Here is a 104034-nt window from a genome sequence, read left to right on the forward strand (position 1 = left end):
ACAAATGCTTCCCGTCTGTGATTACAAATGCTAACCGTCTGTGATTACAAATGCTACCCGTCTGATTACAAATGCTACCCGTCTGTGATTACAAATGCTTCCCGTCTGATAACAAATGCTACCCGTCTGTGATTACAAATGCTACCCGTCTGCGATTACAAATGCTACCAGTCTGTGATTACAAATGCTACCCGTCTGCGATTACAAATGCTTCCCGTCTGTGATTACAAATGCTACCCGTCTGTGATTACAAATGCTACCCGTCTGTGCTGACTTATGTGCTGCTACGGTTCTGTACCTTTATTGTTTTTACTTGTAAATTATCCCGTGGTATTTACCTGCTATTGCTGAACTAGCTTATAATGTACCTGCATGCTGTTGCATATATTATCGCAAAATATATAAAACACGTTACACAAAGCGATTTTTTTTTAAAATTATACGGATAAAGGTGATTATCAACAAGCTTAAAGTAAACAGGACACAGATATTACATATTGAGGTCGGGTCAGTCCGCATTCCATGAGTTTCTTAAAGTCGTCTGGTCTTGTGTCAGTGTCTTCCCGCGAGTCAGTTTATGTCTTTGTATTGGATTCTTCATTCCAACACATCGTCACGCACTTGTACTATTGTTTAACTATAATTTACACTACGGTGTTGAAACGCCCTATACGTAATACGGAAATGGAAATGACGACACGGTGTACATGCACATTTTGTTTGAGATAATCGAGTCGGAGCTGTACTTTTACCGGAAATACATCACGAAAATAGTCACTGATGACGATGTGTGAAGCCACCTTAAACCAAACCAAACCTTGTAACAGTAATTTGAAGAAGGGACTCTATATAATTTCATTGAATTAACGTAATTTATTCGTGAACAGGTATTCGAATCAATATGATGACACTCCTAATTACAATTTCATACTGACGTGCAATTATAAACACCATTACACAGGACTTCAACTTTTACAAGTCAGAAACAAAAAATACCGTTAAAAGTCTAAACCACAGGATTTGAAATTTCCCAGTCAAATAATTTATTTTTAATGCTTCCTTTTTATATGAACAAAAGATGAAAAATGTCAAAGTATTGGAGGTCGGATGATAAGGAATAAATTACAGAAAATCCAAAAACCATATAGGAGTCCATATGGTAAACGCTAAAGTTAATGTTTTCTAATTTGTAAGAGGTCATTTAATCTCGTTTCATTTTTTTTCTTTCTATATCTATAATAAATATGGGCAAAGAAGTAATAATTTAATCTTGCGTGTAACAAGCATTTATTGGCTTACAAATTTATGTTATCAGCCCATAACTTAAAAAAATGACGTCGCCGTTTGTAACGTCGCTTTTGATTGGCCGATACAGCAGCGCAATACTTTAAGAGAAAAGAGTCCATCAATAAAAGTGGATTTCCATAGGGATTGCGTATAGTAGATTCAATTATAAGGATTAAATTGAATATATTTTTCATGTTATGGAGCTATAACACAAAAAACCGGAGTGTACTCTCATCATAAAACATAATTATATTCAAGTTAATCCTTAAATAACGACAGTGCAGACAAAGAAATTAGTCAAATTCAGGGCGATTTGCCCCTTCATCAAGTTAGTAGAGCTCTGTTTACAATCGTCCAAAATGTCCCACCTGATCATGAGCGGACGCCATTTTTGTATGTCAGGGTAGTGACTAACCAACAAAAAGAGACGGTCCGGAAAATTTCTAAACAAGAATGATATAATCCGTTTTCGGTTCCGATCAGTACGGCTTGTTAATTAGTCACTACCCCGACATTCAAAAATGGCGTCCGCTAAGGTGGGCACCTTTCAATCACGTCATTACGCGCAGCCGCTGATGCCCCGCCGGAACGAAAGGAATGCAACCCGATATCTTACTCACCGGACACCGTTCTCAAGCGCCTCAAAATAGTCCCCCTTACTCCCCTATAGCTTTATGATCTACGTTTATATATGCTTACATGCGTTTCCTGACCTAAAAACCCGTTTGAACAAATAATCGTCAGAGGACTAATTTTTATTGCTGGCCATGTAATTACATGGGCGTGACGTCACAATGGCTCAACAATGACGTGACGTCACGAATTTGGAGAACATCGATGCCGCAATGCGGCAAAGGCAACGTGATAAAATTAAAACGTTTTACTATATAATTAGCGTACACGTTAGAAAGATGAGATTATTTTTTTCTGCGCAAACTCTTTTTGCAAATATGGGATATGCTAAATCTCGCTGAGGAATTAGTTTTCGTCAAAAATGCTCCGGGGAAATTTTCAAAATGGTAGCCAGTCCAAACGCATTTTCATGGTTTCTGAGCTTATTCTGGTAATTGGAATGAAAGAAAAATACTATTTAATGCCCAATGGTGTAGGATAGGGAAATTCAACCCTCGGGATTTTCAAATATAGCAAAACCCTCGGCAAAGCCTTGTGTTTTACCAAATCTGAAAACCCCTCTGTTGGAATTTCCCTATCCTACATCCCTGGACATGAAAGTCTTATAATCTGCGCCACATCTACTTATCTTATGACCATCTTATACGGTTAATAACGACATGATCTCAAAAAATATACTGATCTGTTTTGCTTTCCCTGATCTTGATAATCAAATGATCTACCCCTACCACTACACCAGTGCAACTATTCTTTTGTCGTAGCGTAGTCACAGGCATTTGTTTCTGTCAATAACAAAAATGAGTAGGTTGTGAGTGGTTTTCTCATGTCTATTTTTATTGACAGAAACAAATGTCTGTGGCGTACGTGTAAGCAAGGAAATCACAGTAATACAATAAGTTTTGTACGTAAAATTAATTTTATTTCACTTACCTTGTATCACACAGAAACACGCCAAGATAACCAGCCATGTTGTCACGCCCATGTTGTCTCCTCTGTACCTGTACAGTCACCTACCTGTCCCTTCATGTACAAAATACCCGCCTCTTTATAGCCCAGCTGGAAATGCGCGGGGTAATTTACAACGTCATACATGGTAGTCTCGTTCAACCAGACGCTTGATGAGTTGTAATTCAAGACGTAGCTTGCGCAGACAGAAAGAGTCTGGTTGAACGAGACGACATACATGGCTTAAAGGTCACAACGCACGTGTATTTCGGGACGATGACAGACAAGTGTTCATGTACCCCGTCAATCGGGAACCGTCTGCACTTTCCGTAAACGAGAACTTATTTTCTCGTTTACGGAATGTGCCGACGGTTCCCGATTAGTACCCCTTAGGAAGTGTTAGGTCAGCGTTTTACATTCACGACACAGAGTACACGGGTACATTATGTAATAAGAAACTTGGCAAAACTTCGGAACGAATAAACTACTCATTACGAATAACTCGAGGGAGGTTTAAATTTTCTATATTTCTGATATTTTTCCAATACACAAGTTTCCTTTTTTTAGTCGCAAATAAAGTCCAGCACAACCTGTAACCTTTAGGTAACTTAGGAAGCCCTAACAGTTCTCAAAGGTCTTTTGGTGAACTAAACAGGGTTTTTTGCGTGTAAAAAGGGTTAATGGTACTCCGTAAAAAGCCGGAAATCTCTTTTTCAGTTTTCTATTTCACAATTTCCTTTCCCGGGCTACGAACTGACCAATTATACATATTTTTATCCACATTTCGACCAGTTTTATTTCTAGAACTCAGTAGCATCACAAAACTGGACCAGAACCTAAAACTGGAGCAGACACTGTAATACTTGAGCAGACACTAATACTGGACTAGACACTGTAATACTGGACTAGACACTGTAATACTGGCCTAGACACTGTAATACTGGCCTAGACACTGTAATACTGGCCTAGACACTGTAATACTGGCCTAGACACTGTAATACTGGACCAGACACTGTAATACTTGAGCAGACACTAATACTGGACCAGACACTGTAATACAGGACCAGCCACTTATACTAGACCAGACACTGTAATACTTGAGCAGACACTAATACTGGACCAGACACTGAAATACTGGACCAGACCTTGCAATACTGGACCAGCCCTTGTCATACTGGACCAGACCTTGTCATACTGGACCAGACCTTGTAATACTGGACCAGACCTTGCAATACTGGACCAGACCTTGTCATACTGGACCAGACCTTGTCATACTGGACCAGACCTTATAATACTGGACCAGACCTTATAATACTGGACCAGACCTTGTAATACTTGACCAGACACTGTAATACTTGACCAGACACTGTAATACTGGACCAGACACTGTAATACTTGACCAGACACTGTAATAGTGGACCAGACAGTGTAATACTGGACCAAACATTGTAATACTGGACCAGACATTGTTATACTGGACCAGACATTGTAATACTGTACCAGACATTGTAATACTGGACCAGACACTGTAATACAGGACCAGACACTTATACTAGACCAGACACTGTAATACTGGACCAGACACTGTAATACTAGAACAGACACTGTAATACAAGAACAGACACTGTTATACTGGACCAGACACTGTAATACTGGACCAGACATTGTAATACTGGAGCAGACACTGTAATACTGGTCCAGACACTGTAATACTGGTCCAGACACTGTAATTCTGGACCAGACACTGTAATACTGGAACAGACAGTTTAATACTGGACCAGACAGGCTTATACTGGATCAGACCTTGTAATACTGGACCAGACATTGTAATACTGGACCAGACACTGTAATACTGGAGCAGACATTGTAATACTGGAGCAGACACTGTAATACTGGACCAGACACTGTAATACTGGAGCAGACATTGTAATACTGGAGCAGACATTGTAATACTGGACCAGACACTGTAATACTGGACCAGACGCTGTAATACTGGAGCAGACATTGTAATACTGGAGCAGACAGTGTAATACTGGAGCAGACACTGTAATACTGGTCCAGACACTAATACTGGACCAGACACTGTAATACTGGACCAGACACTAATACTGGATCAGACACTATTATACTGTAGGTAATCAGCATTATGGTAAAAAACACTAGCGCGAGTCCAGTTGATTTGATGTATAGGACTTGTATGGTATAAGTTGAACGAATTTGTAACAAACTATAATCTGGCATCACCAATTCTTAATAACCTTAACAATTCAGTATCAAAGGTGCGAAATACAGATTTCCAGTTAGCTACTTGTTAGTGACTAAAACTCGACACTATACAGGCAGACATCTTTTTAAAAAGGTGGCACGTTGCACTGCTGTAAGCGATATCCGTACTCTGTAGATGGCGAAAACAATAACGACTCCGTCACAATTTCTTAAAATTTATTATTCATAAATGTAACAAGAAAAAACGAATTATTGTCAAATTTAACGAAATTCAACGAAGTTTTCTAACAACAATTAAATCCAGACAGCACCCTTCATTATTGGTACTCGACAGCGCCCCCTACTTCCCGGTTAAACCGCGGGTCGCCGGTACGCCGTTAATGAGCATCTCCTTTTCCTTTATCATAGTATTGAGTTTATTCTCAATCGGTCCATATTTTGGATCCGAGGACCAGGTAGATGGCATCAGGGACTTGATGCTGCAATGAACAATGACAAAAAGGAAGATCTGTTTTATTTAGCTCTTGGCATCTGGTTAAAGAAACTCGGTGACCGCCACAGCCATCAACTCCAAATGAGAGTTATTATTCTATTTACCCGAGATACTTATTGGAATTTAGATAATCGTTTNTAAGTAAAGTACCCGGCCACACTTGTATCGAACTAAGAGTTCTCATAGACCACTATTCGCTCGAGATGTTTAATACAAGTGGCCCCGGGACACTGCCAATTGAACAAGTTTCCGTAAGTTTATATAAAAGTTTCATCAAGGTAAACAATATTGTGATGCATCTCCAAGCTTGAATTAAAATTTGATGATAAACCAAGGAAAAAGTTATACGAATAAAAATCTTTTCATTTCATTAAAATAGATACAAGACTAATGAAAACACCGGTACGGGGGCTCAACCCCCGAATTTTGTGTCAAGCTGAAAATATCTACCGCCCTTCACATTTTTGTGTAGGTATTTTTTGCAACATTACTGGCCTTTCAGTCGGTTCAAAATGTGATTAATTTAGAACTAATTTAATAGAAAATTACTTTCACTCTATACAGAAAATGGATGGAAATGGCTTCCATAACAGGGGTCTCTCGGAAAATCAAAACGGAACATCTATGAGCCATATTCGAATACCGGAAGTACAAGACACCGGAAATGACGAGTATTTCAAAGGCGTACCTGGAGATACCGTGCCAATGGGAGGGAGCGGACTGTTGGGGAACATCCGGTGAAACAGCATCATTGTCGCGTTCCATTGTACGTCACCTGGGCAACAGATACGGAAATATTATAAAGGAAAATCAAAACAGTTTTAAATCATTTCAGATTTCACATGATCCTTTTGACTGAATGTTCCTGAAAATACCTACTATTCGTAAAAACAATTCGTTTTATATAATTATTACAATACGCATAAAGTTCTTTGACAATATTATGACTATATATGTAACATCAAGAACATACGAGGGATATTACTGGATTCCTAACGGCTCATCAACACGAAAGAGACCATTAGGGCACATACAAAGTAGATAGCACATGTCCAAGGAAACGACATCAAACGAACGAAAAGGTAAATGACAGAATTATACTTGGAAAGTAAAAGTGGCTATGGTTAGCGACATATTGAACATATCAACATTTTTTTAGGTACGAGATGAACCCCCCGGGCTATAAATCAAGCTACTTACTGAGACTGCTGGCCATGAAGGTGGGCGGGGACAGAGTTGCTGATGCTAAATATCCTTCATACCTAGCTATCTCCACCATCGTGTCGTTCATGTATCCAAGAATGACCGTCACCAACTTCTGAATGGCCTCGTCCACAACCAAGGGGTCAAGTTTCACAGGAGAGGGAGCGTGGGGCATGCTGAAAACCTCCTGGAGATGATTGGTGATGAACGCCACGGCTAGTCCGGACTTGCGAGTCTGCCTGTAACTGTAGCATAAATAAACTCGTCAACATTTATAAACAAGATATAACGATATCGACTAAGAAACATGATCCACAAAATTGGAGTAATCAAATGATGTCAAAACAAATCATTAATTTAGGGTTTTAGTTTTAACTCATTCACCCCTGAAATTTCATAATGAACTATTCCAACCTTTGAACTGGAAGAGTTCAAAAGTGTTTTCAGGGATGAATGAGTTAAAGCACATCCTAGTTTGCCCTCATCAAGTGATGTCCAAACATACCATTAATTTAAGGTTTTAGTTTTAAAGCACATACTTGTTTACCGTCCTGTTCGCAACCCTCGTGTGCATATGAATGAATTCTTGCGGCGTTGTACAACGGAATGCGTCTGGGTAGATCGCACCAAAGCTGAAGAAATCATTCACCATCTGTGACGCCACGTCATCGATGGAGGCGAATTCGCCTCTGTGGAATCGCTCCAGGAAAGATGGAATACTCCATTTGTAATCCCGTAAAAACCAACCAAGACCTGAAAGAAGCGTTTAAAACGGCAAATTGTCAATTACTGGTTTTCAAAAGCGAAACCCTGTCGGGCAAATGTGACAATGACATTCAATTGTTTAAATAGGTTTTCCTTTTGTCATCAAGACGAACACGCAACTTCGCAGCGACATGGTGATTTAAAGGTTAGTGATATCAAGGTCCGACACTGAGACTTAAGCTAATAGGATTGTGTCGCCATTTCTAAGTAGAATTTATTCACATTTTGTAGTTATATTGCTTTGAAGTAAAGAAAATGTTCTACCACAAAACAATATAGGTTGTCAGAATTTTAAGGATTTTAAATGGAAATGTATGTAAAAAGGATTGAATTTTGAAAAGAGACTCGAAACACATTTTTTTTGCAAAATAATGTCAATAAAAATGATACTAACATAGATTAGTATTGCATTAATGTATATTAATTTCATAAATGCTGAAATTGTGTAAAATTAATCATCTATAAACGATTAAAAGTTGACATTTTATAATAAAACCATATACACATAGTAACTGCATGCAATGAGTTATCGTTCCTGGAAAACTTCACAGTAGTGAAATAGGTAGCCGGTTTCCTGAAGTACAGAAAAATGGACACATGTGACTCATTGATAAAACCCCCACTGAATTAATGCCTGGATTGCTTTGCAATACAATAGTATTGAAAGAACACACTGTTCTGTCAATAATAAGCATACAATATTCATCAGTTTAATATTAAACATTAGAATATGCGGAAATTGTGATACTGCCTCCCTACATTGGATTTTCAACTAGGGATGAACTTCCTACTTCCGTTTATCAATACACTCCTATGACCTTAAGGATGTATCCTGCGCTACTGCAACCGGAAACACTTTCCACAAGTAATCGCCAACAGCAATGACCCTCGGGAAACTATTGAACTCAAACACGGATCAATTCACTAATACAGCCGGCATGAGAAGCAAATGGAAATTAATAATGAAGATATGACATGCCCAGAATCATCTCCCAAGATGCAGATCTTTTTAATATTTCATTAGCCATGGGTTACATCGCAGCATTGTATTTTTAGATTTCTTAGAATCTTGTTATGACGCGTACTAACTCTTCTAGACACCGAACTCGACAGTGTATCGGCGCTTCAATTTATTTGACCAGCTGGGCAATTAATGTCACTTTCGGGAATTTCGAATAAATATCTTAACATTCATTTATTTCTGGACCTCTATTACACCGTACCCGAGGTCAAATGTTTACGACTACAGATAACTCCTATACTGTACATATCTAATGGGCGACAGAATCAGTGGTATGACGCCCATCAAAAAGAATTTCAAGAATGACAACCGACTTACTTCGGAACATCTCTTCCTGTAAGGTATGAATGAAGGACTCGTGCACGACGTAGTGGACTCCCCACACTAGTTCTCCCGAGCGGCTGAGGATGTCGGGATTGTTTGGGAAGTACTGGTTCAGTATGACTTCGATACGGCTTTTAAGGGAGGTGTCACGTGGCGACATCATCTGGTCAAGTCGTCGCCTCATGAAGTCTGAAAATTCAAGCATATTGTAATAACTTCCGTAACAGGAACTCGTGACCTCTAAATACAACAGGACAGGGAGGGGATTTAAGGAGCGTGCGGATTTTCAAGATGTTGATGTCGTATTGAAAATAAAAGAAGTTTCACAAGTTTGGGTTGTATTGGGTAAACGTCATTCTCGATACTCCAGGGTTTACTCTCTGCAGACAGCCAACGTGAGCGTAACACCTGGAATATCGAGAATGGATTAACGTCATATTAACAATTAAGGTCATTGTACGCGTGCATTGTGTTGCAAATATAAATGTTAATATTAAACACGACAGCTTTTACCATCATCCTTTTGTTCTTGAATAAAGCTGAACAATTCAATGTATATAATTTTCGTCAATGTCCCTGCAGGTAGGGCGTAAGAATTGTACCTGCTGCCCCATTGCATGATTGTAAGAGGAGACTAAATTTGGGATCTTATCTTTTCTTTCTAAACAACTTTCTTCTTCCTAATGTCTCCATTGACAATGCCTCACTTTCGGCTTTTAGTTGAGCGTTCGCTCCTGTGAGGAAGGCTTTGGGTTTTGTCCCTTGGCCGAAACAAGATAAAAGAGATAATTGAGTCTGTAAACATGGTAGTTTCTACCCCTGCTTAACGCTCAGCAATTAAGGAGTGGGACGACTGGTTCGCCCGTTGTCAGTATAATGTGACCGGTTGGGTGTCCTGCTGGGCGTCTTCGGCAGTATGTTTCAGTGAGTTAGCACTATAAAGTCGGCATCAGTTCCGCGCTATCACAAGGAGACAAACACGAACATATCGCAGCATCCCAAAACACACACGCATGCATCTTGGCCGTCCTTGAATGACCATGACTGTTGATAGAACATTAAACAATACTAAACCAAACCAATGTAAATATATTGCAATTTGTGGGTACTAAACTGTTTATTTTCTATCAATTTATCACTGTAACCACGATAAAAGTTATAGTAAAATTAGCCGTAGGTTTATCTTTCTCGACATTAAATGATACAATCTAGTATTGTGTAGTAACGCTACATACACACGAATACTCTCTGGTACATGGCAGTGGTACAGTTTACACGCTTGTCCATGATCAGTCTGGCCGTGTCCTCAATCATCAGGTCCATAGTCACGCGCACGTTCTTCAGATAGTCAAACGCAGACACCCCCCTGGCCATCACTGGTCGCATCTCATCGGGGGAAATGTTCATGGAATCTGTAGAAATAAAATATTAAAATGAATCGCACGCCCCCTTGACACTCTTGTTCAGACTTGTGTTATACAAATAAAACCTAAACATTCCAAAAAACAACAGCGGGAGTCTCTTTTCACAACGGGACACCGCGAGATTCACACGTTAAACGAGATTCCCTGTGATAGTCCTTGCTCTACCTTAGCCAGATATTGTGGCCCGACTTTCCTCTGGCCCCGACACCAGACTACGTCATTGTCTGGTGTGGGCACTAGACATCTGTTAAAATGTCTTAGCCTAGTGTCAGGGCCAGAGGAAACTCCAGCTAAAGTTACTGTAGATGCCGGCGTGTTCCGATGTCACGTGTCTACATTTGTGAACTCCAATGTAAATCTCCCGTAGTAGAGTACGTACGGCCTGCTGATGCGACCATCTTTTATAAGTAAAACATACCGTCTTAGACCACTCCTATACGTGAACCTGTATTGATAGACCATCTGTGTCAAGAGCCCACTTTTTGGAATGTCATTTATATCTACAAGGGAGATAAGTCATGCAAAATGCAAAATGTTCGAAGCGTACAGCATCAAGTTCATGCAATTATACGCATATACATGTAAATACCTTTTGGAAACCTCGTACTGGGGAAATCCCAGGAATACTGTTCGAGTATGCTTTCCAGGACGGGACAATCGACCCAGTGCTGGTAGAAGTTGATCGGGTTGGGCGATGTTGTATTGACGGTGGGGAAGTTTGTCGGGTACGAGGTAGGTATGGACGAGGTTGGCATGGACGGGGTCCAGGCAGTTGATGCTGGGTTAACCTGTTTCTCGGTCAGTCTTCGCAACATCTTTGCAATCGTCGGGGATATGCGACGTCTCTGAAACGATCCCAAACTTCCTGAAATAATGAAGGACAGTCGAATTATTTTAAATGTTAAAGCTTGCTTTTGATGCAAGAGTAGTCTCCCCTACAATATATTAATTACGACGTGTACCAGATGGCTTTATATAAATATTTCGATCAGAGAAAACATGTTTTTGAATTTTTGTATTGTCCTGCCGCCCATCAAATAATTGAGTATCAATCTTTTCATATGATGCTGCAATATTTTACTTTCTTGTAGAGAAACTGCGCATTCGATCATAAAATGTAAACGAGATGGACATGGTTGTCAATGGCAACCAAAATACATTAGTAAATAATTCTCATATTTAACCTAAAGGTTTCATCACTACCACTTTTAAGAATTTGTTTTAGTGATTTCCTCCATTTGTTAACAAGAGCAGTTTGAGACAAGGCTAAGGGGAAGTAACTCATGAAGGAAACATCTCTCACACGTCATACGTTTTTTTTTACATGTACACTATCATAGACAGATGTATCGGCAGACTTGGACCAAATGTTTACGCAGGCCATGCAAAGCTTTGTCAATGTTCGCCCGAAAGCAGCATCAGATTACTAGGTCCGACATTTAATAAACGAACAACTCTCGTCCGACCGGTTCAACCGTTTAAGCGAAAACGGCCCTGGTAATTAATATAAACTGGTATTGACATTTTGAGTATCATTTGTAATACAATATAGGAAACCATACAAAACATGGGTTACAGCAGAGACATATAAAGCCAGTATTGTACTATATACGTCTCTGGTTACAGCAAAGGTGAAGTATCGATATAAATAGATTTATCGAATTTTGCAATATTTCGTCTTTTCGTACTGCAGAGATATCTTCTCTTGTGAGCAGGTATTGATTGTTACGTCATTTGCTTGTGAGAGTAACGTCATCAATTTTTGAGAAAACGATGTAATTTTTTTTACACAAACCAATGCCAATAAGTCAATAGTTAAGCCGTGTTGGCCCCTAAAACATGAGGGGTTCAGCACTGTTCACGTCCCATATAAATATCACAACCTTATAATGGTCAACAGCCTCTAACTGGTGATTTAACACGGTCTGAAAAAACTTGCTCAAAAACTGACTTTAAGCGGAACGCCGGCGCAGACGTAGACGCTGGGAAGTTTACATATAGCATTACACTCCTATGACCTTAATTAGGTTGCCTTACAACCGTCAGCTGTAGGGAATTTTCCTTTAGCTTAGCGGTAGAGCATCGGGCTGGAGAGCCAAGGGTCGCAGGTTCGAGCCCCAGGGACGGCACTAACTTTATCACTTTTCCTCGTCCTACTACATTCATTTAACATTACATTTCTATCGATTAATAAGAACGGATTATCTTTTATTCTGCAATTTGTCAACTTGTCCACACACATGACAGAAAATAAAGACAAAACGAGGGAACTTGGCATATCGAGAGGGTAGAAATAAAAGGCACTGGGAGCTCGAGTACTGGTATAATGTAGCGCTCACAAGATAAGGGGGACAACTCCCGCAAAATTATCAAAATAAGTCAAAATTATATAAATTCAATAAATAAGTCTGTATAAAACGTCAAATTTCAGTACTTGGGACAAAAAGTATATAAACATAATTAAATGATTCAGATAGTAAAAATAAAACCTCTGACGCACAACGGAAACCATAAAGTTGCATGCTCACAATCACCAATTAAGAACAGAGTGCGCAAACGGACGGACGGACACCGACTCTACCAACAACATTCCCCGTGCCGTCATGATTTAGTGTTGAACACGTGCCTGCATAGTGCAGTAAATGATCGCCTAATTTCGCCGTTACATTCTGTTTAAATAGTCTGGGATACACGATTATAATGCTATCTAGATTTGTACAGAAATAAAAATTGAATAAAAGTGGCGTTGGTGAAAAACTACTCTTGTAACAGCATACGTGTATCTGTTCACCCTATTTCTTTATATAAGCAAAAGAAATTACAGTAATGAGAAATTAAAATAAGTTTTGTATGTAAAATTAAATTTTGTTTACTTACCTTGTATCACACAGAAACACGCCAAGATAACCAGCCATGTTGTCACGCCCATGTTGTGTCCTCTGTACCTGTACCGTCACCCGTGGCTTACCTGTCCCTTTTAGGTAAACTAACTACAACTGTGTGGTACCCGCTTCTTATATGGCCCGATTGGACATGCGCAGAGTAATTCACACGTCATACGTGGCGAAAAGATCACAACGCACGTGCATTGCGGGACGGTGACAGGCGCGTGATCATGTTCCCTGTTGACCGTAGAAAGTGCTAGATCAGCGTTTGACATTCATGATACAGAGGTGATAGGTCAGTGTGTTACACTCGCTCAATACGTACTAAGAAATATGTCTTATTGCATGGCAAAACTCTGGAACGAATAAAATACTCAATACTTATAACTCAAATGATGTTTTAAATTAAAATGTATCTATATATCTCCTAAAGGAGGGCTACACTGAACCAGACAGTCTAATACTGGACCAGACACTGTAATACTGGACCATACACTGTAATATTGGACCTGACACTGTAATACTTGACCAAACGTTGTAATACTCTACCAGATATTGTAATACTGGACTAGACATTGTAATACTGGACCAGACAGTTTAATACTAGACCAGACAGTCTAATACTGGACCAGACCTTGTAATACTTGACCAGACATTGTAATACTGGATCAGTCATTGTAATACTGGACCAGACACTGTAATACTGGACCATACATTGTAATACTGAACCAAACGTTGTAATACTGGACCAGACATTCTAATTCTGGACCAGACCTTGTAATACTGGACCAGACAATCTAATACTGGACCAGACCTTGTAATACTGGACCAGATATTGCATTACTGGACCAGACATTCTAATACTGGACCAGTCATTGTAATGCTGGACCAGACATTGTAATACTGGACCAGACATTGTAATACTGGACCAGACACTGTAATACTGGACCAGACATTTTTATACTGGACCAGACACTGTAATACTGGACCAGACAGTCTAATACTAGCCAGACCTTGTAATACTGGACCAGACACTGTAATACTGGACCAGACACTGTAATACTGGACCAGACAGTCTAATACTGGACCAGACCTTGTAATACTTGACCAGACACTGTAATACTGGACCAGACACTGTAATACTAGACCAGATACTGTAATATTGGACCTGACACTGTAATACTTGACCACACGTTGTAATACTGTACCAGATATTGTAATACTGGACTAGAAATTGTAATACTGGCCCAGACACTGTAATACTGGACCAGACACTGTAATACTGGACAAGACATTGTAATACGGAACCAGACAGTTTAATACTTGACTAGACAGTCTAATACTGGACCAGACACTGTAATACTGGACCAGACATTGTATTACTTGACCAGACACTGTAATACTGGACCAAACGTTGTAATACTGGACCGGACACTAAAATACTGAACCAGTCCTTGTAATACTGGACCAGACACTATAATTCTGGACCAGACAATGTAATACTGGACCAGACACTGTAATACTGGACCAGACATTATAATACTGGACCAGACCTTGTAATACTGGACCAAACGTTGTAATGCTGGACCAAACGTTGTAATACTGGACCAGAACTTGTAATACTGGACCAGACACTGCAATAATGGACCAGACATTGTAATACTGGATCAGAACTTGTAATACTGGAGCAGACACTGTTATACTTGAGCATACATTGTAATACTGGACCAGTCATTGTAATACTGGACCAGACACTATAATTCTGGACCAGACATTGTAATACTGGACCAGACACTGTTATACTGGACCAGACATTTTAATACTGGACCAGACCTTGTAATACTGGACCAGACACTGTAATACTGGACCAGACATTGTAATGCTGGACCAAACGTTGTAATGCTGGACCAAACACTGTATTACTTGACCAGACACTGTTATACTGGACTAGACACTGTAATACTGGACCAGACATTGTAATACTGGACCAGAAATTCTAATACTGGAACAGACAATGTAATACTGGACCAGACACTGTAATACTGGACCAGACACTGTAATACTGGATCAGACATTGTAATATTGGACCAGACACTGTAATACTGGACCAGACACTTTTTTACTGGGCCAGACATTGTGATACTGGACCAAACGTTGTAATACTGGGCCTGACAGTGTAATAATGAACCAGACATTGTAATACTGGACCAGACATTGTCATAATGTACCAGACATTGTAATACTGAACCAGACCTTGTAATACTGGATCAGACATTGTAATACTGGACCAGACCTTGTAATACTGGACCAGACATTGTAATACTGGACCAGAAATTCTAATACTGGAACAGACATTGTAATCCTGGACCAGATACTGTAATACTGGACCAGACACTGTAATACTGGATCAGACAGTTTAATACTGGACCAGACAGTCTTATACTGGATCAGACCTTGTAATACTGGACCAGACATTGTAATACTGGATCAGTCATTGTAATACTGGACCAGACACTGTAATACTGGACCATACATTGTAATACTGAACCAAACGTTGTAATACTGGACCAGACATTCTAATTCTGGACCAGACCTTGTAATACTGGACCAGACATTCTAATACTGGACCAGACCTTGTAATACTGGACCAGATATTGCATTACTGGACCAGACATTCTAATACTGGACCAGTCATTGTAATACTGGACCAGATATTGCAATACTGGACCAGGCTCTGTAATACTGGACCAGACATTGTAATACTAGACCAGACTCTGTAATACTGGACCAGCCGTTTTACTGCTTCAATAAAGATATCGGGATTTAGCGGAAACTCTAAACTCGAAATCCAAAGGCTCCGTTCTCGATAAACGGGAACTCGTATTTTTTATTAATTTGTTAAAATTCATAACTGATATGGTGATATAGTATGTGTATGTACATAAATAGTTCATGAATTACCCAGATTATTTTCCATACTTTGCGTGTAATGTGATTTGACCTCGGTATAACGACCAACTCCCCGTAGGTATTACATACGGTAATTCAGAACACGATATATTGATTGATTGGTTTGTTGGTTTTATGTCCGCTTCACTACCGAGTATTTCGGTTATATATTGATTATAGTATCATAGTATATATATATATATATAGGTCACATAAGTATATATATAGGTCACATAAGTATATATATACACTACTTCTCCTCTTTTCCCCCTTTTCCGAAGGGGGCTGCCCAATCACTGGCTTGCTAAATTAACTGCTTGAAATTGACGATTTGCATTATAAATGTTCTATTTTGTCTTTTTTTAAATTTCATTTAATTCGTTCTGAAATTGGTTTTATTGAAATCGACTGTTAGCAATGTATTAGTTTTGTTGTTTTTTTGTGTACGGATCCCAAACAGAGCAAGCATATTCTAATTGCTCAGTATATATATATATATATATAGGTCATATATATAGGTCACATAAGTATATATATATATTTATATATATAGGTCACATAAGTAAGAACGACAGCGAGTATGATCCAATATTGGCACTGGATCCGAACAACTTAAATATATTATTGGCAAAGAAGTAATAACGACAGTGCCCACAACGGAATTTGTCAAATTTTCAGGGCAGTCCACCCCTTTTTCAGGGCAGTCCACCCCTTTTTCCAGACAGAAACATGAACGCTTACATATAACAACATATAACAAGATAAACAGTCACTAGAAAACAATACTACAACATGGAATGCATTGACAAACAATCAGTGATCACTTTCTATTTCTATTTCTATTTCTACCATATAGTGACCACCTCCAACTAATTGAAGATTTTGTCACGAAGTTGGGTTTATGCAGCACAAACGACAGACTATATATATAACATAATAATTAATAATTACTCACTTAGTTAAAGTTAAGAGAAGGAAAATTTAGTTCGAGGAGAGTCCGAGAGAGAGGTCCGAGCAAGCCAGTGATTGGCCAGCCCCATCCGACAAATCTTGTTCGGAAAAGGGGGAAAAGTAGAGAAGTAGTAAATTATTATGTAAAGTCTGTTGAAGTAACTAATTACTTTGCATCTTCAATTTTATAGGTATGCCTGGAAAGAGATGTTTTGAAAGAGGTGAAAGTGGAAGCATTAACGATGTCCCATGGTAATTTGTTCCAGTCTAGTATGGTACGGGGAAAACATGATTGTTGTCTAGTTAGTGTTTTCGAGTATTGCTGTTGGTATTGGACCTGGCGGGAATTTCTAGGAATTCTTCTGGCTCGGTGCATCCTGTCAGTTGTGGATATGGCCACCGTGCCCTGATGAATTTTATGGAACATCAGACAGGCTGCACCAGACAAGAGTACCAATCATATCTGTTACACTAGAGGTATTCCGAAAGCGATTTGACACATCCTCTGGACCATTTCTATTTTGTTAATATTATTTTTTGTGTACGGATCCCAAACAGAGCAAGCATATTCTAAAGAGGGTCTTACCAAAGATTTGTAAGCCTGTAAATATTTTGAAATATGCCACATATTTCCTCGGTTACTAGCAAACCGAAGGCTAATTGTTGTACCACATTCATCTTGAATTGTATGTAAGTCATATTGGATCATACTGATGCTTTTACCTAAAGGCCCAGTCCCATTGCCAATGACGCATAAATCACGCATAAATCACGCATAAAATTGGTTTGTGCGTGATTGTTCGTGGAGAAATTAGTCATTTTCTGGGGTTGTGCGTGGTCAGAATCACCGATGAATCGCGTATAAACTGCGCATGTATCACTTACAATCACTGACAAAGAACGAACATTCCACGCACAACAGCGCACAAGCCCAAACCCGATACAATTTCTGACGTTCAATCGACGCATGTATAGCGAATGTAACACGTATGGATCACGCATGAACAGCGCACGAGCACTGATGAATCACGTACGGTCCGCGCATGGAGCACGCATGTATCACTGATGAAGGGCGCACTATAAAAGGCGCGCACTGACAGCATTTCGCCAGTCTTGCACCAGCACTCGAGGCAGCCACATCTCCTGAAGATCACTTGAAGACCACTTGAAGACTACTTGAAGACTACTGGAAGACTGCCTGAAGATGCCACCCAGGAAATGCCGCCAGCCCTCCAAGACCAGGGTCCAGAAGAAGACCAAGGTTCCACAAGAAGACCAAGCTCCACAAGAAGACCAAGCTGCCCCAAGGTCACCAAGACCTCCTGAAATGCAGATGGAGGTGGAGGTGCATGCTGCTGCTGCTGCTGATATTGAAGACCCTGCTGCTGGTGAATCCGAAGAAGATGCACGTCCAGGCAAGGACAAGGGCAAAGTCTGAGGCAAGGGCAAGGGCAAGGGAAAAGGAAAAGTCGTTGCCAAACATGACTATTCCCTTGAAGCTGAGATGGAAGCAAATCTCCTTGAGTGGATGGTTGAGCACGAGGAAGTCTGGAGGCGGGGCAATCGCCTCTACAAGAAACGTAGAGAAATCTGGGCTGCCAAGGCTGATGAGCTGGGGCTAGAGTTGGACCACATCATGGGCTGGTGGAAGTCAGTCAAGGACTGGTACGTCAGACTCACGAAGGTCAAGTCTGGTCAAGCAGCCAAGAAGTACACAGACAGGGAGAGGTACATCCTGGACAATCTCCAGTTTTACAAGACCCAGCTGCCATCAACCAAGTCTGATCCCATGGTGAGCTTTCCCATGACTTCCACCCAGACATCACAAGCCATTGACAGTGAACTGGACAGTGACCAGGAACGTGCACCCACTCCACTTGAAACAGACCTGGAGGCAGTGGAGACGACATCTGCTCCGGCCAGCCAGAGTCAGAGTTCCAGCAGACAGATCAAAAAGAGGAGGAAGAGGGAAGTGGACCGTGAAGAAGAGTGGATGAAGGACTTGAGAGAAACTATGAAGGCTAATCAGCAGCTGCTGACCCAGCTGATACAAGACAGACCAGCCACTTCAGAACGAGAGGCTTTCATCAAGTATGTTGGGGAGAGTCTGCGTTCTGCACCTGCTGACAAGTACAAGGCGATGAAGGCCAAGATAGCAGCCATGATTGACGAAGAAGATGAAGGCCAGGTCCCTGATCCTAATATCCAGAAACCTTAACGTTGTAACAGTTTCAAGACATAACGACCGTTTAGAGTTCCTGTGGTGCGCCTCCGCAGTAGCCTTCGATTGTGATCAGTTTTGGAGAAGTCTTCCGGTTCCCTCACTGTTTTAACAAGGGAGATAATTGCGATTAGTGACTGTTTTCAAGTTATATGCCGTGTTATTTGAAAAGTACATTTTAATATTTTGTAATAAATTTCGTGTAAACTGTGAAATGGATCCGCATTTGAATACATTATAAATTATACAAATTTCATGACATACAGGCTGGTAGAGTTGTTAATTTATCAAATAAGGTCGGAACTAGTATTCTGATTCTGAGCCTTGACAAAGCCTTGCATGTTCTGCATAAACATATTCAGGTCTGCCAGGGTTTATACCAGAACATGTTACATTTATAACCGAACAGGCCCCAGATCTATATAAGGCATCGATCACCTCTTTTAAGGTGTTCTGCCCATCACTCGACCTGGTTATGATCATTGGTGAATGGTCCAACTACTTGTAGCCTTTCCGGGGTGTATTCTTTGAAATATTATATCCTTTTGCTAATATAAGGCGGAAAGTACAAATTTCTTAGCATTTTCATGAGAATAATTATTATTTCAGAGAAAAATGAAAGATATTTTTCATTTCATTATTTCATCTGAAAAAAAAAACTAATTTATTTATGTGAGTTGCTGAAACACAGATGAGAAATCTTGAGATTACACGATAACAACAGTGTCAGGAATATTGCAATTCACTGCAAAGCGCCAGTTCACGTTAATTTATTCAAGTCACATAAAAGCATCAGTTTCTGCCTTTTAAAAATTGTCGTTTCACCAGACAGGAGTGTCAGGTCTGTAGAGATTTTACGATGCATGAGTGTCAGGTCTGTTGAGATTTCACCAGACAGGAGTGTCAGGTCTGTAAAGATTTTACGATGCATGAGTGTCAGGTCTGTTGAGATTTCACCAGACAGGAGTCTCAGGTCTGTAGAGATTTCACCAGACAGAAGTGTCAGGTCTGTAGAGATTTCACCCGACAGGAGTGTCAGGACCCGTATTCATGAAACCGTTCTCATGCTCAAGCATTGAGTTTGTGCTCAACCCAACTTTCTTGTAACTCACTTAAATCATGTCAAACGATCAAAACGTCAAATGTAAACATTGAAAACAGTATTGGACTTTAAGAGTCTTCAAAGTTTTTTCCAAATCATTGACAAATTCAAATGTTATTATGAACTTATAACCGGAACAATTGTCAGGTCTGTAGAGATTTCACCAGATAGGAGTGTCAGGTCTGTAGAGATTTCAACAGACAGGAGTGTCAGGTCTGTAGAGAATTCACCAGACAGGAGTGTCAGGACCCGTATTCATGAAACCGTTCTCATGCTCAAGCATTGAGTTTGTGCTCAAACCAACTTTCTTGTAACTGACTTAAATCATGTCAAACGATCAAAACGTCAAATGTAAACATTGAAAACAGTATTGGACTTTAAGAGTCTTCAAAGTTTTTTCCAAATCATTGACAAATTCAAATGTTATTATGAACTTATAACCGGAACAATTGTCAGGTCTGTAGAGATTTCACCAGATAGGAGTGTCAGGTCTGTAGAGATTTCACGAGACAGGACTGCCAGGTCTGTAGAGATTTCACCAGACAGGAGGGTCAGGTCTGTAGAGATTTCACGAGACAGGAGTGTCAGGGCTGTAGAGATTTCACCAGACAGGAGTGTAGGTCTGTAGAGATTTCACCAGACAGGAGTGTAGGTCTGTAGAGATTTCACCAGACAGGAGGGTCAGGTCTGTAGAGATTTCACGAGACAGGACTGCCAGGTCTGTAGAGATTTCACCAGACAGAAGTGTCAGGTCTGTAGAGATTTCACCCGACAGGAGTGTCAGGACCCGTATTCATGAAACCGTTCTCATGCTCAAGCATTGAGGTTGTGCTCAAACCAACTTTCTTGTAACTGACTTAAATCATGTCAAACGATCAAAACGTCAAATGTAAACATTGAAAACAGTATTGGACTTTAAGAGTCTTCAAAGTTTTTTCCAAATCATTGACAAATTCAAATGTTATTATGAACTTATAACCGGAACAATTGTCAGGTCTGTAGAGATTTCACCAGATAGGAGTGTCAGGTCTGTAGAGATTTCACCAGCCAGGAGTGTCAGGTCTGTAGAGATTTCGCCAGACAGGAGTGTCAGGTCGGTTGAGATTTCACGAGACAGGAGTGTCAGGTCTGTAGACATTTCACCAGACAGGAGTGTCAGGTCTGTCGAGATTTCACCAGCCAGGAGTGCCAGGTCTGTAGAGATTTCACCAGACAGGAGTGCCAGGTCTGTAGAGATTTCACGAGACATGAGTGTCAGGGCTGTAGAGATTTCACCAGACAGGAGTGTAGGTCTGTAGAGATTTCACCAGACAGGAGGGTCAGGTCTGTAGAGATTTCACCAGACAGGAGTGTCAGGACCCGTATTCATGAAACCGTTCTCATGCTCAAGCATTGAGTTTGTGCTCAAACCAACTTTCTTGTAACTCACTTAAATCATGTCAAACGATCAAAACGTCAAATGTAAACATTGAAAACAGTATTGGACTTTAAGTGTCTTCAAAGTTTTTTCCAAATCATTGACAAATTCAAATGTTATTATGAACTTATAACCGGAACAATAAATTAGGCTTGAACACAAATTCCATGCTTGAGCATGAGAACGGTTTCATGAATACGGGCCCAGGTCATTTGAGATTTCACTAGACAGTCAGCAGTGACATTTCTGTCGATATTCCAAATTCTAAAATCCCCATGGAAAGTGTGCCAGTCCTAAATATACTACGTGCCCCGGGCATCACAGTTCATCAGACGGCACGAACCACTCAACAACAAACAACTAACTCAGATTCAATGTTAGGTATTTATTTTGTTTACATGCGGATAATTACCTCTAAACCGGTATATAGAGTCGATACGGTGTCGACATATCCAAAGATGATGGAAATGACTGTATACGACACTTCTCAAAGAAACATGCATACTAGCAAAAGTTTTAAGTGTTAAAAAACAAAGAACGCTTACAGCATGAGAAATATTTCTGAATAATCAGGAAAAAATGACAACATGGGCCACAACGAAAGGGTAGCTTCGGTCGTTTAGGCGACCCATATTGTTTGGCATTCGATAAAATATCCTGTCATCAGTATGTGTGACTAATATACAACAAACAGCATCCCTTCTGATTTCCCGAAATGAATATGTTCAAGGTATAGACAGGAGGTCATTCCAGTCCTCGTCTCCTATCATGCTCCTTAACACTAGGAACGATTTTCTTGCATATTCCATTTTTCATTATCCGTTCCGGGGAGAAAAGATAAAGTAGCACTGTACACGAAATTTTAAGCAGGAAACTTGGAAGAATATCCTTTTCTTTTATAATAACAATTAAAATCGCGAATATTCTTTCTTCATAAACGGATGTATTCTAGAAAGGGGTTGCTGACAAAAGCCTCAGAGACATGAAGGAATCAAAACAGCACTTCAGTTAGAATGTTTAGGGTCGACAGTTTTAAATAACAATGTTCTAGATGTCTTATTAAGCCTATAAAATCATCAGAGAGAAGTAAAAGAAACACTTCATTATTTATGATTTTTAAATATACATTGCATGATAAACCAACAGGAGCCTTAAACCCTTTCACCACCATAGACCATAATTGACTCATCCAAATAAATGTATGGTAGAGTCTACTAAAGTTACCTAGGGGTGAAAGGGTTAAACACTTTGCGAGATTTATTTTTTTACTGAAAATAATAGGCTGGTTATGAATTTGAATTTGATTTGAAAGTAGAAAATGCGAAAAAGATACCTAAGAATTTGGTTGCAAAGCTGTTTTATGTATTAGAAAAACTTTCACCTTCAAATATGTGAAAGAGAAAAATGGATAAAAAAAATGAAATATTTATGATTTTAAAAATATGCATGCAGTACCATTGGGTAATATATTTCTACTGGATGGATGAAGCAGGTATGTAAATATAAACATGTTTTTCGTACAGTTACAATAACTATATTTAAATTGTATCTTAGTATTAGAAATAAATGAACAAAGAATGAATTTGAATCGACAAATTAATCCAAAAACTAGGGAAAATGTTTGTAAAACATGATGTATTAAGCCTCCTCGAAGCCAAAAAACCCTTTACCTTCGTGATCATCTTTACATAGCCTTGTCATACGTTAATGCTGATGGCTTCATAAACAACTGTAATGAACTATTTTGGTCCCAGTACTGGAATAACATCCATCTAAGATGTAGTAAATTGGGTTATATTCATCACTATGAGATATTCCGGGGCAGTAAAAAAACAAAACTCGACAGGGAAATGCCATATATATAAGTTAGCATGTAACGGAATTTCTCAGATCAAGCTTGATGAAGTACTGGTCAAACCAAACCTGGTACCCACTGTGGTCAAAACGAACAGTATCTACACTGGTCAAAACGAACAGTACCTACACTGATCAAACCGACTGGTCAAAATGAACAGTACCTGCACTGGTCAAACCAAACCTGGTACCCACTATGGTCAAACCTACCAGTACCTACACTGGTCAATATGAACAGTACCTGCACTGGTCAAACCAAATGTTGTACCTACACTTGTCAAACCAGCCTTGGTCAACACAATTAAGATTGGAAACTATTTATTCGTCAAGTTTCTGGTACCTACATGAACTGTACTGTCAACACGGGCTTTTAAAATCATAATAAAATGAAAGTCAATTAATGCTTATATATATATCCAAACATCCAATAAGAAAATGCGATGTCTATATTCTAAATATAGTAACCAATGGTATATACTGGTTTCTTTAATCTAAATATAGCAACCAATGGCAAATGGTGATTTATTTCATCTATTCATAGCGACCAATGGCAAATGGTGGTTTCTATACTTTAAATATAGCAACCAATGGTACATGGAGGATTCTATAATCTAAATATAGCAACCGATGATATAGGTGGGTTTCTACAATCTAAATATAGCAACCCATGACAGGTAGCCTGTCCGTAGCTGATCTATATATACATCACAGCAGCTACTAGCGACTTGTATGCCTACAATTATGTCAATAAAAATTATATTTAATATATCACAGATGCTTAGAATATGAGTTCAAGATAAAATCTTAACTAAAACCTTTCTGTAAAATGACGAACACAACAATTACATAGGGGTGTGAGGCTACTGGGTCTAACATCATCATTCACAATACAACTCCTTCTTCATTTTGTAGGTAATTCTAAAATGATGCCCCGCTTCTCCGGAGAGACGACTTTTGAAACAGTCCTAAAACGGAAAACCACAAATCATAACAGACAACATATCCAGCTTTTTTTTTATCAAATACAATCAGATTCTGACATTAATCCTTTCACCACTGTAGACCATAATGGACCCATCCATATCAATGCATGGTAGAGTCTACTAGAGTTACAAAGGGGTGAAAGGGTTAAGAAAATCAAAGTCCTACACTAAATTAATAGTTCAGAAATTCATTTCTTATTTAAAATATAAATTTATGATGGCACATTCCCATTTTTGCAATGAAAGTTTTAGTATTTGAGATAGGAGTAGCTTAATTACATCAATGGAAACTATCACAGCTTTGGAATTTGTACAAGTTGATGTATTGGAAAACTGAAATAGATCTAAGATACTTATTTCACACAAGCAGGAAGTTTGAATATCACGAACCCATCACAGTCTGATCATCAACAGACAACAAACATACACTTTGGAATGAAAATATAACAGTAATAAAAATAATAGTTTATACATATATAATCACAGTATAAATAACAAGAGGCCCATCAGATATGCACTGCTCACCTGTCTCAAAAACAAGCAAACTGAAAATATGTTACCCAGAAAATACCAGGAATTACACGAAAATGGTAAATATTTGTTACAAATTTTGTATTATGTAGATCGTATGGCTATCAGAAATAACATGGATACTTTGTGTTCAGCTGGTCAAGAAAAAGAAAAAAGAAAACAAAAGATTTCAGTTTGTTCTTGAAAATAGCAAGTATTTTACGATCATGCTAGAAAATATGTAAATATTGCGGCCAATTAGAAAAAAAGTAACATTTGTTGTCCAATTACTCAAAAAAATAATGGCAGCAGGCAGACGGGCAGACACAGGCAGACGGGCAGACAGACACAGACAGAGACAGACACTGGGTGCTGCAGTTAGGCATCACTCGTTTTACCCGTAGGGTCAGGCTAAAAATAGATTTGTGTACACAGCTAGATCTAACAATCAACCATCATACTGTTAATAAACATGTCATCAAACTCAAAAATAATGAAGATGTGGACTATCGATCCTGTCCAGGACAGCAAGTAACAGGTAAACATGTTACATGGTATATACAAGTATGGACGGAGAAAAGTAAATGAAGTTCATCATTCTATGGACGGAGAAAAGTAAACGTAGTTCATCATTCTATGGACGGAGAAAAGTAAACGAAGTTCATCATTCTATGGACGGAGAAAAGTAAACGTAGTTCATCATTCTATGGACTGAAACAAGTAAACGAAGTTCAGCATTCTATGGACTGAAATAAGTAAACGAAGTTCATCATTCTATGGACGGAAACTTGTAAACATAGTTCATCATTCTATGGATTGAAACAAGTAAACGTAGATCATTCTATGGACTGAAACAAATAAACGTAGTTCATCATTCTATGGACTGAAACAAGTAGAAGTTGTTCATAAATTAATGGACTGAAACAAGTAAACAAGATTATTATTTATATGTATGAAAAATTATGTGGACGGAAACAAGAAAACGTAGTTTATAATTCTAGTTACTAAAACTAGCATATCTACAGATCAAGTCAACATAGCTCATAATTGTATGGACAGAAGTAAGTCAACATAGATCATAATTGTATGGACAGAATTAAGTCAACATAGATCATAATTCTATGGACAGAATTAAGTCAACATAACTAATAATTCTATGGACGGAATTAAGTCAACATAGATCATAATTGTATGGACGGAACTAAGTCAACATAGATCATGATAATTGTATGGACAGAATTAAGTCAACAAAGCTCATAATTGTATTGACGGAATTAAGTCTGCAGTTCAGCTAAATCTGCGATATGATGTCAGGAAGAAGTATCACAGGCAATATCGTAATACTTTGATAACCTGTTAAAAAGGTCTCAGAATTAAAGCTTAAATGGCATAAAGATATCACAAATTTCTGGTCAATAAGGAAACATTTCTGATGAGAATTTTTAGCCTCTTGAATACAGTCATCATATTTATATTGGAGCCGATCCACACTGTAATAACAGAATTTATTATCAATGTACAATGAAACCTGTCAAATCTGACACCTGAGTATTCAACCACCTCTAGAGTAAGAAATTTTACAACCTCTTATCTCTTGTGAGATCATCCTCTTTAATGATTTTCATTGGAACATACAACTGGTATATATTCTTTTTTTATGTTAAATTGGTAAAATATTACTAAAACGTATAAAAGGTGCTTCAATATTTTCTTATTTATGAAAACAAAAAGAATTCTGTGTATTGCTGATTCTGATAGAATAATTCTGGTGTTCTATCATGCCTTAACTCATTCACCCCTGAAATTTCATAATGAACTATTCCAACCTTTGAAATGGAAGAATTCAAATGTGTTTTCAGGGGTGAATGAGTTCATTGCTCAATTATTTTAAAACAATTCTGTGTAGTATGTAGAAGGGACAATAATAAATTTTATTCTACCCGATGTTATCAATGCATCAGACCAGACCTTTCGCTGTCCATGACATCCAGTGACCAGACCGTGAATTCTTCTTGTCTGGTCATCACTTAAAAAGTCTCTTGACCAGTGGTCTAGAAGTTACTCTGACTTTTCGATACAACTATTGTTTTTATATTTTGGCACAAGTGAGAAAAAAATATTTATATAGTACAAAAGAATACAATATATATGGTTGCACACAGTATAACACAGATTTCCACCTGTTTGTATATGTAGAACTATTTACATGTAGCTTTCCTCATTGTTTCAAATCATACAATATCTCTTTTGTCTTTTCACAGTTATCCCCCTTTGTATTCCAAACAAGTATGTGAATTAACTCATTCGCCCCTTAAACTAACTTCATAATGAACTATTCCAACCTTTGATTTGGAAGAGTTCAAATGTGTGTTCAGGGGTGAATGAGTTTATACGAGACATAGATTGGGAATAGTTATATCAATCGTTCCTGGTTTCTGTCTCCTAGGTTACAAATATGTGATTTTGATCAGTACCACTATCAGTAGCACCTACTGAGACACTGTGTCCTCACACTTACCAACAGACGGTCAAAATTTAAACATGTACATAAAGTTGGCATTTAAGTCACGGCAAAAGTGCTGAAACTCTTATCCAAAAAAACTGCATGCTTTCAATACCAAAGGTATTGGGTTTGTCGTTATTGAAGTAAATATTCAATAAAATATGAACAAAAAAATCTAGCAGATTCTTATTATGTTGAAGACTAAAACACTAAACGATTTTTTACGAGGACCTAAGTAAAATATGATCTTATTTATACAACTAAGGAATCATTTTGTTTTAATTGCCAATACAAAATTTAAAATATGGAACTGGTAATATGAATGAAAAAGTACAAATTATTTTAATTGATGAACTTCGATTAAAGTTAAATTCTACATTTACATTTAATCTAGCCTAACATTTTTTTTTAAAGAATATATTTTTGGAATGATAATGTTTATTTCTAATTTCCTAGGTAATTGACCGACTAAAACAGAGACCAATACCAATATCTCACGATCAAGGGGAGATAACTCACAAGGAACAATCTCCGGATTTAAATGTCCACAATCACGGTAAATTTCAAAACTGGACTTTTTATACATGAAATGATACAAGTAACCTTATAAGATATCTAATAACTGGTTTAGTTTATAGTTACTGCGGGAATGTGTTTAATTTACTGGAATACAAAGTGTTAGGACTCAATGAAGTCTCTCCATAGAATAATGTTCAGTAACTGACAACACATGTTTACATTGTTATCAACTAAAATAACAGAATATCATCAGCGACTCTCATGTAATGATCAAACAAAAATGTTGTTCATGGACGGAAAATGGTGACTGATCAGAAAGGTATTCACATATAAAATGATCGCAAAAATATAAAAAGTTGTCTATGAGTGTAAATGACTTGTACCCCTAAAACAGTACATAAAGAAAACATTGTATCTCAAGTCGACGACTCGGCAAAATATCAAAAATGTCTTGACCTATTTTTAACAGTGAAGAAACAGTTAGCCCCGCCTCTCCTTGACTTTCATATAGGAATCATAACTTGTCTTAGCCAGAGCCTCAAGTTCGTTTCTTGTTTTCGTCTTGAGTTTTTCAAGCTCTGCGTTGTCGGTTATTTTTCCCATGTCTCCGTTGTACATGATCCAGGGGTGTGACAGGGTGTCGATGGCCGTGAAACGTTTCTTCTTTTCTACGATCAGCAGGTGCTCTATCAGGTCCTTAGCACCTAAAAGGTAATGCAAATTTAACATTAGGTGTCGGAACATATACGCAGTTCTTAAAATCTAGAAATGAGTTTGAGATAAAATATTGAATGAAGTTTTTCTTTTCTTAATGTGTACGAGCTTGATCATTTGATTTAAAGATTATCAAGATGTACACTAACTAGCATACAATACAGTAACTATATTTTGGAAAATATTAACAACAAATGTTTTATTGGCAAAAAAATGTTTAGAAATTATGTACATGTATCCTCCCTTATCCCGATTGCTGCAATGTATGTCCATCTGGAGTCGAACTAGCTACGCCCCCATGATTCCCTCCATCTCTGGAATCAGATTTATCTCCCCCTTCCTCCTTGACAACATAACCTCCTCCTATAGTAAAACAACTACATGTATATCAACCTCTCATTTCCAAAATGCCCCCTCCCCACTACGTACTTCACCTAGAGTAAACATGATTTCCCGACCACAACCCCTCTATCTGGAGTCACTGTTGAAGTATTCTGTGTTACCTCTAGATATCTGGTCCCAGTAGGGACTCAGGAATTCATATTCTCCCGCCTTGATGAACTCAAACAGCTCTGTCTGGTTTCTGTCGGCACTTCTAAAGGGAGGGAATCCACATAAAAGGATGTAACAGATCACGCCCACGGCCCACATGTCAACCTCCAGGCCGTAACCTAGCAACAGAATTGAACAACAGTAATTACACAATGTCAACATTATTTCATGCTTAGAAATTATTTTGATTACAGATAAGAAAAAGGGAAACTTATAACACAAGGGAGATAACTATGTGAATAAAATTAATGATAATTCTGAATTACACCGTGTTATAATGTTTCATATTTCTGCACAAAAACTTATCGCAGGTCATAGAAGTCTTATTATATGCTCAAATCTGTATACTGCTATAGAATAAATAATTAACATTTTTTGAGTATATTTCCAGTGCTGCATATATGAAGTGCAACACTAAGAACAAAAACAGAACTTTACCTATTTCTGAAAGTATTTCTGGTGCTACGTAAGTCGGAGTACCACACACGGTGTATATAGGGTCCTTCACATCCATCGCCAAACCAAAGTCTGCCAGCTTCAACGTAATTGTGCTGTCTTTGTTTCGATGTACCTAAGGAAACCAAGGGTATTACAGAATAGGTAGGTATGCTGTGTCGATCAGATTCATTGTGGAATTTGATTATGATAATATTTAACAAATTTTAAACTTGTCAAATTGTACACACTATAACACATATATAAAAGAAAACTTGAAATTCACTCCATGTTGTTACACTTGAGCCGGGGTAAATATTTGTGGTTTTATCATTCACAGCGTGTGCAAGTCTGATACCTGCATTTGAGTCAATATTTGTGGGTTAGAAATAATGAAACTTTGGTCAGAAACCTATAAACCATGTTTTGGGCAGGGGCATGTGTGTGTGTGTTTTACTCTATTTTTAAGGAAAGTGTCATGTTATTTGTAATGTATACTAATTTTTCCTTTTTATTTTTTGTTTACATCATTCAATCAAAACAGCCTGTTTCTGAAAACAACTTTTGTATTTTTTTTGTGTGTTTTAACTCATTCACCCCTGAAATTTCATAATGGACTATTCCAACCTTTGCATCGGAAGAGTTCAAATGTGTCTTCAGGGGTGAATGAGTTAAATTTGTTTGCACCTGATCAGCACAAAATTACATATTCTTACCATATATTACTGAATATCACCTGATCTGGACCAATCTCTGGTTAAATATTTGGCATGAATACATTAGAGATTAAAACATTTCTGTTTATAGTTTGAAATAAATAACAGGCAAAGACAATAGTTTATAGTTTGAAATAAATAACAGACAAAGACAATAGTTTATAGTTTGAAATAAATAATAGACAAAGACAATAGTTTATGGGACAAAGACAATAGTTTATAGGACAAAGACAATAGTTTACAGGACAAAGACAATAGTTTATAGGACAAAGACAATAGTTTATAGGACAAAGACAATACAGAACACACTTACCAAAAGGTTTTCTGGTTTCAGATCTCGATGTACTATTGACCGTGAGTGGAGATAGAACAGGGCGTTACATAGATCCTTGACCATGTGGGCCGAGTCCACTTCTCCAAACTTCACACTCTGGGTGATGGCATCAAATAAGTCCCCTCCCTAGAACACAGAGCAACAAGTCAACACTGCAATCATGACATAAACCTCATTTCGTCCTCGAGACAGGTGTATGATGAGAGTAATAGAATCTCTCACCCCCCTTGTGGGTGAGATAGAGGAATCTCAACCCGAGGGGGAAGATTCTTAAGTTGCCAAACACGAGGCTTTGCCGAGTGTTTTGCAACTTAAGAATCTTTCCACGAGGGTTTAGATTCCCCTATCTCACCCACAAGGGGTTGAATGATTCTTTTTCTCTTACCCTGTTCACCCATTGTGTACCATATACAAAATGTGATGTTAACTTCACAGGCTAAGTTCAGGGTTGACGTGACGTTGATGGATTGTTGACGTGACGTCATTGTATTGTTGAAGTGACGTCATACCATTGTTATGAATAGGGGAATCCCCCCCATCTCAACCCTAGGGTGAGACAGGAAATCTTACACCGGTAAAAGTGTGGATACACCTGTCCAGGGTAAGAGAAATAACTATTCTGCGACACTTCACAGGTGCATTCTCGATTTTGACAAGAAATTCACCCGCTCTAGATGATGGCAGGGTGCATTGAGTACACCATTACAACATGTTTGCAGGGTTAGACACTAACTATTCTTGCTTGTTAGTCCACAGGACTAGTTGAATAGATTATTTACTAGTCCTTTGTCAAAGTAACAAGTCCAAGATTTCCTGATATTAGGAAACATCGCGATCTACAGCACGAAACATCAACAGTAGGGGACTTAAAATAACTACTGCAATAAAAATATGGTGAAGTTTTAGGAAAATTTTGACAATTATCATGCATTATATCTTATTTTAAGCTGTTTTCTGAATTAAACAAGCAAATTCTTGGAATTTAATTATCTCCCGCTTGCAGGACATATTGTAGGCTAACATTATTGAGGTTAGGTTTAAACATGCGAGTATCGTGCTGTTGAGACATAATGTATAGCTTGATACTTGAAGAGAAAAAAAAATATATCCCTATACCTCATTGATTATACATAAATATGCACAAATCACATCGGTTGACAAACTTAGCATGAGTCGGATGTGCATACAGATTGTGGTTGAAACATCTGAACAATATCTACAGCAATTATCACACGAAAACCAAAGAGTGCCCGAGATGGGTGGAGAGACAGGGGAACAAAAACATTGTTATCAAGTTTGAAGGAATTTGGCTAATATTATTGACTAGAGTTATTAAGCGGAAACTGCTGATAATGACATTTATTCGTTAATCAAGGGGCCATTACTATACCAAATGGAGTCCAATAAAAGTGGTTGTCTAAATTGGCTGAGCCCTTAATGTGTTGAACCCTGTTACTAAGTTTGAAGACAATCGGATAATATTTGCCAGAGTTAATAAACAGAATACGGCAGATAATGATGTTTTTCGCTATTCAAGGGGATATAACTCCGCCAAATGGCGTCTGCTGAAAGTGGTCATCGAACTTGGTTGAGCCCTTAAGGCATTTAAGACCAAGTTTGAAGAAAATCAGTTAACATTTGTTGTAGTTATTGCACGGAAACGAAACGCAGCAGATGACGTTTTTCGTTATTCAAGGGGCCAAAACTCTGCCAAATGGGGTCTGCTGAAAGTGGTATCAAACTTGGCCGAGCCCTTAAGGCATTTAACCCTGTGACCAAGTTTGAAGAAAATCGGTTAACATTTGTTGTAGTTATTGTATGGAAACGAAGCGACTGGCAGATAATGACGTTTTTCGTTATTCAAAGGGCCATAACTCTGCCAAATGGGGTCTGCTGAAAGTGGTATCAAACTTGGCCGAGCCCTTAAGGCATTTAACCCTGTGACCAAGTTTGAAGAAAATCGGTTAACATTTGTTGTAGTTGTTGCATGGAAACGAAGCGCGGCAGATACTGACGTTTTTCATTATTCAAAGGGCCATAACTCTGTCAAATGGGGTCGGTTGAAAGTGTTCATCAAACTTGGCCGAGCCCTTAAGGCATTTAACCCTGTGACCAAGTTTGAGGAAAATCGATTTACATTTGTTGTAGTTATTGTATGGAAACGAAAGGCGGCAGATAATGACGTTTTTCTTTATTCAAAGGGCCATAACTCCATCGAATGGGGTCCACTGAAAGTGGTCATCGAACTTGGCCGAGCCCTTAAGGCATTTAACCCTGTGACCAAGTTTGAAAAAAATCAGACATGTGTTGTAGTTATTGCAAGGAAACGAAGGGTGACAGACTGACAGACAGACAGACGGACAAACCCAAATTAATATCCCCCGTTTCGGTGAAAGCGGGGGTTAAAAAAAAAAATATTGTTATTTTATAATCGTATTTTTCACAAGTCAAAAGGACCAGTAAGGTTCGGTGCTTCACTTAAGTCCTTGCTGAAATCTACTAGTCCAGGACTAGTGTTAGTGTCAACCCCTGATTTGTACGGTAGGAAAATGTGTGAGAAATACAGTCAATCACTCGTGTTTAATGCAACTAGAGAAATCTCAACCCTCCGGATAGGATTTTTAAAGTTTAGCACTCAGCAGAGCCTCGCTATAAACTTCAAAAATCTCACCCTCGGGACGAGATTTCTCTTTCTACTTCACACAAGAGTGAGAGATTCTGTTATTCTCTCATTCTTTGTGTGTATAAAAGAATTGTCCAGGACAAGAAAGGGTTGCAAGACATTTTCTATCTTTAAGCCCATTTCACTATTGCCTGACATCACATTGAGCCAACAATGATGTAACATGATCAACAAATTGGGAAAACTCTTGAAATTGAAAAGGCTGATATATATAGCTTTAGAGTCATGTAAATTAAGTCAAAAATATGACATTGTTGTTCGTATATATTTGAGAGTGAAGATGGCAATAGGTTATCACCATATACCACTTGACTCATTACATGCAATACAGATCCAGTAGGGATATTACATTTCGTTTTTAAAGTACAACGCACATTACATTCTCAAGATATGGACGTAAATGTCAGTTCAACACAGTCTGCCATTTACAATAAACGTGGAAAAATACAAAACTACACCATGTGGCCGACTTTACCATCAAGTGAACAAACAATACCAGCTAAAACATAACACTACATTCCTCTGCAGCATATAGCCTACCTTGATATATTGGCCTTCATTTAGAGATTTTAAATACCCGTAGCTGTTTTGACATTTGGAGATGGAGATTGATGGCAAAACACATCTTTTATTTAGGGACATATTTTGGATAATAAATTCTGAAAAAAATTTGAACCTTTTTTGTCAGACTTTTGGCAAATAATTAACTCCTCAACAGGATATGTACATCATATCAACCATGAATGGTGGCTAAAGGGTCAGTCAAAACTACATTCTGGAAATAAGAAAAAAGAAAAAAAACAGGTCCAAGAATGTGGAATAGGAAAATCCAAAACTGCTTAATCACCTTAAACAAGCCTAAATATCTGAAAACACACCTGGTGGAAAGACCTAATCCTTACACAACAGTGCCTGAAAAAGTTAAATATATTCTAATGAGCCAGATAATTGTAGCACTGTATATAATTATTCCCACTGAGTTTGAATTATTTCCAGCTCAAAATAGACAAAATACTGTATACTGAGGGATATTTTTTTATAACTACAGTGGATATAAGTAAACAACATGATATACATAGTCATTTTCCTGTGAAGGGTGAAATTTACCCAGGGTGAGAATCAAGTTTATGGGAGAAGGCCTAAAGGAGGCGCGGTAGTCTAGTGGTAGCTAGGACGTCGGGCTCATGACCGAAGGGTTGCGGGTTCGATCGAGTCATGGCACGGCACTGTGTTGTATCTTTGAGCAAGATACTTTACTCCGCTTGTTCCAGTCTACTCAGCTGTAAATGAGCATGTGGTTGGGCAGTGCTAGAATTGTTGAATGCTAGCTGTGAGCACCGAAATGACAGAACCGGCTGTATGCTCCCCAGAAAGAAAGATATTGGCTGGTTGCAAAGGCCCTATAACCCCGGATAATAATTTGTGGACTGCTTTGAGACAACCTACGAACTAGGTTGTGATAAAGCGGTATATAAGAACCTCGATATACAGTATACCCAAAAGTATTATTTCCCAATATAACCACATTGTATTGTAGAATTTATCTCCTTTCCAAGGAAAACTTGATAATTCAGGAGTAATGAAATTTACAATTAAGATGGAGCACCTATGGACCTTTTCATTAAATGAAGAGTATTTGATTGAGTTCATTTGATTATGGAGATGAAGATTTTTCAAATATTGGTAAATTTTGCATTTGGCACCCTAGCCTGTCCTAGCTGACCCCTGTGAAAGGGACAGGAACCCAAATTCTACAATTTGATATCCTTTTTTGATTAAGACGATTCTTACCAAGCGACTGAAAGAAAGAAACCCATTCTGTGGTTCTTCAGAAGTCTGAACAATGTAAAAAAAAGTTTATAAACGATAGACACTGACAGATAAAAATCAAATCGCAGAGAGTCACATAAGCATTTGCCTCAGTTGTCCTAAACCTAATAAGATAACATCACGTACCTTAACAAGCTCCATGACGAGGTAGATTTTGTCGATGGTTTCGTATTCTTCGTAAAGCTTGACTATGTTCGGGTGTTGACAGTCTTTCATGATTTCTATTTCATTTTCCACCATATGTTCCTTACCCTTTAACTTTGCTTTGTCAATAATTTTCATAGCAAACTCATTTTTAGTGTTTTTAAGTGTTGCTTGCTTCACAATGGCGAAGTTGCCGTCACCGAGAGTTTTGCCGAGATCGTATTTACTCAGTATGTGACTATCCCCACTAACTTGACGCTCGTACTTAGTTTTGCGTACAATCTTAGATTTTGACTTTTTCTTTCTCTGCACTTCTTTATCACCTCCTTCTTTGTCATCTTTTTCACTTTTTCCATCTTTTTCTCTATTTTTCTCTTTCTCCTTGTCAGCCTTTTCTCGTTCCGCTCTTTCCTTTTCAGCCTTCTCCTTTTCAGCCTTTTCTGCGGCTGCTCTTCTCTCTCTGGCCGCTTCTAATGCCCTATCTCTGTCCTGTTCGTGTTTCTGTCTTTCTCTTTCTTCTTCCTCTAGTCTCTTCTGTCTTTCTTCTTCCTTTTTCCTTCTTAGGTCGTCTTTGTCACGATCTCTCTGCTCCTTTGAGCGTTTGACCTGTTCATCTGTCCCTTTGGGAACCAGTCCCCTCTTTCGTCTTTCATCGTCCATTGTTCGTCGTTCAGCCTCCATTCTGTGTTGTTGTCGTCGTTTAGCACGATCGCGTTCCTCATGCGCTGCCTTGTCTTTGTCCTTTTCCAGTCGGTTAGCTAACGCATCGTTTTTAGGATAATCATGTCTGCGACGTCCCTTCTCGACCGGACGACCTTTGTAGATGATGTAATCATTGCCTTCTAGGTCACGATTACTTCCGTCGCTTCCTTCACCGAACCCACTGTCCCGCTTATCGTTCTCCGCCAGCCATTTCCGTTTTTGTTTTTCCAAATCTTTGATAATCATTCTAGCTGTGTGTGCATCCGGAAAATCGATCTCCTCTATAATGTCAATGAGATCTCCCCCTGATAGTTTTTCGATACCCACTGCCACAAACACATTTTCATCACGGAAAAAGTCTGAAATTCCTTGAACCTCCCTGCCCCGAATCGTGTACAGTTTTTCCATTTTGTTATTCCTGTATTTAGGACCGAAAGCTTCAGAAACATCCAACATGAGTTGTTCGAATGACTGTACACTCCGTCGATTAAGCAGAATCTTAATATTGTTTCTGGGTCGGGCACCATTTCGTACAATTGTGATTACTTTGGGCTTTACCTGTCCAGAATCAGCATTCTGAAGGTAGGAACCTTTGTTGGCCGTACCAAATGCCCCTGGGTAGCGACGATGCCCTGTACTTTTTTGGAGATAGGGCCCGGGCTGAAATGCCCCATACGATCTTCCCCCGCGATACGATCCATGTCCATACATGGCACCATCGCCTTCAATGTCATGGTTATGTGGCCGCGCTGCAGAGAGAACAAATGACAGTTAATTATGGAAAAAAAAGTTTTTGTATTTAATACTTATTACATAGTTTTATATTTCTTTGTAGACTTAAATATTAAGAATGTCATTACAGCACAGAAAAATCTTAAAACTTAAAACTCCATATAAAGGTTTTTTTCTGCCATAAAAACTGTTAACAAACGGAAAATAATATAACATTGAAAATGTATAAAACCAGATAGAAGTCTTGTATAAAACACCTAGTTTAAAAGGTTAGAACCCTCCACCGGTATCAAACATTAAAAAGAAAGAAGGTTTAGTAAGAACAATTCATATTGCTGCTGATACTGTCAGTCTGGTAAAACTGAACATAGGTGATGGACATTTTATAGTGGGGGGGGGGGGGGGGGGGGGGGGATGGTTTTCAAATCAGCAATACCCAGAAATTGCTATTAATTAAGACTGCCTATAAGAAATTTGGGTGGAATTTTTAAGAGCTCCACAAAGTCTGAAGCTGGCCTCATGATCATAAACCAGACATTTGTCAGAACATTTTCTCTATGTCAGTAGGTATGTATCTGGAATTCTGAAAATATGTTCAATACATAACAAAGAAATACTTGAAATACTATCATGGAGATTTTTCATTCAACAAGAGGCAAACTCCTATCAAATATTGCCAGCGAAAAGGAAAAATGTTAGCACTGTTGTAATTTCTTTTCTATTTTAGCCAACAAACAGTCATCCACTAAACTTGGCTGTTCATTGCTCAGCCATGGCTGTTGATAACTCAGCCACTTAACTTGGCTGTTCATTGCTCAACCATGGCTGTTGATAACTCAGTCACTTAACTTGGCTGTTCATTGCTCAGCCATGGCTGTTGATAACTCAGCCACTTAACTTGGCTGTTCATTGCTCAGTCATGGCTGTTGATAACTCATAACTATGGCTGTTTCTATGTTCAGTCACAAAACTATAATTGTACAATACAATAAGCCTTTCACAGCAAATCAGTGTTTTGATACAGTAATTCAACAAATATCAACCAACACAGAATAGATACATATATATAGATAAGTACACACTAATGTAGCAGCAAGAGCCCTGTATCCAATCAATTAGGTGGAATTGTTATTACTTCGGTTGTGATAGCCTCCCTTGTAATAACTTCCCTTCTGATAACCTCTCTTGTGATTACAGCCATTCTGATAACCTCCCTTGTGATTACCACACTTCTTATAACCTCCCTTGTGTGATTACTTCCCTTCTAATAACCTCCCTTGTGATTATTTGCCTTCTGATAACCTCCCTTGTGATTACCGCCCTTCTGATAGCCTCCCTTGTGATTACCGCCCTTCTGATAGCCTCCCTTGTGATTACCGCCCTTTTGATAGCCTCCCTTGTGATAACTTCCCTTCTGATAACCTTTCTTGTGATTAGTGCCCTTGTGATAACTTCCCTTGTGATTACCGACCTTCTGATAACTTCCCCCTTAATACGTCCCATGCAATATAATCTCCCTGGTGATTACTGCCCTTCTGATAACCTCCCTTGTGATTACCGCCCTTCTGTTAACCTCCCTTGTGATTACCTTCCTTCTGAAAGCCTCCCTTGTGATTACCGCCCTTCTGATAGCCTCCCTTGTGATAACTTCCCTTCTGATAACCGCCCTTGTGATTAGTGCCCTTGTGATAACCTCCCTTGTGATTACTGACCTTCTGATAACCTCCCTTGTGATATAACTCCCATGTGATTACTGCCCTTATGCTAGCCTCCCTTGTGATTACCTTCCTTCTGATAACCTCCCTTGTGAATATGTCTCTTGTGTTATAATTATAACCTCCCTTGTGATAACCTCCCTTGTGATTACCTCTCTTCTGATAACCGCCCTTCTGATAACCTCCCTTGTGATTACTGCCCTTCTGACAACCTCCCTAGCGATTGCCTCCTCTGTAATTGTGTAAGTAATTACCTATTGCTTGTGTCTACCTGCTTGTTTGAGGTTTACATCCCAGACAAGCTTTAACATTTACCATGTAATTAGGTACATACCAAACTTAAATAGCGTCACATTGTTATCATGTTTCAGTACAATTCCAAATATTTCTGTAAAGGTTCAGGTTGCTGACTAGATCTTAATAAGTAACAGGTTACCTCTTATTCGCGAAAAATGAATTATGTTAACCCATCAAAAGTTAGTCTCAGAGTACAGCATATAAACCAACTCTGGAATTTCACAATGAAACCCATTGAGGGTGAAGTATTAGAGATACACTTTTGTATACCTCAGAGATTCCCCAGGAAACTAATTGAGGGCAAAGGTCAGAAATCCATCATTTCTATAAATTTCTATAAACTGACACTGACTTTTGCCATGAAACACATCAAAAATACACAATGTATCTGATCAAGTTAACTCTGAGTTTCACCAAGAAATCCATTGAAGATTAAGTCGCGGAGAAATACATAATTTCTATATAATTTATCTCTGAGTTATATGAAACCTATCAAAGATTAATCTTCAAAATACATAATTTCTATATAATTTACTTCTGAGTTACATGAAACACATCAAACAATGTTTTAAGGTTAAGTCTTACAAATAAACAGTTTTTATAGAAGTTTCCTCAGAGTTTTACCCTGTGACCCAGTAATTAAGAAGGGTAAATCTTACAAATAATAAGTTTTTATAGAAGTTTCCTCAGCGTTTTACCCTGTGACCCAGTAAGAAGGGTAAATCTTACAAATAATAAGTTTTTATAGAAGTTTCCTCAGAGTTTTACCCTGTGACCCAGTAAGAAGGGTAAATCTTACAAATAATAAGTTTTTATAGAAGTTTCCTCAGAGTTTTACCCTGTGACCCAGTAAGAAGGGTAAATCTTACAAATAATAAGTTTTTATAGAAGTTTCCTCAGAGTTTTACCCTGTGACCCAGTAAGAAGGGTAAATCTTACAAATAATAAGTTTTTATAGAAGTTTCCTCAGAGTTTTACCCTGTGACCCAGTAAGAAGGGTAAATCTTACAAATAATAAGTTTTTATAGAAGTTACATCAGAGTTTTACCCTGTGACCCAGTAAGAAGGGTAAATCTTACAAATAATAAGCTTTTATAGAAGTTTCCTCAGAGTTTTACCCTGTGACCCAGTAATTAAGAAGGGTAAATCTTACAAATAATAAGTTTTTATAGAAGTTTCCTCAGCGTTTTACCCTGTGACCCAGTAAGAAGGGTAAATCTTACAAATAAACAGTTTTTATAGAAGTTACCTCAGAGTTTTACCCTGTGACCCAGTAAGAACGGTAAATCTTACAAATAAACGTTTTTCATAGAAGTTACCGCGGAGTTTTACCATGTGACCCAGTAATTAAGAAGCGTAAATCTTACAAATATACAGCTTTTATAGAAGTTACCTCAGAGTTTTACCCTGTGACCCAGTAAGAACGGTAAATCTTACAAATAAACGTTTTTCATAGAAGTTACCTCGGAGTTTTACCATGTGACCCAGTAATTAAGAAGGGTAAATCTTACAAATATACAGCTTTTATAGAAGTTACCTCAGAGTTTTACCCTGTGACCCAGTTAGAAGGATAAGTCTTACAAAAAATCAGTTTTTATATAAGTTACCTCGCAGAAACAATCGGTTTTGATAGAAGTTACCTCGGAGTTTCACTCTGAGACCCAGTAAGGGTAAACCAGACACATCCACCATCTTGGTTTCTACGCTGTCATTGAATCAACACTTTGGTGTAGAAAGATAATTTCGTAAATATTACACGTTCACTTCTGTTACGTGTGTTATCCATAACGGCACTAAACAAGTAAACAACGGATATCTCCTGTGTAACCATTCAATTATCACCAGTGTAGTAATTCTCCGTCAGGAACCGAACTCCATCATCAACTCAATGTCTGGCCGATCACAGGATCTCCCTATTGTATATTTAATATCCCAGAGTCAAACAGAGACAAATCCACAGGAAAGGGCTCCCACATAATCCTCCAGGTGTGAAATAAACACAGTACAGAAAACCAATTTAAAAGTTTAAAATCTTCCCCACTAGTGTTGGATTTTTTGTCGTGGTGACTGACCACGGGAGTTCCATATATGAGCTAGTTCTATCCACTGGGTGTAAACATGTTCCTAAGCCCTGAACAGATCCCGGACAACGTCCCTACAATGGTTTCAATAGATTGTGTGCGCACCGCCTATCCCAAACACCCCGACACCGTTATATTTGGTGTAGTTCTTGTCAATAACTATATAGTGCTATGTTTTTTAAGTTCAACAAGCTTCCAGCTAAAACCTTCTAACTCGAAAGTACAGCTTAATTGTTACTTCAAACTGCCAATTTGTTTTCAGGTAAATGTTTCCTTCCTCTTTTGAACTCTCTTGACAAACTCTAAGTGACATTTCTTGTGTAAACAGTGTTTTGCGAGACAAACATTAGGTGAGACTGTTACGACGGCGGCGTAGTGCTAAGCTGATCAGAACAGTACACCACGGTTGATAGTGATCTTATCCAACAATATTATTATTACAGTTGGTCTAACAGAGGGTGCCACCTTTCAACCATAGCTCAGTGACGTCTATCTATATTTCAGTAGAAATATTGCTGCACTGAAATCATTAGAACTATATATATGTATGGGCTGACAAGCAACTATTACCAGGCCTTGAATAGAGAGCTTATAGCCACGACTGCCATCAATCAAAACTTCCTTCCAGTATTGTTAGCTTAACGTGTCTCAGTCACAAAAGTGACTGGTTAGGACCAGTCGAGCAAGTCCTTGTTCTCAACATCAGGAGCAATTACGATCTTTTTGTTTTCAAGATCAGGGTGATTTAAAATTGCAATAAAACGCGATAAACTTCCGTTTTTACGAAATATTTTGAGGTTTAAAGTTCAATTTTGTTGCATTTAGCACTAACCAGACTACAATAGTATTCAGTCTTGGCTTTCAACTTTTAACAATCCAGGCTTTTGTTGGGGACAAAAGAACTAACCAAGACAAAGATTGATAAACCAACTTCATACTATCACAAACAAACGTGTTTACCTGTGCTGAAAATACCTGTTACCCTACTACCTGTTTACGACCTGTTAATTATCGTTTCAACACAACCTATCAGACTGATTGCATACCCACACGAGAACCCGGGCTCGTCAAGTCTTCTCAGAATGAATTTATCCAGGTATGTCTTTGCCCAAATTTAGTTTATGTCATTAAACGAGTTAAAAATACCTGGTGCGTCACTTACATAATTCTTGGCTCATATGTAATAAATCTTTCTCATGTTTTATAAATCCAGGCCACAAGGTATTCTATGGAGCTGATCAGAAATGCTAACCTATTATGTACCTTGTTAAATTTAAATTTAAATCTGGATGTACCTGTTTAAATGAGTTAAGCTGTAACAGTCATAAGATCAAGGAGTAAACCATGTAACGGACAAGTCATGTTTGATTTAGTCATGGAAGGCCAGATCATATCCAAGTAGTGTACATGTGTATATCAGGGTTAAAAAGGGTCAATATAGGGTAAGAGGTCAATATAGGGTAAGGGGTCAATATAGGGTAAGGGGTCACTTCAGTGTAGGGGTCACTTCAATGTAGGGGTCACTTCAGTGTAGAGGTCACTACAGTGTAGAGGTCACTTCAGTATAGAGGTCACATCAGTGTAGAGGTCACATCAGTGTAAAGGTCACTTCAGTGTGTCATTTCAATAAAAGGGTCACTTCAGCATAATGGTCACTTCAGTTTGTCATGTCAAATCTTGATTGAGTGCCGTACTTTGTTATAATAACTTACTGACATAAAAAAAATACAAGAGGAAAAGACTGAACGTGTATAGATGGTCTAAGACGGCCCCCAATCATTACAAAATGAACACCACAAGTGACTTGTATGACAGGAACAATTATGATTTATAGGTCAGTCATGAAACAGCCCATCGATTGGCTGAATAACAGGACATAAAGCCAAAATCGCCTATACTTTCCCCACGCTATCATATTTCTCTCAGCAATCAATTTCTTCAACACATATATGAATTGGTAATTCTCTTTTTCCAATTGTTAAATTTCGTTTCACCTTCACTATAAAAACAAGTGTCATTGCCTTAGTATGACAGAAACATGAATATTAAATTCCTATTAATCAGTCACGTTTCCTTCGGGCAGGAAGTGTATAGCATTAATTTCAGTGAAGATACAAATTTGTCTTCAAATGTAAACAAAATTTATCAAATTTTCCAATCAAATAGTTCCACAACTTTTTTCTTCAAAACATGTATATTTGAATTTTAAACATGGCATTACGTAAATATGAGTCCTTATACAAGGAATCGCAACCAACCGTCCTCATTATAAACACGATTAAATGATCATATTGTATTACTTTTCTGCTGATCCCTGTGCATGTAGAGCACCCGTGCTGCCATTCTCCCACTCATCAGCATGCCTCAGTATGGTGGAGTGTGTTGGCACATTAAATCCTCAACGTGATGATGCGCCACATTGACTGACGTACCACAGAACATCCCGAGTCAGGTTCAAATCCTATCAACTCTTTACAGAACATATGATGTCCCACTAGAACCCACACACTCTTCACAGATTTGTGTCACGCTAAATCCCTACTGACTCTACATAGATCATCTGGAGTCACGCTAAAAACCCTGTTCACTTTTTATAAAACATTTGATGTCATGCTAAAATCCCTACAGACTCTACACAGAACATCTGGTGTCAAGCTAAATCCATACAGACTTTTCACAGAACATCTGGTGTCACGCTAAAACCCTGCTCACTTTTCATAAAACATCTGATGTCACGCTTAATCCCTGCTCACTTTTCATAAAACATCTGATGTCACGCTAAAACCCTGCTCACTTTTCACAAAAAATCAAGTCTCGCGCTAAAACCATGCTCGTGTACTTTTCATAAAATACCCAGTGTCCATGCAGCTAAAACCTTACTGACTGCTTATAGACCATTTGTTGTCATAATTGAATGTCTTTGACTGTCCAAACAATGTCCAATATGTCATGGCACATTTCTACTGACTGCGGGAACAACATCTGGTTTCGCATTGAAAATTAACAACAGACTTAAACTGCACATGTTATTTACTGCTAATTTTAACACCTCTCGGACATCTCGATCTCAAGTAGGACACTATTGGACCAAAATATCCTCAATATGATCCAAATTCATCGAAATTCAATGTCACCAAATGTCCAAATCGAATGGGGAATGTCGTTAATGGTCTACCACTCCAAAATATCCACAAACAACGATAAATAATGGCCAGAATGCCCCATCAGTGGGCCACATGTTGTACGAATTCATTAAGGAACTGTCGCCCCGCTGTTGACAGATCCAACCTGTAATATTGGACAGTGCTCGTTCTATGTAAATCAATAGAATTGTAAAGCAGGTGAGATGTTACCAGACACGCATTAAACCTCCTTAAGCCACTGCCAAGTCTTACAGATACCAACTGATGGACTACAATGCTTCCAGATAGAGTTTCAATGCCCAGACAATCACATTTACACATACATACCCGGGGGCCATACGAGGGGGAATTGTAAACAAAGGCATGTGGGCAAATATCTAAACAAACTCATTCTCATAGAAAGATTGAGAAGTAAGATGGACTCGTATTATATGAAGTTGTCATCGCTTCCCTCCCTCCGACAATATCACCCCGACCAACCATACCAAATGTTGGCTGTGTAAGTCCTTCCATTAGTGTGCTACTGAATGGTCGGACCCCACCATAATGAAGTCTGTAGTCCTAACCTTATCTGATAACACTTTTATCAAACCACAACACAAACCGATCAGTTAAAATGGCTGTTGAAAGAATCGACAACAGATCACCGTTAAGTACCTGTGTAACAGAATTGGACAATTCCTTATCGTGATTTTGTCTTTAATCTTTACCGTTTATTATTATATAAACATTGTATATAACAAACAGAACAATTTAGACATATATGTCCCGGGCCACCCCGGCAGGGTAACACTACAGGCTGTCACCTCAGGTAACACAAACAGAACACTAGACATATATGTCCCGGGCCACCCCGGCAGGGTAACACTACAGGATGTCACCTCGGGTAACACAAACTGACTTCTGTTACCCAGGATAAATTACTTTTTAACATCAGAGTAATTTCTGTTTCTATAACCTCTGACAATCAAGTGTTTCTTCCAGTATATGATGTTGTTTCTTCATTAACCTGATCTTAAGCAGGTCTTATAATTCATAACATATAATTCATTGAAAAGATTATCAAGATTTATAGCAACTGAAATGATGTAACAAGAGGCTCAATGGGCCTGTATCTGTAAAACAATGATGATGGCAAATAGATCTTACATTACTGACCTTCAAAGCGATTTAAGGTCAATTTTATTTACAAAAATGAAATAACAAGATTTAAACTTATCTTGCTCAAGCAACCTTCAAATTTGATTCATATCACTTGATATGGCTTTTCACACCAGCACGCTACAGGCCAATTATCATTACCATAATCCTCTTGGTTATTCAGAAAAAGTGGTATAAAATAAAGTTTTAGATCGAGAGCCCTTTTCCTCAGCAAGCTACATGCGAAATTTCATGACCCGAGACTGCTTGGTTATTCAGAGGAAGTTGTTTAAATCTTAAATATACATCAATTTACACCAAGTAAATGTGACTTTGAAAGTGGATCTAGATCGTTCACCCCAGCAAGTTACAGTCATAGCATTATGTCCTGATAGGCATCTTGGTTATTCAAGAAGAAGTTGATTGATATGGAGGAAAGGTGCTACACTTTAGCCGAAGTTCCTCTGCACTTTGTGTCAGGTGAGCTAACAAAATCCTGCCACACCAAAACTCCCAGCTATGTTAGTTATTAGGGGTATAATGATATGTGGAGGGCTGAAGAAAGAAAAGATTTGATGTAGGTGATATGTTATCGATCCCCAACCCATACTTGTATATGTATCGGAGCTAGATGGCCAGTTAATGTCATCCACGAAAAGGAGTGGGCTAGAATTGGCAGCTTAACTCATTCACCCCTAAAGACACATTTAAACTGTTCCAATTCAAAGGTTGGAATAGTTCATTATTAAATTTCAGGGGTGAATGAGTTAAAATGTGAACGTGGGAAGATTTATTTGGTATAGCGAGAGATAATTAGCAATAAGTACAGTAATGGCAGCTTCACTTTTCATTGTATCAGCTAATCACATGGTACAACATGCTATATGTCAACACGGTAGCCAAAATTCATTAAGAGTTATTCCCCTTTAATTCCAAACCTGGTTAGCTTCAGGTAAAGTGAGGGTTCTAAAAGTTGAATTTAAAAACAAATACAAAATCTTTTCATGTCAAAATTACAGGGATATACACTAACATGAAGTAAAAACTGAATTTTGTTGAAATAAGACTTGAATTCACTAAAACTGACCGCCATCAGTTTAATGTTTACACCCATCATATCACTCTTCAAATGAGGTGAATTTCTCCCTCCTCCCCCTCCAATCTTTCCTAATACGAGGTGAACTATCTTTATTTAACACCCCCCCCCCCCCTCCAAAGCTAACCTTCTATGGGGTGAAGTACCTATATTATCTCCCCACCCCCAATCTATCCTTACATGAGGTGAATCATTTTTATTTTTTTACCCTTCCCTAAAAAGAAAAAAACCTAGGTAAATACATGTAACCATTTGATTCACCCTTACCCTGATATATCCTTATATGTGGTGAATTTACTAAAAAAAAAATTACCCTTTCCCGGTTCAATNCCCCCCCCCCCCCCCCACCCCTCTACTGTCCTTGTCTGAGGTGAATTATCTATATTTACTTTCCCACCCCCCAATCAATCTATCCTTATAAGGAGTGAATTATCAATATTTAACAAACCAACCCCCAACCTCTTCCCCCAAACTATTCTCCAATGAGTTAAATTATCTATACCCTCCTATGTAATATTCAGGTGCAAGTATATTTCCACTCCTAGCTATGATACAGAACCATGTACCACATATAATTTTTATTATAGGCTTAAAACTCGATCTGAAATTTGTTCTGTTAATACTTCCCTGTTAAATGTTTTATACTGAACAAATCATTGAATTGAAACGAGAAATAAGTTTTATTATATTTTTTTTTTACATTTTATAATATTTAAATGTGACATCATCATTTTTTGCACACGTCACTGTTGTTAAGTTTCAGAGCTCCTGGGAAGTAGATTGAGAATTTAATGAAATTTTACACAGTTAATAAAGAGATTATAGCTCTAGGTAACACAACATCTCTACATTCTCTACATTTCTTTTCTGTAAACAACACTTACTTTTCCTGCCCCAAATGTACTTTTTATACAACAAAGGAGGGTCGGGACCGATGTCTATCGTTTCCTTGTTAGTATCCCGCCATGTTCCACACCTACTTTTTTCCTGTTCTATGACACTGACCCGTGCCGAGGGGTGACGTTTGTAATAACTCCTGTATCGATCATCCCAGTCAACTTTAGGATGTGTCGCCATGGTAGCAAACATGATTTTTCCTCAATTGTTCGATATTGATAAAAAGTAGTAAAAAGCACTTCTATATCCTAAAAACCTTCTAATTCCGGAAATCTTGTAAACTAGTATTGTCCAAATAAAGCATCAAAATAAAAAAAGTTCCCAATTTTTTTTTCGAACAATATGTCTTTTCAGCTTTCAGTCACACTCTCTATTGTAGGTCTTAGTTCACAAAATTTTATAACCTGAAATTTTGAAAATTTCCATCAAATGTTCTTGGTTTTTTTAACACAGGTTTGAAGTAGCTGGACTCTTAAATTAATAATTGCGTGTCCGGGATCACTTCCTTTTAACCACCACATACAGAATAAAGAAAATTGTGCAAAAATCTCACTCAAAGAAATGCACAAAATATAGTTGACCTAAACGATGTGTACATCATATTAAAAAATGTTTCCATGAAATTACAAGATAAACTGCAATGGTGAAACAATAACGTAGAAAAACGAGACCGGACAGGTTTGTAGAACTCACTACGTCCCCGGGCCAGCGTGCTACACCTCCTGTGAGATGGCTCCTAGGTATCACACATAAAATCCCACCATACAAGGGAGAAGTCATTTACACTCGGGTAACCAAGGGAGAAGTCATTACTTCAGATCGTAACTAACACAGAAGCATGAAGCCAAGAGGGAACAATGTGGTTTTAGTAGCTGGAAGTGTTTTCCTTTTCAGTTTTGTAAATCTTTATGACAAGGGATTAAACAAATGGACACCTTCAAATCAGCAGTCTTTCTGGCTATCCAAATAGGGCCGATGTGAACACACACTAAGGCGGAGCTACAAGAATTATTTTCATGAAAATGTATTGAAATGGAAAAGCAGTTATGTTTTTTCTTCCTCTAAATATCAAGCAACTGTATTTTAAGTTTGTAACAGCAATATGGGAATAGTAATTTGGTGGTTTTAAAAGTTGTTAATCTGGACATTTTCCATAAAAAAAATTAACATGAAACATGAAAATTTTACCAGTGGTAAATTCAATTTCAAATTCAGTCATATTTAAGGCATTTTCAGACCATTAGGATTGAAGAAAGTTTGAAAAATCTACTACAAAAGGTGAAATTTGTGAGAAAAAATCAAAGAAAACATTTAACATTAATTTTATGGACACAGTCAGCTCCCAGCTTTTAAGAATATAAAAACATATGGTACCTATGACTATACCCTTTTACCCAATTTTAAAATGCTTTAGTACCTGAATGAGATAGGTAAAGCCTGTTACAATTCTTGTTAAGGAATTCAGCCCAATGTAATTCTCTGACAGTTACTGGAAAGGATTTCTTGGACAATTTCTATCAAGTTTGCGTAAGATAGGATTTTTTTCAACTGCTTAATTCGTAAATTTTCGATTTCTTTAAATGAAGACTATATATATAACGCCCCCTTTACCCCCTGATTATAGACTAATTAAGCAGTTATATTGAGGGGATTCCAAAACAATTTTATCGATTATTTAATTTAATCTTATTTGGGAAAGAAGACAATTTGAATATGGGACTGAAAAAATAAGTCTTTGAAGTGCCAACAGTATTTAGAGGCAGACATGGAGCATAACCGTCTTAATCAAAAACAAAGGTTGGACATGTTTTATTTTTACAATTTTGTCTCATAAAACCTTTGTGTTTAAGCAACCAAATTTATTACTAGACTTATGACTCCACTTCTGAAAAGGCCAGTGGCCTCTCTGAATACATCTCTGTTCTTTGCTGAATTAATCACTCATAGAATTTAATATAGAAAACATGGCCTCAAGACAAGTAGAGTTCTGGGCGAGAATGGGTTCGGGTTAAAATAAACTCTAAGAATGTTGTGTATAGCTAGATGCAATTTTTATTAGATTTAATTCCGTCTCCCCACTCAGCACAATGTTAAAGGTCTACCCATAAAACACAGCCTACCCCATTACCATCTAACAATGTCAAATACAGGCATGTCACCACGTTACCTTTGATAGGGACAAAGTAATCTGTAAACAGGAGCGTCACAGGTATGTACGCCACAGGTGAGGTAAACGAACATTCTCAGATTAATTTCTTATGTAGCAATTTACATCATCTAATGATTAACGTGCATTTCTAATGAGAAGAGATTAATTTCTTATGTAGGAATGTACATCCCCTAATGATTCAGCAACGTTAATTTCTAACAAGAAGAGATTAATTTCTTATGTAGGAATGTACATCATCTAATGATTAACGTGAATTTCTAATGAGAAGAGATTAATTTCTTATGTAGTAATGTACATCTCCTAATGATTCAGCAACGTTAATTTCTAACAAGAAGAGATTGATTTCTTATGTAGGAATGTACATCTAATGATACAGCAACGTTAATTTCTAACAAGAAGAGATTAATTTCTTATGTAGGAATGTACATCCCCTAATGATTCAGCAACGTTAATTTCTAACGTGAAGAGATTGATTTCTTATGTAGGAATGTACATCCCCTAATGATTCAGCAACGTGAATTTCTAACATGAAGAGTTCTATGCTAAATGTAATCTACTCTAAGAAATAAAACCGATGTGCTTAAACGAACAAACGTTACTGACTATTTAGTCAGGCATTTTTGTTTTGAATAAAGAATGTTAATCAAATAATACGCATTCAACCTACGAAAACACAGTCGCTGTACGTACACATTGAGAAATGTGCTTCACATTTGTAGATATATATCCAAACAGATCTATCAAGGCTAAATCACACACTGATATTTCAAGGCAAAAATCTACCAAGTCTAAAACACACACTGTACTTACATCTTTTGCCTACAACAAAAACACAAAAAATAGCATATAAATACTAAGTACATCAAATACGGACGACAAATCCCGTATCACAAGAAATACAACTGTTTCATTTCAACAGTAAGTTCTTAGTCTGCTTATATTAAACATTCTTTCCTAAAGTATAGTCCACGGCGAATACCAGTCATATACGAAGATTGTGGATCTACACTGGGCACCATGACTTCCTGTAGGGTATCTAGAAAAACAGATCCACAACAAAAGTTGGAACACCAATAAATAAACACCAAGAAGACAGGACCTCTGAAAATAATAGGCCTAAATGTTTAGGACTGCTGGAGATATAAGCTCTGTAAATATAGGATCTATAACAATATCAGGACTACTTTTAATTTGGACCCATATATAAGGCAGCATGTAACATTATATTTACAACTAGCTGTTATTGACTACAGAGGGACTGTTTCCATAAGTTTAATCCTTATCTGAAAATAAGTAATAAGGAATACTTATTTTTAAAAAAAAACAACATTAATCATTATTTTACGATAAGTAACAGGGAACCCTTATTTTACAATAAGTAAGAGGGAACCCTAAATTAAGATAATTAAAAGAGGAACCCTTATTTTACAATAAGTAAGAGGGAACCCTCAATTAAGATAAGTAACAGGGAACCCTTATTTTACAATAAGTAAGAGAGAACCCTAAATTAAGATAAGTAATAGGGAACCCTTATTTTACAATAAGAAATAGGGAATCATAGTTTTAAAATAATTATAGGGAATCCTTGTATTTTAGTAGGAAAAAAATAAGTATTTAAGACATTTTAACTTAAAATTATTGATATATGATTAGTTAGTTATTGGTTGAGTCACTTTGAGTGAGCTATATATATATATATATAATCTCCTAGAAGAGATGAAAGTACTAAAGACTTGTTGTTGAGAATTTTTCTTTTTATAATATGTCTTCGTCCATAAGGATAATTTTTCTGCTTATATAGTATATATATATATATATAAAACGTAATGACACTCTATAAATATTGTATTGTTATAAGTAAACAAAGCTGCCTCCTCTCTTTATAAGCTGAAGCTGATAAAAATACTTATTAGTATTGAAACCCTTTCATCCCTTTTTTTTATTAGACTTTACTTTAAGCTCTGATTAAGTCCAATATGAGGCAAGGGATGCAAGGAAATGCAGCAGCACTAAATTATATATAATCGACAAGCACCTATGGGAGTGGGAGCAATTTTCATGAAAATCTGTGTGAGTTGGAACAAAGTGATGACAAGCACCTTTAAGTGAGTCTGATTAATGTTACATAAAGCATCTGTGTCAAGTGGCACACTATAAATTATACACTGATCAGTAACTGTACGACATTCCTCTTCGTGTGTTAGTTTTATTAGCATTCCATATCTAGGGCAGTTACGATTAGTCTGTAAGTCAACATATAATAATTACCGTTCAAGTTGCGTCTCCCCACCTCTGTAAATTTAAGGTAAACATGTTTTTTTTAAATTTTAGTGAAAAAATGAAGGATGCAGTACAAAAATCATTGTCATTATGTAGGTAATGGTACAGTATATGTATGTACCTTAACAAAGCGACGTGTTGTTTTCTAGATTTAAAGTCTAAAAGAAATATTATCTTCCAGATATCAGTCTCGATCTGCCATTAAAATTATAAGACTATCTATACTACATTTCCCTAGATCTTCCAACTATTCGAAGTACACCACACTGTGTCTGTTAATGTGATCTGGACTTGAGCCTTGCAATGTTTTAACCTTTGACCCCATGCCATCACCTTGACCTTAAGAGCGGGGACATGTAAGCATTACACAACACACTGTCTAGTGATGGTGTATATATGTCTTTGAAAACACATACAGAATTGTTAACCCTTTCACCACTGTAGACCACAATGGACTCATCCATATCAATGTATGGTAGAGTCTACTAAAGTTACATAGGGGTGAAAGGGTTAATAGCACCCACAAACATAGCACCTATAAACAAACACACAATGTGACTGCTTCATGCATTACCTACCATCTTACTTTGTAAGGGGTTCAGAAATCAAAATAAGTATGTAACTACTTACAAATCGACCATTAAAATACTACCAGATAAGTGACTATATAAATTGTCAGTATACAGATGTGTGTCTATATAAATTGTTAGTATACAGATGTGACTGTCTACATCTATTGTCAGTATACAGATATGTTTGTCAGTATTCAGATTTGTATCTATATAAATTGTCAGTATACAGATATGTTTGTCAGTACACAGATATGTGTCTACATAAATTGTCAGTATACAGATATGTTTGTCAGTACACAGATATGTGACTATATAAATTATCATCATACCGATGTGTGTCTATATAAATTGTCAGTACACAGATATGTTTGTCAGTACACAGATATGTGTCTATATAAATTGTCAGTACATACATATGTCACTATATAAATTGTCAGTAGACATATGTTACTATATAAATTGTCAGTACAGACATATGTTACTATATAAATACATAAATTGTCAGTATACAGATATATTTGTCAGTACACAGATATGTGACTATATAAATTGTCAGTATACAGATGTGTTTGTCAGTACACAGATATGTATCTATATACATTATCATCATACAGATGTGTGTCTATATAAATTGTTAGTATACAGATGTGACTGTCTACATCTATTGTCAGTATACAGATATGTTTGTAAGTACACAGATATGTGACTATATAAATTGTCAGTATACAGATGTGTTTGTCAGTACACAGATATGTATCTATATACATTATCATCGTACCGATGTGTGTCTATATAAATTGTCAGTACATACGTATACAGATATGTTTGTCAGTATACAGATATGTGTCTATATAAATTGACAGTATACAGATATGTTTGTCAGTACACATATATGTATCTATATAAATTGTCAGTATACAGATATGTTTGTCAGTACACAGATATGTATCTATATACATTATCATCATACCGATGTGTGTCTATATAAATTGTCAGTACATACATATGTTACTATATAAATTGTCAGTACATACATATGTCACTATATAAATTGTCAGTACATACATATGTCACTATATAAATTGTCAGTACATACATATGTCACTATATAAATTGTCAGTACAGACATATGTCACTATATAAATTGTCAGTACAGACATATGTCACTATATAAATTGTCAGTACAGACATATGTCACTATATAAATTGTCAGTACAGACATATGTCACTATATAAATTGTCAGTACAGACATATGTCACTATATAAATTGTCAGTACAGACATATGTCACTATATAAATTGTCAGTACAGACATATGTCACTATATAAATTGTCAGTACAGACATATGTCACTATATAAATTGTCAGTACAGACATATGTCACTATATAAATTGTCAGTACAGACATATGTCACTATATAAATTGTCAGTACAGACATATGTCACTATATAAATTGTCAGTACAGACATATGTCACTATATAAATTGTCAGTACAGACATATGTCACTATATAAATTGTCAGTAGACATATGTTACTATATAAATTGTCAGTACATACATATGTTACTACATAAATTGTCAGTACATACATATGTCACTTTATAAATTGTCAGTACATACATATGTCACTATATAAATTGTCAGTACATACATATGTCACTTTATAAATTGTCAGTACATACATATGTCACTAATAAATTGTCAGTACATACATATGTCACTATATAAATTGTCAGTAGACATATGTCACTTTATAAATTGTCAGTACAGACATATGTCACTATATAAATTGTCAGTACAGACATATGTCACTATATAAATTGTCAGTACAGACATATGTCACTATATAAATTGTCAGTACAGACATATGTCACTTTATAAATTGTCAGTACAGACATATGTCACTATATAAATTGTCAGTACAGACATATGTCACTATATGAATTGTCAGTAAACAGATATGTCACTTTATAAATTGTCAGTACATAAATATGTTACTATATAAATTGTCAGTACATACATATGTCACTATATAAATTGTCAGTACAGACATATGACACTATATAAATTGTCAGTACAGACATATGTCGCTATATGAATTGTCAGTAAACAGATATGCCACTTTATAAATTGTCAGTACATAAATATCTTACTATTTAAATTGTCAGTACATAAATATGTTACTATATCAATTGTCAGTACATAAATATGTTACTAATTAAATTGTCAGTACATAAATATGTTACTAATTAAATTGTCAGTACATAAATATGTTACTATATCAATTGTCAGTACATAAATATGTTACTACATAAATTGTCAATACAGACATATGTTACTATATAAATTGTAAGTACAGACATATGTTACTATATAAATTGTCAGTACAGACATGTCACTATATAAATTGTCAGTACATAAATATGTTACTATTTAAATTGTCAGTACATAAATATGTTACTTCATAAATTGTCAGTACAGACATATGTTACTATATAAATTGTCAGTACAGACATATGTCTCTATATAAATTGTCAGTACAGACATATGTCCCTATATAGATTGTCAGTACAGACATATGTTACTATATAAATTGTCAGTACATATGTATGTCACTATATAAATTGTCAGTAAACAGATATGTCACTATATAAATTGTCAGTACAGACATATGTTACTATATAAATTATCAGTACATACATATGTTACTATATAAATTGTCAGTACAGGCATATGTTACTTTATTACTGCAGGTCACCTGTAAGTCTGTCTAGTCAGCTGTGTTGTGTATATTTTTACCCAACATTGTATAGGCACCTGCATAGGTAACACAAACTTCACATTGATCACATTTCTATATAAATACCAATAATCCTGTGTCTACCACTCTCCATTGTACCTAATCATCTAGTGTTATTGGACCCCGGTTCACCAATTTACCATATCATATCAAACAGTTATAATCTTAAGTGCTCGACCTCAAAGTGAATGACAGTAACTTTTATATATAGAACCATAAGAAGGGGAATTACATATTCAATATGTCTTTATAAAGGATAAGTATCTCTTTTCAGTAATTCTCTAAAACAGCAAAACCTTTTTGTTTATAATTTTTCTATTCTGCAGACAAAATTATTTTTGATATTGTTTTCCGGCAACTTCTTCTTGACACCACAACACAAGAGTCAATTTCAATACCTGAATAGAATTTGTATTAGAACATTAAATCCTGTTTTTCCTTTAAGTTTAATGATAAACACCAAGGTGTTCTAGGCCTACATGTACGTTACAGTAGGCTACATTGGACTACAGAACAATATTTTGTAGCACAGTGGATAGCACCTTCCTCTTTCAAAAAGACAGCTAGGGTTCGACTACCAGATATCATGAAAAGGTATGGGGTTCTACACCTGCCCAACCATGTGGGTTTTCTGTGTATACCAGTTTCTTATCATATTAAGATGCCCTGCACACTACCATCTTGTCAAACAAGAGTGATTAACATAAAACTTGTTTCTTAAATGTTGTAAAATAAATCAAAGTTATATATTGTTTATTCAGGTGGTCATTATAACAGCTGACCAGTGATGCAATTGGTCATTGTGATAGATGGTCAGTCAGTCAGAACGCTGGTCATTCATGAGATAGTAGGTCAGTGAGACAGCTGGTCAGTGAAACAGGTCAATGTTACAGCTGGTCAGTGAGACAGCTGGTCAGTCAGACAGTAGATCAGTGAGACAGGTCAATGTTACAGCTGGTCAGTGAGACGGTAGGTCAGTGAGACAGGTCAATGTAACAGCTGGTCAGTGAGACATTAGGTCAGTGACACAGTTGGTAAGTGAGACAGTTGGTCAGTGAGACAGCTGGTTATTAAGACAGGTCAGTAAGACAGTTACAGTTGGTCAATGTTACAGCTGGTCAATGTTACAGCTGGTCAGTGAGACAGTAGGTCAATGAGACAGTAGGTCAGTGAGACAGTAGGTCAGTGAGACAGCTGATTAGTAGGACAGGTCAGTCAGACAGTACATGTAGGTCAGTGAGACAGCTGGTTAGTAAGACAGGTCAGTCAGACAGTACATGTAGGTCAGTGAGACAGCTGGTCAATGTTACAGCTGGTCAATGTTACAGCTGGTCAGTGAGACAGTAGGTCAATGAGACAGTAGGTCAGTGAGACAGTGGGTCAGTGAGACAGCTGGTTAGTAAGACAGGTCAGTCAGACAGTACATGTAGGTCAGTGAGACAGTTTGTCAGTGAGACAGCCGGTCAGTGACACAGTGGGTCAATGAGTAGACATTACTAATTTTACTTCTTTTAGAAAACAACTTATCCAATACTTCTGGAATTCTTAATTCATTCTTTTAAAAGAAACCCATTGACTTTTAAAGTATGCTTTATTATTGTATATCCTGGGATTTTTTTATTTTTTTACTATATTAGCATATATGTACTTAAGACATTGTGCCATTTTAGTTGACGTACCGGCAAATTTGCACAATTAATTTGTGCATTCTGTGATAATTTTTTAACTTGTATAAAGCAATATTGTATCTTAGATAATAAACTTTTACCTAATTTCAAAACTTTCTATGATACCCTTATAGCTTAAACTAAACATTTAAATTGTATAACGATTTTATGTTGCAATATTTATGTATTTGTGATATTTGTAATTATGATTTTGTACTAACCACTTATATGTTTTACTAACAATGAGGACCATGTGGTAGATTAGCCTTTGGCTAAACATGTCATCCTCGTTAAATAAAGTTTATTACTTTTATTATTATTATTATCATTAATGAGACAGCTGGTCAGTAAGACAGTAGGTCAGTGAGACAGCTGGTCAGTGAGACAGTAGGTCAATGAGACAGCTGGTTAGTAAGACAGGTCAGTAAGACAGTAGGTCAGTGAGACAGCTGGTCAGTAAGACAGTAGGTCAGTGAGACAGTTGGTCAATGTTACAGTTGGTCAATGTTACAGCTGGTCAATGTTACAGCTGGTCAGTGAGACTGTAGGTCAGTGAGACAGTTGGTCAATGTTACAGTTGATCAATGTTATAGCTGGTTAGTAAGACAGGTCAGTAAGACAGTAGGTCAGTGAGACAGATGGTCAATGTTACAGTAGGTCAGTGAGACAGCTGGTCAGTGAGACAGTAGGTCAATGTTACAGCTGGTCAGTAAGACAGTAGGTCAATGTTACAGTTGGTCAAGGTTACAGCTGGTCAGTAAGACAGTAGGTCAGTGAGACAGTAGGTCAGTGAGACAGCTGGTCAGTGAGACAGCTGGTCAGTGAGACAGGTTAATGTTACAGCTGGTCAGTGAGACAGTAGGTCAATGTTACAGTTGGTCAATGTTACAGCTGGTCAGTAAGACAGTAGGTCAGTGAGACAGTAGGTCAGTGAGACAGCTGGTCAGTGAGACAGCTGGTCAGTGAGACAGGTCAATGTTACAGCTGGTCAGTGAGACAGGTCAGTGAAATAGGTCAGAGACAGGCTAGTGAGACAGTTGACTAGTGAGACAGTTGACTAGTGAGGCAGTGATACGCCTAGCTGCTCCTAGTTACACTAAAGAATTATACCTACCCATTGACCATGGTTCCAGGACTTGCTGGCCATAGCGCACTTGTGGCTTGAATGCTTCAAATCCAGCTAAAACATAGATCTGACCATCCGCTAGCCCCTCTATCTCTGTCACACGCCGGCCACCAGAGGGCGTGTAGATCTGTCGCACACCATAAGGTAAATTGACGGAAGAAGGCAATTTTCCTGTGAGGTCGTTTAGAAGGTCGTTGAATGTGCTGTAGCGGTGAGGTGTAATATTTAACTTCTTCCCCTTGAAGTAACCGTCACCGTTGACGTAGAAACGTATCTTACGCGGCCGACGAAGGTCTTTCATCTTTGTATCAACGATGTCTTTGTGGGTCTGCGAAATGGCAGGGGGGGCCAAGTTAAAAACACGTCTTGACATACTAGTGGTCATTTGTTCAGGGTGGATGGCACTAGGTTACGAGAAAATGTTACAATGATGTTGCGGTCAACAGTGCCTTGAAGCAGAGATCTTGATTAATCCCTACATGGCCCCTGTGTAAGGTGCTCTCCTGAAAATAGAGTGAAATGAGAATCAGCAATATATATTTGGATACAAGTTATTTTGGCAAAATTTTCACCACTCCCTTCATTCACATAAGGTACAGATAATTGTGTTATTGTGACACCGACATCTCAAATAACATAAATAGGTCTAACAATAGACAACGACAGTATGATCCAGTAATGGCACTGGATCGAAACAAACAAATTTTGGTTGTATGCATATTACCTAAATAGTTATATGGACATAGAAGTAAAGAAATACATATATACCTGGTATATGTGATAAGTAGGGAATGGTAAATCGGCTGATTTGATAACACTAAGCTTTTCCATGCATAAGGCCAGAGTTCTCTCCCTTGTGATAAAGCGGTATATAAGAACCTCGAATTATTATAATTATTTTTCTTAACCTCGGTAGAGTATATATGGTCTGGGGTGGGTGGTAAAGTGTCTTTGCTGTATCATTGGAGTGAGGATGTATTATAAGTGTGAGTGAGGAGGAAGCTGTTATATCACAGCCCTACCACAAACCAGATCATATACTACACACTTCCAACCCACACAGACATCCCCATGTGGAGGTATTAGCCAGGTGGCTAATGACCATTAGATAGCAACTGATATGGCAGCTCCTGCAAGGTCCTCATATTATTTTGATAACAATAACTGATTGTATGAATTGTATGTATCCGTATTGTAAAGCATCTCAGAGTGCTTGTTTAAGACAGGTAGGGCTCTATATCAAATTTTGTATAATTATGATAATAGCATCTCTAAATCACCTATACCGGTAGTTAAAGTAATTATTAGACAGATAATTGAAAATTAGAGTGTCAAATTATGTCCAAATATATAGGTAGGTTTAGTTAAAGTTCTGCTGCCACACAAGGTGATAATTACTTTCTATTTTGTCTTTTAATTAAGCGTGCTTTTGTCTTGTTTTTGTTGAGGAGCAAACAGGGTAATGACAGACATTGATAATCAATTTGTCAAAAAAGTCTGTTGAAGGTTGGCGTGACTGTAGGTGTCACTTGCGTCCTGTTTGTTTGTGTGATCTACCTTAACCCTTTCACCACTGTAGACCAAAATGGACTCATCCAGATCAATGCATGGTAGAGTCTACTAAAGTTACATAGGGGTGAAAGGGTTAACTTCTCCAACAAAGAGTAGGAGATCTTGGAATCCACTTGTGACCTTTAATTTACAACATGTGTGGAGGAACCTTCGTATAAACAGTTGACAAAATAATCAATTCTCAGCTTGTGACATACACAAATCAATCCATACAGTTATGATTACGTAGCCGAACAAGCTGTGTCGATCGTCAGCGACCAGGTAGCTCATTTGGATAGAGCGTCCATCTAGAGTTTGGAAGGTCCCGAGTTCTAACCTCGGTCTGGCTGCTGCCTTTCTCTTTCTTCTGTTACAACTAACTTTTAGCAGAGGCATGTTATCTCATTCAGGTACCTTGTAATGGAGGCACAATAACCAGCGCAGTTAGTTTGTTACAGGCATATAACCAACGACAGGTCTATATAATCAACGACAGGTCCATATAACCAACGACTGGTCTATATAACCAATGAAAGGTCTTTACAACCAACGAAAGGTCTTTATAACCAACGACAGGTCTAAATAACTTACGACAGGTCTATATAACCAACGACAGGTCTATATAACCAACGACAGGTCTATATAACTAACGACAGGTCTATATAACCAACGACAGGTCAGGTCTATATAACCAACGACAGGTCTATATATTAGTTTGTTAAGGAGGCATATTAACCCATACAATGTTTATACAGTTAGCCTGTAATGGAGGATTAAACTTGTAATAGAAGCACATCCCCCCATAAAGGTCTCTACATTTACCAGTAGCTTATTCCGGATGCGTATCAACCCACACAAGGCTGATAGCTTTCATTATTCTCTCAAACTGTTTGTACCTTACATGTATACATATTCCGTGAGAAAATTAAATCCAAACTTAGACTTACCTGGTTTTGAATTAAACCCATATAAATCCGCAATCTTTAAATTTGTTTGTGTAATCATGAACCAATCTCAGAATAATTACACTTTTCTTTGGTCCCCACACTCACAAAGGACGCTCTAACAGGCGGTAATATTACACAGTATACCACCATATTTCACGGATATTTCTGCTGTTGTATATTTAACCTGTATAATTTCGGATAATATTCCATGACAGCTAGTGTCAGTAGATCAGCGGCACTTGTACACAGCACGGTTTTTAAATCCACACATGAAATTGACTTAAGTCATAGTCCGCTATGTTCCAATTTTGTATATAATACCTGCATATATAGATCTAACAAATACATTTTCCTGCAGACTTGTTAGCTTAACCATCAATGACTAGTTACATTATTAAGTTTATTCTCTCAATTTTTTTTCAATTTTGATATGGTTATTTTCAAATTTTACAGAATCTATCATGTTCAATTCAAAATTATGCAAAAATTTATTGTTAATATTTGAGAATATGATTCATGTAGTTTGACAGGTCATATAATAAAGCTGTAGAAGTGGGATCAAGAGTGTCATGGTATTAAATACATAACCTGCTTTCTTACCCCACTGCTGTATTGTATAGTCATGATCAGGGTATACACCAGTGTATGTATACAATGTATACATATATAGCTTGTTTGCCTCAATATGTATTGTGGAAGAACAAACAAATAAATATGAATGTATGATACACAGATGATACTCAGAGTGACCTATTCGAGGCCTGAAGCTTTATAAACAAATATCCTATCTATTGATGATTGAACTTAGGTCATTCAAAGCTTCCTGCAATACATGTGTAACATATACAGTTTAGCTGTAACCCTGTGTGGGTAATGTATACAGTGTAGCTGTAACCCTGTGTGGGTAACGTATACAGTGTAGCTGTAAGCCTGTGTGGGTTACATTTACAGTGTAGCTGTAAGCCTGTGTGGGTAATGTATACAGTGTAGCTGTAAGCCTGTGTGGGTAATGTATACAGTTTAGCTGTAACCCTGTGTGGGTTACATTTACAGTGTAGCTGTAACCCTGTGTGGGTAACGTATACAGTGTAGCTGTAACCCTGTGTGGGTAACGTATACAGTGTAGCTGTAAGCCTGTGTGGGTTACATTTACAGTGTAGCTGTAAGCCTGTGTGGGTAATGTATACAGTGTAGCTGTAAGCCTGTGTGGGTAATGTATACAGTTTAGCTGTAACCCTGTGTGGGTTACATTTACAGTGTAGCTGTAACCCTGTGTGGGTAACGTATACAGTGTAGCTGTAAGCCTGTGTGGGTAACGTATACAGTGTAGCTGTAAGCCTGTGTGGGTTACATTTACAGTGTAGCTGTAAGCCTGTGTAGGTAACTTATACAGTGTAGCTGTAACCATGTGTGGGTAATGTATACAGTGTAGCTGTAACCCTGTGTGTGTAACGTATACAGTTTAGCTGTAACCCTGTGTGGGTTACATTTACAGTGTAGCTGTAACCCTGTGTGGGTAACGTATACAGTGTAGCTGTAAGCCTGTGTGGGTAACGTATACAGTGTAGCTGTAAGCCTGTGTGGGTTACATTTACAGTGTAGCTGTAAGCCTGTGTAGGTAACTTATACAGTGTAGCTGTAACCATGTGTGGGTAATGTATACAGTGTAGCTGTAACCCTGTGTGTGTAACATATACAGTTTAGCTGTAACCCTGTGTGGGTTACATTTACAGTGTAGCTGTAACCCTGTGTGGGTAACGTATACAGTGTAGCTGTAACCCTGTGTGGGTAACGTATACAGTGTAGCTGTAAGCCTGTGTGGGTTACATTTACAGTGTAGCTGTAAGCCTGTGTGGGTAATGTATACAGTGTAGCTGTAAGCCTGTGTGGGTAATGTATACAGTTTAGCTGTAACCCTGTGTGGGTTACATTTACAGTGTAGCTGTAACCCTGTGTGGGTAACGTATACAGTGTAGCTGTAAGCCTGTGTGGGTAACGTATACAGTGTAGCTGTAAGCCTGTGTGGGTTACATTTACAGTGTAGCTGTAAGCCTGTGTAGGTAACTTATACAGTGTAGCTGTAACCATGTGTGGGTAATGTATACAGTGTAGCTGTAACCCTGTGTGTGTAACGTATACAGTTTAGCTGTAACCCTGTGTGGGTTACATTTACAGTGTAGCTGTAACCCTGTGTGGGTAACATATACAGTGTAGCTGTAAGCCTGTGTGGGTTACATTTACAGTGTAGCTGTAAGCCTGTGTGGGTAATGTATACAGTGTAGCTGTAAGCCTGTGTGGGTAATGTATACAGTTTAGCTGTAACCCTGTGTGGGTTACATTTACAGTGTAGCTGTAACCCTGTGTGGGTAACGTATACAGTGTAGCTGTAACCCTGTGTGGGTAACGTATACAGTGTAGCTGTAAGCCTGTGTGGGTTACATTTACAGTGTAGCTGTAAGCCTGTGTGGGTAATGTATACAGTGTAGCTGTAAGCCTGTGTGGGTAATGTATACAGTTTAGCTGTAACCCTGTGTGGGTTACATTTACAGTGTAGCTGTAACCCTGTGTGGGTAACGTATCCAGTGTAGCTGTAAGCCTGTGTGGGTAACGTATACAGTGTAGCTGTAAGCCTGTGTGGGTTACATTTACAGTGTAGCTGTAAGCCTGTGTAGGTAACTTATACAGTGTAGCTGTAACCATGTGTGGGTAATGTATACAGTGTAGCTGTAACCCTGTGTGTGTAACATATACAGTTTAGCTGTAACCCTGTGTGGGTTACATTTACAGTGTAGCTGTAACCCTGTGTGGGTAACGTATACAGTGTTGCTGTAACCCTGTGTGGGTAACATATTCAGTATAGCTGTTACCCTGTGTGGGTAACATTCAGTTTAGCTTTAACCCTGTGTGGGTAACTGATACAGTGTAGCTGTAACCCTGTGTGGGTAACATACTCAGTGTAGCTGTAACCCTGTGTTGGGAACATATACAGTGTAGCTGTAACCCTGTGTGGGTAACGTATACAGTGTAGCTGTAACCATGTGTGGGTTACATTCAGTTTAGCTGTGACCCTGTGTGGGTTACGTATACAGTGTAGCTGTAACCCTGTGTGGGTAACATATTCAGTATAGCTGTAACCCTGTGTGGGTAACATACTCAGTGTAGCTGTAACCCTGTGTTGGTAACATATACAGTAAGGATGTAAGCCTGTGTGGGTAACGTATACAGTTTTGCTGTAACCCTGTGTGGGTAACATACTCAGTATAGCTGTTACCCTGTGTGGGTAACATTCAGTTTAGCTTTAACCCTGTGTGGGTAACTGATACAGTGTAGCTGTAACCCTGTGTGGGTAACATACTCAGTGTAGCTGTAACCCTGTGTTGGGAACATATACAGTGTAGCTGTTACCCTGTGTGGGTAACGTATACAGTGTAGCTGTAACCATGTGTGGGTTACATTCAGTTTAGCTGTGACCCTGTGTGGGTTACGTATACAGTGTAGCTGTAACCCTGTGTGGGTAACATATTCAGTATAGCTGTAACCCTGTGTGGGTAACATACTCAGTGTAGCTGTAACCCTGTGTTGGTAACATATACAGTAAGGATGTAAGCCTGTGTGGGTAACATATACAGTTTTGCTGTAACCCTGTGTGGGTAACATACTCAGTGTAGCTGTAACCCTGTGTTAGTTACATATACAGTGTGGCTGTAAGCCTGTGTGGGTAACATATACAGTGTAGCTGTAACCCTGTGTGGGTTACATTCAGTTTAGCTGTAACCCTGTGTGGGTTACGTATACAGTGTAGCTGTAACCCTGTGTGGGTAACATATTCAGTATAGCTGTAACCCTGTGTGGGTAACATACTCAGTGTAGCTGTAACCCTGTGTTGGTAACATATACAGTAAGGATGTAAGCCTGTGTGGGTAACATATACAGTTTTGCTGTAACCCTGTGTGGGTAACATACTCAGTGTAGCTGTAACCCTGTGTTGGTAACATATACAGTGTGGCTGTAAGCCTGTGTGGGTAACATATACAGTGTAGCTGTAACCCTGTGTGGGTTACATTCAGTTTAGCTGTAACCCTGTGTGGGTTACGTATACAGTGTAGCTGTAACCCTGTGTGGGTAACATATTCAGTATAGCTGTAAGCCTGTGTGGGTAACATTCAGTTTAGCTTTAACCCTGTGTGGGTAACTTATACAGTGTAGCTGTAACCCTGTGTGGGTAACATACTCAGTGTAGCTGTAACCCTGTGTTGGTAACATGCACATTGTAGCTGTAACCCTGTGTGGGTAGCATATACAATATAGCTGTAACCCTGAGTGGGTTACATTCAGTTTAGCTGTAACCCTGTGTGGGTTACGTATGCAGTGTAGCTGTAACCCTGTGTGGGTAACTTATACAGTGTAGCTGTAACCCTGTGTGGGTAACTTATACAGTGTAGCTGTAACCCTGTGTTGGTAACATATACAGTGTAGCTGTAACCCTGTGTTGGTAACATGCACATTGTAGCTGTAACCCTGTGTGGGTAGCATATACAATATAGCTGTAACCCTGAGTGGGTTACATTCAGTTTAGCTGTAACCCTGTGTGGGTTACGTATGCAGTGTAGCTGTAACCCTGTGTGGGTAACTTATACAGTGTAGCTGTAACCCTGTGTGGGTAACTTATACAGTGTAGCTGTAACCCTGTGTTGGTAACATATACAGTGTAGCTGTAACCCTGTGTTGGTAACATGCACATTGTAGCTGTAACCCTGTGTGGGTAGCATATACAATATAGCTGTAACCCTGAGTGGGTAACAATAACAGTATAGATACAGTCCTGTGTGGGTAACATACTCAGTGTAGCTGTAACCCTGTGTTGGTAACATGTACAGTGTGGCTGTAAGCCTGTGTGGGTAACATATACAGTGTAGCTGTAACCCTGTGTGGGTTACATTCAGTTTAGCTGTAACCCTGTGTGGGTTATGTATACAGTGTAGCTGTAACCCTGTGTGGGTAACATATTCAGTATAGCTGTAAGCCTGTGTGGGTAACATTCAGTTTAGCTTTAACCCTGTGTGGGTAACTTATACAGTGTAGCTGTAACCCTGTGTGGGTAACATACTCAGTGTAGCTGTAACCCTGTGTTGGTAACATGCACATTGTAGCTGTAACCCTGTGTGGGTAGCATATACAATATAGCTGTAACCCTGAGTGGGTAACAATAACAGTATAGATACAGTCCTGTGTGGGTAACATACTCAGTGTAGCTGTAACCCTGTGTTGGTAACATGTACAGTGTGGCTGTAAGCCTGTGTGGGTAACATATACAGTGTAGCTGTAACCCTGTGTGGGTTACATTCAGTTTAGCTGTAACCCTGTGTGGGTTATGTATACAGTGTAGCTGTAACCCTGTGTGGGTAACATATTCAGTATAGCTGTAAGCCTGTGTGGGTAACATTCAGTTTAGCTTTAACCCTGTGTGGGTAACTTATACAGTGTAGCTGTAACCCTGTGTGGGTAACATACTCAGTGTAGCTGTAACCCTGTGTTGGTAACATGCACATTGTAGCTGTAACCCTGTGTGGGTAGCATATACAATATAGCTGTAACCCTGAGTGGGTTACATTCAGTTTAGCTGTAACCCTGTGTGGGTTACGTATGCAGTGTAGCTGTAACCCTGTGTGGGTAACTTATACAGTGTAGCTGTAACCCTGTGTGGGTAACTTATACAGTGTAGCTGTAACCCTGTGTTGGTAACATATACAGTGTAGCTGTAACCCTGTGTTGGTAACATGCACATTGTAGCTGTAACCCTGTGTGGGTAGCATATACAATATAGCTGTAACCCTGAGTGGGTAACAATAACAGTATAGATACAGTCCTGTGTGGGTAGCATGTACAGTATAGCTGTAACCCTGTGTTGGTAACATGTACAGTAAACTTACATGTACAACATACAAACTTTGTATGGGTAACATATACAGTATAGCTGTAACCCTGTGTGGGTTACCTGTACAGCATACTGACTTTGTATGGGTAACTATACTATACATCTGTTACCTATAATCAGGTGACTGACCTTTTATCAGATGTTTAAAATGCATAAGACAAGTGTTGAGTACCTAGGCACGTTAGTAGGTTTTATTATTAATAAATGATTGTATAGTATGATTACTGTTAGGTTTGAACACCATGACTCCACAGTGATCCATATCTCTCAAAATCTTTTTTACCACAAATGTAGGTGTATGTTCAGGTCAAAGCTAGGGGGAACCTCTTTAGCTTCAAACATGCAGCAAACATATTGAAATTAATTCTCTATTTTTACGACAGAATTCGTTTCTTTTCATGATTTTCTACAGCTATGAATTTAAATAAATTATGTTAAAACGAGATTTCACTTTTTATGGTAATAAAATATTTATTATTTAAATTTTACCTTAGTATATGATTAAGCTAATGAACCACAAGTGCTTTGAGATGTCAATACAGGTAACTGTAATTACAGGTGTGTATTGGGTAGAAGTGGAGTGTTAATCTGGAGGAATGTTCCCCTAAATTATGTCCCTTCAACATACCTTCAGGTATGGCGTTGTGCCAGCTGTTAGCTTATGTTTACACAGGGGCTTTGTGTGGGGAAACTCTTACGCTAATTGCTTATGTGATATTTGTTTTATGAATAATTCATCTATACAGTGACGTATACTCTGGTAATAAATCGATCAAATCTGTGTAGTGATAGAAGCGTTGTGTGTTTTCTTATTTCAGCCACTGCATATTCCAGCTTGTAGCTCAATTACACGTAATTTTAATTATACTACAGCTGCACGAACCTTTTACAACTACTTGTAATTATTTTACAATTGTCAGCATAATGATTTTACAACTATTCAAATAATTATTTTACAACTATTTGCATACTTATTTTACAATACATATTTGCATAATTATTTTACGACAATTCGCATGATTATTTTACAACAATTCGCATAATTATTTTACAAATGTTCGAATAATTATTTTACAACTATTTGTATAATTATTTTACAAATGTTCGAATAATTATTTTACAACTGTCCACATAATGATTTTATTATTTTATTGACATCAGTAACAAGAGGCCCAACAGGCCTGTTTAATTTGATTTTTTCTTATTTCTATTTACAACAAATTGTTTCTTCTTCAGAGCTAGATGTGCAAATCAATTCTTTATTAAATAATTTCTGTAAGAAGTCAAATGTTTAGCCCCTTAAAACCGGGTTTCCAAAACAATAAAACCTCGTGTGTAAACACCCATGTCATATATTGTGTATTACCTCGTGTGTAAACACCCATGTTATATATTGTGTATTATCTTGTATGTAAACACCCATGTCATATATTGTGTATTACCTCGTGTGTAAACACCCATGTCATATATTGTGTATTCCCTCGTGTGTAAACTCCCATGTTATATATTGTGTATTACCTCGCCTCTAAACACCCATGTTATATATTGTGCATTACCTTGTGTGTAAACACCCATGTTATATATTGTGCATTACCTTGTGTGTAAACACCCATGTCATATATCGTGTATTACCTCGTGTGTAAACACACATGTTATATATTGTGTATTACCTCATGTGTAAACACCCATGTTATATATTCTGTATTACCTCGTGTGTAAACACACATGTTATATATTGTGTATTACCTCATGTGTAAACACCCATGTTATATATTGTGTCTTACCTCGTGTGTAAACACCCATGGTATATATTGTGTATTACCTCGTGTCTAAACACCCATGTCATATATTGTGTATTTCCTCGTGTGTAAACACCCATGTTATATATTGTGTATTACCTCATGTGTAAACACCCATTCTAATGGAGGCAGTTGACATGCTCTCTCATTAAAGAAAACAAACTTAAAATCATGATGGCTACAATGAATTGGGAAGAAGAAGTCATATAGCTGTCATCTTGGATTTTGGAATATTGTCAATAAAGCATTACCGGTAAATATATGTTATAGCCATCCAACAAATATTGTTTAAGCTATCACCCAAACTTAGCCAATCAGAAGCCACGGTGGCCATCTTGAATTGTGGGGTCTGAATAATATTTCATTATCCTTATAGTATCATTTATCACAATACATTATATTAATCAACAAAATTTTACCAATACATGGAAAGGCATAGAAATGATGGATATTTATCTTGACCTGATCATCACTGGCAGCCATCTTTCATTTAAAAAGCTAGTTATATCTTATATCTCACAAAGTACATGTATATCCATCAAATACTATAACTACCATCAAAACCTACCAATCCCCTACTTTACATCTACTTTTAACAGTGCATCAACATGCAAAATATTGAAGTTCTAAACTTTTGGATTCTGAGATAATTTTTGCCTGGTAAAATAGATACCTGGTACCTTTCACTTTTGCTTTTAAATGCTATTTTTCCATACACAGGAAAAGTAGGTATAGCTACCTGTTAGATGATCTCCTAATATAATATAAACTTTATTTATTTTACAACATTTATGAAACAAGTTATTTGACCCCATGTGACCCCATATCTTTCCACGTCCGATTTGGGAATCAAACCCTGGCCGCTTTGGTGAAAGGCAAGTGTGCTATATATACACTGCACCATCCGATCACCCAATCTCCTCTGTCACTTAATTAAATCAGTCTCAATATGAAAGATAAATGTTAAATAATGGTGACCATTTCCCTCCCGGTAAACACATCAGTGTCATCAACACATTGGAAATCCTACAGTATCATGGCTTTCAGGTCACACTTTGCAAATTCAGAAGTAAGAAAAAAGAATAAATTTGACTGAATTTTTGAGAGTCGAAACATATATCAAATAGACCTGTCCCCTAAAACCCAAGAATCAAAGCTCATTTTGGGGGTTAGAAACATACCCTCAGGGGTCTATTGCAAGCCCTAAGTATGTTTTAACAGACTTTCTTAATGTGTTTTTATATTATAACTCATTAATTAGTCATTGAATATTCTTTTGAAATCTAGAAGAACAATTTTTCTGATTTGCAAATAAAAACAGAAACATGTTTCTCTATTGAACCATTCGCTTTGCAGAATATTTTGATTCTTGACCTGAAAATTGTAGTATGGGTATACAATCTTCTATGAGACAATTTTCCTTGATACCTTCGATTTCATTATAGTGATCACAAATACATGTATACATAAATAAAAGTGGTATCTCAATGTTGTTAAATAAACTACAATCAAACTAACTAAATCATACATGAACAAAATATTTCTATGGAAACTTGTAAAAAACTCACCACTCCACATTGCTGTAAGACCCAAAGGATTGCACACCACTAGATGGCACTGTGTTGTCAATGACAACATGATGCTACTACGTCCTAATGCAAACTATGAGAAAATAAAGAGACTTGCCTGGGATTAAGACTTTTATTTTATTGGAATGTTTTCTCCTAGGAGCTTCCTACTTGTGTTGTAAGTAAATATGTATCAATGGACAACAGCGAGGATTTAAACACAGGAGGTAATGGCTGGTCATCACCGTTTGTAGTCAGCTTCCATTCTTGTCGACACAAATTGACAGTCTAGGTAACTCCAGTGACATTTATCAAGTAGACTTATAAGGCCGGTGTGTGTAGGGGAGAGTATTAAAACTGTGACAGATTTAGTGGGGAAATGGTAAAATCATTCACTAATACTTTCCTAGTAATACCGCCAATGAATAGCTCAGTAAACTCTCTACTATCTGAAACTCTCAACAAACCAGCCAAACTAAATTAACTGTTCCCAGGGGTCACCATGCTTTGTTTGGAAAGAGTACACTGTGTTACCATGCCCATCTTTTGGTATTTTAATGAAACATTTAATCATCATTATTTTCAGACTTCTTGTTGTTGTTTTTTTAAAGAAAATTATTAATTTTATTAATTAATAAAGTAATAATTTTCTTAAAAATATAACCGAAAGATCTCGAGACTATGTTCATGAAGGTATACCCTATTATGTCTGTTGATCTTGTGTACCTGGGAATCTGACAGTCTGAATTCACACTTGAAGGATTCACTTTCATCAAAAATGTGTTTGGTGCTTTTAAAGTCTATGATCAAAAGAAGCATTGAAGTGATTTGAATTATGGCCCCTTGCTATGACCTTGTCAATAATAGGTAATGACGTAGAACCTGACACATTTTTTCCCCATAAAAGACATATATTATCCAGGAAGTTTGATTGATTAATATTGCTTAATGTTACAAAGGTATCAGTTTAAACAAGCACATATAATTTGATATTGGCCCTTTTCTGTGACCCCATGACCCACGGTTTGACACTGGCCCTTTGCCATGATCCAAAGGGCTCTGTAGTGTGCATGGTTTGACATGGCCCTTTATTATGGCCCTAAGGACTCTGGTTGACAATGGCCTTTGTTATGGACCTAATGGCTCTGTGCATGGTATGACATTCACACTTTGTCCTGACCTTCAGGGTTCTGTACATGGTTTGACATGGCCCCTTTATTATGGCCCTAAGGACTCTGGTTGACAATGGCCTTTGTTATGGACCTAAGGCCCTGTGTATGGTATGACATTGACCTTTATTATGGCCCTAAGGGCTCTGTGCATGGTATGACATTGGCCCTTTATTATGGACCTAAGGACTCTGGTTGACAATGGCCTTTGTTATGGACCTAATCTATTGACCTGACATTCAGGGTTCTGTACATGGCATGACATTGGCCCTTTAGTATAGGCCTCAGTGGTCTGTGCATGGTATGGCATTGGCCCTTTGTCCTGACATTTAGGGCTTTGTTCATGGTATGACATTGGCCCTTTTTCCTGACAGTCAGGGGTCTGTGCATGGTATGAGACTGGAACTTTGTCCTAAACTTCAGGGCTCTGTGCATGGTATGAGACTGGCCGTTTGTCCTGACCATCAGGGATCTGTACATGGTATGACATTGGCCCTGTGCCGTGACCCTGATGTACCTGTACATGGTATGACATTGGCCCTTTGATGAGACCCTGAGGTACCTGTACATGGTATCACATAGGCCCTTTGATGAGACCCTGAGGCACCTGTACATGGTATCACATTGACCCTTTGATGAGACCCTGAGGGACCTGTACATGCTATGGCAATGACCTTTGTCATGACCCTGAGGGACCTGTACATGCTATGGCAATAACTTTGTTGTGACTCTGAGGGACCTGTACAGTATGACGTTGGCCTTTTGTCATGACCATGAGGGACCTGGTCGGTATGACATTTGCCTTTTGTCATGACCCTGTGGGACCTGGTCGGTATGACATTTGCCTTTTGTTGAGACCCTGTGAGACATGCACATGGTATGACATTGGTCCTTTGTTGTGACCCTGAGGGACCTGTACGGTATGACATTGGTCTTTTGTCATGACCCTGTGGGACCTGGTCGGTATGACATTTGCCTTTTGTTGAGACCCTGTGAGATATGCACATGGTATGACATTGGTCCTTTGTCGTGACCCTGAGGGACCTGTACGGTATGACATTGGTCTTTTGTCATGACCCTGTGGGACCTGGTCAGTATGACATTTGCCTTTTGTTGATACCCTGTGTGACATGCACATGGTATGACATTGGTCCTTTGTCGTGACCCTGAGGGACCTGTACGGTATGACATTGGTCTTTTGTCATGACCCTGTGGGACCTGGTCAGTATGACATTTGCCTTTTGTTGATACCCTGTGTGACATGCACATGGTATGACATTGGCCTTTTGTCGTGACCCTGTGAGACCTGTACATGGTATCACTTTGGCCTTTGAGGGAGACCCACAGGGACACGCATGTGCAACGTATGGCAATGACCTTTGTCGTGACCCTGAGGGACCTGTACGGTATGACATTGGCCTTTTGTCGTGACCCTGAGGGACCTGTACATGGTATCACTTTGGCCTTTGAGGGAGACCCACAGGGACACGCATGTGCAACGTATGGCAATGACCTTTTACTTTAATACATTGTATGTCTAAGTGACACAACATCTTGCCATGGTACATCTATTTCGTTTCATGAATTACATCGCCTCGAAAGTTTTGGTCTGCAGACGATGCAAACAGAGAGACAAATTGACTGCTACATGTATATGCACCCATTCACTTAGTCTGGGCCTATAATTAACAACATTTATTGGAAAATAGCAGACCAGAGTACAGTAAGTACAGATTGTTATAATAATACAATGGGGTTTGTGTTTTGTCATCACCGCTATCAAGTGACATCATTAATCTGGCTGAGTTGGCCAAACAACCAATTTGTGGAGATTATGCCCCCTAGTAACTGGGGTAATTTGAGTTACGCCTTAAAACAAAATGGGTCCACTTTCCGTTCTGTACCTAAGATTTAAGAGCATACCCTGAACTATGTTTCGCTAAATTTAAACAAGCATTGTTATAAAACTTTAAGTATTTTCTCCCCATTATAGTTAATCTTCTTAGCAATATACAAGAAAAAATAATTAACGGTATATATATTTTTTTCAAATATCATTTGGAATTGGCCGTTATCATGCATTACCTGTGAAAAGGAAAATCTCAGCAGATAAAAGATTTACATATCATTATGCTTGTACAGTACTTTACTCATTTACCCCTGACAACACATTTGAACACTTCCAATTCAAAGGTTGGAATAGTCCATTATGAAATTTCAGGGGTGAATGAGTTAAAGTGTAAAATTAATTTGAAAATCCCTTTTTTCATAAATTACAGCAGCTTCACATGTTAGTTGTGTATTACCAGATATAGTTAGACACATCACTCAATTATTAATAGTACTAATATTTATGATCAAAAATGAAATGTTGAAAGCTGGCCAAAATTCCACTGGGGCAAGCATAGTGCAATAATCTGTATTCTTGCTACTGTAAGGGTGCAGGAGTTATGCCCCATACAGCTACACAAAATTGGGGGGGGGGGTCTACTTATTTTGTTTAGCTACATCCCAGAAAGTGTAATGATAATTAATTGTGCACCCCTTATCCTGGATACATCTAGATTTTATTAGCTTGTATACAACATCTACCCTTCCCTATATTCAGTTACTGAATGTGTTGGTTATTTCACAGCCTCTTTTACGCAGTCCATTTAATCAAATTGGTGTCGACAGGTAAAATGATGACAGAGTGTTGGGGTATATTTTATAGCTCAGACAGTTTATTATACCATGATTACTGTCTGTGACGTATAATGTGTTGTTGAATGGACGAATTGAGGAAGAAGAACTGGTAAGTACAACAGTACCTGAAAGTCAGAAACTAATAAAAAAAACACCATGTATTTATCGATTACAATTGTATTGAAAAACTATTATCATATAACTTTCATGTTTTTAATAGAATAATACTTAATTTTAATATTTAAATTAATTTATCTTACTTATGAAAATAATAATAAACTGCAGGATTTCTATTGAACAAATATTTAAAAACAGGTGATATTAGTCCCTAGGCCTGGTGTATACGGAAAATATATAAAAATGCTCTTCTAGAATTTCAACCTATTTTATCAACAAATTTGATACATATACTGGTACTTCTTTTTATGACTATTTGAAATCACAAAATGCTCAAAGTAAAGATAACTGTGCACATATCAAATGTCGTAGAAAAATGAGTTATAGTGAATAAAGTCAGGCGGCCGTGGACCAAACACTGCATTTCAGTTGGATCTGGTGCTAAAAACGATGTTTCTAAGACATTCAAAAACACGCATTCTTGTATAAAACTGACATTTTATATGAATAGGGTGCGACTTCTTATTGTCAGGACCATTTTTATTGACAGAAACAAAATGGTATTTTATATGAGTAGAATGTGACATCTTATTGTCAGGACCATTTTAATTGATATAAAAAAATCCCTGTGAAAACACATTATCATATATATTAACGTGAATTGATTTTATAAGTGGTCTTGTTAACAAATCTGTTTATTTTTCAGCTTTAAATTTGGTATTGCTAGATTTGCCGGAAGAACAGTTCAATAAATGTACAATGTAACTTTTACATCATTAAAATATTTAAGTTCTAATTAAATATCTACTTTTCTTATATTTATTGGGAAAAAAAGAGGTTGCGCACTATGACCCTCTTTTTAATTTTCAAATATCTTGGGTTGGCAGGTATATATATATTCCAAAGATTTTTTGCAAAAAGTGTGTCAATTGTATCACTTCAAATCTGGATCTTTGTATCTGTTTATAAAGCTAAAAATAATAAGGGTGATTTATGAAAACAAATTGAAAATCATAATATTGTTGAAAGTCCACTCAATATGGAGAACAATTAACATGCAAGTGCATGTCCCTTGCATTTTATCAACATACGTACATTTCCATTGATTATGTTTCCAAATATGTGTTATTTATAATAGGATTGCCTTTGATATCAAGTAGGTTAACGATTAAGATCCTAAAACAACATCACATCGGCAACGTTCTCCGACAATAATTTGTGATCCGGACCTGATTTCATTCTAAATTTATAATCTTTCAGGTGTGTTTCATTACTTATTCCAATTTCTTGTCACTTCTTCCCGTGAAACGTAAATATGTGATAGTAAATTTATCACTTTCATGTTTTTATAACGACGTTAAGCAACACAAAACATCCGCCAATGTTTTGTCAGTTCTTTCTGACAAATCTGCCGATCTACCTTCTTCCTTCGCCGTAACCAATGTAAATGATCGAGCACCTGCTCGTTTGTTTACGTGACTTAACACTGTCCCAGACGCTCAACACATGTCGTACAACATTTACACGGACAAAAACTATATATTGATGGACTAAAATAATATAAACGAACTCACATCAACGCCCATTTTCCCTCGTGCTTCGGAAATTGACATAAATATTCCTGTTACCAGTCCAGGCCGCCATATTGGTTTTCTATTTATTTGTTTAGGGGCCCCCAAAGGGAAATCGATCATGCATAACTCCACTTCTGCTTTGATAAAACATGGAAGTATGCCAACAAACACTTCTGCTTTGGTGTTTTTTTGAAGAGATGACTTCAAGGATACAATATGATGCCAGCTTCATGAATAAATCGTCACGAGAGTTAAAAGCTCATCAGAGCTTATGTTTTTTCGTTTGTAACTATACCGAATTTAAATAAAGCTTTCATATCATGTAGAGGTTTATACATCTAGCCAGGGATGTGTAGTGGAGCTACAAAAGAAACTCGAAAGGGATTAAATTTCATCTTCATCATGTCTCGGAAGAGTTTGTGTACAGGGAGTTATGCAATTTGAATATATGTAAAAGTACAGGTTTAGATCAAATTCCTGCCAGATTCTTGCGGGATGCGGCACCAATAATCAAAATTCCTATCGACTTTCTAATAAATTTATCCATATCTGAGGGCCTGAGGATCTTACTAAGAACTGCAAAAGTTATCCCTTTATTCAAAAGGAAGGATAGACTTCAGGCAGAAAACTATATATATAGACCTGTTAGCATCCTCAATATTGTGGTTTTTTTTTTTAGAAAAAGCAGTCTATAACCAATTAGAAAACTTTTGAAATAACCTTTTATATGAATTTTAATCCGGCTTCAGGAAATCATACTCTACTGACTCCTGTTTGATCTATCTCAAGGACTATATAAAATCTCAAACGTCGAAAGGTTTATCCACTGGTATGGTCTTGTTAGACCTACAAAAAGCTTTCGATACAGTAAATCATTCTATATTGTGTGACAAATTAAAGTTTATTGGTGTCGAGTCCTGCAGCTGGTTTAAACTTATTTAGAAAGTAGATCTCGACTAGTCAGTGTTAATGGGGTACACTCGTCAGTTGGTAATGTCAACTGCGGGGTTCCCCAAGGAAGTTTATTGGGACCACTTTTATTTTTGGTTTATATCAATGACATGGAAATAAGTATTGAAAATTCATGTAAATTACTTCTCTATGCGGATGACAGTGCTATGATATTCTCACATAAATGCCCTGAAACAATTTCATCTAAACTCTCCTTGGTTTTGGAATCCTGTCATGATTGGCTTGTTGACAATAAATTATCATTACATCTGGGAAAAACAAGAAAGTATCCTTTTTGGTCCAAAAAGAAAATTTATTCAAACGCCCAATGATAAATTTCAGGTTTAATGCGAAAGGTCAAATTATGAATTCTCATTCGGCTGTAAAATTCCTTGGGGTGATGATTGACAGATTTTTATCTGGAGAAGAAATTGTCTCCAATGTCATACAAAAAATCAATCCAAGACTAAAATTCCTTTACAGAAATAGTAACTGTCTATCCCAAAAATCACGAAAAACTCTATGTTCAGCTCTCATACAATGTCATTTCGATTATGCCTGTTCATCTTGGTATGAGGGTCTTTCTAAATTACATAAAAAGTTACAAATCACCCAAAATATAATGGTCCGTTTTATTCATAACTCAAATAACAGGACAATAATTACCTTTACTGAACTACAAACAATTAGTATGCTCAATGTAGAGAAATGCCCTCAGTATATGCATGCATTTTTCACCAAAAACAATAACACATACGGTACTAGATCCGGAAATTCAAATTTCGCTATTAATAACGTCAATGGTACAGAAACATCTATTTTTTTCTTTTCGGCTGCTAAAGATTTGAACTCTTTACCGGATCATATCAAAAATATAAAAAACAAACATAAATTCAAAACCAATGCTAAAAAACACCTTGTGCTTCAAGCAAAAAATGCAGTTGATCATGTATTACCTCTTCATTCTCGGTCACAAAATAATATATACACCTGTGCGACGGTGCAGGTCGAGCAGATCTTGCTGATAGGGGGACCCCCAACCCTTGGAAAGCTCGACTTGCGGCATTGCACAATCATTTCAAATTTCAATTGTTTTCATGCCTTTAATTTCTATAATCAGTAATGTAAAGATCTGCCAGTATATTTAGTTTGTTTTAGTATTTTGAAACTTTCAAAATAACTATGCAACAATATATTATAGTTTGCTACTATAAGAAGCTGTCTGCCACTATAAATAATAATTATTATGTATGTTGTGTTGTTTTCTATATAAATGGAAATACAATTATCTGATATGATACACATATATCCTGTTCTGAGCTATCTGAACCGTTACCGGATTGATTTTCTTATTTTTGCTTTTATTTTCTTCCATTTTTAAAGGACCCCATTGGAAATAAGGCACTTTGTGGCTTTTATGGGTAATCCTAGGTAAACGGCACGCACCACTCCTATAATGCCACCTATTTATATCTACCTTCATATACTAAAAATAGTCTGTCCCATTTTATAGTAATATCTGCCTCTTTTTTTTTTTTACAGTGTATGAACTTTTTAGATTTTTATACTCTGTGATATATGTCAAGCATTGAATTAAGAAACCTTTTATTATGATAGATCTATTATTATTCTCAGTCTTAATACAAAATATTCTTTTTTATTTACAAGCTGCATTGTGATTTTAATTATTTGTTTCATTCTAAAATGTGATATCTTGTAAAAACATGCCTATTTTACCTGAATAAATATTATTATTAGCTACAGTTATAGGTTTGCTGAATCGACTGAACGCTCCCCAAACATTATTAGAACTCGGACTTGAGCGAGTCTAGCGGCCTGTTTTAGTCGTGCTCAAGTCCGATATTATGAGTTCTACAATTCATTCACATACTTCGTACTCTGCTTCAAATGCTCATATTTATTCTTGAAACAAAGACCACCCCTATAAAACGCATACACTAAGTTTTCCTGGTAGATGTGCTATGTCATAGGGACATGATAATTTATTACAGCTATCATTACGTTTTGGAATGTCCTATTTTTAATAATCAAAGAACTACTTTGTTCACTTCTCTTAATAGTTATGGAAACCACAATCACATTGATATAAACATTCTTCTCCAGGGCTGTCCTGATTGTGATGGGCTTACAAATAGACGAATACTTTTTTTATAGCTGTAAATATTGTACATTTTATCATACATTGTATCTTGACCGTATGTAAGATGAGCTTCATGCGCAATATGTTATCAAGAATAAACAAAGCCTTTATTATTTATTATTATACTTGATGATGTGCATGTTTTTAATGGAAACTCCCGTCGTTTTAATTTGTTTATGACTTAAAGCCACGATGTACATAGTAAAACAAAAATATATTGATTCTATATTACATCCAGGAGATTCTAGTTGAGCATGACTACTGACTAGTACAGTCATGTACTTATCTTAACATTGTAAATAATTACACTCTTTATGTATCAAATGAATTGTAACAGTTGTTGGTAGCAGTGACCAGTGCGATATATGCAAATAGACTTTTGGTCTAAGTCTGTCAATATCTGTCTATGATAGTGTATATATATGCTGAAATAAATGTATTTGTACATGTACTTGTATGTGTGTGTATGTGTGTATGAGGTGTGTGAGATGTTTCCTTCACGAGTTACTTCCCCTTATCGCCTTGTGTTAATATGAATTATTTTGTGTTCAATTTTACATTTCCAATATGTCTAAAATATTATGTCTCATTGTTTATTCCACTTTGACCATTCGTCGGAGAGAATTTATATAGGCTTTGCCGGTAATTCTATCCAATTGACTATGAAATCTTGTCAATAAAATTTGATGAATTGAAACGTTTTATGATTTTATATCAGCTTTCGGTAAAAAGCTTACCAGTAGTGGGGGGATATTTATTTACCGAAAGTTGATATAAACCCATAAACGTGTCAAATTACTGTGAACGTATCAGTTTAAGTTCAAATATACATAATACAGGTAGCTGTAATGAATTATCACGACCCTGTGGGCTATAATACATGTAGCTGTAATGAATTATCACGACCCTGTGGGCTATGATACATGTAGCTGTAATGAAATATCACGACCCTGTGGGCTATAATACATGTAGCTGTAATGAATTATCACGACCCTGTGGGCTATATAATACATCATCTGTATGCAATATACTGTTTTTATGCATGTATAAGTGTATGCACGTAACACAAATATATAATATATAATAAACAGAACAAAAGATAGAAAATGCACGTACAGTAAAGACCTGTACAAGACATATTCTTGACACACAGACTTGTAGGGCATCACGGTATACTATTCCGTCTTTTTGTATTGCAGAGTTATCTGCTCTTGTGAGCAGGTATTGATTGTTACGTCATTAGTTTGTGTGAGAAAATTACGTCGTTTTCTCAAAAAATTATGACGTTACTCTCACAAACAAATGACGTAATTAACAATCAATACCTGCTCACAAGAGCAGATAACTCTGCAATACGAAAAGACGAAATAAATTTCTAAACAAGTTTATGCAATGTCACACATGATTTTGAGTATTTCGTCGGTGTACAGCAGTGGTGGTTTCAGAGGAATTCGCATGGTGCCTGGGATCCCCACTTGGAGGCTACAGGAATTTTTTTCATAGCAGGAAGATTACTAATATTTTTCTTTTATTATGAAACTCTTATTTTACTGAAATAGTGATGGTGTAACTATCACACAGAAATTTTGTGATAAATTAGCGCTGAAATTAATTGTGTAAATAATTGCTTATTCATGAAAAACTTTAATCTTACTATCTATTATTAAATTTATATTTCGAATTGTCCATATCTAACAACTCAAGTGCGAATTAATGCAAAACACGTTTATACGACATTTAGACAGAATTTGGCTATATCCATGTGGCATTATCCTTAATTGTAATGACTATATATCCTTTGTGACATTTGAGATAAGACTCATGTGTGAAGTTTGTATATCCCTAAGTACGTACTCTCTGTAAACTTACTTTCATAAGTCATTACTTTTGTCCATCACATTACGCAACATTACGTAACAGGATTAGTGTAAAAGCCTTTACTTTGTGGACACTGACCACGGGTAATTGATCTAACAATTAGCGACACCTGTCACTTAAACCTCAGGTACCTTTATTGTACGTACATGTATTTAACTGTGATATGTTGTATTGTAAATCAGTTAGGTTCTAGACTCTGTACGGAACACATCGGGTTTATTTTGGACACTCCAGAATATCCCGCCGTCAAGTCAAAAGTTATCTCTTATTAAATTTCAAAGCTAAACTTTAATCAACTCTTACGTCATCATTTCAACAAGACAAAACGTGCAGAAAAACCTTATTACTATATCAGATCATATTCTACATGTATCTTACTAATACTAATAGATATATAAATATAATGAAGCCGTGTGTTTGGTCTTTCTCTGTGCGAACGGACTAGTCGAAACGGAAATACCAGCAAGAGCGGAGTGAACAGGAGGAGGATATAATAGCACGGGATGTGATGAACATTTGATCAGAAGAAAGTTGTGAACAGCGAATAGTATAACTTGTCCGTTCGCATGGAGAAGGAACAACCACGTGGTCTGATATGTATTTTCTTATTCAGTAATATGAAAGAAAAAAGATCGGACTCTCTAACCCCATCTTCCCTCTCTCCTGCCCCTCTCATCCCCCTATCTCTCCCTCTTCCTTTATCTACACGTGCATGTTTATATTTGTGCGCATGCGTGTGGTTGGGTGCGTGAGTGTGTGGGTGTATGTATGTCAACTTATCAATTGATTTATCATTATACATAGCTTATTGTCGTATTTCTGCCATCATGAAATTTTGTTAAAATATATTATTGTACAGGGAAAGAGCTTGATATAAGTTGTACAACGTGTGCCCAATTCCATTGCTATGTAAAAAAGGCAATAAAATATGCATAAATCAAAATCAGATAATATTAATGACTCCATATATTCCAACGTGAGACTTAATGAGATCTACAAGGTTATGTATGATGCGTGCCACTTACCGTGAGCAAACTTAGTTTTTAACCAGAAGTTGATTTCCCTCCTCTTGCTTCAAATGCCTTACAATGTCGACAGGCCGTAAAACAATACAAAAAGACAATGGTTCTACCAACTGTCTTCTCAGTTTTAAGTCTCTTCTCCAAGGGAGGTAACTCTCTGACTTTACCGCAGTTGCCTCCTTTCACTAGTCTTTCCCGTTGTGGTGGGTACGTGGTCACACTTATCTGATTGTAAATTAAGTATTTTGTGAAATAAGTTTTCACTAATTTGACCTGCAGGTCTTATTCTATCATATATGGCATTCATTGTGGCCAGACGAAGCTTGACAATTTTTACCTTTTTAATTGGACTTTTCTGGGCCCAATAATACAGAAGTTTTAAACAGAATTTCACATACTGAAATATGAGTTTCCAAAGAATAATCTGTGAATCTTTCCATACATTTATGTTGAGTTGTTTTACTCCGCCACTTTGTTCCTTGTCTTACCGAATGACGCTGGTGAAATGTTATCTCCGATAATAATACACAATAGTTTGCACGGAAAAATATGAAAATAATGACAGAAAAAACATCAATTCATTTTCTTTGAAGGTTTCCAATTTTATTACAGTGGCGCAATAATTGTCTCCAGTGAAATTTAATAACAAGAATTGCGCGTAATTAGATGTCTCGCCTCTCAACGCTTTGAGCATAAGATTCAATGTGTCAAGCATTGTAAATTAGAGCCGAAGTTCGGAATTTTACATTTTATAAACAAGTTTGGCAATACATCAACATGGAGGTATAAAAGGCACAATTGCTAATTGTAATGGAAGTCGGCCATTACAGATGTCGCCCAAACTACTCCCGTATTCGGAAAAACAAACGTAAATAGGAGAACGGAAGTCGCAGTGCCATAATACACGTACATACCAAATTTGAGCGAAACCAAAATATATGTGAATATACGACGACCATTTTGTCAGAACAGAAAACGGATGCCGCGGTTGAGTTCACAGTGCGAAAATACACTTGACGCCGCCGTCGGAAAAAAATATTCGCATTTTATAATCAGGTAAACGTGATGAAGTGTCCATTAACAGACCAGTGTCTTTACTACCAATTCCATCTTAAATTGTCGAAAAACTGGTTGACGTACATTTTTCTAATTCCATAAATTCGCTTTTCTGCGATGAACAACATGGTTTTATGCCAAAAAGGTCTACTGTTTCAAACCTTGCATGTTTCACTGATCAGATTTCCAAAGCCTTTGATAAAATGTAGAACTACATACTGATTTTTCAAACGCATTTGACGAAGTAAACCACAGATTATTATTGCATAAGTTGGAATTGCATGGTGTAGAAGGTAGCATTTTAGATTGGTTTACTACTTATTCGAAAGACAGATTCGATCGTGTTACTGTCAATGGGGCAACATCCGGTTGGTGTGATGCAACTTCCGGTGTGCCTCAAGGTTCGATACTTGGACCTAAACTTTTCCTTGTTTTTATCAATGAACTGCCATCTATTGTAAAAAAAAATCTAAAACTCTATGTCTGCCGACGACAGTAAATTTCTTTAAATGTGTAAGAACGTTGTCTGAGTGTGAGCAGCTACAGAGCGATATAGATAGAGTGTATGATTGGTGCACCGTGTGGAAAATGAAAGTGAATGTGAAGACGTGCTGCCAGGTCAATTTTTACAAACAAGAATAAATGTATCATTTTTAATTACACTATGAACGGTGAGAACCTTAAGAATGAATGGTGTGTGAAAGATCTTGGTGTTTGGCTGACCTCTTCAATGAGTTTTAGTACCCACATTAGACGTACTGTTTCCAAATCAATGCGAATGCTCGGTTTTATAAAACGTACATGTACAAGTTTTACACGAATACCTGTTTTAAGGTCATTATATATAAGTCCTGTCGGGAGTCAGTTATAATACTGTTGTCAGATCTGGTCTCCTTACCAAACATCTTTAATTCACCAGGTCAAAGTTGTCCAGCGCAAAGATTTGAAATTTTTATGTTTTAAAGCACACGTTGACAACAATTTGTAAGCATTTTAATGTTCCTAGCCTGGAACATAGGCGGGCATTTTTAGACTGTGTATTTCTTTACAAATGTGTTAATAGTGCGTTTGATTGCCCATATTTAGTCAAGCAAATGTGTTCTTTAGTCCCTGGTCGTAATCTACGATCACTTTGTGCTAACTAGTTTTACTGCCAGAGAAGTAGAACAAACGTTAGTAAGTACAGTGTTTTAAACAGGATTCAATGTAATTTTAACTATCTTGATTTTGCACCAGACTGTGATACGTTTTGTTCCCCTCTTTCAAAGTTCAAAGTACGATTAAAGAATATTTGCTATCACTAATTCCATTTGTTTTACATATGAGTATCTTTTAGTCTGTGTTACATCCATAACTGACTGATATTTTATTCTTGTGTTGTACTTTTGTTATCCATTCTGTAAGTGGACCTTTGGGCCTGTTGAATTGAAAATAAATGAATAAATAAACAAATGAAAGTAACACATATGTCCCGCCTCCTCGACATCTGTCAGGCGAGACAAAAAGACAGAGATGCCTGAAAGACAAAGTAAATCCAGGCGAATACGTTTGGGGCGATACTTTATTACAATCTGTCTTTATACCTGAAAATATCTTATTTCGCGATATCTGAAGGTTTTCACCTCCTACAACGGTTACAGGAACTCTAGGCGATTAGAGAACAACATCGAAGACACATATTTACGAATTGCGCTCGATATTTGAGTGAGCGGCGACATACACGTACACATTTGCGAGTTATCTCCCGTTGAACGATAACCATGTTTTTCTCCAGTTATTAAATTCTTTGACATCATATGTTTTAAGCATAGGTATACAGCTATTTCAACTTATAACCACATTGATCAAAACTCCGTATATCTTGTACATTTCTTGTTGATTTGTATAATCATTCTCTTTTTCTGCCTGCAAGACGTTATCTTCTGATAAGGTTTGGTTTGGTTTGGTTTGTTATTGTTTAACGTCCTAACAACAGCTTTGGTACACCATTTATATGGTATAATTTATATGGAGAATGGCTCATGGGGACCTTGGTGTCGTCCGATTCGACAGCCGAGGTCTTTGTATAGCAAGTCGGAGCAGTGGGAGAATGTCATAGAGAACAAAGCTTACTCCTGATTTTGAAACTATTGGTCAATCTCTACAGTTACTGGTGGGTATTAACCTTAGGGTTTACCATCAAATTATGTAGTGATGTAGTTTAATTGCAACTCACATTCAATTATTTTAAAAGATTGGTATTCATATCTGGAATGCATTGTTTCCACTGGCAGTGGGGATATTCTTTTAAGTGTATATTGTCTGTTTATGTTACCTTGGGATTTTTACTTAAGGTAAGGTTTGCGATCACAGGGAGATAACTCTAGTTGAAATCGTGGAATTCTCCGATTCATTTGAGCGTTTAAAATAATTTGCAAACATTCTGATACTGATCGTCGATCGGCAAAATGTTAAGATCTAAAAAAGGAAAATTTCAATCTATTTTTTTTCTAAAACAAATGAAAGCCCAAGAGTCTAAAAGCAATTCATTGGTAAGTCGTTGATGAGCCAACGAAAGAAGACCACCACTATAATACACATATTTTTGGAAGTGAAAATAAAATATAAATAATTCCACACACGCGTGTTAAGTATTTCCCAAATGTTTATGAACTTTTACCGCATATTTTTAATGGTTATAATTTGCTGTTTATAGTTTAATTAAAGCCAGGAGTCAGCTCCTTTTGCAGAGGAGAATGTCACGGTGGCCAAACTTATTACCAGTTTGTCAAGTAGGTTTAGTATTTGAAATTATGTATTTTATATACGATGTAATATGAGTACATGTTAATACTTGCGCTGTGTATCGTGTGTAATGCTATATGAGGTGGGTGCAAGTATTGGCTGAGAATGACACTTTGACCCTGCATGACCCTGTCCATGCACGTGAAAAGTCTTACCTGGGCTCTGCACAGGTGAGTTAATTCACTCTACACCAACCCTTGATGGTTTGGAATAGACGCATGTGAATTGCCTGCGTGCGTTACCGCCACAGTGCAAGGCAAGTTTTCTATTAAATTTAAAATTATATAAAACAAACTATTACTTCAGTTAAAAAAAAAGAAAAAAAGACGTGGGTTTTATGATTTGTTGCATTTGAAATATATTGCCGTAAAGTATCTGAGGCTACAAGTTAAATTAGGGTACACGTGGTCAGGTTCTATAACACCATGTCATAGGGTGAAAATTAGGGTGTAATTATGTTATGTAATTTCTGAAATAAAACATAATAATATATTTATAATTTACAAGTAAGGTCTAAATATTAAATACTTTATGGTATTAATATATGTGGATATGGGTATACGTTTACACGTGTCCGTATTTGTACACTTATACATTGTATTTTTATTTCAGCGAACCGTCTCCGTTTACGAGTGTAATAAATAAACTGTCACCTGTGTGTACCTATGTCTATAATCGCACCAGAAGAAACCCACACATATACTCGTGTGACATAAGGACAGCCTTTCCTGTGTGCAAGATGCATGCGTCAACCTCCAACTTAGTTGAAGAACGATTCGTTTGAGGTATAACCTCCTCCCAACAGCCAGAGTCATATGAGGAAGATACCGCCAGCACATCTAGTCCAATTACATTCATGATATATTATACCAATAATTCATTTATGGCACAATGTAGTGCCAAATGTCACATGATTAAAAGTCAAGGTCACTGAAGTCAGAATGGATATTGTCTTAACGGTGGTCATAACATAACAGTCGTAGACTGTTTGGTCAATTGTTCCCGAAAGCATCATTCAAAGGATCAAAGACGAAAATGTATGTACACAAGTTAAGTACCATATCAGATAAAAGTTGACTGTAAAATAGAGTAATCTCCCCTGAGAAAATAGCCCCACTTCAACTAGATAGCGAGTACCGAGACGTTGGAGTCTACACGTCCAAGAGTCGCAGTGATAAAATCACCCGACGGAAACTGCTTTGTCTTCCTATTCGTAAGTAAGTTATGGTGCCTACTTTAGGCTTATTGACAATATATTAACGTGATATCTGTAGATAGTCAAATACAGATTTGTCAATGCGATAAACCGGTGTTAGGGTGTTATTTTCATGTGAATATGATTTTAGTTAGTTTCGTATTTTTCTTGCTAGCTTGACATATAGTATTGACGCGGCCTCATTTTCAAATCTGATACCATGTGTTTGAAACCATGTGTTTGCTGATCATAACTGATGAAGCGTGCTCGTTGGCTTGCTCAGCTGTTATGCTGCATTTGAATCCCTTTGGTTTTCGAACAATCAAAAGCCGAACAAAAAGCAACATGCGAATATTCGATGCATAGTCGTAAACTTTCAAAATTGTAAAAATAAAAATCTATGAAATCGAAATTCTGATTAACTCCAGTGATCCTGATGTTATTGTGGGACCAAGACTTGGCTCAACCCCAACATATCCTCCTCCGAGATATTCCCAACAGACCTATAAACGTTGTTCAGGAATGACCGAGCAGATGGGTACGGGGGTGTACTAATTGCCGTCAAGAACAATCTCTTAAGTTCCTAACTCCTTTGAACTTGTTATTGTTAAAATCTCCATTAACAAACTTTATTGTTGCCTCATCATATAGGCCCCAGTCAAACTTGACGAACAATTCTTACTATCTGTTTCCACCGAGTTAAAGTCAATAAAACCAGAGCACGAACGAGATACCGTTTGGCTCGCTGGAGATTTTAATCTCCCGAACATATAGTGGTATAACCTTCGGATCACCACGAGCAGATCAGGTCAAGCCCGATGCCAGCAGCAACTCTATCATGAACTCGGGCTCGAACAATTAATTGACTTTCCAACAAGGGGAGACAACACACCTGACCTCTTCATGATATTAGTATTATTATTATCAATGCTTAATGGCCGAACAAATGGTCGACAAAAACAAATGCTGAATCAAATTTTGAAGGTGTGAAAAAGGACAAAGAAGAAAGAGGAAGAAAGAAAAGAGAAAGGACAAAGGGAAGGAAAAAAGGACAGAAACAATATCTACACTTTATACATTGGATTCTGAGGATTTACTACGGCCTAACCATTCCAAAGGGCTGGCCCGAAGGCGGACACCTGTATACCAAACCCACAGGCAGGAATGCACAACGTGCTTTCGTCCCGGCCAAAGGGCGGCGCTGCTTGGTTTGACCTCCACCTTTCAACCTGTCTGGCTTGGGTGACCTTACCAGGAGCAAACAGCCCCAACCAGCATAGCTATTCAGGTCATTGATGTACTCAATACCCCCAACACGGAAAGGTGCAGCGACTAGGGGGACCTCTTCATGACCAACTTTCCATCATACGTAAACAAAATAAAACCTCTCCCAGGTATTGGAGACCACGATATCAAACTCGTTGAGTTGAAATTATCCATCTCTAGGCTCAAGCAGCCACAACGTTGCATTCCCTTCTGGAAAAAATGCAACTTTACAGCTTTAAAGCGAGATGCGGTACACCTTGTGTCAGATATTTTGACAAGAAGTAATTATACAGTTGAGGAATTGAGGTCCCACTTCAAATCTGGGATTCACAAACCTATTGATAAGCATGTTCCATCCAAGCTTACTCGTAGTAAGTACAGTAGCCCATGGACCAACTCTAAAATTCACCACCTCGCCAAACGTAAAATTAGGGCATATAAAAAGACCAAATCGTCTGATAAGAAACAAGACTGGCGCAGCTACCGAGACCTTTGAAGTCACTCCAACGTGAAACCAGGCGAGCCTACATTCACTACCTAAGTGACAGTGTAAGTCCTACTTTGTCTGATTCACCAAAGAAATTCTGGTATCTTATTAAGTTAACGAGAAATATGTCACAAGCCATTCGGATTGATATGTCTCGCATATGCCCCGCTTTGACCATCAATGCACATATCAGAGAAACTAACTTAAACGCAAAAGACTTAATGTTGATGGAGATGCTGACAAAGTCAATGGACCATGAAAGGTAGGCCGCATCTAGCATTTGATGCATGGGTTGAGATGTATTAACTAAGATGCATGTATATAATGATGCAAGTTTGGTTGCTGTAGCACTTATCCTTTCAGAGAAACTAACTTAAACACAAAAAGTTAATGTTGACGCCGTCGCCGGAAAGGCAACACCTTCGTCTCGCTTCCACCTCGTGGCGGCGAGACAAAAATGACATGAAATTCACTCCATCTCCTGTATGATCATTTTCAGTATAATAAATCATTGACCAAACTCCAACTGACAGATTTTCACCTGTCAATCAAAATGGTCTAACAATGACCAGGTGTCTATGCATACACGCTGTTTAGGTAACCATGTCAATACATGGGTATAATAAGGCATGTGGTTGATTTACTTGAAGACAATGTTCTATGTTTTAGGACTATAAAACACAAACACTGCAATTTTTTTTTTTAAATTTATTTCTGTGACATTCAATGGCCTTCTGCATCCCAATTTCAAGGCATTCCACATTCAAACAGGCCAAAGTGTCGGCATGAGATATTTCATCTGTTAAAATGAAATAAAATAAATGATATAAGAGAATTGGTACTAATGTTAATACCCGGCCTCCTCTAACGACGCAATATAGCAGCTATCACTTCCATATACACAGTCCATTAATTGATAATTAAAAATCCATCAAAAACCCATTAAAACGCTGAAACCCATTAATTTTAACCATGAATTTGTGTTCTGTTATTACAAATAGTTGCCATTAATTTGCTACCAATCATGGGAAAACCCATTAATTTATGCCATTTCTTTGATGTTGATGGCCATGATTTTAAGTAAATGGCAATTTATTTATGTTTAATTACCATTAATTCAAAAAAGAACTGGCCATGATTCAAAGTAAACAAGCATTCTGTGGGTATTGATGAATCAATACATGTCCCCTACCGGCCCCCCAAACTTTAACCTTCAGATTTTGGCCAAGATAAGTAAAAATCATGTCAAAAATAAACAAGAGGCCAATGGGCCTGCATCGCTCACCTGGTATTAATCTCACACTTGTAATCTTAATAGTGGACTAAATAACAGCTACAGGCAGAATATTAGTGTTTGATTCATAAGAACATATTAAAAGATTTATATATATGACGCCTGTAACCTCGAATGTCGAACAAGGACATTAGGTTGAAAGTGGGAAAGGTCATTCATTCAACAAACTCTATATCGGGTGTTGACATATCATCGTCACGCACGTGTACTATTGTTTACCCGGTGTTACTGTAATTTACAGTACGGTAATGGAATGCCCGATACGCAATACGGAAATGACGACACGAAAATACGACAAGAAAAACATGTGTATTACGAAGGGTGGAAAGTCCTTAACCTGCAGATTTTGGCGACGCACGCAGACAAAACCTATAGTCCCCCCGTTTTCACCGGTAGGGGACTAAAAAGATGAATCACCATTAATGGCCATTAGAAAATTGACGTGTGTCATTATTTTAGAACTCAATGGCCATCAATAACATTACAATTATATAATTGCCTTTAAAGTAACATTAGGGTTGACCAATGGTGGTATAACATTATTGATGCTAAAATGTAATGGCCATGAATAAGATGATCTGATTGATCTCTGAAAAAATTGTAAATTTCATCAACAATAATAGCCATTAATATGGGGATATGTTCTCTCTATTTAAATATGTCAATAAAATCAAAGAAATTAATGGCCATTAAAAGAACTTTGAGAATAAATGCAAAATACTTCAGCTACAGTAAATTTAGAATAATTCCAAACTCTTTCAATACATTAATTAAATGTTTAGATGAATGTATACACAACATTTAAGTTCATACATGGCATACATTTATTACAAAATAATTTTCACAAGCTCTACTAGCCAACTGACATTGACAATAACTGCAATGGTTGCTGATATATGTAAGTTCATTAATTGTAATTAATTATACTATATATAATATATAGTGATTCAAGACAATTTCAGGATTAACGATTAGACTTTAAATGTACTTTTAATCTTCCATTTTATGATCCTTCTGAATCCTCTCATCAGATATTACAGTTGAACTGGGAGTCCTCTATCATTTTCAAAGCAAATATATGAAGAAATTTCTTTCCCACTCTGATGAGCAATCTGCTCAGATGATATACAACTATATGTAAGTTTTCTCTTAAGTTGAAGATGATAAATACGATAAGGCTTGCTTACTTTTCGTACAACACTTTGTCTTCTGAGCACAATAAGAGCTTTAATAATCCAGGATAATCCAATACATATAGCAATAGTTTTAATTTGATGTCAACTGGGGCCTTGTAATAGGGTTATCTGCATCTGTATGATGTTTTCTCCGTTAAATGATGCCAACAAGCATAATATTGTGAAAGCAGTTCCGAATGTGTCGAGGCAGATTTAAAATGGTAAGCATTATCGGTGTCATGGAATATATGACACCGATATTGTGAAATGGATTAATATCAACTCCATCAATTTCGAGCGCAAGAGAAAGTCCAGATTTGTCTCCATGTTTGTTTTGTTTGTTTGTTTGTTTGATTTTGTTTAACGTCCTATTAACAGCTAAGGTCATTTAAGGACGGCCTCCCCTGTGTGCAAGATGCATGCGTGTAGTGTATGCGTGTGTATTTTGGGAGGCTGCGATATGTTCGTGTTTGTCTCCTTGTGATAGCGCGGAACTGATGCCGACTTTATAGTGCTACCTCACTGAAACATACTGCCGAAGACACCCAGCAGGACGCCCCACCCGGTCACATTATACTGACAACGGGCGAACCAGTCGTCCCACTCCTAATTTGCTGAGCGTTAAGCAGGAGTAGAAACTACCATTTTTAAAGACTTTGGTATGTCTCGGCCAGGGGACAGAACCCAAAGCCTTCCTCACAGGGGCGAACGCTCAACAAATGGCCAAAAGTGAGGCATTGTCAAGGGAGACATTAGGAAGAAGAAAGTTATTTAGAAAGGAGAGAAGAGATAAGGTCCCAAATTTAGTCGCCTCTTACGATCATGCAATTAGGGGCAGCAGGTACAATTCTTACGCCCTACCTGCAGGGTCCATGTAGGCGAATCCTGGATATCCCACATACAGTTATCCTGCTCAAGCACTTCATTCTTTGAACCAGGATGACTTTGAATGATTTCGCACAAATTTTCCGCACCATATATGCGCGCTATTCTTGGCCCAATAGGTATATAATGGAATGTTCTTCTGGGAGGTTTTATTTCGATTTTCTGAACATTTTGGACATTTTGTAAGATGTGCATCCTGGTATTTTTCACTTTTACGATAATAAAGTTATTTGGACATACATCAAACGTCACCTTATCGACAACGTAATCCTTTACCATAGAGACATGGCAATCCATTGGAGAACTGACATACCAGTTCCTGGTATTGTTTAAATCGCTAATACAGCTACACTTGAGATTTAGTGGGAATAAAATAGTCCTCTTCATCTGATGTATCGTCATTCATAGAATCGAAAATCTTCAGAGATATCTTTTTCTTAATCATCCGACTCTGACTGAAGCATATTTTCTGTGTATTCTGCAGCATCTCTCTTCAAACTTCTGAAAGAAAACAAAAATACAATATTAAATGAAAAAATAGTTTTTAATATTCATATATATACGTCACGTTATACTTAGAAAACTATTTAATTTTCATGTTATCCCAGCATACTACTGGCCAAATATCATCACCCTGGGCATTTTGGTTATTCAGAAGAAGCTGTTTAATTTTTTTAAGACAATTGACCATTGTGACCTTGAATATAATTGAAGGTCATTCATTTGAACAAACTTGGTAGCCCTTCACCCAAGCATGCTACTGGCCAAATATCATCTCCCTGGGCAGTTTGGTTATCGAGAAGAAGATGTTTAAAGTTTTTAACATATTTGACCCCAGTGACCTTGAAAATGGGTGAAGGTCATTAATTTTAACAAACTTTGTAGCCCTTCATCCCAGTTTGCTTCTGGCCAAATATCATCACCCTAGGCATTTCGGTTATTAAGAAGAAGTCGTTGAAAGTAAAATATCGACGCCGGACGACGGACGGACGGACGGACGACGGACGGCCGGACGCCGCGCCACGGCATAAGCTCACTTGGCACTTTGTGCCAGGTGAGCTAAACATAAGCAAGGCCATCCGGACCAACAATGATGTAGAGGGATGGCACAACCGTCTTAACTCCAGGTGCAGCACCCGCGGTCCAGTTCTATTCTACTTGCTGGTCCAGGAACTTTTCAAGGAGGTCGCACGCCATCCCTCTGCAGGTCAGGATGATATCGGAGGGAAAGCTTCGACAATTTCAACGGAGACGTACCACAGAGGTGCAGGGGAAGTTGTTCTTGCTTTGGTTACAGGAGGCAGGATATGTCGACCAGCAGGCTTCTGCGGGAGTGCTCATTCCTGTTATAGTGTTCCGTCATTTACCTACTACCCGTGTTCGTTTACATAACAAAACTATATAAAACATTCCATAGACTTTATATTATATATCATATATTTCAATATTCATTATATATTGTCCAAAGATGTAAAAGGTTCTTTTAAACATTGTTGAATATTAATGTTTATGCGATTTATGTCTAATAAATTAAAATAAAGTGTATTAAACGAGTTCTTAGTGTGGTGTTATTATTGCTGTGAACAAACGTCCACGAATGACTTTTCAAGCATCCTAACGTGCTGCTACCCAAAATGGAATATTTTTCCAATGTATGAGGCAGTATTTTTATTTGATGCCATTAAATTGTAACTATATAGAAAGAAATTTTGTTCTAAAAAGTGTTTCGGTTGGGGTAGTGTTACGTTATAATTTTCAAGAACAAGAGGCCCAGAGGGCCTGTATCGCTCACCTATATATATAATTAAAGTAATTAGTATGAAGTAAAGATATAGCACTCCATGGAAGGTGCTGTAAGTACATATGAAATTTCAGAAAGATCCATCCAGTACTTGAGATATAGAGAACAAACTTCAAACAGAGCCCCACCCCTATGCCCCTACGGGGGTCATATCTAACAATTATAGAAAATTGAGTCACCGTCACCCAAGGAAGCTCCACATTAAATAAGGATAAAATCCCTTAATCCCTATGGTAGAATAAGGATTTTAAAGGTTTTACCTCTATTTTCCCTATTGGGCCCCGCCTCTCTGCCTACAGGGGGGTCAGACAAATCGTTTTCACAAAATTGGTTCCCCTTCACCCAAGAATGCTTCAGACCAAATATGGACAAAATCCTGTCATTCCTACCGAAGAAGAAGGATATTGAAGATTTACGTCTATTTCCCCTATTGGGCCCCACCCCTCAGGTCCCAGGGGGGCTACACCCACTGTTTATACAAAATTGGTTCCCCACTACCCTAGGATGTTCCACACCAAATATGGACCAAATCCTTTCATTCCTACAGAAGAAGGATTTTAAAGAATAATTTGCTGTTACCCCTATTGGGCTCCGCCTATCAGGCCCCTGGGGAGACAGACCCATGATTTATACAAAATTGGGTCCACTTTACGCAAGGATGCTCCACACCACATATGGACCAAATCCTTTCATTCCTACAGAAGAAGAAGGATTTTAAAGAATAATTTGCTATGTTTCCCCTATTGGGCCCCGCCGCTCAGGCACGTGGGAGGCCAGATCCACGGGGTATACAAAATTGGTCCCCTTAACCCAAGAATGCTTCAGACCAAATTTGGACCAAATCCTTTCATTCCTACAGAAGAAGAAGGATTTTAAAGAATAATTTGCTATGTTTCCCCTATTGGGCCCCGCCCCTCAGGCCCCTGGTGAGCCAGACTCGTGGTTTATACAAAATTGGTTCCCCACTACCCAAGGATGCTCCACACCAAATATGGACTAAATCATTTCATTCCTACAGAAGAAGGATTTTAAAGAATAATTTGCTATGTTTCCCCTATTGGGCCCGCCCCTCAGGCACCTGGGGGCCAGATCCACGGTTTGTACAAAATTGTTCCCTTTTACCCAAGGATGCTCCACACCAAATATGGACTAAATCATTTCATTCCTACAGAAGAAGAAGGATTTTAAAGAATAATTTGCTTTGTTTCCCCTATTGGGCCCCGCCCCTCAGGCCCCTGGTGAGCCAGACTCGTGGTTTATACAAAATTGGTTCCCCACTACCCAAGGATGCTCCACACCAAATATGGACTAAATCATTTCATTCCTACAGAAGAAGGATTTTAAAGAATAATTTGCTATGTTTCCCCTATTGGGCCCGCCCCTCAGGCACCTGGGGGCCAGATCCACGGTTTGTACAAAATTGTTCCCTTTTACCCAAGGATGCTCCACACCAAATATGGACTAAATCATTTCATTCCTACAGAAGAAGAAGGATTTTAAAGAATAATTTGCTTTGTTTCCCCTATTGGGCCCCGCCCCTCAGGCCCCTGGTGAGCCAGACCCATGGTTTATACAAAATTGGTTCCCCACTACCCAAGGATGCTCCACACCAAACATGGACTAAATCGTTTCATTCCTACAGAAGAAGAAGGATTTTAAAGAAGAATTTGCTATATTTCCCCTATTTGGCCCCACCTCTCAGCCCCCAGGAGGGTCAGACCCACCATTTATACAAAATTGGTTCTTCTTCACCCAAGGATGCTCTACACCAGATTTTGTTAAAATCCGCTCAGTGGTTCATGACTAGTAGTATAAAGTTGACGGACGACGGACGCTGCGGCATAAGCTATGGCATAAGCTCACCTTGGTCCTTCGGACCAGGTGAGCTAAAAACAATGGCACAACTAACATTAAATATCTACAACAAATTAGAATAACTCCAGAATTAAATATATAACAATATAGACTATACCGATATTGCAAAACATTATATCTTTAAACTATTCGACAGTTGGTGTGCTGACAATTAGAATTAACTCATTCAAACCATATTATATGATGGTGGTTGGATTCCATAGAGTTATTCCCCTTTATACGAAAGGGCCGGTTTCCAAAACGGCCCCTTCTCTGATTCAAATTTCCTGTTGGTGGTGCATTGCCCATGCCGTTGTTGTCACAAATCTATAAAGTATAAAGATTTAGGTCACTTGGTTTGTTTTTTATGGCTCCTCAAAGTTGTACCTTTCAGAAGCTGTCTAAGTGTTGATAAAATGTGCATGTTATGTAAAATATTAATGAAAATCTAATCAAATGATGGTCACCGTAAAGAATACATTCATGGCATGATTGTGACAAAAAATTATGTTTCCATCGCGCCATTTGGCTGTTTTATGGAAGAAACAATCTCAAAAATGCCATTTTCGATGATAACATTTTAGACACAAAAACTGTGTTTTTTAAGAGAATACACCCTTTTATGGGCGTTGGATGCAAACCAATTTTTATCCTATTAAACAGTACGTAATATGCTATTGATGAGAGGAAAAATCATCAAAATGTAAGTGGTGGAACATTTTCAAATGTTGGGTTGAATTAGCCTATGGTTGAATTGCCGATTTTCGACTTTCTTTAGATAATTAACAAAAAAACGAGAGTATTTGCTCGGTATGTTGAGAATATGTACACAGATATGAAAAAAAGTGAGAGAAACACTTTTTCATAAAAAAAATCCAAGATGGCTACTTCACAAGTCCCCGTGGTTGAAGACATTGGCTGACAAATAGACAGAACAACAAACAAAACGTGTTCCTTATGATTTTGGTTGGTTTTCGCATTTACGGGAGTGTTCATAGCTACGGGCGATTGTATAATACCTATATTTATAAGTTTGGTTAGTCACATGGTAACGGGGATCTTTCATATCGAGCCCCAAACATACTTTCGACATATGCACTCCGTTGCCGCATGGAAAACTATTTCAAGTTTTGTCGGAATTTCTTTACCTGTGGTTGTAATGGTCGAGGGTTTTCCAGCGTCCTGTAATACCCAAGGTAGTACAAGATACTGGAGATGTGCGCACACATTCCCATCGTTCTCTCTCCAACTGGGCACTGGCAGTAGTAGTCCTTTATTGGGGCCTCAACATCGGGTGAAACGGTGAACCGTATCCAAACGTTATATTTCGTTTGGCTTTTGTGTCGAGAATGTATTTGACATCGGAGAAGGTCTGGGGAGTGCTGGTAAAGCCACACCTCATAGTCTCCGTCATCACTTAAATGTTCGGCGATGTAACCAGGAGCCAGAGATATCTGATACGTTCCACACGTAATGGTTCTCAAGTAATCAAGATCGAGACGGGGAAACAGTACGGAAGATGCATCCATCTTGACAAACTCGGACCTTGCCCGTCTAGATAGATCCGGATCTGTCTTGACTCTCTGAGCTAAACCATTCGGTGTTGTCAAACGGTCCTTCATACGTTCAGCCATTAGCCTATCTTTGGCATCTCTCTCTGGAGATCTCTGGTAGATCGGTCCTCTAATACCATTCAGACAGGCTGTGACGGTTCGAAGCAAAGCCTCGATGACATTGATAAAGCTGTTAGACACCAATTGCGTTCGGAAGAACGTCCAGTGTTTCAGACGACCATGATAGGATTCCACAATCCACCTCGATTTGGTGATAGTTCTGTCAAGATTTGCTTGGACGTCAGAATGTTGACTTTGACCGGGTTTCAGGTATGACGGCATGCTAGCATTGAGGCCAGAGGCTTCGAGAACTGGTAGGACATCTCTAAAACCTCGGTCAACGACAACGTTGTCGTCTGGTTGTAGCCAAGTAACTAGCTTGTCCATGACTTTTTTTGTAATTGTAGCATCATTTTCGCTGCCAGTGAATGGTCCTACTGTGTCCAGAATGTAGCCATCTGGTAAGGCGATGCTCATGAATTTGAGATAGTTTCTCTTCTTCTGGCCACAGTAGGACATTCTCTGGAGCTTGTGGTCGGAGCTTTTCTGGATATAAATATAGGTGCCATCTAATATGGCAGTGGCTTTATCTCCAAAAAATGCTTCTGAAAAGACAGTATTGTGCCCGAGCAACTGTTCTCTTGTCAAGTGATCCGGACCTAGAAATTGTGGGACTATCGATGTGTCTAATGCCTGTACTATGGAGTGGAAAGTTTTGGACACACTTGACTTGGAAATTCCAAAAAGAGAAGAACACTGACTCCAGGAAATGTCGGTTTTCAGTTTTACCCAGAACAGTAATAGAGCATCGTGTGTAGTCTTGGTATATATACCAGATGAAAGATATGGGGAACAGTGCGAGTGGATTTCGAGGAACTGATCTTTGGACCAACCTGTCCAGGCCATGCATGCCGAGTCATCAAGAGAAGAAAAGCTTATTGTAAACGCAGACTGGTTCTGTGAAAGGACGTGCGACACCTCTAGGAGGTCATTAATGATTTCGGACGATTTTGATGGTAACTGAGATTCCAAGGAACCTCTACCATCAAGGACAACCTCTGTAGACGGATCTAAGTCGTTACCAATAAGGTGAATGGAGCAGACGCGGGATGAGGTGGGACACCACAGTTTGTGTGAATAGATCAGGTGATGTCTTGCACGTTTTGGTAAGACTGATGATTTTGTTCCATTTCTTGCAAAGGTAACAAGACAGAGACAGCATTTTTTGTGTGAAGATGATCCATTCAAAAGATCATGAAGGGTCAGCAACGGCAGGATATGGGACGGGGAGTCGTCTTCTTCCTCTATTTCCTGGTTCTGCTCGGGTTCAGGTTCAGGCTGATTTTTGTTCCGAAGATACTTCATGTAGCACTTCTGGCAAATAAGTGCTTGTTCCTTTGCTGACATCAATCCTTGTTGCACCAGCGTATCTAGGAGCCATTTATATTGTGGACTATTTACATTGCGTGCACTTCTGTTCTTATTGCCACTACGTTTCTTGAAGTATACTTGACACCCTTCTCCAACACATTTACCCTCCATCTTGAAACAATAACGATTGGTTTATGAAGCGTCGATAAAGTAACAAAATAGCAAGCCACCGATGATTGCTGTAAACAGCTAATACTTAGTAGTTTGGTACAATTATGCGAAAATGTGTGATAAATAACGAACAACTAATTACACAAAATAACAAGACAATATAATAAATCACATTCAATACCTCCAAGAAGCGCAGAATTGATTGATTACTTAGAACAAAATAAAGTATTTCATATGGATAATCTATCTATTCGATGTGGCGTGGTCGGCAGGCACAAAGAAAGTGAGACAAGTCAGGGTCCCAACCCTGACAGAGCCACAACGCTTTGGAGATGGGACAATAAAACAAGGAAAGTGAGACAAGAATAGCTAGCGTCGAGTCAATGATTCCGTAAACGTATAGACAAAGACAAGAAGATACGGATAAATGTACAAGGCCACACGATCAGAAAATTCAGAAGAGGACAACTTGAGATAGAACAGTATTCATGTATCAGGGTGTCCTCAGTGTAAATCTTTATATCGATACTGTTTATTTAGTCGTTACACATCATAAAACTGTCATGAAAATATCCGCTCTGATATTCAATATAAAAGTTTGTATATAATAAGCTATATAATAGGGTTTCAGACAAGGTTGTTACTCATTTCCCCTTTTCTTTCAATTTACAACCACATTCAGGCGGCGATATGAGAACGTTCCACCACATGGAATTAGCTGATTTTTGGTACACATATGAAACAAGTAAAGCTCTATCCGATTTTCTGATGGAAATTTGCATCCAAAACTATATAACGGGAGAAAATTGCAATTTTATGGCATTTTTCTTCATAATTGTGTCTCTGCAAGTGCATTTTCATCCGAGAATATTTTTTTTTATGTTTTATGAATAAACACGATGTTTTGGAAATATTTATCAAAAGAAATTTATACTATGTTGCGAATTACAATTTCGAGATAACCTTCTTTTATTTACGAACTTATGTCTTTGATGCTGAAATTGACAACTTTATAAAAATACATTTTCACTGAAATTATGAAATCTGGGTGTCGGAAAGGTGTAAAATTATTCTTCGGAAAAGAATAAAACAGTAGTTGAGCTAGATAAGAAATTATACGGGGGCAGGCTCCTATGGAGAATTAACATTACTGGAAACTGGCCCTTTGAATACCGATACAAAATACCAACAAAAGATTAATTCAGATTCAATTGCAACTTAAACATCAAACTAGATTCTGAACAATAAGTACCGACTTGTCCTCAAGAAGTGCCGATGTGTCCAAGTACCGACTTCACCAGGTCCCGAGGAGTCTATAATTCAAATTCAATGTCGCTACTGCCATGATCTGATGAATCACTGCTGTATTCCGTCTCTACTCCATACTTTTTAAAATGCCTTGTGAATTTGGATAAGGGCGGTCCAGTTTCTTTACATAACTTGCATGGACAGACTCTTTCCATGCCATTATCTGGAAATTCTGCAAACGCTCGACTGATGCACATTTTATCCGGAACTCTTCGGCGTTTTCTTTGATGAAAACATTTGTTATTTTGCGGGTGAAAGACGGTTCGGATAATGGCTGGACTGCCGGGAGGAAATAATCCATCGACACATCGAGACTTTTCAGCCTCTTTAAATATCGCGATCGTAAATATTCAATTCATCATAACTCGGTCATTTTATCAAATTTAAAATTGAAATTTGGTACATAGGTGTAATATAGTCAGATTAACAACATATCTTCTGTTGTCGCTTACTTTATTCGGTATTTTAAAAGTTTTTGTCTAGTGATGCTTGTTGTCACTTGAAGACGCTTTTAAGGAGGACCCGACAGTTGGGTGATCAGGTACAGTGATTAGCCAAAAATATTGTCCAGATCGAAGACATTTATATTCCTATTTCGGAGTCCATGCGGTGTTTTCACCGTTTTACATATAGGCCTATCTATAGCAGTAGAATTTACACGAATACCTTTATATAATGAATTGAAAGTTTTTTTTCTTTTTTCTCTCTCTCTCTGAAACATGTAATTATAAGAACACTATACTTGATAGTTTACAGTAAATTGTAGTTAATAAATTGTTAATATATTAAATAAATTGAAGAGTACAACTTTAAACTTAAAATCTGTATGGACTTGTATGACAAATCTTTTTTTATTTTTTTCTAAATTTTTCCATCATATGATAATATAGACTGTTCAAATCGTCCCAGGTCAGTCTCATGTCCATGATTTTTTTTTGTTTAACCACACTTTTTCATTATTCCAAAACTGGTATAACTGTTTATGCTGCTTGGGGCCATTGCTTTTAAACACTGACCACCACATACCTTACTTACTTTCCTCTGGTAGGTTTCAACTTAAAAATTACTCAAATAACATTTTCTGTTTATATGCACCGACTTAATAGGGATTGATCTTAAATATATGATTGGTTTGGTTTGGTTTAGTATTGTTTAACGTCCTATCAACAGCTATGGTCGTTTAAGGACGGTCTCCCCTGTGTGCAAGATGCATGCGTGTAGTGTATGCGTGTGTTTTGGGAGGCTGCGATATGTTCGTGTTTGTCTCCTTGTGAACTGATGCTGACTTTATAGTGCTACCTCACTGAAACATACTGCCGAGGACACCCAGCAGGACACCCCACCCGGTCACATTATACTGACAACGGGCAAACCAGTCGTCCTATTCCTAAATTGCTGAGCGTTAAGCAGGAGTAGAAACTACCAGTTTTACAGACTCCGGTATGTCTCGGCCAGGGAACAGAACCCAAAGCCTTCCTCACAGGGGCAAACGCTCAACTAAAGGCTAAAAGTGAGGCATTGTCAAGGGAGACATTAGGAAGAAGATAGTTATTCAGAAAGAAGAGAAACGATAAGGTCCCAAATTTAGTCGCCTCTTACGATCATGCAATTGGGGACAGCAGGTACAATTCTTACGCCCCACCTGCCGCAGGACCATCCACAGCAGATGAAATAAACGGATATGTTCACAACGTATCTCCAATGACGAAAGGAAAACAAAAGCAAGGGAAATCTCCAGTCCCTACTTTACTTGTACCCTGCAAACGGATAGAACATCGCCTATTAATCTGAAGAATACTTCACGTAAACTAGGTAAGTGCATTCTTACTTATAACAATTACTAATTGCGTATGTTGTAATTGTACCAGGCAAGCTCTTTTTGAAATTATTATATTGTGATATTATATATGATACAGATTCAACATATCGTATCGGGTTGGAAATACCCTCAAAAAAGTCGATGTACTTTTTCGTTACCAGGCCTTCTAACTGCACCATATATATAACATCAAAATTTGGAATTATATAGTTATTTCCGTTTCTCTTTATCAACACTTCTTTGAACAGTTCTGGCGTTGAAACTTGGCGTTGTTTTTTGAAGCCAACTTTTCGAAAGGTAAACGAACGTTATCTTTAAAATTAAAAAATAAATAAAAAAAATTGCTTAAAATATCTTCACATCTCCAACTTTAATGGGTTTTTTAAGACGCACACTTGTAAGCTAAATCACAATAAAAACATCACTGTTTATTTTCGTACTGATATACAAAACCTATTATTAGTGAACAACTTCCCATCCTTGGTTCTAACAGTGACTTCTCATTATACGTCCCTAGTAAATATGTTATTGCTTTTTCTGTCCAATTTTAAATTTATCAGGAAAACAAAATCACCACTTGTAAAAAAACCCATTTATAATAGGTTACCTATTACACGTCTTGATGTCACCATACAGACAGTCAGTAGAAAGCAAATATGATAAAACAGAAAATGAAAGAAAAAAATCCAACTTGTATAAATTTGTATTCAACTCATTAATATCCAATACTAGACTCCAACATCCCCCTATTACTACTGCACATAAAACTCATGAAAATACCATGAAAGTATCCCGAAGCCATGAAATCGGCCATGAAATTTCGTTCCTAAAATTTTAATGGGTTTACATAAAAGTAGGGAAAACCCATGAATTTTCATATCCATGAATTAACAAGAGGCCCATGGGCCTTAACGGTCACCTGAGTCCTACAGTATTTATTTTTGTTGTTGAAATATGTACCAATTTGAGTAAAAAATAGTTAAGTATAATGTTAACTTAACTTTGTCAGGACCATGAGCTGATCATTCCTAGACCGATTTTCAGTGATATCGGCCTATTAGAACTTGTTTTTAAGTTTGAAATAGGTATTTACAAAATAACGGCCATGGCAGCCAAGTTGAATTTCTGATCGACCCGAAAAATAACAACACGTTGTCAGGACCATGAGTCGATCATTCCTACAAAGTTTCAGTTCAATCGGCCTAGCAGAACTTGACTTTAAGTTTGAAATAGTTTTTCAAAATGGCGGCTGTGGCGGCCATATTGGATTTCTGATCGACCCGAAAAATAACAAAACTTTGTCAGGACCATGAGGGGATCATTCCTACCAACTTTCAGTTCAATCGGCCCAGCAGAACTTTACTTTAAGTTTGAAATGTAAAATGTTAACGGACGACGACGGACGAAAACGGATAGCAATAGGTCACTTGAGCTAAAGTTCAGGTGACCTAACAAACCAAACCATGAAATACATGTGAATTATAGCCATCTAAAATCCAAACTCCGGTCATGGTCATGAAGTTTCGTAACAAGAATTATTTCATTGGAAATTCATGGCCATGAATTATTAAAAATAATTAATCATGGCCATGAATTATTTGAAATAATTAATCATGGCCATGAACAAAAATTACTCAATGTTTGGGGATATTTCATGGCCATGAATTTATTCAATAATTTAAAAATATTAAATCACTGCATGCAGCCATGAACAAAAATGAAACAATATTTCATGGCCATGGTTTTCATATAAAAAAGAGGTCAGTAAAACTTCAAATAATTGAAATAATTCATGGCCATTACTTTTTGTCATTAATCATGCATCAGTTACCACTACCAAATGCCAAAGCCATTAATTTCCTATGAAAATCCTATGAAAATCCCATGAACCCATTAAAATACACCATTATTTCTTGCTTGAAATGTTTTGATGGCCATGACCTTGTACCCATTAATTGTCTGAATACTACCATCACTTTGGCATGAAAAAGGAAGATAATGGCCATTAAACATGCATTAATGACCCTGAAAAATACTCTAATGGCAATAAATTTTGCATGGATAATTTGTCATGGCCATTAATTCTTGTTTGACTTTAAATTCAGGGGCATGATAAGGAATATACCATGGCCATTAATATTGTGTAGTTTGGTGATGAGCTTTAAATTGAGAATCAATGGCCATGAAGTCATGGAATGGTTAAGTAATGGCCATTATTATGCTAAAATAATATGTTGCCTTCTACTTTGTTTAATTAACGGTCATTACTTTCTCTATATTCCAATTGCTTTGCATTGTAAGTAGTTATTATTGGCCATTATTAAATAACCTTTAGCAATTAATGGCTATTATTCGAAATTGCATAACATTTTTTATATAAAAGAAATCTCTAATGGCCATTACTTACATTTCATTGACCCATGACCATTGTGGCCATTGTCTAATGTCTAATAATAATGTCATCATGTGTACTACAAAGGCATAAAGAGCCTATAGTATCTGTTGGTAGAGATCTGAAGTAAAGGGTTTGATTCTTATTATGTATGTGTTAGCTGT

General features: G+C 37.5%; 2 protein-coding genes across 9 annotated transcripts in view; both read right to left on the reverse strand.

Moving 5' to 3' along the window:
• The window catches only part of LOC110449645, a 23500-nt gene extending 10173 nt beyond the window's left edge, over positions 1-13327 (reverse strand). The window contains exons 1-7 of one of the 3 annotated variants that reach the window (XM_021496635.1): positions 13199-13316; positions 10911-11186; positions 10133-10309; positions 8892-9086; positions 7327-7540; positions 6785-7032; positions 6273-6359 (exon numbers count right to left, since the gene is read on the reverse strand). In XM_021496635.1, the coding sequence (XP_021352310.1) occupies positions 6273-6359; positions 6785-7032; positions 7327-7540; positions 8892-9086; positions 10133-10309; positions 10911-11186; positions 13199-13250 (1249 nt within the window). In that variant the 5' untranslated portion in view covers positions 13251-13316. Of the gene's footprint in view, positions 1-2850; positions 3019-6272; positions 6360-6784; positions 7033-7326; positions 7541-8891; positions 9087-10132; positions 10310-10910; positions 11187-13198 lie in introns of those variants that run through there. The other 2 variants (XM_021496634.1, XM_021496636.1) reach the window with 2 other exon arrangements.
• Positions 13328-26661: 13334 nt separating this feature from the next.
• On the reverse strand, positions 26662-75469 carry LOC110449649 (serine/threonine-protein kinase DCLK2-like). 6 transcript variants are annotated; one of them, XM_021496640.1, is made up of 9 exons: positions 75388-75469; positions 58031-58545; positions 51865-51888; positions 50407-50415; positions 35606-37074; positions 30946-31092; positions 29920-30052; positions 29433-29600; positions 26662-28919 (listed from the first exon to the last, which is right to left on the reverse strand). In XM_021496640.1, exons 2-9 carry the CDS (start codon positions 58425-58427, stop codon positions 28696-28698), a joined length of 2571 nt encoding a protein of 856 aa, XP_021352315.1. In that variant the 5' UTR covers positions 58428-58545; positions 75388-75469; the 3' UTR covers positions 26662-28695. The 6 variants fall into 6 exon arrangements, with proteins under 6 accessions (XP_021352315.1, XP_021352316.1, XP_021352317.1 ...); XM_021496641.1 differs by lacking the exon at positions 50407-50415; XM_021496642.1 differs by lacking the exons at positions 50407-50415; positions 51865-51888.
• Between the last annotated feature and the right edge of the window lie 28565 nt (positions 75470-104034).

The sequence above is a fragment of the Mizuhopecten yessoensis genome, unplaced genomic scaffold (assembly GCF_002113885.1).
Source record: "Mizuhopecten yessoensis strain PY_sf001 unplaced genomic scaffold, ASM211388v2 scaffold4743, whole genome shotgun sequence".
Taxonomy (NCBI): Eukaryota; Metazoa; Mollusca; class Bivalvia; order Pectinida; family Pectinidae; genus Mizuhopecten; species Mizuhopecten yessoensis.

Bases quoted from the DNA above. Each gene is read 5' to 3' on its own strand.
- LOC110449649 (XM_021496640.1), bottom strand. From the start codon at position 58,427: ATGACCACTAGTATGTCAAGACGTGTTTTTAACTTGGCCCCCCCTGCC. The intron at 51,889-58,030 runs GTAGGTATAATT...TTAAATTTACAG, and splicing joins CCTGGAACCATGGTCAATGG to AGGTGGGGAGACGCAACTTG. The intron at 28,920-29,432 runs GTAACACAGAAT...ATTACCTTTTAG, and splicing joins CTGGGACCAGATATCTAGAG to GTGCTAAGGACCTGATAGAG.